At 41.2% G+C, this 144179-nt stretch overlaps 6 protein-coding genes and 2 long non-coding RNA genes across 15 annotated transcripts in view; 5 read left to right on the top strand and 3 right to left on the bottom strand.

Annotated features, from left to right (window-relative positions):
- gpx3 (glutathione peroxidase 3) overlaps positions 1-912 on the bottom strand; it is a 2167-nt gene extending 1255 nt beyond the window's left edge. The window contains exons 1-2 of the mRNA XM_088373677.1: positions 747-912; positions 1-80 (exon numbers count right to left, since the gene is read on the bottom strand). The exon at positions 1-80 is cut by the window's left edge and continues 71 nt beyond it. Coding sequence (XP_088229803.1) covers positions 1-80; positions 747-833 — 167 coding nt within the window. The 5' untranslated portion in view covers positions 834-912. The remainder of the gene's footprint in view (positions 81-746) is intronic.
- Positions 913-5872: 4960 nt separating this feature from the next.
- Positions 5873-14588, top strand: dctn4 (dynactin 4). Of its 2 annotated transcripts, XM_088387126.1 has the most exons (14): positions 5873-6097; positions 6796-6866; positions 6968-7146; positions 7234-7277; positions 7747-7854; positions 8082-8102; positions 9061-9134; positions 9377-9489; positions 10258-10367; positions 10449-10522; positions 10966-11020; positions 11253-11360; positions 13408-13505; positions 13585-14588. In XM_088387126.1, exons 1-14 carry the CDS (start codon positions 5963-5965, stop codon positions 13805-13807), a joined length of 1413 nt encoding a protein of 470 aa, XP_088243252.1. In that variant the 5' UTR covers positions 5873-5962; the 3' UTR covers positions 13808-14588. The 2 variants fall into 2 exon arrangements, with proteins under 2 accessions (XP_088243252.1, XP_088243261.1); XM_088387135.1 differs by lacking the exon at positions 8082-8102 and having other exon boundaries at positions 5875-6097.
- Positions 14589-16705: 2117 nt separating this feature from the next.
- Positions 16706-18401, top strand: LOC148404616 (uncharacterized). Its single transcript, XR_015860861.1, has 3 exons — positions 16706-16807; positions 17559-17729; positions 17812-18401. It is a non-coding gene; the product is annotated as an uncharacterized LOC148404616 (long non-coding RNA).
- A 21462-nt stretch (positions 18402-39863) lies between these two features.
- On the bottom strand, positions 39864-58732 carry LOC148404614 (uncharacterized). 5 transcript variants are annotated; one of them, XR_015860824.1, is made up of 5 exons: positions 58661-58732; positions 55819-55903; positions 43905-44011; positions 40383-40499; positions 39864-40215 (listed from the first exon to the last, which is right to left on the bottom strand). XR_015860824.1 is itself a non-coding variant. In XM_088386926.1 (5 exons), the coding sequence occupies exons 1-5, from the start codon at positions 44285-44287 to the stop codon at positions 39961-39963; spliced, it is 324 nt and encodes a 107-aa protein (XP_088243052.1). In that variant the 5' UTR covers positions 44288-45992; the 3' UTR covers positions 39864-39960. The 5 variants fall into 5 exon arrangements, 1 of the variants encoding a protein (XP_088243052.1); XM_088386926.1 differs by lacking the exons at positions 55819-55903; positions 58661-58732 and adding an exon at positions 44282-45992 and having other exon boundaries at positions 39864-40028; positions 40190-40215; XR_015860828.1 differs by lacking the exons at positions 55819-55903; positions 58661-58732 and adding an exon at positions 50588-50704.
- synpo (synaptopodin) lies at positions 42440-55425 on the top strand. Its single transcript, XM_088386890.1, has 4 exons — positions 42440-42592; positions 44837-45990; positions 49152-51160; positions 52751-55425. Exons 2-4 carry the CDS (start codon positions 45828-45830, stop codon positions 54005-54007), a joined length of 3429 nt encoding a protein of 1142 aa, XP_088243016.1. The 5' UTR covers positions 42440-42592; positions 44837-45827; the 3' UTR covers positions 54008-55425.
- tspan17 (tetraspanin 17) lies at positions 57914-131550 on the top strand. 3 transcript variants are annotated; one of them, XR_015860816.1, is made up of 9 exons: positions 57918-58437; positions 64224-64274; positions 65763-65909; positions 66629-66799; positions 67180-67305; positions 69138-69186; positions 72050-72195; positions 72385-74868; positions 74949-75208. XR_015860816.1 is itself a non-coding variant. In XM_088386903.1 (8 exons), the coding sequence occupies exons 1-8, from the start codon at positions 58354-58356 to the stop codon at positions 72448-72450; spliced, it is 840 nt and encodes a 279-aa protein (XP_088243029.1). In that variant the 5' UTR covers positions 57918-58353; the 3' UTR covers positions 72451-75208. The 3 variants fall into 3 exon arrangements, 2 of the variants coding, with proteins under 2 accessions (XP_088243040.1, XP_088243029.1); XM_088386903.1 differs by having other exon boundaries at positions 72385-75208; XM_088386914.1 differs by lacking the exons at positions 72050-72195; positions 72385-74868; positions 74949-75208 and adding an exon at positions 131464-131550 and having other exon boundaries at positions 57914-58437; positions 69138-69182.
- LOC148404613 (uncharacterized) lies at positions 76416-113838 on the top strand. The gene is made up of 3 exons (XR_015860833.1): positions 76416-77539; positions 112557-112666; positions 112989-113838. It is a non-coding gene; the product is annotated as an uncharacterized LOC148404613 (long non-coding RNA).
- On the bottom strand, positions 114336-123245 carry mchr2b (melanin concentrating hormone receptor 2b). Its single transcript, XM_088394142.1, has 2 exons — positions 122634-123245; positions 114336-118655 (listed from the first exon to the last, which is right to left on the bottom strand). The coding sequence occupies exons 1-2, from the start codon at positions 123023-123025 to the stop codon at positions 118016-118018; spliced, it is 1032 nt and encodes a 343-aa protein (XP_088250268.1). The 5' UTR covers positions 123026-123245; the 3' UTR covers positions 114336-118015.
- Positions 131551-144179: the final 12629 nt, after the last annotated feature.

Here is a 144179-nt window from a genome sequence, read left to right as displayed (position 1 = left end):
CTGAAGTTAACAGCACGACTGCCATTCAAGGGCTTGGCCTGGTATTTGTAGATTGTACCATCTGCAAGTGGGCTGCACCACTGGAGGGAGTAGGGGGCAAACATTCATTCTTTATCTAGAAAGTACTAGTGGTATTCGGGAGTTGGTATCGGTATCAGAAACTACATTGATACTCCTACTGGTATCGGACTGAAAAAAAGCTATTGAATAAAGACTACAAGTCAAAGTCTTTAGTAATTTATCAACTCCAACTGATGTACATAAATTCATATGAATCCATGTTTCCTTTGCCTTTATTTTAACAAATTTTAACAAGCCTAGGCTCTCATTACACATTTGTGACTTCAATTACATGTTCGTTGACTCATCTTGGACATTTATGACTTTGCCTATGGAAATGGATTCTTTTTACATATTTGTGGATTGAATTATGCTAAAAAAAGCTTTTGCTAAATCTCATACGCTGTACTTTTAAGCCTTTTGACCTTATTTTATTGTTGATATTTGTGATAGTCTTACTAATACTAATCTCTAGCTGGTACAGTGCTACAGAAAACTCAGGTACTTGGGGTTAAAAGTTCACAATCCTATTACAGTAATACTTTATTATTATTTTTCTATATTACCAGTAGAATTGTATAGTTTTCTTGCCACTGCTGATTATCACAACGCACGTCCTTTAATTAGTATAGAATATTCAACACACACATTACAAGTTCATGTTTTTACATTTCGGCAGCGGCTACCTGAGTTAGCGGGGTTCCTTCAGCGTTGCAAGGCCGCAGCAGGCCAAGCAGCAGGAAAAGCAATGACGGAGACAACAAATTCCACATGACGTCCACCTGCACTCTGAGCTCGGGGAAATGTCTGCTTTCCCTCTGCAGTGCCAGTTATAAAGAGGAGAGAGAGAGGAGGAGAGGCGTACGAGCTCGTTGGCATGGGGACACCCAGTCATGACGTCATCGACTACAAGGACACTGACTCTATCAGTTATTTGAATAGACACACACAAGGATATCACGTTATTATTCATTTTTTCTTTTTAAGATTAGATTTAAATCTCCTTCCCAATGGTGCTCCAAAAAACAAAGTACTGTAAAAGTATATAATAATGTTAGCTATTAAGCTGTTAGGATGAGCCTGAAACGTAACGTAGGTGTTTTCAGAACTTTTGAATGCACCTGTCAAACTTTGCAGTGTTTGAGTACTTTTAGAACAACTTGCTGTCCTCTAATAAGAGGCTGAAACATCACAAGAGGAGATTATCATTATCATTATAATCACTGTTATTAATAGTATATTATTTTGTGAATGTCACTGTTCCGCTGCTTGTTAGAGAAGATCAAGTTGTGTAAAAAGCAAAATTTTCGCAACTATTTGTAAATATGTGTGCTGCTGTGATAGTGTCATTTCCCTCACTGGATTAACAAACTGTGTCTTTCTCTTGTTTTTCTGTCAGTCATGTGAACAAGACGTTACAGTGTTTGTACTAGGACAGGCTTAACCACCCTGAAGACAGTCAAGGAAATAGACTTGAGATCTAATATCAGCTATTGTTGAAAAAAAATAAAGAGGTTCTGTATCAACTCTTAAAACCAGTAAGGAGAACAGACTCTGAAATGCAAACAAATAACTTTTTAAACAGTGAATTATAAATACCCCTTTGAATAACTTGGATGCTGCATTTTGGTATATACTAAGTAAAGTTTATGCTTGTAGAAAAGTGGGAAGAATAAGATTTTTCAGAGTGCTACTATATACATCACAAGAAATATCCATCCATCCATCCATCCATCTTCTTCCGCTTATCCGGGGTCGGATCGCGGGGGCAGCAGCTTCAGGAGGGACTCCCAGACTTCCCTCTCCCCAGCCACTTCATCCAGCTCATCCCGGGGGATCCCAAGGCGTTCCCAGGTCAGCTGAGAGACATAGTCTCTCCAGCTCGTCCTGGGTCGTCCCCGGGGTCTCCTACAGGTGGGACATGCCCGGAACACCTCCCCAGGGAGGCGTCCAGGAGGCATCCTGATGAGATGCCCGAGCCACCTCATCTGGCTCCTCTCAATGTGGAGGAGTAGCGACTCTACTCCGAGCCTCTCCCGGATGACCGAGCTTCTCACCCTATCTCTAAGGGAGAGCCTGGACATCCTGCGGAGAAAACTCATTTCGGCCGCTTGTATCAGGGATCTCGTTCTTTCGGTCACGACCCATAGATCGTGACCATAGGTGAGGGTAGGAGCATAAATCGACCGGTAAATTGAGAGCTTTGCCTTTTGGCTCAGCTCTCTCTTTACCACGACGGACCGGTACAAAATCCGCATTACTGCCAACGCTGCACCGATCCGCCTGTCGATCTCGCGCTCCATCCTCCCCTCACTCGTGAACAAGACTCCAAGATACTTAAACTCCTCCACTTGGGGCAGGATCTCATCCCCGATCCGGAGAGGGCATTCCACCCTTTTCCGATTGAGGACCATGGAGTCGGATTTGGAGGTGCTGACCCTCATCCCGACCGCTTCACACTCGGCTGCGAACCGCTCCAGTGAGAGCTGGAGCTCACGGCCTGAAGAAGCCAACAGCACCACGTCGTCTGCAAAAAGCAGAGACGCAATGCTGAGGTCTCCAAACCGGACCCCCTCAACGCCTCGGCTGCGCCTAGAAATTCTGTCCATAAAAATGATGGACAGAATCGGTGACAAAGGGCAGCCTTGGCGGAGTCCAGCCCTCACTGGGAACAAATCCGACTTACTGCCGGAGATGCAGACCAAACTCTGGCATCGGTGATGCAGGGACCGAACCGCCCTTATCAGCTGGCTCGGCACCCCGTACTCCCGAAGCACCCTGCACAGAACCTCCCGAGGGACACGGTTGAACGCCTTCTCCAAGTCCACAAAACACATGTGGACTGGTTGAGCGAGCTCCCATGCACCCTCGAGGATCCTGCTGAGGGTGTAGAGCTGGTCCACTGTTCCACGGCCAGGACGAAAGCCACACTGCTCCTCCTGAATCCGAGGTTCGACCTCCCGACGGACCCTCCTCTCCAGCACCCCTGAATAGACCTTACCAGGGAGGCTGAGGAGTGTGATTCCCCTGTAATTGGAACACACCCTCTGGTCCCCCTTCTTAAAGAGGGGAACCACCACCCCAGTCTGCCAATCCAGAGGCACTGTCGCCGATGTCCACGCAATGTTGTAGAGGCGTGTCAGCCATGATAGCCCCACAAGAACTCCGGGCGGATCTCATCCACCCCCGGGGCCTTGCCACCGAGGAGTTTTTTTTCAGTGACTTCGACCCCAGAGATTGGAGAGTTCGCCTCGGAGTCCCCAGGCCCTGCTTCCACAACGGAAGGCGTGTAGGTGGAATTGAGGAGGTCTTCAAAGTATTCTCCCCACCGACTCACGACGTCCCGAGTCGAGGTCAGCAGCACGCCATTCCCACTGTAAAAACTGTTGACTGCTTCCCCCTCCTGAGACGCCGGATGGTGGACCAGAATTTCCTCGAAGCCGTCTGGAAGTCATTCTCCATGGCCTCGCCAAACTCCTCCCATGCCCGGGTTTTTGCCTCAGCAACCGCCGAAGCCGCGTTCCGCTTGGGCATTCGGTACCTGTCCCGGTAGGCCAAAACGGCCCGATAGGACTCCTTCAGCTTGATGGCATACCTTACCGCCGGTGTCCACCAGCGGGTTCGGGGATTGCCGCCACGACAGGCACCAATGACCTTACGGCCACAGCTCCGGTCGGCCGCCTCAACAATGGAGGCGCGGAACATGGTCCACTCGGACTCAATGTCCCCCGCCTCCCCCGGGACGTGGGAAAAGCTCTGCTGGAGGTGGGAGTTGAAGCTCTTCCTGACAGGGGATTCTGCCAGACGTTCCCAACAGACCCTCACAGAGCGTTTGGGTCTGCCAGGTCGGACCGACATCTTCCCCCACCATTGGAGCCAACCCACCACCAGGTGGTGATCAGTTGACAGCTCCGCCCCTCTCTTCGCCCGAGTGTCCAAAACATGCGACCGCAAATCCGATGACACGACTACAAAGTCGATCATCGAACTGCGGCCTAGGGTGTCCTGGTGCCAAGTGCACACATGGACACCCTTATGTTTGAACATGGTGTTCATTATAGAAAATCCGTGTCGAGCATAGAAGTCCAATAATAGAACACCGCTCGGGTTCAGATCGGGGGGGCCGTTCCTCCCAATCACGCCCTTCCAGGTCTCACTGTCATTGCCCATGTGAGCATTGAAGTCACCCAGTAGAACGATGGCGTCCCCAGAAGGAGCGCTCTCCAGCACTTCCTCCAGGGACTCTAAAAAGGGTGGGTACTCTGAGCTGCCGTTTGGTGCATTGACACAAACAACAGTCAGGACCCGTCCCCCCACCCAAAGGCGGAGGGAGGCTACCCTCTCGTTCACCGGGGTGAACCCCAATGTACAGGTGCCCAGCCGAGGGGCAATAAGTATACCCACACCTGCTCGACGCCTCTCACCGTGGGCAACTCCAGAGTGGAAGAGAGTCCAGCCCCTCTCGAGAGGGCTTGTACCGGAACCCAAACTGTGCGACTATGTCTAGTCGGAACTTTTCTGACTCGCACACCAGCTCGGGCTCCTTTCCAGCCAGAGAGGTGACATTCCATGTCCCAAGAGCCAGCTTCTGCAGCCGGGGATCAGACCGCCAAGATCCCTGCCTTTGGCCGCCGCCCAGCTTACACTGCACCCGACCCCTTTGGCCCCTCCCACAGGTGGTGAGCCCATGGGAAGGGGGACCCACGTTTCCTTTTCGGGCTGTGCCCGGCCGGGCCCCATGAACGAAGGCCCGGCCACCAGACGCTCGCCTTCGAGCCCCGCCTCCAGGCCTGGCTCCAGAGGGGGGCCCCGGTGACCCGCGTCCGCGCGAGGGAAAACTAGATCCAATTTTCTTAATCGTCATAAGGGGTTTTGTGAGCCGTGCTTTGTCTGGCCCCTCACCTAAGACCCGTTTGCCATGGGTGACCCTACCAGGGGCATGAAGCCCCCGACAACATGGCTCCTAGGATCATAGGGGCACGGAAACCACTCCACCACGATAAGGTGACGACTCACGGAGGGGTCAAGAAATATACAGTGAAATATAATATACCAAATTCTATCTACAAACCTGTTGATTTATTGTACATAATTTGTATCTATAATGTTGCACATTGAAAGTCATATACAATGAGTACAAATAATTTGTAACAAATATGTAAGTGTGGGAATATGCATCGTAGTGTTCGTACATACAACATGTAAAATTTGAGTTTGAGTTTACATACACTGTTGATGTTTTTTTTTTCCACACATGCAGTGGAGAGTTGTTATAGAAGTAAATAGAGAGATGGTCCTCAGGGCTAGTCCACCTAAAGTCTACAACTACGTAACCCTCGCCTCTGGTTGTGGTTTCAGGTGTGCGAGAACCACTATCTCCATATTGCAATAATGACACGTGACATCAGCGTTTAGTAATAACCTTATGCAAAATCTCTACTTTAGTACGCATCCACCTGTGTGGAGCTTGCATGTTCTCTCCGTGCCGGCGCGGGTTTTCTCCGGGTACTCCAGTTTCCTCCCACATCCCCAAAACATGCATGATCGGCTGATTGAGGACTCTAAATTGTCCGTAAGTGTGAGTGCGTGTGCGGTATGTTGTTCGCCTCTGTGTGCCCTGCAATTGGCTGGCAACCGGTTCAGGGTGTCCCCCTTCTACTGCCCATGTCTGCTGGGATAGGCTCCAGCACGCCCGCGACCTCTGTGGGGAAAAGCGGTATGAAAGATGGATGTGTGGATAATAATTTTTTCAGGCCATCCTTTCTGTCTTGCAGCTATTTGTGAACGTGGATTCAGTTCCAACGATCGCCACAAGAGGTCAACATTAAGCTCGAGATTCGCTTCCACAACAGCCGACCAGCCGTGACCAGACAAGCACAGTCGCCGTGGAAGTCGGACAGAGATGGCATCTCTTCTCCAGCCGGATAGCGTCGTCTATCTGGTTCGCGGAGAGAAAAAGATCCGGGCTCCTCTGTCCCAGCTGTATTACTGTCGTTATTGCAGTGAGCTACGATCCCTAGAATGTGTGTCTCACGAGGTACGTTATGTGATTTTATCCTTTAATTTTGACACGCTAGCGTTTTAGCTTCTTTTCTTTAAAATCAGTGGTTCTGTGATATTAGCTGGTTTGCTACCCGTCGATATGACAGATAGGCAGGGTTAAATGTATAGATTGGCTGTGCGACCTGCCAGTCACTGATTGTAAAACAATCCTGTCATTTGATTGGCTTTGTGTGTGTTTAACTTCCGTATATAGTCCTAGCGCTAGCGTCGATGGGCGTAAAAGCTACCTAGCCTAGCATTCGCTAACTGTTAATCGTTGACAAGTTCATGAATGTTACCGAAAACTTGCTGCAATCATTTATAGTATTTCATGCCACAGCCAGCTGCTATATGATTTGTCAATGCACTTTAATTTAGACACCAATACAAACACCACGCCCAGAAAGGCCAAATTCTGCTTCCGAAACCAAACATTATTTTAAATTTCATCATCGACGTTTCCTTTCACCGGTTTCAGATCGAATTTATGATCAAATTCAAACTATATATTAGTATATGTTCCATTCCACAATGTGCACTGATGTTGCTGCTTTTAGCAAACTTGTGTAACAACATTTTGGAATGTCCGTGATTCCAGAGTAAATAACCGAGTGTTTTTTTACTCTTAACTTTTCGACATACCGCACAAATAACTAGATTTTCATGTCTACTACACAACCGCTCACTGATCAGGTGGACTCCCATTATTGTCCAAGCTGCTTGGAAAACATGCCATCTGCAGAAGCCAAGCTGAAAAAGAACAGGTGAGGTTAACTTGAACTTGACTTCTACATATCTCCAAAGTTGATATTACAGGTGGTGTTTTTACAATACTTCATTGATTTACATCCCTCTACTATTGTAGGTGTGCCAACTGCTTCGACTGCCCATGTTGCATGCACACCCTGTCAACTCGAGCCACCAACATCCCGGCTCCTCTGCCTGATGACCCCACCAAGACGTCAATGAAAAAGGCGTACTACCTGGCCTGTGGCTTCTGCCGCTGGACCTCCAGGGATGTAGGGATGGCTGACAAGTCAGTGGGTGGGTGCTGATATAGGATGTATGATATGTGAGACTGTGGCCATGTTTAATGACTATGTCCTGTAATTCTGTGTTTGCTATTTGCAGCCAGCGGTGGGTGGCAAGAGCCTGAGAACTGCCATAATCAGCGAGTATGCTGTCCCATTCCTTCTTTGCAGTCATTTACATTGCCTTGGGATGATCACATGTTTTGATGTGCTGAATAGCTGTCTCTGACAGAATTCTCGGAATAGCTCATAGTGTAACTTTGTACAGTGCAACCTCTGTGGTTGAGCACAATCTGCTGCGGGTGCTGATCGATGGATTGCTTCAGATATAGATGCCGTTTTGTCCATGGGACGTAATGGAAATTGAATTAATCGAATCTAGAATGTAATTGTTGCATCGTAAAGCTGTTATTTACTGCAAAGGCAATGATTGATTTCAACATCGCCATTCTTACCTGCCATACACATTGAAGAACTATAAAAAAACCACTATCCATGTTGATGAAGTGTGACCACCATCTAGTGTTGGTGGGGGTAACACATACTTGAATAAAGTGTGAAAAATGACTGAAAACAAGAAAAAGGCCCTGATGTGAATTTCTCTTTATTGCAGATCAACAAGCTGATTGAGTATTACCAGCAATTGGCTCACAGAGAGAAGCAGGAGCGCGACAGGAAGAAGCTGGCCAGGAGAAGACAGTGCATGCCTCTCGCTTTCTCGGTACGCTCTGTCCTCTGTGACAAACGGAGACTCACTTGAATATTCAAGTTTTGGAAATTTGTTAGGCACACCGTATATCAATCAGTATGTCACAGGACCAAGTTGACTGAGAAAATGCGCCGTGTATTGCTGTCGCACGCCAATTGTTGTTTGCTCATGCATCTTTGTTCTCTCCCCTTTCCTTTGCTAACGCACCCCGGTATTTTATTTTTGATCCCCCCTACCAGCAACACACTATTCATGTGGTGGTGAGTTCTATTTGGATATTTGTAGTTTAGTATGTACTGTAGTCTTGATCTCTTAATTGTTAGTGTCTGACCTCACAGATCACATGAATGCCCCTGCGGTGAAATGCACAACGGAGCCTTTTTTGTGTGAGGTTAGCAGGGGAGAAGAAACGCATTAGTATATTAATCTTGCACATTTATATTAAAAAGAAGAGTATAGGTTGCTTCCCAAAACAATTGACATCATATGATGAAATATTGAATAACTGTGCAATTATAGCTCATAGGCAAATAAAGTTACATGTAATGGTGAAAAACTAAATATTTATAAAAGAAATTCCAAAAACATTCAGACAAGAGATTTTCCAATCTCTTTCTTAAAACATCAGTCATTGGTCAGGTACATTGTATATTATCTTCCCTCTTTGTCTTTGATTTTTTTGCGCCGAGTTCAAATCTGTCATATTGATGTATTTTGGTTGATTGATTGATAGAACTTTATTTATCCCACAGTGGGGAAATTTTCTTGTCTCATCAGCGTACAAGAGTGCAAGAATACAAGAAACAAGTGCAAAATGAAGGAAAATTTAAAACAGTAAACTTCAGCTTTTTTAAATACAGCTATTTAAAATTGTAGATGGTTTGAGTGAGCTGAAATGATTTCTATGTTACAACCCTGTACAACTTAATATGAAAACATACAATACGCACATAATACAACAATTTCAGCTTGAATTCTCTCCTGCTATCCACAGTAGAAAGGTGTTTGTCTCTCACGATATAAATGAATTGCCTCTGACATTTTTGTTTGTCTGGCTTGACAGCTGTTCTCCATGTTGTCCATCTTTTTGGTTACTGTACACATCACCTTCTGTTAAAAACAATCCGTAGAAGGGGGGAAGAAAACATCACTGTAGATTAAGCACTACTCGTGTTGAATAGACAGGCTGTATGACCCCGTTCTTTCACGGTCATGTAGGAAAAGTATGGCCTTGGAACACGACTGCAGCGGCAGAGGTCTGGAGCGCCCATTTCCACTCTGGCGGGTCTTTCGTGAGTTACATTTTTCACAGTCAACTTGATTAAATGTTGTGACTTGAAAGGGCCACTTTCTGATTTGCATATTGACAGCGGTTTGGCACCCTCCGTTTCATTATATCACACTTACAGAGTGACACTTCTTTCCCATCTTTTGTATGATAATGAATAATTGCTTTAGTGGTAAAAGGGAAAGTCATTAGCACAGGAATGGATGGAGGTTGGCAATATTGATGGCTGGCCATGTTTCTTTGCAGCCTTAAAGAGGGGGAGGACCAGCGAGAGATCACCATCGAGCCTGCCCAGGCTGTTGATGAGGTGGAGCCTCTGCCTGAAGATTGCTACACAAGACCCATCTGCTTGCCAGAAGGTAAACCATCTACTCGATAATCTTTGGACACTTTTCTGATTGCTTTAATCAAAGGTATTGTCAATTAATGTTAGTTGGATCTACTGCAAGAAGCTTTAAGTTTGCTATAATGAAAGTTTGGAGGCAGTCAGCCTTGTTCAATAGTCAGCTGCAAAATAGTAAAAAATGGTCAGTGATCTGCAAAATGGTAAAAAATTGTCAGTGATATTCCTGTCCAACAATTTTGACGGTTTAATCTGTCATTTAGTTTTATTAATCATATACTGTGCAAATCATATTTCCACGATTCTCATGATACAAATTTGCTACAACAAATCTTTTCTAACCCTTAATCCAGGCACCCATTTACCATCTAAAAATCTGGAACACCATAAAACAAATATGTTAAAGTGACATCATTATTGAATAAATAATGGTGGTTGGGAATCACGGTATTGTACTGTATGGGGATGTTCAAAATCGCTAATTATTTTCAGACCAATACCAATAATAATCACTCTTGAGTACTCACCGATACTGATACCAAGTATCACTAGCACTGGTACTGTGGATACATAAAAATTTGAAGTAACACATTGACAGGTAATTGCGAGCAAAGACCTTTCTGTCTCTCCGATGCACATTATTCATCGATGTGTTAAATGGATATTGACATTCTTCATGAGTTAAAGTTCCTTGAATTAAGACACAATCTGGTACATATACTCACCCACTACTAGTACGCTACACAAAAATGTATTCATCATTCAAGTGATTTCTTCTTTGCAGTGACCCGGTTGCGCCAGCGCCTCCTCCAGCCGGACTTCCAGCCTGCAGGAGCCTCGCAGCTGCACCCGCGGCACAAACATCTGCTAATGAAGCGCTCGCTGCGCTGCAGGGTCAGTCCAGCGACACACTCATTCAATAATTTATATCCCATATTTAGATGGATTTGACTTGTTCATTTTTTTTCCTTTCAGAAATGCGAGCACAACCTGAGCAAACCCGAATTCAATCCAACTTCAATCAAGTTTAAGATTCAACTGGTTGCTGTGTGAGTGTCGATCATCGCACATTCACCTTCAACATTCGAAGGCTGCAGCATTTTCTTGTTGTTAGTGTGCAGGTGTGCCTAATGTGCCTGGTACATGTTGGCAGCAGTGCAGCACATCAGTTCTGGAATGATTTGGGAAATGTTACAAATATCGATATATTTTTAGTAATCAGATGTACATATAATCAGAAATTACCGATGTTTTTCTTTGTTGCTTCTTTGTCTTTGTTATGGTGATTTTTATGTATTCAAGAAATGCTCTCATTTGCAGTTTTAACCCTGGGGGATGTAATATTAATTCTTTATTTTGATAGATCGCTTTCAATGAGCGTTTATAGTGTTTCTTGTTTTTCATTTTGCGCTTAAAATGAAACATCTTTGGATGCTTTTTTATTATTGTTTGTAATGAACTGTAAATTTAGTCCTGCCTTTCTCTTTTGTAGGAGCTACATCCCTGAAGTGAGAATTATGTCCATTCCAAATCTGCGCCACTTGAAGGTGAGTCTGTCTAGCTAGATGCTAGAAAAGGGATAATCATCAAATATGTTGCACTTGTATTCATCATTTATTTAGTTCATATTTTCGTCATGGCACTGCAGAAGTGTGATTTGGTTGTATACTTGTAGGTTTACAAAATGTCTCAAACGAGCAGATGTTCATCAGATCTCCAGGAAAAGCATTGCTGGTTCTATTGATGTGAGCTGAAAGTTTTGCTTTCTTATCTCTGTAGGAGAGTCAAGTGCTGCTGACTCTGACCAACCCAGTGGAGAACGTCACCCACGTCACACTGGTTTCTTGTGACGAGGACGATCCCGATGACATCAACAGTACTGCAGAGGTATGACCTCTATCATGTACTTAAATGAAATTAAATGGCTGCAGTGTATTTGAGTTATATGAGCTTTTAAATATACATGATTTAGGGTAAAATCCAAATTAAAACACGAAAAACATACAAATGCAGCAGCCAGCAGTGATAAACTGATGTGTCTTTGCAGGCATGTTTTGGTTAATTGGACCCATTGGCCTCAAGTGAAATAACATTAGCAGTCAGCAGCGGTTTTGGAAAATGCTGCAGTCGAGGGCTACCTGGCCAAGTGAGCAACTGTGGGGAAGAAAAATTGTTGTTTGTCTTTCATTGCCGCTTTGGGATCACATTTGGCGGGCTAATCCCAACATTCGTTGGTCGTTTGTATTCAGGGCTTTCTCATCTCAGCATCTTGTGCGTGTTTCTCCTGCTAACGGAGCAGGGGTGCCATTGAAATTAAGTATAACTGCAGTTCCGGGTCTCTCTGGCACTGATGCACAAAATTTACACATTCTGTAATAGTGGTGCAATGGCTGTTTGTGGAGGCGAGGAAAATGGCAGATATTTGTCCCTTAAGGGAGTAGCGAGGAAATTTAGCATGGTGGAAAGTAGTCATGTTTTAATTGTCTACAAACAAAAACAGACAGTGTGGTTACAAATTGGGGATGAACAATTCATCACATTCCAATTTAAATCGCAGTGTAGCAGAAGGTAATTTTCAAATTGCAATAGCAGCAACTTCAGAGTTTCTGTCGGGCTCTAGGCTTTTTTTTTTAATATGTATGTTTTATTTTTGCTTTTATATCGTGTTTTGATTGCTTCAGCTCCAAAATGCAGCCCCTAGTCTTGCATGCATGGTTTCATGAAAAATGAAAATTTGAAGTGATAAAGCCACAGATTTGTTTGCATTATTGTTGTATTCTGATTTGATTTGCTAATTTATGTTTATACAAACGTGTTAAGATTTTGTGAAGTAGTCGCAGTGATCACTTTAAGGGGAAGTCATGTGTATATATATATATATATATATGTAAAAAAAAAAGCGGAAAAATTGCTAAACGTGTATGGTTGGGGGGCATTGAGAAGTTGGTAGTATAGCCACTGCATGTTGAAAACAATAAAACATTGTTTAAAAACTGCTTTGAATTTGAGCCAGTGCTGCCATGTCACGTTGGCTGTCTGGACCTGGCAGTATTTGTCTCACAGGGAAGTCAGATCCAGTTTGAGCTCCATTTGTCAGCTGTCACAGGCACAATGACCAGAGTTGTGATTCCATCCGGCGACGGTCCACTGAGCCGCATGTTGCCAGAGGCCTTACCGAGGCTGGGCCCGGCCCAGCCCACACGACAGCCTGTTTGTCTTGGCCTCTTTTAATGATGAATTCACTGGCGCTGACTAGATAAGTCCGAGCTCGTGGTCAAAACAAGAGCTTGACCCATTTCCAGGCACATTGCGGCCAAAGTGAGCGTGCACTCATCTCTCTGCTTCATTTGGTATTCAAACACCTGGAGGGACTCATGCTCGACTTCCATTGACTGGGCTTTCCAAAAATAAAGGCTAAGAGGTGGAGGGAAGGGAAATTGGCTCACCTCTCGGTGTGACATGTTGACCTGTGCGCTTTACTCGTTTGCTAGTGACTCACTGGGGGAAATGTTCATTTTGCACAATTATGCCACAGCAACTTCAGTCAAAACATTCCCTAATGCCGCACACCGGTAGTTTTCTGTTTGGAAGTCAACTTCACTTCACAGTAACTTCCCAAAGATATTTTTCTTCTTGTTTTCCTTACCTGTGTCCTTTAAAACCAAGTGTAGCAAAAAGTCAAAGGAAAAGGCGAGACGCGTGCAGACTTAATTACATAGTGCTGCTGGCTGGAAATAGGTCGATAGAAGTGCTTTTTTTTTTTTGCTCCTTGGTGGAAGACAACAAAAGATGCGGCAGACATTAGTAGAATCCACACACAGTTCAGCTCTGCCGTGGTGAGCTGATGCTTGCGTGATATGCTGATGTCACATAGGATGACGGTTAGAACTTGAAGAGACAAGGTAAGAGCATTTGGCTGGTGTTTGTCTTTAAGGTCATCGTGCCTCGCAAGGAGCTAGTGTTGGCAGGGAAGGATGCTGCCGCTGAGTATGATGAATTGGCCGAACCGCAGGACTTCCAGGATGACCCGGAGTAAGTATCTCTCACACTTACACACACGCTTTGAGAATTCCAACTGCCGGCCAACTGTGCATCTGCTCTCCTCCTCCAGCATTGTTGCCTTCAGAAAATCCAACAAGATTGGTTTCTTCATCAAAGTGATCCCACGCAAAGAGGATGACGCCGATGTGACCGTTTCATTTAAGATCCGGCACGACTTTCGGGACCTCGCCGCTCCCGTCAGGCCGAGTGAGGAGGGGGGCACTGACGGCGCCGCCAAGGCGATTTGGCTGACGCACCACGTCGAGCTGAGTCTCGGGCCGCTTGTCCCCTGAACGCCCGCAAACTTTCAAACCTAACGTTCCAAACTATTTCTTATTTCAGGCGTCTGTAACCCCTCTGTTCACCCATTTCTTTATTTTGCAGTTTTGACCTTTGACGAATTACAATATGCAGTTCAGCTTATATTACTAGACGAGTACAAACAGATAAGAGCATCATGTCCAATTAGAATTCAGTAGTCCCGTACTATAAAATGTCAGTATCATGGGGGACTCGTAGTTGACTGCACCGTCTTCGCTACTGCAATATTTTCCCCTCATCCCCTCCCTTCAAGCTTATTTTGTATTCTAGTTCAAAGCAACCGTTTGTCCTGAAGCTCTTTGCAGTTATGATGAAATGCATAAAACAGCAGCAGCAAGAAATTTACTTGAAACTTGGCCGGATAAAAGATGAGCAGAAGAAGAGATCCAATCAGAACAATCCATATCACTGCTCTCTCACACACACGCACACACACGCGCGCGCCTGTAGCTTACTTAATAGCGTTGCACTAACCCGCATGGATCATCTATAATAAATATTACAACTGTCATTGCACACATGCTGCTGCACTCCACTTTGTTCTTTGGCGAATCGAGAATTAACTGTTGACACTACAAGAAGCTCTGTACTTGACTGTAACGACTCTTCTTTTTGAACTGTACTGTTTGATTAGCCGTCTTAGTGTTGTAAGCTGCTGTCATTTTCGTTTCCAATTTGTAGCCTTGGTAAAATGAAGAGGAAAAAACAACCAAGTAATCTTATGTATTACCTAATAAAGGTTATCCTGCAACAGACCAGTGTTTTTATGTACTAACATGTACAAATTGAACTTTTTGAGGCTACAAAGCCTGTTACTTGAAAAGAAAAATATCAGAAGTGCTGCCGCACAATACTTTTTTTTAAAAAAATCTATATTTCAAGGTAGTCTTCAGGGTTGACTCAGTATTCTGTATAAATCACATGAATTGTTATCCACAACAACTCAGTGTCAATTAGCCAAACTGCATGAGCAAGAAATATAATAATTTATAAAACGTATTCCACAGATGACTAAGTCTTGAATTAGAATTGTTCCGATCTCTTTTTTTTCTCGTTAAGTGTTCGAGCTCCGTGTGCTGATGATTCTTATGGGTGTTTATACCTTGTTATAACACCAGATGTCGCTGCAGGCCGTCTTTTATTTCAATGCAAGATGGTTAGGTAGTCATCAGAGGGCACTTTCCTCATCATATACTGTGCTCCAATAGACCTGCTTGAAGAGTGTTCATGATGTCTGTCCGATGCAGTTAGAGGACACCAAACATCTGCGCTGCAATGTTCACAAGAAGCCAAGCAAGACGAAACGTTATCTGGAGATGAAATATCGTCACCAACACTGGGTTTTGATGGAAAATGCTATTTTACACACGGGACAGCTTATAAGGAATAAGGCAGGTTCAGTTATTTGACGCAGGTCTGCTCTGTAAACAGATCCTCTCCATCTGGGTAGTAAAGCAATGATTTTCTTTTATCTTCAGCAGACATAAACAGCTTAGAGGAGCGACTATACAGCGCCCCTGAAAATCAGGTAATAAAATCGTCACAGAGTGAATCCGTGCCACAGAAACGGTCCAGGCGCCCATTAAAAGTCACTAACTGAATTCTAGTGCTCTTCTAAATCAGCCTGCACTGGTTGAGTCCTCTTGATTGGAATGCAAATCCTATATTAGATTGAGAACAGATGGACACACTTAGAAATGCTAAGATATACATAGCTGTAATTCAGTTGAGATAAAATCTTTTTTGAAATGACCCACTCAAGACTATAATCACAAGATTACATTACAGACACATAAATAAATGAAGCTCTGCAAAAGTGGGGGAGTGAGGTCCCACAGTAAATACAGTGGAGCCTCGGTTTTCGAACGTCCCGGTTCTCGAACAAATCGGTATTCGAACAAGAAATTCGAGATTTGTTTGCTTCGGATGTCGGACGAAATTGGGTTGTCGAACCTCGCGAGATGAGCCGAGAGGACCCGCATGCCAACTTACTCCGTTCGTTATTACGTTCTCAATACTCTGAGGATTGCATCAACTCTAATCATGCCTCCAATGGAAGCAAGTGGGAGCAGTAAAGCCATCCTAAAACACAAAGACGCTCCTAAAGCAATGCGACACTGAGCGCCCGGCGCGCTGAGGTCCACTTAAATTTTGCAAAGTACATTAGGACTTCACAAATATTTTCTAAATTTCAGGGACGGCTCTGTCACAATAATGCGACCAGCGCGGTGCAGTTGCGCGGTCGGCGACGCGCTACGGTTGCGCGTTCGGCGGTGCGCTGCAGTTGCACGATTGGACAAAAATGCGCAAACGAAAAAATGCTTTAAAAAGGCGGGGTTTTTTTTGCTCGGAACGGATTATTTTTTTTCCATTATTTGTAATGGGAAAATATGATTCGGAATTCGAACGATTCACTTCTCGAACAGCCTTCTGGAACGGATTGTGTTCGAAAACCGAGGCTCCACTGTACACACTTCAGTGTTGTATTATAATTGTTGGGAACGTACACTGATGTACTCTTAAAATAGATTATTCGATTTTGGTCCAATGCGTGTTTAGTTTGGGTTGTAATTCCACTCATGACGGCGGCACACAAATTACTTGAGACAGTATTAATTCAATCAAGAAGTAGAAATTTATCATCACAGTCAAGAGACGAACATCCATTCGGACTCGTGTGGGCCCATGGTGTGGTTTGTTTTAGGACATTTGAATGGACATTCATACTCACCCGTCATGTTAATTATTCTTTTGAATTACTTTTTGTGAATATGTTTCTGAACACGTGATATGCAAATCTGAATACGTTATATGCAAATAGTACTATATTGTATCAGTGGCTAGTATTTGGGGATTTCAATAAGGCACCTGGGGCAATTACGGGGGTCCTCTGTACCCAGAAGTAGTAGACGGTGAGCGGGAGTTTTGCCGGGTCTCGACTGTAACTGCCGTTGTTGTGCTGTGTGTTTCAGGTGAGTAACGCTGTTGAAGTGATGATGATCAGAACTTGCAATACTGCTGGTAGTCGGAGCTAATTATTGTTTGAGAATATGATACTTACGGTTATTGTTGTACAATGTATAATTTTGCGTGTAACATGGACAGTGTGATGTTTATAACGGGTCCTCTGTACCCGGAAGTAGTAGACAGTGAACGGGAGTTTTGCCGGGTCTTGACTGGAACTGCTGCTGTTGTGCTGTGTGTTTCAGTAAATGTATTATTTTGACAATAAACTTTGCATACGTGGAGTGATTTTCGTCCACGCGTGCGACACTCGCACACCTATGAGCAATTTGGAGCGCCCAATTGGCAGTTTTTGGGATGTGGGGGGGGAGCCGGAGCGGCAAAGTTATTTTTGGGGTTTGACTGAAAATGTACAGCATTGCATGACAAGGTGTCAGTCATTCTATCTCTCTGTCTCTCTTCATGTATCTCTCTCTGGCACATTTTGAAAACTGCTGCCTAATATGATCTCTAAAAACCACTCTGGAGAGAAGAATTCTGTAATCCTCAAATCTGCATAATACTCCTTGCATTAACGCAGGATGCACTTCACCTGATCAACCTGTTTTCTTCATGTTGGCACTTACTGTATGGTAAAGAGCACTGTAAAATGGTCTGCGTACATTTGACAGGGATTTGTAATAAACATCGCAGCTGCAATATTAATGGGCAATATGTTTATTTTATTTGTCTTCTCATTTTCCTTCTGCACTCCTTCAGCTTTTTTTAGTAATGGGGAACAAGCCAACCTCGGCCAGATGTAAAATTCCTCACTGAATCACAAGTGGGACGTTTCCACAATTACATCATGGTCCACACTGCCAGGAAGTCAACCACAGGAGAAGAGTGACACCGGTTGGAAAAAGAAGGGGAAAAAAATCCACAGCTCAAGTGAGGCCTTTAAATCCTCTCCATCTACGTAATTAAAAGACTTGATCTTTAAACCTGAATTTCAATCCCATTCCTCATACAGTCAACGTGTCAAGTGGAACGAAAAAGTGTGTGCACTACATTGTTCGGGACATTTTCCACACGAGGACTAGAAGAAGAAAATAAGCAAGAGCTCCGAGCTCTGATTAATCACCACCTCCATTTCTGCTCAGCAGACCATCATTTGCGTCATTAGAGTTCATCATTAACAACAATACGCACCTAGAGGAACGATTGCATATGGGCAAGGCCTTCAAAGCCTGACTCTCGTGTGCTCATTTTCTCCATTTCCTCTCACTTTCACCCTGGCAAAGCATTCCCGAGGCTGGAGGTTGTTTGGAATGTTGACTTTGGACTCCCAGATGTAAAACGATCACAACCCGCCGAGCGCTGGTCCACCACCACCGACTACAAGACAAATACTGCACACTCGCTGAGGGCTTTCATTTGTTTTTTTGCTCAATTGATCACCAGGCGAATTACATGTGTCAATGCCCCGGAGACGAGGTCACTGCCTCAAATTGGAGCCAATTGGCGTCACCAGAGGGAGGAAATTCTGCCTTTGTGCAATCATCTCTTCACTCTGAAGAAATGCAAACTCAGAATGAAATCACAGATTAGGGAGTTAGTCAAATTTAGATTTGGGTAGTTTCAAACCCCAGCACTGCAGTAGTTACTTGACCCTTTTGGTGAAAGTGAATCATATTTTCTACCATTTTCGTCACCTAAATTTGCGGGCACCCAAAAGCTTTTAAATGCTTGATGTTTACAGAAGTCACTGTCCAGTATGGCAAAACAGAGCTTACACGCCCATGCCATATACATAACACCGCCTCCACCATGTTTGACATGATGTGGTATGCTTTGGATCACAAGATGTTCCCTTTGGCTCTTTTCACTGTCCCAGAGAGAAAATAATGTGAATCCGTCCTTTTTTCTATGTTGGTTGAGCTCGACAAGAGATTATATACGCAGTTTCTTTACCAATATTGGTCCAACCAAATATATTATTGTACTGTCTGTTACGGGGGACCTCTGAGTGCAGCCTGTACTTCGAATGAGTTGTTTATTTATACATTATGTACGGTTGTCCCAACCAAAACAGCATGTCAGTTAAATGACATTATGTACGATTGTCCCGATCAAAACAACATGTCAGTTAAACGACAGTTGTATTCCTACTTTGTCAGTGAATTCAGCCCCTGTAATTAGAGGTCATTTTCACTATGTGCTGTATGTATTGAGTCACTCACACCTCAGCTTGAACTTCCCAGAAGGCTTTGGCCGTCTGTGCGCTGACATATAATTTGACACGTATTTATTCGTATCAACATGCAGAGTGAAATGAGAGTTGCATTGACATTTCGAGCAAAGAGTCATGCATGCAGCTAGCACAGGAAGAGTTTAGTTTATCCTCACCGAGCAAAGGACAGTCCTGTGTGATTAACAGAAGTAACTGAATTACATGCCGCACACAATATTCTACCACAAGCCAGCAATAAAACAAGTTCAATAGGAGAGGATTTCAATTAGGGCTCGAATTGTTCTCGGTCCAATTATTTCATTGAAGGTGGCCAAGCTGGGCGCTTCCTGGCCAGCGAGGCACCGCTGAGTGCTGTGTGCCCCCCCCATGAAAGTGAAGACACAGGAGCGAGCCAACTGAGGGTGATCAGCCGAAGCAACAACGGAGACTGAGAGGCCCCACATGACCCACCAACCCCTTGTAAAAAAATCGGCGAGTCCCTCTTTGCATCAACAAGCAGCGCTGTGCGCCCACCCAAGAGAGCAAAGTTAAATCAATGCATCAATTTTCATTTGTTTACAGTACAACAGTATGCAATGTTGCACTCGAGGCGATCGTTTGATACGTGCTGCACCTCACAATGACAAGATTAGATGCAGTTGGAGCAGCATTGCTATGCGAAAATATTTGTAGTTGGGGTACAATATGGGGTATTGCCTACAATACGTTACTTGACTCAAATAGGACTATTTTATTAATCAATATGATCATTATTTCAGTTCGACTGAGATTGACATAAACGTGTCAACCCCAGAAAGCAGGTGAAGCTGTGTCATTCGCAATGGGAACTTTGACGTCATTTTTCAGCAACAGCAGAGGGCGGTATAATGTCAAAATGGCTGCCCCCTTTGATTGATGAAAAAGGGTGGATTCATCTGCTCAGTGATTTATTTTCCACCAACACAATATTAATCAGAATGCTCAACTAGACGAAGAACCGCTTATTACAGAGTCCACTTTTGATTTAACTTCTCCACTAACACTATTTTAGTTGGACTTTTTTGCCATTTGAAGCAATTTTCTCACCCCCAGAATCAGAAATGGTCATCTTATGTCATCCCTTCTGTTCTATTCTCTTTGTAGTACACATGTCAGCCAGACTAAGAGATTCAATATGCGTCAGCCGTCTCATCCGGAATCTGAGGTTTCATTGCTTTTATTTGCATAATGATTCATCTTGCACCCGCAGCAGCCGCAGATGGAGTGATGCAATGATTTTAAAATGTATCGGCGGAATTAATGAGCACGTCGTGTGTAAAAGTGTATTATAGCTCCCTGACTAGAAGGTTCTGGCGGGAATTGGCACTGACATAGGTTACAAAGTTCAGTTACCTTCAAAGAATGTAAAAAAGGAAAAAAAAAAGAGACTGCACCATCACAGCAATATTGATGACTAGAGGTCACCAGCAAGTTTTCTAGAAACAATTTAACAAGAGCGTATGATACAGGAAGTGTAAAAAAAAAAAAAAGCTACCCCAAAAGCGCTCATTTGCCGAGCGACCGCCAATGTTATGTGAGTGCTTATTTAGCCACACACTGGAGATGCTGGGAGTGTGTTTGTCTGTCAGGATGTCCTCAAATATCACACATGTTGTGTCACTGTTGATGTTTGCTGCCCAAAGGACTTGGATTGCCTGCAGTTTCCTTCGAGTTTGTATACACTGACATCCCTTTTAATTTCCTGTTGATGTGGCTCATAGATTTGGTTTCCTGCTTATGTTTGAAAGATAATCTTGGTGCAAATCGACTGAGAATTTCTCCATGCCAGCTACTCTTTAAGGGTTTTGCTTTCACAGTCTTGTTGTTTTTATATTAGGTTTTATAGTGTTTGATAGAATGAGGGCATTAAGGAGAGAAAAGTGCAATAGATTTTGGCAAAATGTTGTATATATTGTAACCAACACTTGAAACGACAAGGGCATAAATCCTGCGCAGCAGAGGTGGGTTACATTCAATGTGGGTAAATTGGCATCACAGGCAGATCTGAGAGAGGTAGGGCTGCGCTACTGTGGGTGTGGTCACAGCTGACTTCAAACATGGTCAGTTAAAGCCACTCCCTTCATTCCATTTAATTGCAGTTTGCTAGTCACTTACTACTTTCAACATGGTGGTAGAAACTAAGGTTATAATAGTTTTGGGGTTTTTCATGATCGTTACGTTTGATTTAATTTTTTACTTTTGTTTTATACATTCATTTACTTCTAACTAATTTTTAGAGCAGATTTGTTAGTTTTTGTTTTTTTAAATGCTTTCTTAGGTCCATTTTTATTATTTTTAGTTTAAAAATAATGCTATATATTTATTATTATTATTATTATTATTATTATTATTATTATTTTTATTATTACTTTCCTGTGCAAATTGCGCTATTAAAAGTGGACAAACAGCCAAATGAACAAACAAATGTCCCCTCGCCATGCCTGTGAACAACCATTTGTATCCAATGTACTGATTTTCAGCAGGCCCAATTAGACTCAAGGGCTGTCGGTGTGCACGGGCACTCGAAGCGCACGCAGCACCAGTGGTGCTGTCATCGGAGAGCACTCCTCCAAGAATGGATGAGTTTGACCTCTGAGTACTTGACATTTTTTGACCTGCAGCAAGAGACGCGCATTCCTAACACAAAGTGTTATGCTAATGATGAAAGAGGGGCCACGGCTACCTTTGTGGTGTCGTTTTCATCATTTTCTGATACACTTTGTTTTATTACCTCTTGTCAAGAAGGTTATGCTTTGTTTGGCGTGGGTTTATCTTGTGTCCTTTATACACTTTTTGATATATCAACCTGTATTTATATTCTAACACTTCACTCAGTTTGGAACACAAACTGGAAACATCCTAATGTATAAGTATATTACTAATGATATTAACAATGATGGTCTAAGTGCCCAATTTACAAAGTTTTGCCTACGTTGGTCACATGCCATCCCATCAGGCCCCGCCTCTCCAAGACAGCACCGCAGCTAACGATCTGCCGTCAATTCAAACGTGAAATGTAAGTCCTGTTTTCTATTCCTACATTTGCTAGTTTTTGCAAATAAGGGAAAAAGCTAATTGAAAATCCAAACAAATGAGAGATCAACCAGTATCATGAAATGAGATGAGTTGTATCTCTGAGGTTCCACTGCGTTCTTCTTATCACTATGAAGGTCAGCGCATGAGGCATCAACACGTGGGTGGAAACCTCATAGCACTAACTCCTGTCTCTGATGTCGAGCTTGCTCAACATTTTCGGAGGAATTTGGCTGCCAAAAGGAACAACATGATCTGTTATTAGGGCTCTGTTTTCCTCCCCCTTCCACTGAATTCATAAATATTTTCATGCTGAGGGTGCTCCTCACACGACCTCATGCAAAGCTAAACAAAATACTCCTCCTCCGTCTGTGTCTCACATTTGCGCTTGACATCCTGTCCTTCGTAGCTTTCACCGACATATAGCTTGCTAAACTTGCGAGTTTGGTGATCCGACGTGCCGCATCAAAATTCACCTTCTCCTGCCAGATGAGTTGCTGACTGCTGCGGGCATGTTTGCCACACAGCACATTTAAGTGGGTCAGGGAACTGAAACCCGGGACATGACATCTTTATCGCTTTAAGCAGTGCTCTGGAGGCGAGGGGATGTAGAAGGTCAAACGTCCCCTTCGTCAGGTGGCCCGTCCACATCCCAGATACTTTAGAGAATGGATTAGCCCATTTTCATGTTTGCCAGATCACCTCGCAGGGTCAAATGGCTCCTTCATTCAAATCAAATCTAAAAAGCACCACGGCACAAATCGGAATTCTTCACAATTCTAAATGTTGCTTTTTATTTATGCTTGTTCCTGCTTATATAATGAACCAGGAAAGGATAAGCAGTGGTGAGAATAGATGTATGTATGTATGTTTGTTTTACTGTATTCTGATCTGTAAAATAATACTCCAACGCTTGTTGTCAATTTTGGTACTTATACATTAGAATGGATTAGGATTACTGATTAGGATTAAGATGCTATGTCTCAAAACACTTACTCCCAACACCTCATGACATTTCCCTTCAAGGTTGTTAAAAGAGCAAAGCCATGGTTTTTTCCAATGATTTTGAAATTGTCTCGATTTATTCCCACATGCAAATGATCTGTCCCCCCCACCCCCCACCCCCACTGACAGCAGTCGGCAAATAAAGAACAACAGAAACTTTCAGCATGCTGTTTGTCAAATTTTTTTCCACTGACAAAATAATTCATTTTTTATTTTATTTTGTTGTCGAATGCATTTTTCAACCTTTGGATCCCAATTTATTAACTGTGATACCTGCTGACCATAAAATCTTTATTGATGGAACATATATATTATCGAGGGAATTTGAAAACTCTCTTTGCTGCGGTTCGACGTCTTTGTTGAAACTCAAACTATTCTTTGTGTAATCTGAACACGAAATGTCTTCAGAAATAATCTTTTGAAATAGTGAGGCATCACAACCCAGCATGTATGATTTATTTTCTGTACACCAACAGTGAAACAGAACTGCAAAACCGTAAAACCAAAACCCCATTATTTTCTGTTGTAACACATGGAAGTCTATTGTACACATCTTGACCTTTTGTCTACGCCAGAGGAGGCAAACAATGCAGACGAAAAGACCAAATCAAATATGAAAGGCCAGACAATACTTTATTTTTTATTGCAGCTATACGCATTCCAACACCAGAAGTCTAAATTTAGTCCCATGGTAACCTATTACTCACTAAAAAATACCTTAATCATTGAATAGTGCTTTCAATGTGGTTAACACCATTGAATGAGCGTCTTCTCATTGCAATGTCTTTTTAAAAAACTGTTTAGACTGAAGATATTTCCAAAATGGTATGTGATGGAGGAACCCCAAAAGAAAACCGAGTTGTCTGCCTATCAAAATATGGATGTAATATGTAGCACAATGTCTTTAATCGAGATACATTGTGTTTCTGCTAAATCAATAAAGACCAAGATGCCATTAAAGCATGGGGGGGGGGGACATAAGTGGGAAGAATAGCAATGGCTCTTGATGACAGCCAAGTTGAAATCCAAAGTATTTCACATTTGAGGGAAATGAAAGGGTTCATTCCTTTAAACTGGGTCGTTTCAAATTGTGAGATGGTAAGAGACGGTAAAAGAACATCAGAGATGGTCATGATATATGTTTTCATTGATTGTGATGTTTGCCCTTTGACCCTTTTTTCATGTTGTCTTGCTCATTAGGATTTTGTTTTCACCTGTTCTTGTTTAACGTTGCTGTAATATGCAATGTTTATCCAGCCATGTTATGTTTTCTTCTGTTGTGAGTTAATTCCCTGTGTTTCTTTGTTACTTTAAACTATGTGTCTCTGGACTTTCTTAATTTTGTATTTTTTGTTTTAATTTAAACATTAAAAAAGAGCCCTGTAAAAATCCTTTAATTTTTCCATTTGTTCCCTCAAGCTGCATCAGCTCCCTTGAAATTCTTCCGATGCCCCCGATGGGAGGCACGCCTCACATTTTAAAACATGCGCCTTTGAATCTTCACATCATTTGTGGCCTTTTATTATCGAGTGAACCTTTAACATCTTTCAGACGTTTGGAACACTTTTCGGAACAATGTCTGCTTGGAATATTTGTGCTGTGAGTGGAACTGCAGCCCACGTTATGTAATCTTACTTCATTTCTCTGGAATTATACGAGAGGAATGACACATGACTACATCTTTTCATCTGAGTAAAGTCTGCACTTGATGGCACTCGGTGATCGGGAGGAAGAGGAGGAGGAGTAGGAAAGGGTGTTGTTGAGGTTAACAGAGAAGCATCCTCTTGCTGATGTCGGCCCTCAAGTGGGCAGGATGTGACACAGGGAAAGTGTCCTATTCTCCTCTGCCAAACACGACCCCGTCATTCATCACGTGTTTGAACCCACACACCCAGCGACTGTCCACTCCAAATCAACTAGTGACATGCATCCGCCACCTCCCATAACGAATCGCTCCATTGTATTAAATGTGTATTTTGGCTCATGCAAATTCTATTGAAGACATTTCACATTAATTCAGCGGAGGACGCACATTTCACCTTATGAATTTATGATGTGATGATACTCCCCCATGTTACACCTTGATCAGCCCCAAAAAGATAACACATCTACATGAGTCAATTCAATGACAACCAGAAAGAAACAAAAGCGACACAGAAATAGAAACAGCGGATATAAAAAGTCTACACACCCGTGTTAAAATGGCTGGTATTTGCAGTGAGACCCGCCCGAACCACCTTATTAGTGAAGCTTTGTTGGTGGAAGTGTCCAGTAGGCATATATGGCTGCCAATGGAACTGGCTCCCTTGTATTTACTACTAATGATGTGACTGCTGGCGTTCTGAAATGATTCATTTAAACAAGGATGTAGAGAGTACTTATGACGACTGTTCACTTATTGATGTCTCTTGCAGTCCTAGTCAATAAATTCTTCTCGACCATGTATACGACCCATCATCAAAGTCACCTTTGGCTTTCAGTTTTGTCCCTTTTCTGTCACACTGCCTATTCCACATTCTTTTAGGTTTTCTGGAGGTTAACTTCAAAATTATGACAATCACTCTTGGGAATATTTCGGGCAAAAAAAACCCCTTCAAATTGTTTATCTGATCCATCTATACTCAGGGGAAGCATGAGGACAGAAACCAAAAGAGACAACATCAGGACTGATAAGATGCTTGCTCCGCTTGCCTTGTAAACAACAAGGAAGTATTAGGCTCAGCTGTGCCCACGTCCAAAATGCACCATAGCAGTTTTGGAAATACCCACCAGGCAGTTACTGGCTGTCTCAGTGTTGTGTTTGTGCTACTCTGCTCTGCCGCACAGAGACGGGAAGCAGACACAAAGGATCCATCAGGCTGTTGTTAAAAGGCGCATTAAGTTACTAGAATCCTGTTAAGTTGGTCTGCTCCATGCCCACTTTCACCTCACATCTGTAAAAGCCTGAAAAAATGTAGTGGTGTGTGTCGAAGAAACAGAGCTTGGCTTTGTCAGAGCTCAGATTCTCAGCTGGGACTTGACCTCAATGTTTTTTCAGAGTCCGTCAGGGAGCGGCAGAGCAGGACGGAGTTCACTGCCCCCGACTGGCTGCCATCAGCAGAGCACTGGTCCACAGAGACTGGAAGCTGTTCTTCGTCCCTCTGAGAGTATTTTTTTTTTATTTGAGCTCAGTGGAGAGGAGATGATGATGTCATCAGAGTGATGGCTGTTAGGTGACAATGAAAGATTATGACTACCAAAGAGATTCTGGATATGTGTTGTTTTTCATAATTGAGCGAATGTTGAGGCACTCAGTATGTTGTTCCTATTCTCTATTAATCCACACACTTTTGTGACATTCGTCTGATGCACGCACACACACACGCACGCACGCACACACGCGCACGCACACACACACACACACACACACACACACACACACACACACACACACACACACACACACACACACACACACACACACACACACACACACACACACACACACACACACACATTTAGAGCAGCTTTCTGTCTCACAAAATCTGGCAGGACTCTGTAAGCTTGAACATGGCGTGTAGAATGAGCCTTTATATTTTGATCTTTGGCACAAACTCAAAGCAACAACTGTATTTTCATGTAAATATCTTTGTGATTCCCACCCCTACTTGATATAGTGCTACACTTGTTTTGTCACCTCGGATCCTCAGCACATAATACTTGATGGGATATGTGCAGGTCCTCATTACAAGATTAAATTTGAGTTTAAAAATAATGAATCCCTTAATTATATTTGAAATGCCACGCAAATGACACAAACTCAATAAACAATGTTGCAATATATATTGTGACAATACCCTCTCTATTATTTCGATGACTCTTTCTCCTTTTTTAATTTTGTTTTGTTTTTGGTGCCTCAGTCTTGCACCCAGCCGCCATATAATGGGTGCATGTTTGGATTGGTGTAGCAAAGGAAAGCGGTGTATTGTCTGGACAGGATCTGGGCTGAGATCAGCAGATAGCTGGGATGGTGGGCTGAAGCAGTGATCCGTAGTCCTTTTTGTTTTACTTGGACCTTGCAAACCCTTAGTAAACCTCAGAAAGGTGCCAGACATTCAGGAAATAGGAACTTAGGAAAACAAGCACGAGGCAAGTTGGCCCCATTCATTATAAATGTTACTATTGATTGTGTATGTGTATGTTATCATTTCATTTTGAGCGCACTGACGTGAAATATAAGCACTTATATAACAATAAGCCATCTAATAATTTGACGTGTTTTGACTTTCCTCATTTCACAGTGGTGATTTTTCATTTTTCATGCTCACTACCTCCAAGCCCAGAAGCGGGTTGTATTGTTTTGTTGTTAGTTAGAAGGATTTCTCAGTACCTGCACCACTGATTTGAATGAAATCTTCATATTGTTCGAGTTTATTCATAACATTCAAAATATATTTGTATTGTGATTTGAACTTCTTACATTGTCACATGAACACTAACTAGAGCCAAACCTGGGTAAATTACGGTCCGCGGGCCACATCCGGCCCTTTGTGCGTCCCTGTCCGGCCCGCATGAGGCCAATCGTAATTAAAAAAAAAAAAAAAAAATTGTGTCGTGCGTACAACTGTTTCGCTTTTATTTTGAAAGGCGTCGCACATCCGTGTAGCGTACGTGTATGTGAGCTGTGCGTGAAGGTGAACAGTGCGAAGTAATGCTGCCCGAGAAACGTGTGCTGACCCTCAGAAAAGAAAAGTTGACAAGGAGCGCCGTGTTTTCAACAAGACATGGACTGCCAAGTATTTCTTTACAGAAATGAAAGGTAAAGCCATGTGCCTGATTTGTGGTACACAGGTCGCTGTGTTTAAAGAATAGAATTTGAGTCGCCACTACACCACCAAGCATGAGAAAAAAATACATCTGTCTGATAAACAAGGCGCATCAGAGGCTGATGCATTGCTGGCAAAACTGCAAGCCCAACAAGGACTTTTTACCAAACTTCACACCCAGAGATGGAGCGGCTTTGTCATTTGAGGAAAAGTTAAAGAAGTTAAGAATAAATTGTACTGATTAATAATTGTTTTTTTATTTGACCTTTACACCACAATTTCACATAGCTTAATATAAATATAAACAGAATGATTGTATTCTTCTAATTATCAGTACCAACTATTTAAAATAAATAATTTAGTGCATTTTACAATGGAAGAAAATTGAGCAGGTTTAAGTTATCGCAGGTGTGGCCCTCTGACACAACTCAGATTTTTCATGTGGCCCCTTGTAAAAATTAATTGCCCACCCCTGAACTAGACAGTGTAGTAGTGTCTAGAGAATGTAATTTGTCCACCCTGTGCACAGTACCATTAACAATTCATTTTAAGTACACTTATGCTGTATCACTTATTTAACATAATTAAAATGCATTAGAAACTCAGTATAAAGAAAATACTACCACATACTGTCAAATCAATACCTCTTGGTCAGTGTCAATCCATTGGTCAAAATGAAGGAATGATTTTAAAAACAATTGAACAGGTTCAATGGTACCTTCCGATATAAATTCAGTTTGTTTCCTAACTATGCTTGTACCCTAAAAATAAATGATCTTGCTCATTTAAATGAATGGAAATATATTAAAACAGACATACAGCTAAAGGAGACGGTACCAATTTCTCAGTAAATTGCAGAAATACGTAGAGTATAAAGAATCCATTGTGGTGAGGATTGCTATATCTGTCTGCATGTGTTGCGTCACCGTTTGTATGTATTTGAAGTGCTTTGTTAGAGTTGCAGCTGTCGTAAAATGTCCTATATGAATAACTTTGTATTGCATTGTATTTGTATTGAAATATCAGTCACGAAGAGTTAGAACACAGCGAAAAATCCGGGAAATCCACATCTATATCGGAGCAAAAACAGCAGCCAGAATTTCGAAAACTTGTGAGATGCGTCACTTGCATAGCAAGGCACCACTATATACTTAATGATGTATACCAGCATTGTTTTCACGATTGATTACAGCCCATTCCTGAGTTTCAGTTGGATAATTATCATATGGCCTGACAGCTTGTTTCATTGAGTTCAAGAAAAGACACGTAAGGGATGCAGACAAGTGATTTATGCTTACTGGCAAAAAAGCAGACAATTAAGATCCAGTGAAAGGCTCAAATTACAACATGCGTGTTCTGCTGTGGCAGGGGTGCATGACCCGAAATAGCTGATGTGTCAGTGCCATGAATCTGCAAGGATAAAATGTGGTAGCTTGCCAATTTGGAACTGATTGTGAAGAGTAATTTATTCCATGTGGTCTTCTTCGCTTTAATCCACCATCAAAGGAAGTTTCAAGACTTTCGGTAGATGCTGAGCAGATAAACTTGTTCAGTGGATGTCAAGCTAGGCTCGTGTATTGAAGTATTATATTTTGGATGAAAAAGACAATAGCAACATGCAAGGTTTGCAATTCTAAGATAACATCTCGTAGACTGTAACTCTAAAACCAACTCAAAGTCCTACTAGTATGCAGTGATGACATACAGTAATGGAAAGCAGCAGCAGTGTTAAAGGACAAAGTGCGCTAGTGCATAAACCTTAAGATGGATATTGAATAAATGCTAAAACGGCTTTCTGTGGTTTGAGTGTTACGAGATGGTTTTATGCGTACTGTCACATTTTGACCAAAAAAATGTGAGAAACCTGCTAATAGACCTAGGAACTGTTGTAAATTGTAGAACAACAAAAAAGAAAAGAAGAAAGCACAACATGTTTCCGTAAATGGTTCCATAAGAGAGACCTGCCCTCTTGAGCGTTTCAGCCCGGGAAATATTTGAGATAGAAGGTTTGCTTGCTCAGTGCGTGGCACATGCATATTCTCCCTGCTGACCTCACCCGGACATTCCTGCTCGGCCCGCACTTGACGGTAATAACACCCCATGCATCAGAGTGACGCTGTGGGAAAGACGCACAACATGTGCATTATTGATTTTTGTATCATCGGCCTACAAAAAACAGCATGGCAAACTGGGCAGAGGGCTACGGGGATTATTCTTTCCTCCAGGACTGAACCCACACGCCCCGACGGTCTGTGGGATTCAAGGCCTCTGAGGCTTTCCACACTGTGTCATTTCCTCTCTAGAATCCATAGATCAGGCAAATCACTTCCTATTGTCCTTGCCAAGCAGCCGCCCACTCGGCCTTTCTTTGTCCATGACTATTTCTGTGGCCTTATGGTGAGCCCTGCCCACTGCAGTGTGAAAATGTTTGCTTTTCTTTTCCCTTTGTGTTTAAACTTGAAACACTTGGACACTCGATAACTAGCAATGATGTGCCTTTTTCCCCCTCTGAAATGTTGTCATTATGTGAGGTTGACATGATAAGCATACACTAATGTGAAAAGACAGACATGCATCATACATGATGTGACACAGTTAAAAGGGGGCGTTTGCGCCGTTGTGGAAGTGAGCACAGCCGTATTTGATCCTCGCCAATGAAAGCGGCTCCAGTACTTATACATTAATCTCAATATAATCAAATGTGACTTTGCTATTATGACCTTCATGGTTCTTCTCACATCGTGACTTTGGTTACCAAATTTGCATCCTTACTATGGGAACAAGGGATAAAAATAATACTTTTGCCTCTGGACTTGGGTTAATAATGTATCCCTGGCTACAACTCTGCTTGGGAATTTGAGACATAAAAGCCAAGAGCAATGGAACTGTCATTATAACGTCATTCCTAGACGGTGAGCAGTGCCTTTTGGGGGTGGGTTAGGGTTGTCTTGAGTAGCCAGAGACAGACTATAAGGAAAAAGAGTATTCCTACTCGGGATGAAACACTTTCTCATACTGTAAACTTCAGCCGGGAGTGAATAGATTCAAAAGAGTGACTTTAACTGGATTGTGATGATGAGAAAACAATCCATGGGTTCTCGGACGACAACAAGTTTTCCATGGGTCAGCTATTTTAGAGGGCTTAACTTGGCCTTGGCCACACAAAAAAATAGGCAAAAAAAAGCCATACAACCAGCTCAGAGGCAGCCCCTGGACGTGCTTGTGGAAGTTTTAATGGGAGTCAGATGTGCATCTAATCAAAGGAAAATGGTGGGAAACATTAAGGAGCAAAAAGAAGAAATGCAGGAAATGTGATAACAGTAACAAATTACAGTTCTTCAGAGAGTCAGTCAACTAACAAATGCACTGTTGACTTCACATTGATTCTACCCCTGCTGAGAACTTAGTCACGGACTGCTGTTAAATTTATGAGGTTATAACAAATGCAGACTTTGTAAGCCAACTTTTGTTACAATATTTGTCAGTGATACAAATCAAATGAAACCCTTTTTAAAAATGGCGCTAGGATTTCTTATTTCGAATAAACTTTCCAGGGGGTGCAAGCAAATCAATTTTTCAGGGTCATATCCAGGACCCTCAAAATACATAAATCTCCATAACTCACCCATTAAACCCACTTTACTGAGTTTTATGTTATGATAAAGCCCCTTAAAAAGCTATTCATTAAGGAAGAACGGGCATAATAATAATAATGTAATAAAATGAAGAAAACAGTTTGTAGAGGACTAATGTACCTCTTTGGTGTTGGAAAAAAAGACAGGATGCCACTAACGGTCCCATATGGGAGCTTTTTAAAATTGAACACTCCTAATTGGAACCCTTTACATCATTAAGATAAAAAGAACGGGATATATGCCAGGTCAGTTATATGTTTAAAGTATACGTTCTGTAATTTGTCCACTATTTTAAGCAGTTGGGTCGCTATACCATCTGCAACCTGCTTTTTTATCAAACTACCCAAAGGATTTGTAATATCATACATTATTCACCCTATTGCCTTTCATGCAGAAATGAAGGCGTTTTAGTCGTCGACTCTTTTGCCTCTGTCTGCCAATGTTCAAGAAAAATAAATTCGACGGGCAAACAAACAAAGGAGATGGACTACACAGTCTTGAGATCTTTGCTGTGTGAGCCTCATCTGCGAACGTGTTGCGCACATAAACAGCGACAAAACTATTGGCATTTCTAGAATTACTTTATTTGTATGACTCATGTAGCTTGTTGTTAGCAAAGCAACTAATCACTAAGTGTAATTTTGAGATTAACTAACGAAAACATTTGCAATTCATTCCCTTGCCACTGTTGCCTATACGACACGAATGCAAGCACTGAGCTGACCGCGAGCTAGCCAAGACAGTCAAGGTGGAAGTAGTGATGTCATCTGCTGATAGGTGGTCACAAAGTGATCTATTTATCCTTGCCAAGCCAGCTTTCCTCGCCTTGTAGACTAAACACACCAGAACGGCAAGCGCCTATCGCAAAACCACTACACACAGCGACTTAAAACAGTTTTACTGTATATATACGGTCGCGTATATACACAGAGAACTTATGCAGGCATAAATAGTAAATGCTTTTTACACTGAGTTAATCCTCTGCGGACTGCATGTGGTGACAGTCACAGACACACAAACCACACATCTCCGCCAGCTGTGATTTTACTTCCCCTAAAAAGAAGTCCTCACCTCATGGTTCATGCTGAAAAAAGCTCTGGGAAAGGACTCAAGAATATTCTAATCTTCTGCATGGATTAGTTTCTGACATTTTAATTCCAGTACATTTTCTGAAATAACCTCTTCTGGTGCGTACAGTAAAGCTTTTGAGGGTTGTTGGGGAAAGGATCCAAAGCAGAAAGTGGAAGATGCAACAGGCCGAAATTTTCCTAAACACTGAAAAGAAAAAGTCACACACACGACGGGTTTGTTGCAGTCTCGAGCACAGAAAAGGTTGACACTTGTGAAGTAATGATTGCGTACTACTGTGAAGGTAACATTTTCCATTACGCACCTTAGGGATGAACGAGGAATGAGATTAGCCCCCCCCCCCCCAAAAAAAAATGCCACAAATGTACTACCGACATCTTTTTGAGTCTTCCCAGAAGAGTGCAAGCTATTACGGCTCCAATAAAACAACCATATATAGTACTTCCATTTTCACTTCCCGTAGGTGCAATGTCCAAAGACATGTCCAAAGGATACAGTCCAAAGACTGTAGGGAATAAAATATTCACCAAAATAAATGAGCATTTTCAAAGCCTGTTGAAGCGTGTTGCATGTGTTTACAAAACAGTCACTTCTGTCTAGAATACTTCCATTTGACTGGAAAAGCGATAAGGACGCCAGCTGCAGGCTACCACATCCACACAAGCGAGGCAAGGGATATTCAGCATTTTGCATGAACTGTACTCTGCCCTTGTTTACTCCGTCATTGACAAAAGACTGCGAGGAAGCTTGTAGGCGGCCTCAAAAGAGTCTCTGTTGTCTGGTTTTGATTCGCCACGCTTGTTCCATGGTGTCCATCAAGGTGGGTGGCTTCCATGCTAGTGGATGACGGCTTTACTACTGAGGGTACATAGGTTTTCCATAACAAATTGTATCAGGTGGAAAAACCCCGCTTTCTTAATTAGTCATTTCACACAGCGGAGAGCCTCTTTTTATCCAGGCTCCATATGCTAAGCAGATGCGATTCAAACCAACTCGCATGGCCTCTAGTGTAACCTCTTTGTAATAACAAACAAGTTCACTTTAAATTAGAAAGGACACTTCCTCTGCACACCGTGTGGATAATCATTCCACATTGTGTTGCCTTACTAAGTGCCTGTCTGCTCTCATGACGACGAAGCTGAGGGCTAGGACGGCCGTGTCGAAAGTGAAGCGTATCCTTCACATATCTCGTCGAGGACATATGGCTGCTGTCACTGACTGAATACACTTGAGGCTCATTGAACAGCCGCACACGTTGCTCTTATGTTATGGGCTTATCCTTACAAGCTCCACTTTGGAGGGATAATGTCACGTAAAACATTTGCATTTTCATGTGAGTGTGAGGTGAGGATGACTGAGCTGAACAGCGAACCATGGAAAACTTACTCAGGGGTGCACATTATGTTTAGAGACAAGACTAAAAAGGTGTGCTTTCTTCTCTTATATTGTCTTTCCCCCAGTGAGCAATTAAAAGTTTTATTGTCTTTAAACAAACATAAAACTATACTCATTAGTTTTACAAGTATAAAAAGAAAAGAGAAATCAGTTGCCACTTTGTCATTATGAAAACATTGAGGAGGCATCTGCTACAGTGGCTATAAAAAGTGTTCACACTCCTGAGACCAAGATAAATTGTTGTGAAACTTGTTTCACTCATGTGACCTATGACCTTTACAAGTCAATCAATCAACCAACGACCAACTACACCTGCCGCAGTACCCCCAATAAACCCCAAATAAAGTGCAACTGATCTTGGAGACTCTTCCTGGTATTATTTTTTATTTCTTGCTGAAGCCTCGATGTTGTGTTTATCAACACTGACTGCTTTTTGGAATTGTTCATAATTCCCTCCACCTTGAGTAAGGTCTCGGTTCCAGCTGAAAAATAAAAAACAGCCCCAAAGCATGAATTGATTTTGTACCAAACATCCATTTTAGAAATCTGCCGAAAAGGTCCAACTTGGGTTTCATCGGGCCATAACAAATGTTCCCACATGCTTTCATATTTGTCTCTGCAAAATTTGGGATTACAAGAGGTTGTGCACACTTTTGTAACTAGAAAACATCCGCTTTTATCCATATTTTCAATCTCAAAAACAGTCCCTATGTTCAGCTGAATCAAAAAGTTTTGAAAAGATTTATCTTTGCGCTTTGACGCTATGCTACTGTATGTAGTTGACACTATTCTGCCAAGGTTGTCGGGAAGGCGGCTCATGAATAGATGGCCAAGCAATGACACTGACCCATCCAGCTGAGGTAACTGTGGTCAAATACGTCTCATTCATCACCAAATAATTTTTTCCCTACCTCAGATCTACTACAAACACATCCAATAAAAACTACTGTGCGTTTGATGCCAAGCTTCCCCATGAAGGAACAGAATCAAAGGGAGAAGTGAAAGTAACCCAAGAGCATCTGTCTCCCATTCATCAACATTTCTGTCACTGTCAACGTCAAGCCATTGTGTGTGTGTGTCTAGTCTACTACTTCCACAGCCAGAGACTGTAATGCTGTCACACTTGGGAATCTCCCTTTCTTTATATCCTAAATAGAAACACAGAGATTAAGTTTGCACGAGAACTCTTGGGGATGAGTCAAAACTTTCCTTACATCCAAGTAGCTTTAAAAGAGGAAATTCTTGCTTGAGGTTTGAATTGGGGTGTTTTGGAATCTCTCTTACTGGCACCAAACCACTGTTGTACAAGTCATTATACTGAATTGGAGCATTTTAGTGAAACTGTTATTAACATTCTGGTTAGTATTGTTGGACAGTGTGTGTAAAGTCTTGCTAATATAGCAAAATTAGCATATTTTTTCCAACAGCTTCTTAACTTGTCATCTATTTAATGCAAATAATGGCCTCCAGCAAATTAACGCCTATGTGATTAAGTATTATCCTATTTTCAAAATTTGACAACTCAAACACCAACCATAAATAGTACATTTAAGCTCCAAAATAAGATTTAATTTTGCGTCACGTTATGTCATGTTCTCTGTGTCTATTTTCTGTATCTCCTTTCGAGGCTTTGGTCTCAACCTATTCTCATTAGTGCTGCTCTTTGTGTCTACCAACCACCGTAGTCCATTACAGTAAGTAGATTTGCTTTAAAAAAATGTGAACCAATAGGGACCCATTCTACTCCATTTGTACTATCCCGGGATGTGGAAAGGTGCTAAATGTATTCATCATTATGTATATATAAAAACAAGGCTGACCACGGATGTGACAGCTCATTTTTAGAGAACGACTTTCCCAGGATGCAGTGAAAAACACGTCTGACTGATCCTCTGTCATGCAGCTGGTGGATGGCTCAGAGTGGTGCTTTTAAAAATGGCCTTTCTTTCCTCATCTCCGAACCAGAGACCATAAATAACCATCCAAAAACATCCAGTGACGTAGCTTGCCCATGACCCATCTGTTGGCCTCCATTGATTCTCTTTAATGGCCACAATGTGTCCTTTGCTGTATCTGGACTCATCTCCCAAGTAATGGGATCCTCTGCGGGTCAATGTAAGCTCATTACACCTGTCCCGTGGTAGTTACAAGAGCAGCACACCGTGAGGAATTTTAATGCAAACAGCAGAAACAACCATTACCGCCACTTTGGCAAAACATTCAACGAGACCTACGAAAGCTTTGGTCTTTAGGAATCAATAGGGAAATTGCAATAACTTCATACAGGTAAAAAAATATTCTTCTTCGTCTTCATATCGCTTCAAATATTTTATTCCAGTAGTATGTTTCTCTTTTTTTTGCTTCAACTCACAAGAATGTTCCATTTCATCTTAGACTTTTCTCAGCAAATCTTGTTACAGTCAAATATTCCCATTTGAGACAGAACAGATCTCCAGTGGCTTATTTGCCCTGAGAAATGCAGAACGGCAGGGCGGGTGCATGTGTAACAAAGCTTCTTGTGTCCTAGGAAAAAATACGAGCCCTCGGAATGGAAAATATCCAATGTAATTTCTTAATTCAGAGCAAAGGGGCCAGATGGCTGGAGGTATGAACGAATCAATTTAATTGCTTGCAGATGCAGTACATGTGAGGGGGTAATGTGTGTGTATATGTGTGTGCATGTGTGTGTGTGTGTGGGGGGACTTTAAGATGAGGAAGTGGGTAGTGTTTTCAGTCCACAGAGTTACTTAATCACTATGTTAGACTAATCTGGAATCAAAGTGTTAATTGTTTAAAAATCAGGTCAGCCTGGAGAACACTGTGATAAACATCCAAATAAATTCACTTTATACACTTACACACACACGCACGCACGCACGCACGCACACACACACACACACACACACACACACAAACACACACACACACACACACACACACACACACACACACACACACGCTCACACACAACAAGGGCTGCTGCTTTCCCGGCATCACACCACATTTAACATTCAGAGTGACTGGAGCAGATCTTTCATGGTGTACTGATGTCATTTGCTGGATTAATAAAGTCCTTGCCTGGCCATCTTAAATAAAGTTAGCTGGCTTGGCAGCATATGTCATTTCATTTTCATCTCCTGGTAAATTTGGGTTGCCTTCTGGTGAATGTGTTTTCTTTACAAGAGGCTATTTGGGACTCGTTTCCACTCCATCTGCTGGGAGGCCCAGTACGAAGTAGAAAGGCATTTCCATGGGAATGGTCTGTACCAAACAGAAGCAGAAGGGATGTGGCTCGCTGTTCTCCATATGTTTGTGCATTTTTGATGGATTACAGTTGGATTAGTTTGGTTCTTTTAATGTTCAATCTATAATGTGTTGGCCTGATGGATGAGAGTACGAACGCTAAATGAGAAGTATGTTTCCTAGTACCACATTAAATTCTCTGTTGTGTCACGTAATAACAATTGAACATCCCATGGGAGACATTATTGAAGCCACGCTCATGTACTAGGTGCTGCTAGACTGTTCTTACATGGAAACAATGAGTTGAAAAGCAACATCCGGCGTTTGTTTGAATTGGCTGTCGGTGGCATGCGAACACTGATGAGTGTGGATTTCAACTACAGATAACATCTTTTTTTATGGATTGCATTTATATGTGATGAGAACCAGGCAAAATTGCTGTGAAGAAAACAGCAGTTGTCTCAACGACTCAATCCTGAGATTTGCTGTGTCATCGAAACTCTATTATGGGATCCAGGTTGATCTCCAATCGGTCATATTTTTAACCAGTTTTGAATACATAGAAGTAAAGTGTTCTGGGTACATAAAAAAAGATAAGAACAACCATATACACATGTAAAAAGGACCTAAATGAAGTAGGGGCTTTTGTCACCCCGAAATTGGAGCCTTATTGAAATTTGGAAATTGCATTTTTTACCTTGCCATGTCAATTTGAATTGGATTAATTTTTCAGTAAAAAGAAATAAAAAAAAAAACGTCACTATTCATCTCACTTTGTTAATATAATGACAAAGATGACGACGTTGGTGCATGTCTCACACATCTTTCTTTTACCATATGTTATTCACACAATTTTTTTACATTTGTAGCTCCTGTAAAAGAAAATACAACAAAAATTCTAATTCTAAAAAAAAATTCTACTAGGTTTTTATTTTACTACTTTCTACAACGGTGAATCATGACATCATGCAAATGGTTCAAACTCTGTCCATTTCCTAAGGTTTGCGTTCTAAAACCTCAGAAGACTCTTTGGCTGTGGCCTGTATTCCCTCCCTGCCAGAAGGGAGACAATGTTGCATACACCTTACTATTATTATTATTATTATTATTATTATTATTATTATTATTATTATTATTATTATTATTATTATGTGTGACAATAATTGGGACTTTAACTTTATTATTATTATTATTATTATTATTATTATTATTATAACGTTTTCCAAACGATTAAAAAGGAACCCTGTGTGACTCTAACATTACCCATAATAGTGCCAACTGATTGCAGATTGGACTCAATCTCATTATATAAGCATGAATATTTGTATGCTGGTCCTGTCCACATTACACTAATGGGTCTGTGGCTTCAAGTCTCACAAACCATTTCAAAAACACTCTTGGATGCCCTGCCCAGTCTGTGGAAGCAATTTAGACCACAAAACTGTGTCATAGCCTGACTCTGGAATATATTTGGCATAGTGTATTGGATTCTGAAGGTTTGTTGGGGCAATAAGCAGGCGCCAGGATGGCATCATTAATTGTAAATGAATGAATTCAGTTTTGTGTATATCTACGTACACTTTTGCATATATGCATCAGTTGGCATTTGATCAGTCATGAGAGGGAACGACGGGAACCTTTAAAAAGACAGAGCAAGTGGGTTTTAGTCTGTCACCGAAATCAGCACTTAGCCGATTAGTGCCTGAACTGGCAGTACTCTAAAGTGAAAATGCAAAAGTCTTATGAATTTGATACACATCAGATTAGTGTTGTTGATGTTGTTGTGCTTACTTGACTGTAAGGTGAGGCTGTGTTTAATAAACACTTAACTTTCTCTGTGTGCCTCTGTTATGTAGACCCACTCACGACAAAAAACAACAAAACGTTTTTAAAATGTTCTCATTCAGACTAGTCTGATGCAGTTTGCATGTGAAATACAGATGCCTCTTCGACAGAAAATAAACACAGGAAACAGTGAAACATGACCGTGCCTTAACTGAATTAGTCTTTTACATGGCTATCAAATAGCCATAGGGCCGGTGAGCAGACCGATTGCAATCCCATACCACCAACACATCCCAAAACGTTGACAAACTTGCAGAATTTTCTTCCTTTCTGTCTGCATAAACCTTTGAACAGCCCTGTCACTGTATCCCATTCCATCCACAGGGATGTAACCGGGGTCGACGGAGCAGGGCCTCCGTATGATTCCAATCAACCCAGGACTGGGTGAACTGTCGAATAACCTCTGTCGGGCGGTGTAGAAGGATCACACTTGAGAGGCAATGCAAACCAGATCACTTAGAAAATTTCATGCCATTCCTGTTTGTCCGTGAAGTGACCTTCTGAAGAAATGTGCGCTAACATTTCCCCTCAGCTCCCACACCAAAGCACATCTGCCCTTCACAGAGTCACGCCACCACACCAGAAAAGTAAAACACTGAGGGAGAAGCAGAAGAAGGAAAAGCAGATGCCACCACTAATGGCTGCTCCGGGATGCATAGGGGTCTAAAACATAGTATACATGTCAGGCTGGGTCAAATGGGGAAACGCACACTGAAAAGGTCATGAAGGGACAGTAATTGAGGGGAAAATTAGGAAAACAGTCTAAAGAGGAACCGTCCGTTTATTTTTTGATCTTGAAGAGACACGTGGTACAACATTTGGAATTCCAAACCTCAGAGCCTTGAGAGATATGTTAACAGCTACATCCCTGTGTCGTCCTCGAGTAGGATCACAAGAGGAAAAATGATAAAGTAGAGCGAAAACCGATCTGTGAAGACACGTGTGAGTAAGGTGAGGAGATGAAAAAGATAAGTTTAGAAAAATACAGTGAGGATGAGTGGAAGCAGGAGGAAAGATGTGTTGGCAGAAGGAGAAGAAGCGGCAGAGATGTTATTTGAGAAGCCTTGAGGTGATGGATTGTGTGAGCACCTTGCTGAGACCATCCATCAGGTAAGCTGTAATGGAAGGGAAAAAAAGTTCAGACAAAAAAATCCCCAGTTAGACCCATTCAATCAAAATTGATAAGACTACATATTTCTGTGTTAAAACTGCTCATGTGACAGCCAGGCAATGGGGGTTGGCCGCCAATCATTGAAGCAGACATACCAGAAAAAGTACTTACTGAGTACATTTTGATGCCCATGGGCAAACCATGGGCACAGCTACATGATGGCTGTGGTCACCATTGGCTACGCTGTCTGTCCATCCGTCCACCCATCCATCCATCCATCCATGCAGACTGCAGTACGATATACACAAAAGTCAAGCAATGGCAAATAAAAAGGCACAATCGAGTAAATTAAGCTCATGAAAATGTTGCTTTTTATTTAATTAAATTTATTCCTGTATGTATTGTTGTCTTGAGCAAGGTTGCATATATGCACATTTTATGTCATGCCTGTGGATGGTATTATAAACGATGACATCTCGGCTATGTGTGGCCAAGGCTGACCACACGATCACAAAATTAACATGATAAAACAGTTGGCTTTTGTACAGCACACATCTGTCCTGATGGCCTTTCCTCATATACGAATTTGGCGTATAGGGCCATAAGGCCATAGGCCTGATTAGACAGAGTGGTGGAAACATTTTCCTCATTTCTGTTTTTACAAGGTGGCAATGTGGGCGAGTAAAAATATCATCCATATGTCCATTAGCACTATGAAGCAACTGATTCAATATTCCTGCTATATCTATTGAAGCCTGTCTGTAAACCTTCCAGAACCACAGCAAGAAGAAATCAACTTGAAAGTTGGCTTATCCAACATCTGGAGGGCAATTAAGATGTTACTGCTCAAGCCTTCAAGAAATATTTCCACATTGTGGCTTTAACGCCAATGTACATTTCCAGATTCACCTTCCATCCATCCGTTAAACTCCACCGTGGAGCTCCTGGTTTACTGTACCATTTGTCTATGTATCAATTGAAAGCATAACTGTAAAGGTTTATCACATCAGCAGATGGTGCAGTTTGAGTTACGGGTTCCATAAATAAATGAAGTGCTCAATCGGGATCAACATGTATAAATTGATGTTCTTGTACAGAGATGTCAAAGTATCTGTTGTTGTGACACACTGAAAGATCCTATTCAGTGAATTCAAATCTTACTTTTTGAAGGTAATTGTTGAAACTGCACAAAGACTGTGAACTATGCGGAAGCTTCAACGTTAAACTGTTCAAGTATTCCCAGATTTTTAAGGGGGTGTGGCTAAAGGTGGGCCTACTTGGGTTGCCCCTCCCTCTATAAGAACTGAAATTTTCATTTGGTGGATTAAGGTTAAAATGGACTTCAAACATCTGTCAGTTATTGTTCAGATTACTGAGAATGCAAACTATAAACGTGTGGGCACCAGGCATTTGTTTTTCATGACAACGACCCGTCTGTTTGGAATTATCCCTACGGCTGCCCTGTTTTTGGGTTAATGTTAACATAAATAAACTAATCCGACTCGGAATTTCACGCACCAGTTACTGACTACACTTCTATCATATGCCGCTTGAAGTATTGCCTCCAGCCATATACACTACACTCTTTGAAATGGCCGTTAACGTACTTATCAATGTATATGTCAGTATGTGTTGAGTGCTTTTTGACAAAATGATTATGACAATCCCTCACTGTGGGAGAACAGATAAGCATCAAAGTGTGGGAGTCATGAGAATTGTAACAGTTCTATTTTCCCAAATAAAGTCAAGGTCACTGCAGGTTTCCAACATAATCTTCAGCAATACCGTATGTATACTTTTGGATGGAGTTTCATATTTGGTGGATTTTGCGCTTGCTGCTGGAATATATGATCTGGCTTTTACTCACTGTGTATGCATAATGAGACTAGAAAGAATCACACAATCGATGTGTTCTTATTTCCCCCCCAGAAACTTTGTTTACATTTACTCTGCCTGTTTGGCTCTTGGCTGAAAAGTGGGTCAAAAATTAAAAACAGGGAAGGAGGGAGGGTACAAAAGAGTTTGGGCCCACATACTGCTCAGCATCTTCGTGTTGAATATGAAAACATATAATAGCATAATGTGTTCAGTATGCAAGCTTGAAGGAAACCATATGAAAAAGATCCCAGACAAAGAGCCTTCTGTGTTCCAGCTGACCCTCCACCCCGCCCCATCCATCGTGTGTTTCATGACTGAGGCGGGAGTGGGGGGGGATTTGCAGAGTCATATAGGAACTGAAAAAGGGGGCAGTCTCCTCTGCTGCTGCTTCACACAGACTGACCCCGGCACAGTACAGGTGAGCTGCAGTGAGTGGGACCAGTACACTCGCACAGCAAGGAATACTGCTGCTGCAGATCAAATCACCTGCAGACTATTCCATGGTAAGTTGCAATCTTTGTCTAGAGAGCGCGGACAAGCGGGTAATTGAAACAAAGGAGAGAAAGTTTGGAGGAGACGGCAAACATCTGGGGGTGGGGGGGGCTGTTTTACCCTCATTGGGACTTGCAGGGTTCTTTGTCTTGCTACTGTGGCTCTGCAATCCAGAACGGTCTGTGATGTATAAAGTATGTTACATCAGGGGAAACTTTTATTTATTTGTTTATTTATTTACTTATATATTTATTTACTTACTTATTTACTTACTTACATTTTAGCCCTAAGAAATCTTATATTATTTTAGAACTAAGTTATTAACTATTTGATATAGATAAATAGATTGATCGATAGATAGATAGATCGCAAATTATATAGCAGCATATATTAATTTCATACACCCTAATTAGTATATTTTAAATATAGTATTGTCATTTTCATTAAATTTCTTTGCTGACGGTCTGTGAGCAATCACAGGACTTGACTGCCTCAAAGTATTTTTTTTTTTCAATATAGTTCTATGACACATTACAAAGCATCGCTATAGTACTGATAATACTTATTCTTAACGTGCTTTACTCCTTTGATGTCTAACAGTTTTCAGGTCATGGTGCCTCCCTCTTGGCACTGGAAGATAAACACTACCCCTCAAGTGTCAATCTATGTTGCTTGAACTCTCCCACTTGTGGAAGAGGGGAGTGAAATGTACGGGAAACAACGTTCGCCGAGGCTGCCCCCCCCACCCCATTATTTCCTGAAACTAAAATAAAATACTTTTGGCAAGATGCATGATATTCATTGGAACACTGCCAATTTTTAGATGTCAGTCATCACCTAGCACAAGCTGAGGCATGTTGACCATCACGCCCCCCACAGGCGTTATGAACCAGGAATGCCAGTTTTGGAGTCCAACCAAAACTCATTCCTCAGCTTGCCAAAAATGCATTGAATTGTCTACTGTTTGTGTGAGGTCAAACAAAATCCTTCAGCATTTTTAGCTCAAACATTTTGGAGGACTGCACATGTTCAGTGTGCAGGTAAATACAGTAAAATATAGCAGACACGCGGTAACCCCCTAAGGGTGTCAATTGTGTGGAGATCGAGGCCTTCTCATGAACTTATTGCGTGATACACCTTCAAGGCTTAAAGTAGTTCCAACGACACAGATCACGTATCCCACATGCGTGCACATTAGAAGACTGATTACAGTTTATATGGCTGTCTACATGAGAATGCATCATTCACTGACAATGAACAGGAGCGCTGTGATTACACCCTAAAGTGGCCTCCGGGGGCCCAGACTGTAAATGATATCCCTACCTGTAATCATGGAGGTCACTGAGTGGTGCAGAGAAGCGAAGGAGTTGCGGTTGAGCAGCGCAGGTGGGCACAGTGGTGCAGCTTTTGAAGTCCAAAGTAATGGGTGGCTAGATAACGGAAAAGGAGGGGAGATGACATCAGATGTCAAATATGAAAAGCACAAACAGTACAATTAGTTGGGTGTGCATTTCTCAGCTTTGAAGCAATGCCATATCGGGGCTATTAGAGAACATAGATGGACATGAGAATGTTGGGGAATGACGAAAAAAAAAAAAAGTCAGTCTTCCAATGATATCCAGATCTGTGAGACGTGCGAGACTCAAAGAGCTGTTGTCAGAGAGTCTAAACAGTGCCGGCCTTCATCTGCTCTCACTCACCCCCATCACGTCACAATGCCAAATTGTGGCGCTTTTTTGTTGCCGGGTACCGTTTTGTTTTGACTGTCTTCAAGGTTATGACTCTGCTCGTATATGTCCGACTGTTTTTCCTTATAAATACACCGCCATCATCAAGGGTTGTATTGCACTTGCAAAAAATATCACAAAGCAAAATCGGAAAGGCATTTATCATAATAATGATTAAATAAAAATGTGTTACCATGGTGATTCATGTCCAAAAACAAAGACGGCTTTTCAGTATCTTCAAGTAGAGTCAGATTAAGAGCACATTGGTTCAAAATTTGGTCAGGGTAAGTCTATAAATTGAATGAGACTCTTTTGTGACTTTGGCCTGTACGAATAAACCTAATTTTGAAACAGCGTGACTGCTTTTTCAAGACATTTTTTTAGCTTGAAAATTCCATGAAATCTCAGTTTATTTTCTCTAGCTCAACATCTTAAAAGTAGATTGGCAGAAGGTGATCGATTTTATCTCGTTGATGCTCGGCCAAGGGCTCCACCAGATCTATAAACCATTCCTTTCTTGTTTTGCAGGTTACCTTGGAGAGGACATAACGTAGCCTTTTTGCACTTAAGCACCAGATTCCCTTCAGAAAGACTTTGAGTCTGAGCCAAAACGAGGCCACGAAAACTAAAACATTTGCCGGGAAAAAAAATATAAACAAAGTGAAGACAGACCCAAACAGTTGCCGACCACAGTGTAACCCAAATCATGATGATGGCTTCCTTTTTTGCTTTTTAGTATTAATGTCAGTTACTACACTGCAAGCCCTGTCATCCAGTGGAAAAAAAGCAGTTTGCTGTAAACACTTTGTTTGGCTCTCATATATGAAAAAAGTAACACATAATCCCAAATGAAACCATTGAAAAGATTCAGTGCAAAGCCGTCTTTGGAATGATCTTTGCTGTGTGACATGTTATTTCTCACATGCACCAAACAGCAGGAAACTGCCATAAGCACAGCTCCCTTTTCATGTAACACTGGAGTTACGATCGCCAAGATAAAGAGCAGATCTTTTCGCTGAAAGTAAAATAATCTGGGGGCCGGAGATTTGGATGAAGACAGAGAGAATGCTTTGGTGACTGAAATAGATGTGGAGGAAGAGCAACGTCTGGGAAAAGAAAAAGGAATATTAGAGAAAACTGGGCTGTTTCCTCGGCTCTCCATGCCAGAATTGTGCAATTTTTGTGTGGCAGTCGTCCAGCGGGACTCATTTGGGAAACGTTGCCGAGGCCCGAGAGGGAGGTCCACTTAGATAGAGAATTATACTTGATGAAGACAAAAGCCAGAGCGCATTTCTTTTTGACATTTTTCATTGCGACTACAAGAAAACACTTGGAAGCATTTGTGCTGAAAGCAGGACCGTGGCCAATAGTAGCCAATTGGAAAACTGAGCTACTTTCCTTGACACGTTTTTTGTTTTTATGCTTTTCTCCAGTAAGGAGTAAAGCATCAACAGAGAGTTTCGATCCAACTGGGACACAACACTTCCATAAAAGACTGTGATTTTAACTTGGAGTTACAATGGAGATGGAGAAAGGACACATATCTTTGCGTAGAGGAGTGAGCTGGAGTCCAGGAGGATTGACTAAATCTATCCAGGCGACGCAAAGCACCACTGTGGAGGAGTGCAACGTGACACATGAAATGACTAGACTCAACACGGAACAGATGAGCACCAAAACAAGTGAGTGTTTGTGTGCTTTCTTTCCTCACTTGACGAGAAGTGTCTTTGAAAATGGTGTGTGTGTGTGTGTGTGTATGTGTGTGTGTGTGTGTTGGGGGGGGGGCTTAAAGGAAAGGGGTGGAAGGCAAAACGTCAAAACCAAAAAGGTTCCACCTTCTGTGTAACTGGAGAAGGCAAAACGCTCCACGAAACATCTGTTTCCATACAGCTAAAATTCACACAAGCCCGTCAGCAATGGAAATGTAATCAATAAAATGTACAGCGCAGCGACTGACAGCCATGTCTGACTAAGCCGCTTCAGCCCCTATTAAATGAACATTGCGTTGTCAAAAATCATTATTAGTGAAAACATTGAATCATAATTTGAGTCAAGAACAATTCAGTCGGCAGACACTGGATTAAATACACTCGAGATCCAATTCAAGATCTTGCAACAATTTGGGGAATAATTACTTTCTTTCTCCATATTATCTTGTGCACTACCTAATATTGTGACCAGTTAAGTGTCTGCTATAGAGATCACCAAATGCATCACGGCTTAAGAAACAGCTTGATGTTGGTTTACACATCTCCAAAGACCTTTGACACAGAAACACAGAAACCAACCCATGTTGGTTTTAACCTCTGGGCTCTTCTCTTATCCTCCCACGGGATTCACTTGGAGTTTAGGTCACATTCAGTCCAGGAGATCCCAGGACCTTTTTTAATCCTGGTCTTTCCAAACCGCTTCTCACAACAGCCACTGGGACCAGTGGCTGTCATCCCGCTCAGCCTGCAGCCAGTGTCTGACGACAGATAACATCCGACAGGGTAATCTGACCTTTGATTCACAAAATGCAGGGTTAGCCTTCTGACTTGAAAATCCCCCCGTTGTATGGGAGTTTTCTATCCCATGGAGGGGGGAAGGGGGCCGATAGCAGAGGGATGAGGTCGTGAAATTGGACGTGGTGAGAGATAGTGGGCGTGGACAATTTGATATCATGGCTCAGGGCTTTGAGTTTTGTCTTCGCTGCAGGACAGGAAATTCCTATCCCAGCCACGGCAGGTTGGAGTTTATGCCCAGAGGGTTCAAAGAGGCCAGGCACTCAGGGAGAGTGCGTAATCAACACACAGACGGACAGGGAGGGCAGCGGGGGTCAGCCACTGGGGCTCGGCGCTCTCTGTGCACTAATCCGTATGCACATAAACTGGAGTATCTCCCTTTCCAACGAGGGTCAAACACTTTTCGGCTGTCATTCGACATTAGACGACGATAAGCCGCTCACAGACTGGTCGCTTCTCTTGAATTGTCAGAACAAAAGGCAGAGCTGACATCTAGAGTGTCTCCACAGAAGCCATAAGCTCTGCTGAGGGTTTTTTTATTTTTTATTTTTAAGAAATGAAGCCGTATTAAAAGTAGCGCAACAGAGCCGCAGGCAGGCAGACAGGCGGCGCAGGCTCCAGCTGCAGACACCCTCCCTCTGTGTGCTGCTGGACTTGCTAAGAAAAGGAAATTGGAGCTTGTGCCACACTACAGAAAGGGGTGTGTGAGGCCAGCAGACGCAGTTCTGTGGAAAACTCGTTGGGACGTACAAAGCGGCAGAGCTCTCAATGTGACAGGGGAAGGTAAGACAAAAAATACGCCACAGTAGGATAGCCGGCACAAACTTATAGGAAACTCTTTTGTTGATTTTAAACTTTGATTTGTCACATTTTGCTAACTTTTGCTACTTTGATGATATGTATCTTCCGTAAACAGTTTTTGATGAAAGTACTAGAACTCAATTTTTTAAATGTAAAAAGTATTCAAAATTATGCAAATGAACATACTCTCCGTTTCATTGTTATAAAGTTTTTAATCACTCTCACCATTGTAGATTAATTAACTTAGATTGATTTAGATAACAAACAAACAAACAAACAAACAAAAAAAACAATTTTAGTCACGAGCGACCAGGGAGACTTGCGTTTATTTTGAGACTCTGTCGATGATGTGAATATCATGTGCCTGGATTTGCACCTGTATGTTACCTGATAACTAATCTGGCTCCCACTAGAGGCAAATGTTTATAGTCAAGACATTTCATTTCAAGCTTCACTGCTCTGGTACAGTCCCTGGGCCAAAATTATTCAAAGATAGAGCCTAATAAAAGTCATTTTGGGGACACGCAACAGACAGCCTTTGAAAGAGAGTTCAAATCTTAATAAACCTTATGAAGACATTTATACTATTTTAAATTCAATCATAAAAGGATTTCACATTTTATATTCTTGATCACTCAAGGGCATTTAACTTGGAAGAATCAATTACAAATGCATCTAGTGCACTCAGTTTTAGTCAGTGACAATAAAAGCTATAAATGACAATCTGTAATTATTTTTGGAACGACACATAATTACTTTAAATAATGTAGCTGTCTAAATAAATCAATGTACGGAACAAAGAATGAGTCATGCTTCCTCCAGTTACCATGGGAACCTCCTGAAGAGACTTGATATTTCTTCCGTCGGCCAGAATTACATGAATGAGATGAATGATGTATAATGTGTGGCCGGAACCAGTAATTATCCTTCGACTTTACGTTATTCATCAAATTATGCCATTTGGGAGGTCAGTTAATAATGTGCAGCTCAAACGATACTTTTTTGTAGGTTTTTTTTGTTTTAAAGTAAGACTATATGTTACGTGTTTAACAACTGAGGTTTTTGAATCTGTCGCAGTGAGAAAGCAGTCATGTTGGAAGTTTAAGCAGGGGGTTTTCTCCACAGTGGAAGAATGCTCAGGGAGGGACTTGACCAGATTGCAGAGGAAATAACTCTGCTGCTTGGAATGGAACTCTTAAGCTCAGAAAACAAACCATAATTTTAAGCAGAGACATGCTGAATACTATAATTTTTCAAGCAACACAAAACAAATGGACACCACTGGCTTTTAAATTCTGGTAAATAAAGTTAAACTTGTAGTTTCTTTGAAATCAGTTGATCGTTACTTTCTTCCGTTCTGTTCTTCAAAGCACTCCAAAGAGATTCAATTTGGTGGTTAGGGAGTCGTTCGTCTTTGTTTCAATTTTCAAGAAGTAAATGAAGCAAGTCGCTGTGATTGTCCATAAATCAAACAAGATGACCTACATTTTTCTTTTACTCACCAAAGTGCCCCTTTACTTTTTCTTTCCCTCTGACAGATCTATCCAGGAGTGTTAGCTTATCTGAGAAGGAGCTAAAAGAGGCCCGCCAGAGGAGCCACATCATTGCAGCTCAACTCACCGTCCCTTCCAGCTCCAGTTCCAGAGGCGTGCAACTCTTCAAGCGGCGCAAGCAGAGGGTCAGCGCCTTTACACTGGAAAGCGGTGGCGTGTGCTCAAAGGAGGACAAAAGTGGCAACCTGAAAGCCAACCCGTCATGTAGCAAACTAACATGGGCAGAGAGAAGTTGTGAGGAAAAGGACAAAGACTTGAACTACGAGAATTGCACTAGCAGCCCACTATTTGTGCCTATCGGGAGTATACCAGCAACAAGTGATAACATGGAGGAACAAGGCAACCGCCATGTCAAAGAAGATGTCGCTGAGCCCAGTGGTATCCAAGATAGGCATTTCCTCCCCGTAAAGGAAATAGATGAGCAGGAGGAGGAAGAACAAGATCCAATCTACAAAGAACTTGAAGGCAAAGTCATGGATGAGCTTCCACCCGAGAGAGAAAATACGAATCCGATCGCAATGAGTCTCATGGAGAGAGAGGCGGCCATGAATGGAGATCATCCGGGAACAGCTCCTCTTGAAAAGCTTTCAAATGGCTGCCATGGGCCTCCGATGACTGCTGTGTCGACCTCGAAGCAGACCACCATCATCAATCGAACTGCCAGGCCGTTTTTCTCACCGCTGACGGTGCAGTCTCATGAGGCAACGAGTCCTATCACGGACAACCTTCCTTCTCGTTCTGCATTCAGCGCTCCCCAGCCAGAGGTGGTTTCACCTCCGCCTCCCCTGGCATATCCCACACCTCCTCTACCGGCCTTCACCGACAAGCCTCCAAAAAGCGATTACATCAGTTCACCTGCTGCGTCTAACACTAACTGTCCACCACCCGCTGCCTTTACTGCATCTCAGAGTGCCACTTTGCCCCTTCCTCAATACGAACCCCCAACAGCGCCAAAGCCTTCTACCTCCGTTCCTCAGCTTTGTTCAGGGAGGACGTCAGCGCCACCAATCAAAATGGGATTTCTTGAGGATAGTGCTGCCAAGCGTCCAACAAAAAAGCCAATGTTCACATTCAAAGAGAAGAAGGTTGTATCGCCAAACCCTGAGCTTCTTTCTATGGTGCAAGGGGTGGATGAAAAGAAGAAGCATAGGCATAGATCTGTGCCTGATCCCGCATCTGAGGAGGAGTTACTAGCTCTGGGTGCAGAAGCGTCCAATTTCCTTGCCAAAGAGGATGACAGGGCTGAAGAAGCCAAAGCCCCAGAGTGGGCCTCTTGTCTTAAGAGCTTCAGAACCTATACACGAGTAGAACACAAACCAGAACAGACCCTGAATGATGCATCAGGAAAAGGCGCAGAGCTTTTTGCCAAGCGCAGGTCAAGAATGGAGAACTACGTCATTGAGAATCAGAAGGCAGGTCACCATATTAGATCTCCTTCTCCAACGATGTCTTTGCCACCATCTTGGGTTTACCCATCCAATATGCCGGGTAGGGTCAAAGCTATTGCAAAAAACTCAGACATGTGCGCTCAACTTGCACAAAACATGAAAGCCCAACAAAGTGCAAAGCCAAAACAAAGACAAACAGCACCAGCGAGACAAGTTCAAGAGACACCTCCTCTTGAGAATGGTTGCTCCAAGATAGAGATGGACCTCTCAAAACACCGACCCTACCAGCTAAACTCATCCCTCTTCATCCTTAAGCCAGTCAAAGACCCGCTGAGCACCCTTCCGAAAGGAGCACCTCAGTCCAAGAACGAAATGACTTTTTCTCGACAGACTTCCTTGCCTAACAACCCTGCCACTCTCTTTCGCACCCAGTTTCAATCTCCCCATCTTCCGGTCGGCTCCATCACAAGAGTAGAATATCCAGAAAACCCGTCTTGTGGAAAGACATCAGCTGCTTTTTCTCCAGCCCATGTGTCATCTAATCGGCTGGGGATTCAGGCACCAAGGCCGAGATTTTCTGCCAAGAAAGCGGGGATTGAAGCACAGGTGTGGAGGCCTTTTATCTTTTAAGATCTTTTGCGTGGTGATTGCTCAACTTTATTTGTCATAAAATGTGAACCCTTTTCCTTATACCTGCACCTTGCTGTGTTTTCTTCCTCTTCCTCTTCCTTTGCTTCCCTTAAGGTCCTCAAAATTGAATTACCGACGTGACATATTCACATAACATAAACGCCAAATTATTCCTCACGGGAGAAAACAAAAACGGCAATTTGAATTAAAGTTGCTGATTTCATCAGGTAACACCTGAGGGATTAACCTGAGTTCAAATAAAACTGTGTTAACATGATAAGACGAGTTTTCGTGCCCAATGCTGCAAGGCACTTTAGCACCCAAATGCCTCCATCTTGAGTATCTCAATAAAATGAATAACAACGTTGCTTTCCTTCTTCCACACGGTGTGTTTTAGTTATTTGAGGAGCAGGGTGATGCTGTTACAAAGCACTTTGACAGATGTGGCATCTGCTTTATGAGCTGCTATTTGCAATTTAATGCTGCTCGCTGAAGTGGAAATGCAGCCATAGAATTCCTTTTATGTCTTTCTATCTGGACACTAATTTGCTCTTCTCACCACCATTTTTTACTCCAAATGTTGCTGAATAATTCGATTCTTTGATGTTTACCATCTGCAGAGTGCGTGCTAATTTGCTTCCGGGACCCGCATCAACTTTATTTTCAGGATTTCAAGCAGCAATTACAGAATGGTTTGTTCAAAGGAAATGATCAGTCATTGGTATTTTTTCCCCCGGGTGTTTGCATGTCTGTTTCACTTCCTAAACTTTCATTCACGTTGTGTTCTAATTGTGTTTTAGGTGAATTACTTCTTCTCTGATTAAAGCTTTATGCGTTCACTCGTCTGTGACCTCCTCCTCCTTTTTCTAATTTCATATTTTACTTTCACTTTTAATGAATGTGCAACTTTCCTGGCATTCTTGCCGACACTGCAAAACCTTGCTCATCCTAAATAAATAATGACTGATAATTTTGCATATATAAATGTCGACACAAGCATATTTCATAACATGATGGATTGAATAATATTTTGCCAGTTACTTCAATATCTGTTACACACTGAGAATGCAAATCATGTTACTGGTCATGAAGGGCTTGGAAATTCTAAGAACAACAGTTTTACAAAGCTCCTCATGGGGGAGAAGTCTTCACATTATTATTAAATTGAGATGATGCGATAGTATTTGATAATGTTATTGGGTGCTTACATGTTGTTCGGCCAAGTAACCTCAAATCCCTGCCTGCAAAGGCCATGCATATTCACAGTAACCTGAGAATGGCATATAAAACTAGGTCGACATGGGCTATTGGCTCGGTGAAGTGGCACAAACAAATGCAGGGGATTAAAATTCATGGCTATGACCTTAATGCCACTGTGATTATGATAAATATCATTTAGGTTGAAGAGAATCCCCGTATTTAGAAAGGCATGTGTTATTTCCCGTGCATCTCTTTCGGAGCTAGTAATAAACAAAACAAAGTATATGCCACTGCCAAGTTGGCCAGCCGTTGTATATTTTATGAAGGACTGCGGAGTAAAAAGCTATATTTGTTGTGGTCCAACAGAGTCCAAGGGAACCCTCCGCAACTGAACCAGCCAGTGCGACTCGGCTGGGCCTTACAAGGAAGTTCAGCAGCCCCGACTGTCTTACCGGAACAACGTGGACGTCCGGTCTTCAAACACAGCGTCCCCCTGCAACCACCTCCGGCCGATCGGTCACATCTCCCGTTCCTTTTTCAAGGGTTACAAGAAGCCAATCTCCGATGAGCAGCCAAAATATTCAGCTTTCCACAGTTTCGTCAGCTTCCAGGCCGCCACAGACCTCTACATCCACATCTCCATGTTCACCGCCTTGGGGTTCAAGATGCCAATCCCCAATGGCACCCCGGAATATCCAATCATCCACCCATTCCTCTGGTCATGATTTCAGATTCCAAACATCCCATTCCTCTCGTTCGCTACCATGGAGTTCAAGGTGCCAGTCCCCGGCAGTCAGTTTGCAATCGACACATGCTTCGCATATTTCGTCTAAAACATCTACAAACACCTCGCCAATCTCTCCACCTTGGGGATCAAGATGCCCGTCTCCCATGGTGAGCACGAGTACCGAGAAGTCCACCCTCTCCTCACTTTCTTCTTCCAGACCATTTCAAACATCCACAACTGCACCTCACCGTTCTCCTCCTTGGAGTCCAAGGTGTCAATCACCAATCGTAATCCAGACTTCTGGTATTTCTACTTCCAAACTTTCCAAACCACCAACAACCACTTCTCCTGTCTCGCCACCTTGGGGCTCACGTTCCCAGTCTCCTGCACTTTCTCATACTAGTTTGCCTTTCCCCTCTGCTCACCGTCTGTCCATCTCCTCTGCCTCTTCTCCTGTTCCCCCACCCAAGGACATTCGCTGCATGTCCCCAATCAACAATAATTTCGACTCAAAGGCTAACCATCGAATGCTGGCAAAGAACATAATCAATGCAGCCAAACGTAAGAACAGCCCCTCGCCGGGTGCGTTGAGTGCTCACAGTTTACCCATCTCGCCTGTGGGATATTCCCACCATGGCTATGACTGCAAACCATTCCAGTCACAACCGCTGGGGGGGCAGTCGCCCACCTTCACCAGTCCTCCACCAACCCCAACACAGCAGATCGGCTCCCCCGTGAGGCTCTACAACACACGCTCCCTAACTGACTCTGATGCGTCCATTGAGTCCGAGGACTCGGGCCTGCGGTTGCCTGGCATGCATTCATACAACACCTGTCCCCGCGGTTGGGGCGGCAGTCTGAGGGTGAAGAAAAGCACCATCTCCACCGACCTGTGAGCTTGCAACAACCGGGGTTACGTTGAGACATCTCGGAGCAGCAAAATTCCTGATTGATAGTTCAATTAGTAACCGATTGTGACTTAAGGCCTTACAGTGACAAGAACAAGCTTTTTGCATGAACAATTGTGGTAGCTTGTACGCTTCCGGCATACTAAAAGGACACATTAACCAAAGATTTTTTTTTCACTTCACTTTGAATGAATGTTATACTTTACAGTCTCACAAGGAGCATACCTTAGCTTTCCTAGCTCATTAGCAATGACTGATCATTACTTTTTGAATTTCACAATCGTTGTGTACTGTTCAAAGCAACATTCCTACTTTATTAATGACCACATGGATTATTATGCTCCTAATACTATGCAGCACAGTGGTAATCACTAATCACACTATCACACATGACAGCAGTGTATGTCTATTATAACCCAAGGGAAATTGCCATACATAGTGCAATACTCAGTATAACATAGTGTACATACTGTATGTTGCTTTTTATTGCATTTGCTGAAGTGAATGTAAACTTAACAGAGACAGAAAAGAGAGTAGAGGGTATGTGATGTGGCATTAGTCACCCATTCAATTTTTTATTTAGAGTAATTCGACAAGCTTTTAATTGCTGGTGCAAATGAAAGGACTTTAGAATGGATGGGCATTTGACCAAACTTCTTAAATTCATTGTTATTTTGTTTCTTTATTTGCTAGGGGTGAGAAAACCTCTCTGAATGTTGTGGACCCCTTTCTGTACCATTGGCATATTGGACCGATTTTAATGCTACCTGAAGGACTTGCTTGTATGAATGTGGCTCAACTGTAATGTAATGTTGACTCCCTCCCCAATTTGCTGATAAACCAATTTTCAGTGTTACATCTATGAATATGCGGAAAAAGGATTTTTAAAATGTATTTTGAACGCAGAGTACGTTCCTGTTCATATTTGGTAAGTTGCTTTTTCTTGGCAACTTGATTTGCAAGTTTCGTTTCATTCCTAAGCAAAACGAAGTGATTTCATTCTGGATTGTCTCAAAATAGCGCTTTGTGGAATTCAGTTAGTTGCCAAAATGGATGTAAGTGGCCGTGGCCTTCAAATCAACAGCGTGGATCTGAAAAGCGATCCTTACACACATCTTGCCCCACCATTTGTCAGCAAACACAGCACATCAACTGAGTTTTTTTGAGAGGCATGGACACCTGCTTGGTGTTGACCTTCAGCAGGATTAAACCTGTCGCCGTCAATGGATTGGTTTCAGTAGGACTCTGGACAGGCCAACCATTCCTGACACTTTTCATTTGGACTTTGGAAAGCATTTCTTTTTTGATGGCTCTGTGATTATGCAATTGCATTTTTACACAACTAACATTCCATACTTGCATGATATCTGGAAATCTTTGAATAATAAAGTGGTGACACACAAGTATAGCCTTGTAAAATTATTTCTTTCCACAAGACTATAGTAAAGGAAAAATCCCAGTATCGACTGTAATTTAAAATAGACTACAACAAATTCACGGCATGTCAATGTATTTTATTAACTTCTGCCTTTAAGACATTGATTACAAAGTTGTGTGTCTTACTGCAGACTTCAGGTAGTTAATTCAATCAAATCTGGTCCATTACAAGCTCTGAAGGCCTATGATATAGCCCCTTAATAATTATCTAATAAATCAGCTGGGAATAATTGGACACAGATGAAAACCTGCAATTTGCCACTATCAGTTAGCCAAATAGGAATATAATGAGCAATCGGGCATCCAACAAATTGACCTCACACCTGCTGGCATTCATTTTAATTTGAAAGTTGTTTACGTACTTTGTGAAAGGTGCTTTGCCAAAACGTCAGCCTCTGAGGTCCAAATTCACATTCATCTCAGGTTCCGAGACTGCCATCTGTAGGACTTGAGACAGAAGTTCAAATGACCAAACGCATCCAGATAAAATAGTTGTGCCACTAGCACCTTGGGTCGTATACCAGTATACGTGTACAATATTATTAGACCCCTCTTAACTTTATAAAATATTTTTACAGTTGTTATCGGCAAATGTTATTATTGTTTTGTGGTTATAGTTTGCAGTGGCGTTGAGCTGCACTGCATTATACAGATATATCGAGATTAGTTCTTTAATTGTAATTTATTAGTCAAGGTTTGATCAGTATTTATTGACTTCCCTAAATTCCTACATATAGAAATAATATGAAAGAACCTCTTTGAATAATTGACTGATACTTCCATTGTCTTTATCAATTACAACAATTTATATCCCACCCAAGTTTTACATCACACCAGGAACACAATGTGGATTTTTCTGCGCCTTCCCACTCCTTAATAAAAACGGGAAGAAAGAGGAATTAAAAGTTTCAAGGTGAGCGTCCCATTTGAGACACAAGAGGCCGCTCTTGAGGTCAAAAAGGCTAAAACGAGGTCAGTGTTCTCATTTTAACAGTCAGGAATACTAGCCATCTCCTGCAGAGTTTCTGCAGTATATTCAAATTCTTAGTTTCCTTTTTCTCTCTGGGCAGTCTTGGCCAGGCCTTCACTGTTCACTCTACCTTGTTTGTTGTCTTGCATCCTGTATTTTTGTATTCAGTAAGTGAAGAGCATGGTGTTTTGGCTTTATGGATAAAGTCACTCCTGACTTGGCCATTGAGGAATATTCTTTACAACAAAAAAAGTTTCTTTTCACAATAAGTTTTGGATCATTTGTGCACTGTGAAGCTTTGAGGCACCATCCTTTGAGTTTTTGCAGCATTATGATGACTGTGCATACGCAGTGTAACATACCAGTACGAATAATACAGAAATGAGTTATTGTAACTTAAACCGTCAAATAACACATTCTGCAAAATTAACTTTTTTTTAACAACCGGCATATGGAGCAACTGGGAGTTCAGCTTCAGGATGCTTCAACATGGTCACAAGGGCTGAGGGTCAAACCCATAATCTTCGCATTTGAAATCTTTTCTGATAAAAAAAAAAATCTACTGGTTTGTATGAAGTGCATTTTAGGTACAAAATGTGACAAGTATCAACATAACTATAAGCTTAAGAGAGTTGAACATCATCGTTAAGGACATCACCTTCAAATATTCTGAAAACAGATGCAATGTTTAAGATATGTGCAGAAAAATATATAGTGAGACATATATTTAGACAATCTAGTGGTGAGCAATATTCTTTGGGGGGGGGGGGGTAGATCAAATTAATTCTAAACAGCTTTTGAAAGTACATTTGGGCGAATTACAATATTAAGTATCGGATACTACCATACCTTTAAGTAATACGATAATATGCGCTATTCTATGGCACTGAATCATTGGCTAATCATCATCTGATTTTGTTCACAACATTTTGTCCATCCATCTGAACCGCCTTATCGTCTCAAATAAAATATGCTATATCAAATGCACCACCTCTGGCCCTCCCTGTGTGGAATTTGTATGTTCTCCCCGTGCCCGCGTGGGTTTTCTACGGGCACTCCGGTTTCATCCCACATCCCAAAAACATGCTTGGTAGGCTGATTGAGGACTCCAAATTGCCCCTCGGTGTGAGTGCAAGTGCAAATGGTTGTTCGCCTCTGTGTGCCGTGCAATTGGCTGGCAACCAGTTCAGGGTGTCCCCTGCCTACTGCCCGATGACTGCTGGGATAGGCTCCTGCACGCCCGCAACCCCCGTGGGGACAGGCTGTATAGAAAATAGATGGATGGATGGCTATATCAAGTGCACGATATTAGTTCTATTTAAAAGTAATTATACAGTGCATTATGTTATCGAGGCATCTTTTGTTATTAACGTCTATAACCGCTCGTGTCTTTGAAACTAAATCCGAAAAAGTTGAGAAAAAACGATCTTATAAGTTCTTCCTCTTTTTTTTTTTTTTTTTTTAAGTTCTACCTATGGTGAAACTACTGAGGCTCAACCCTTGCTTCTGTTTACTTGTTTCACTCCAACTTGGACGACAGATGATGACGTATGGGTGTTGTCCCGTCTCGAAGTGGCAAATATAACGCTGCGCTTTGTTATTCCTTTTCGACTTGACGCGTTTAAACAAAGTATAGGCGTAATGCGCACACAACTACGTGTATTCGTAGTTAATGTTGTTTTCTTGTAGCATGTAATGCTAATGGGAAAAGTTGTGTGTTAGCTAGCCTAGCATGCTAATGGTCCAAACGAAGAAGGCTAATTATGTATGTAGCATCTCAGTCTGCCCGGGTAGTAAACCTATTTTTGTTTTCTTATGGAGCGAGCTAGCCGTCACTTCGGGTATTTAGCAACTTTGGTTTTGGTCGAGTTTATCCCACTGCGAGCGTATTTTCTTATCTTGCTCGTTAGCCCATATCTTTAGAAGAATGAACAGAAAACACAAATATAAAGGAGCAGAAGTCAGCTGCTGCGTCAAATACTTCCTATTCGGATTTAATATTCTATTCTGGGTAAGTAAACACGGTCTTTTGAAGCACTTATGGTGCCTATAATCAAACAGTGTAAATTAGAAGTAGCTTTGTGTTCGAAATGAGATATATTAGCTTAACGTTAGCGTTCCTGTTTGACAAAATGCTTTTACATTGTCCACCAACACTCACTGGAATGGTTCATGAATGTACATTAGTTGAATTAATTGGATTATTTTGTTTGTTGTTATGTTCATATGCTTACACTATTATTAGGTTGGTTCAATCTGCTCGAGAGGACGTCATCGTAGTTGCTGACAATGATTATGCACATAGCAAAATACCTAGTATTTATTTATTTTAAGTGTTCTTTGCGTCCCCATGCCTTTTTCTTTGTTTGCCACATGTCAGTTTTGCTGATCATACCTAACAACCTTTGAAGCCGTAAAGTGTTTACGTTACATAAAGGTTAGATAATCTTGAAAAAAAATCAGTAAACCGTTAAAGCAGCTGGAGGAGTGCAGTGTTTTTTAGACATGGCACAAGTTTCATCTACATTGAGCACTCATCTGCCGACGTCATCTTTACAACCATCTCTTAGCAGCAAAGTTTCTCTATTTAGCCCCCCCCCCCCCCCCTCGGCCGTCTGCATGGGCCCCAGTGTGATTGGTATAGTTGTGTAATGTGTGTGTGACCCACGGGGTCTTCCCACACACATGCTTGGAGATGACCAGGCGCTCTTCCTTTCACGTGCCTCTTTCACTCACTCTACCACTATAGAGGCTGGCCTCTGGGAAAGCATTGTTTCTCTCCCGTCCACTCCCATAAATGCACAAAGAGTGATGGTGAGAACAATGACGAGGTCGAGCAATGGTTGGCTGTCTTGGCTCATATATTCTGCTTGTGTCTGGCTCATCAGCCACATATGCAAATGACCCATTCCTCCTTATTCTCATCATTTCCCTACCACCTCCAAGTGTCCTCCAAACTTGGGAATGGTAATATCCGATGACTTGAGCTTCATGCTATCAGTTATTTTTAATTCAATCGTCACAGAGTGAATGTGTTGAGGCTTGTTTTCTTCTTGTTTAACATTTTGACTGAGCTGAAAGTCCTGTATCTGCATTTTTGGTGAAACAAGTCTGTCTTCTTTTTCTGTTAGTAATCGTCACAAGATGTTCTCTTGTTGCATGAGCTATGAAAGTGAACTCGTCAGACAAGCCAGTCCATTGTTGAAAAGACAGCAATGGGGTTTATTCTGTTCAAATCAACCCGTTTGTTTTTCCTGCTGTTCTCTTGTCAACCTTGACAATGGTGCCTAAAATAAGACTAACATGCCCAAGAGTATAAATATTGTGTGCAATAAAACCCTTTCTACTTGGATTCTTCCGGTGCCCATGTATGCTCGGTGTTGACAGCCAGGCATTCTCTCGCCTGGGAACAAAACACATTCTGTGGTCCCTCAGAATAGACACATTTCTCACATCCACATAATTAATCACATTTTCTGCTTGAGCTGCAGTAATGTTTGAAAGCTCCGCATTCTGTAATTAACAGCGTGTTAAGCTCTAACCAGGTTGCTGAGTTGTTTGGATGGAGGCTGTGTGCTGTTAGCCAGCATCGGCTCACAGTGCACGTGCCTGATTGGCAATAAAATGTGTATTATATGTGAATGGACTTAGTGGACATTAATTGTTCATTTTTTTCCTCTCAAGTCATCTTCTAAGATTGGTATTAAAGAGAGTGTAAATTGTTTGAATTTGACATCAGTTGAGTTTGTAAAGTAGGGGTGGATACAGTAATCGATTAATTGACCTTTTCTGTCGATTATGTGGATCTGATTGATGATCACACCTTGAAGCAACTGATGGGCACTGCTACTACTGGTGCTCAGTCTCGCCAAGTTTGCAGTCTCTAAACGACATCCATACACTACATACAAAAAGTTAGAGGTCATTTGCTTTTGGATAAAATTTCAGGATTAACCTAAAATGGAATGTACCCATTACAGATGACTTTTGGTATTTAGATGGTCCTTGTGAATGTGATATTCACATTTTGACATGTAACATTACAACAATACCTCACCGTTGCAAGATTTCAAAAAAGACTCAGAGGGATCTGGCCACTCATGAACGTGTCGGAGAGTGTCATCAGCAGGTTGAGGCTGGGAGATCCACAGAAATCCAGACAAGCGCACAGCCATGGACATAAAAAACAAAACACAAATGTTAATTGTTACCTACAATCGGCTGTGCGTTCAAATTAGGGCTGCCATGATATTGATTATTGAATATCTCAATATCAATATTATTGCCATATGACATGTGCCTAAAGAAATTACATTTTTACTATCTAATGAAATAATTTTTTTTCATGCTAAAAAATAAACAAGATCAATGTATTCTTAGCTAACTAATTGCAATTAACCTTGATATAAAATTCAGAAGAAAATTATTGCATGTCTTTGCGACATGGATACATGGGTCAATGTTGCGATATTGATATATTTTTTTATATATTGTGGAGCCGTTGTTGAAATGTATTGTTTCATTCTATATCCTGATAATGAAAATATTTAATAATGTGAATGTAACATTAAAAGTTTAACGCAGTCTCATAGATGAGAATTCATTATCTTACTCATGAACTCTCACTTGGATGTTTATTTTTTTTTTTTAACCTTTGTCAACTCGAAAGCTATTGCAAGACGATCGTTGATATTAACAGGATTAACTGATTAACTCTTTTTCGTATTGATAATCTCTGTGTTAACATACTGGATTGGTTATGCTTTAATCCACTCCATTGTGCTCTAATGACAGGGCCAAATTATGACAGAGCTTTTTTTCCTGCAAAAACTGCAGATAAGCTTTCTTTCCTGCAAAAACTGCAGATAAAGGTCTTTCATATAAGCAAGATTTCTCATAGCTGTGAAGCTAATAAGGTTGTGTGTGTCAGATTGAGCGGGTGTGTCACTCAGAATGTTTTTAACTACAAAGGCCAACCAGCCTGTGGGGATGTGCTTCTCAGGGCATTAATGTTTTCCAGATTTCATCAAACATTAGACATTTGGCATTCTATAAGCCTGCGGGGGTCTTTTCTACAATTGGATTTTAATCAGCGTACCGTATTTACTTTTTTCATTATTCATCAGACAACTTTCACGCATTAAAATGAGAGATTTTTTTGAGTCATACATTTTTTTTGAGCAGCAGCTCTAATAATGCCCCGGAGAAGCATTAGGGGGATTTTATTTGATCCAGTGTTCATGAATTCACCCCACGTAATGAGCATAGTTTCCCTACAATAACTCAAAATGCTTGATGAAGTCACAAAAAAACAGACAATGAAATCAATGAAATTAACTGAAAGAATGTTAAGACAAATGTATTCCAAAAAGTGATTGAATACTTCTTTCATTAAGCAAAGAGAAAACATGCTATGTAGAGAAGTCCACATTGTCACATTACACTGTTGGGAAATTTCAAGAGGGTGTTGTACACTCTGTTGTAATACAGTTTGGACAATAGCGATAGAGAGCAATAGAGAATAGCGATGTTGTAATTTGTTGTGACTCAACAAGAGTCACCGCACAACGCCATGTTTCCTAACCGTGGATGATTCACAGTGCAGTAAAAGTTTTACAAATTCATGGCAGCGGCATCTCTGTGTCTCTGGAGAGCCTTCGATATCTTTAACTCGGTGCAAACAAACGCCGACTGGTTGGTCAATGTATTTCATCGATGCATAGTATTCGTTGTGCCATTTTCTTCTCACCCAGGCGAATGTATCGCTTTCCTGTCAGTGAGTGGGGAAAGACCAGAATGTCTCAATCTTTAATTATGTTTCATCATTATAATCTTAAGTTACACAACAAGTGCCTCATACCGCAAGCGGAAATTGACCAAATATGATTCACACAGGCTTATCTGTCTTACCAACAACAGCTTGAAATGCACCTGTTGCTCTTTGGGAGAGAAGATATCGTCTGATTTGTCTGTTTTGAGATGTAACATTCATTTAATGTGGCAGCCATCTTGGTTATTTTTGAAACTCCATTCCATCAAACTTTCAAGCTGGAACAAGCGTGAGCTGGCAATTTGTTTTGATAGCAGTCTGATTACAATCACGTTCTACTATTTTCAGGCGAAAGCAATGACAGAAAAAACATTTGATTAAATCACCGAAAGCAACAGCGATCAATTTACTTTGCAGTTTAGTGTTTTGTGTTTGTTCAAGAAAGAGGCAGATGTAAATGCAATAATGGCTTTTTTTTTTTTTGTCAAAAAGCTAGGGTCACTCATAATATATTCCCCACATTTGTATCTTTGGCTGTCTAGGTGCAGCTCATGTCTCATCTGTCAGGCGTCTGTCTATTTGCGGGAAACGGTTACAAATGTAAGGCAGGCTTTTATCACAAATGCTTGCTGGTGTATATCTTTCACTTCTGCCAAATGGCGTCGTACTTCCAACATGAAACCAACACTGAAACACATTTAAAAAGTCCAACACCATTCATCTATTTTTGTGGGTAAGTCGAGCCTCAGCTCACTTTGGGCAAGCGGTAGGGCTACACCCAATCACAGGCCATCCACAAAGAAACAAACATTCTTTATTCAACCCCAGCCATAGCTATTTGGGAAGTGAAAGTGAAATACAAGTACCAAGAGATTGCTAACAACTAATGAAGACAAGCGGTATACAAAATGTATAGTTATTGGGAACCTGCCCAAGCGCAGACATTGCTTGTTTGTTTTGTTTGCAGACTAGCCTAAAGCTGGTGCCAAGTTTCGATGGAATGTAGGCCTTTATTGTCTGATGAGAGCAAGACCTTTCCCCTGAATTTCACTCTATTTTATCCTCTAAGACAGTGGTTCTCAAACTTTTTTCAGTGATGTACCCCCTTTGAAATAGTTTTTCAGCCAAGTACCCCCTGAGCAGCGCAACACATTTCTGGTTGAAAAGAAAGAGGTACAGGATTGTCCCAGCAGTGTTTGATTTATTAAAGTTAAACAACTTGTAGCAATGTACCTGACAGACAAATTTATGTTTCAAACATATAGAAACAAAAACGATAAACAGTAAACAGTGACCACCAAGAAGGCATAAACCCTTTCAAAACTCAAATACTGTATGCAGAACACTGCTAATATATATTAATCTTTCTTGTAATAATCTCTTGCAAGGAAATAAAAATATACATAACTAAAAGACATTTTTAAACACTTGTAACATTTTGTAACAGCTACTGTCTTAAAATGAAATAAAATTTGATGCATTATTGTAATTGATTAAATTAGATTGATTAAAATCTGAAAAATTGGCTTTTGGTTCTAATTGGTCCCAATCATGATCAAAATATAATATAATATAAAATATAATACTTTTTGCTTTGCAGTTTTATATGACATGGTCTAATAAAGGAGCCATCTCAAAAAGTGTTTTTTTTTCTTAGTTCCCCCGGCGTACATCCCTCACAGGGACAGGAAGCTAATGCTGGAAAGATTTTTCCCTAATCCTCCGGATATCGCATCCTTAGCCTCTTAAGTGGCCTGGAGCAATGAATTCAACCTGAAAATGCAATGATTAAGTCTGTCCACAGGACATGCTGTCAGAATTTAGTTGTCTTTGAAGCCTCAGAAAACCTGTTTTCCAGATTTAGCGCTTTGCAGTGAGATTAATTTCCACATGTAGACTTTGCAGCATTCTTTAGCATAGCTGTGTTCAGATTCAAAATCGTTTGTCTAAGGTTAGCATATAGTACCTGTTAAATAGTTAGCGTTCTGACTAACGAAGTCCCGTTTTCTTTGTGTTTTGTTTTTCAGTTACTAGGAGCAGCATTCCTTGCCATAGGCCTGTGGGCATGGGCGGAGAAGGTACGTTTCAACATATGCACGCAAGCACGCAGTGCTCACGAGAATAGCTAGCATTCTTCCAATAGTTTAATGCAACATGCAAAGATGAAATACAGGATTAGGAAAGGGTAACTTTTTAAACAGTTAGTATGTAGCACCTTTTATTTTGAACCCACCTATTTCTTTATGGCAGCAGAATTATTGGTACTGTGATATGTGGTAGAAATGATATAAATTTGGATCATGGTGAAGATATGGCCATAAAGCTTGTTGATGTCATCGTTTCTGCCTCTGTGACAATGGCTTCATGCAGAGGAACGGTACAGGAGCATGAGCATACCACCTACTATCTCAATATTCTCAGTGTTTCAGGTTTGTGAGAGCAGGGGTCTTTTGGAAAAACTCCCAATGGTGTCGCTAAGTGTATTCGTAACAGTATTTGAGCATGAAAGGGCACTTTTTGTCATTAACCTCTCATTATCAGTGGATCAGTAAAAACATGTACAATGTCTTCAAGTCCAGTTACCAGTGAATATGTTCATTAATTATCTTGAAATTATTATACATGCCAGTTCCCTAAATACTGTGTCTTTGTGGTCGCACTTTCTGATTAGTATTATGTGGTCATGAACTCTGTGCAAATTGCCTTCACCCGAGTCTCTTTGTGGAACAGTTTGAATAATTTAAAGCGGTTAGAGCTGAATGATTAATAGCAGGTATAGGATTGGAATAATGGTTGGGTTGTTTCTCTGGGATTTTCAACACAACTACATTTAGCTATCTACTGTGAATTTGTTATTTTTCAGTTATTACAAAACTTTTGACGGCTGCTTCTTATTGCTGACCATAGCCTGAAACACAAAAATCATCGTCATTATCACATAATGATAAAAATACTGAAATGCAGCGTGCATGTAGGTGGGATTGGTTGTTTGTCTCTATATGTGCCCTGCGACTGGCTGGCGACCAGTTTAGGTTGTAATCTGCCCTTCGCCCAATGTCAGCTGGAGAGGCTCCAGAACCCCCCGCGACCCTGAACAGAATAAGTGGTGATGAAAATGAATGGATGGACATTTAAATGGGGAGTGTACTTTGATATGATCTTTTGTATATCATACAACGTGGCACTCTTAACATCGCAAAACGATAGCAGTTTTACATCATTGTGAAATAACACCGCATTTACTGTAAGACTGTTTAGTGAGAGCATGGTGGAGCATGGCAGGATGTGCAAAGGAAGGACGTGTTTGTGAACATTGGCAGAAACCTGCGAACTGTGCTCCTGATGAAAGTGGGATCAAAACATGCCACTTATAGAAATAAAAACGGTTTATTCATCATGCAACCAGCATTTTTTTTTTTTTTTTTTTTTGCAGCATTGAGTCTTAGCTGTGTCACAAGTTGAGTTTTAAATATTTCTCTTTGACATCCCACAGAAAAAAGTTAAGACATCTCATTTGATCGAAAGATCATTTTCCACTGTTGTCTTTATGTCTCCTCCTTCCCCAGGGCGTGCTGTCCAATCTGTCATCCATCACAGATCTTGGAGGTTTTGACCCTGTTTGGCTCTTCATTGTTGTCGGCGGGGTCATGTTCGTGCTGGGCTTTGCTGGATGCATCGGAGCTCTGCGGGAGAACACACTTTTGCTTAAATTTGTAAGTGACTTTCAAAGGCCACACAAGCACACACACACACACACACACACACACACACACACACACACACACACACACACACACACACACACACACACACACACACACACACACACACACACACACACACACACACACACACACACACACACACACAGTCTAACCACTTGAGAGATCTTTAGAAGAACAGTTAACGCCCAGAGCAGAGGCTGCCGAAGTCGCAGGTGTCGTGTCTGTGACTCACTTGAAGAGAATTGGCAGTTGCGTCACGCAAACAAAATAAAATGTGCTGTCTCATTGCCAAACATCAAAGAAACAAGGATCCAAGCTCCCAAACATTGCTCTGTGCCTTTTGGTTTGGAAATGAAATAAAACACTTTTGAAGTCCAAACCAACAGCTACATTTTGGAGGATGTATTTTGGTTCCGCTGACAGCTGACGCAGACAAACCTGCCGCTTGCAATTCTGAGTAGCTATTACCTCCTGCCGATTTCCATTAGTAACAGTAAGTCAGGCGTCAGAGAGATGAGCTAATAGGGCTGTGCTACATTAATCATTAGCCTGTCTCCACCTACGTTTACTGTGAGGGGATGATTTAATGCAACCTCTGGGACTGCGTTTTTTGCCAGGCAAATTGAGACTTGAGCCTTCCACAAGACCATCTGACTAACAATGCCAGTAAAATGACGCTCTGTGTGTACTGACCCTCTCGCTTTTAGTTCTCCGTGTTCTTGGGTTTGATCTTCTTTTTGGAGCTCGCCGCGGGAATCCTCGCCTTCGTCTTCAAGGATTGGATCAAAGACCAGCTCAACTTCTTCATTAACAACAATATCAAGGCTTACCGGGATGACATCGACTTGCAGAACCTCATTGACTTCGCCCAGGGATATGTACGTCTGCCGCTGCTGCCTAAAGCAACAGTCCGCACAGCTTTTCCAAAGTCTTGTCTGGGGGCAGATGTTCTAGACAAAGGGGACCAGTCTGCTACAAATGTCAAAATGAATATGATTGTGTTTATCCAATTATGAGGTGGCAGAGATAATTGATTCTCATGCGTAAACAATGGGCTTTGTTATTACATAAAGCCGATTAGCGTCTCTATTGTCTGATATCAGTTGGCACTATCTCTGCCACCGTTAGCTGCCAGCCCACGCAAGCATAGCCTGGGCAGCCCTCTCAGAGCCTTTCCGAGACCAAATCAAACTAAATCCGTGTCTGTTGCTTGTTCACTAATTGCCAGTTACATTTCTGCCTGTTGTTTGTTTCTTAGTGGTCATGCTGTGGCGCTCACGGGCCAGATGACTGGAACTTGAACATGTACTTCAACTGCACTGACCAGAACCACAGTCGAGAGCGCTGTGGTGTCCCCTTGTCTTGCTGTGTCAAAGACCCTGTGGTGAGGCACTGAAACCAATTAATGCAGCATGGATCTAGAACAGTGGAGTCTCTGAGGTCAAACACAATCTGTTTTTCTATTAACCTCCACTGTGTTCATTTAGATTCAGTTATAATAATAGGAAATTAAGGAATCACATTATAAAACTTCAATTAAGTGCAGGCAACATAAGAAACCTAGAAAATATAAATACTGTACAACAAAACACTTACTGAGCAAGATTTTCTTACTTTTGACCGTGGAGTACAGAATAAATACCCGTCCATTGCGTGGAGTTAAGTTCCAAAACACTGCTGCATTAAGTGTAATCCGTAATACAGAAATACACCGAGGTGTGCTACTAATAAAAATACCCCCAACTGAAAACAAAGCGTTTTCTTCAAAATAAAAGCTAATAAAAACTAACCAACCTGCTCTAAAAACTTTATTTTCTCTTTATATGCGGTAAAGAGAGTAAAAACAAAATAGAAACTACGTTGTAATAAAAATTCCAAAACTATTTAAAAAAAAAAACAAAAAAAACTTGTTTTCAACGCAAATGATATAACACACATTTAAACATGTATAATGTTAAGAGAGAGCAACATTTATGAATAACAACTATTACAAATAGTGGAACAATGTTTCCAAGATGCTGCTGGACACATACATTCCCTCCCAAATAAAGATGTGAAGTCAAGTCAAATTTACATATATAGAGCCCTTAATCACAAACACGTCTCAAAAGGCTTCACATGGCCACAATTCTTCTCAACATCCTTTGATCTTAACTCCCAGGAGAGCAAGGAAAAACTCACAAAACTCCAACCGGGGAAAAATTAAAAACCTTGAGATGGGACCGCAAATGGGAGGATCCCCCTTCCAGGATGACCAGGTTGCAATGGTGTCTTTGTATAAAAAAAATTTCATCTGTGCTGAAATTGACCATCAAATGTTCCACCTACACCAGTACCAGTTTTCTGAAGCTGAGCTTTGATTGGTTGTGACCTAAAACCTGGCAACTGTGATGGTATTTTCAGTCAATAGCAAATGGCAAAACGTCCGTCCCCTGAGATGGATAAAAAGAGATGGATCTTGCCTATTTAATTCACATTCCACAAATGAAACATGAATCGGAACACTGTGTTTTGATTAGTTGGTCTGGACAGAACACATTTGGGTGTTAACTTGTTCTTTTAACTTGCTCTCATCTCAGCCCTTCTACATTGGTGATTAATTATTCTTATTACACGCAGTTGCTCGCTGACTAACATTTCTTTTTGGCTCTACCAATGCTGTTCTGAAACTGCAGTGCAGACCAATGTCAGGATGTTACTTTGCTAACATTGCATTCCCTAAAGGAAGGGGAAAGTCGGAAGTGAATCAGCAAGTCGAGCAGCGTACTGCCTCTCTCTACTGAAAGAACACAATCAGCAGCTGACAGAATGATAGTGACACTGATTGGCTGAATCAGTACACATGGGTATTTTTTCATGATGCAAGGGATTTAAACTCCAAATTCCGCCAGCAAAATCCTTGCAAACGATGAAATACAAAAAAATCCATGAAATACTATGCCCGCCAATCCGGGACGCGCGGTGGAAGGGGTTTCACTTTAACTTTGGTAGAGATATGCCATTTACGTGAAAATTTTGTCAAATTCTGAGTTGTTAACCTTAATTGGGATTTGACCTTAGAGGAGTTGTTAATCTTAATTGGGATTTGACCTTAGAGGTTCCACTGAAAAATATTCATTTGTGCTGCTTAAGTTTCACAACTGTAAAATGTAAAAAAAAAAAAAAAAGCAACTGACAGACATTACCTCTTGGTTTCATTTCTCTTTTTCTTAAAAGGGCGTCGTCAACACCCAGTGTGGTTATGATGTTCGACGCAAAGAGGTAGGTATCCTCAGACATGTTTTATGCTCTGACTCTACTTCTCTCTGCAGTATAGATGGTCATAATAATTGATTATCTGATTGTTAATAATTCATACATAGTTATTGATAGAATCTTTAATTCTGTTGATTGGGCAGAACTGGTTGATAAGACATCTTTTCATGAAGTACTTCAAGAAAATACATGCACGCGCAGCTTTTCGCCATTTAATTCAGTCAATAATTTGGTCAGTTCATTTTGCTTCTAGTAGTGGGCTTCTCGCCATAAAAATCTTTAATTCACTTATCCACCGCCAACCTTCACATCTATGTTAGGCCTTTACGCGGCGAGGCACTCGCAGTCAAGGGTCGTAACACCATCCCAGAATTAAAAAAAAAACTATAGAGAAAAAATCAATTCCTATTGGTACGTGAATGTTGATTTGTGAAAATAATGATGTTTTCAATGCCGTCCCTACGCTGCATTCTATATTTAATTCAGAAAGGCCAAAGTCAAGATAACACACTTGATGGAAATTTCAGCTATTTTTAAATTTCACATGGCAGAGAGCATGGAGCCGCCCATTTTTGCAGAAATCACAAGCTTCTTTGCGCACAAGGTCAATCTGATTGAAACGACCTGAGCAATTGAGGGAGATTTGAACGCCTAATATACATGATCAAATAATACTAAACAGAGAAATGCTCCAAAACATCAGTAGAGCATCACGGCAGAACTTGAGAATCCACCGAGTTAATTACCCAGGCTCCTCTGCACGCTTCCTGCCTTAATAACAGATTGTTCCTCTAGCAGGTATAATTAGCCTCCCGTTATAGCCTGGAGTGCAGGCTTACGCCACTCTGTAATTGGCAATCGGCTGTGATATGCCAGTCCGCTCTGTGTGTGTGTGTGTGTGTGTGTGTGTGTGTGTGTGTGTGTGTGTGTGTGTGTGTGTGTGTGTGTGTGTGTGCGTGTGTGTGTGTGTGCCGCGCGCGCGTGCGTGCGTGCGTGTGTGCGTGCGTTTGTGGGTGGGTGTGGGTGTGGCAGTTACAACTCACTGCACTGCAGTCAGACAGATTGCTTGTTGCTAGGCACACTGCAGCATGGTGAACTGCCGGCTGCTGAGTAGGTATGAATTCATTTTCCTCGTGTCTGTTTACGCCCTGGTGACTAATATTTTGCCGGAGCTATCAGTGATGCGCAGCTTGTTTATGGAGAGACTCAGAGAATGCAGCAGTATGACCATGGTGGAAAAATAAATAGCTTCTGAGAAAGTTGACCGCCTGAACAACTTGCTACAAAGTAGCTCCCCTTATTGGTTTAAAAATTAGCGTCCGGCTGAGCTTTTGAACAAAATGCCTACGTGGTCTGAGGTTGCACACTCAACTCTTTACTTTATCTATAGCAATGGTTCTTAACCTGGTTTCGATCAAACCCTAGGGGTTTGGTGAGTCGGCTTCAGGGGTTCGGCAGAGCTGGTATGCTATTCCCCCCCCCGCGGATGGCCGAACACACCTGAATGTCGTGTAAATTCGTGATAAAGCATATCTGAACTGGTCTTGCAAAGGCAACAGCAGAAGTCACACTGATTTGCTGGTATGTCATCCCCCCTAAAAGAGGGGTTCGGTGAATGCGCATACGAAACTGATGGGGTTCGGTACTAACCCCCCCCCCCCCAAAGAGGGGTTCGGTGAATGCGCACATGAAACTGATGGGGTTCGGTACCTCCAAAAAGGTTAAGATCCACTGATCTATAGAGTACTTTAAAACAACCCCAGCTGCCCACCGAATGTTGCACATAAAGAAATATGACATATAACAATGAAGACAGTTACAACTAAAAATGAATAACATAAAAACAATGCCGTCAAAAGCCCAAAAATACAAATGTGTGTTCTAAGGCAAGTTTTGAAGATGGACAGAAGAGGGGCTTGCCGAATATTTAACGCAAGGGCATTCCAATGAGAGGGACTGGCAACAGAACAAGCTCAATCCCACTCTGATACCCCACGTAGTCCTCTGAACAGCCTGTAGCGTCTGATCCGTTGACCTCAGACACTGGGCACATACATAGAGGTTGACCACTTGCTTCATTTTCCTTATCAGTCAAGACAGTACAAAGTACAGAAGAAGTCTGACTCAGTGGGGTCGTAACCAACTGACCTCATTTGAGTGCCCCTTTAACCGTACCTTTCGAATAGTGTTACTTCCAGAATTGGCTGCAGTTGGCTAAATTGCCAGTAAATGTCGCTGCCGCTTTTTGTTCTATCAAGGGTATTGGAAAGAGTGGACATTGGCTTAGCGTTGCCCTAAGCAAGCAGCCTAAAAGGAACATGTTATAGCTTGCTGTTCATACCTATAGTTGTTTTATTTTTTTTATTTTTTATTCAGGCTCTAGTTGTGTACATGTCTAAAATTGAAGTTCCAGCCTATAGCACAAAATGTAGTAGTATTTTGTCAGACACAAGAAATGGACTGGGTCTATGGTCTTTCGAAGCCTGAAAGTGACCTCTGTGAAACACACCCACATGTTCTAATGGAAAGAGTAGCTCAGCCATCACTCCCTTTTTCCTGTGACACAAACTGTTTGCTGTTTGTTTTGTCCTGCATTAGTCATAGGTCAGAGTTCAAGATGTCCCTGTCATGTCAGAGCAGATTACCTGTGTGCTTTTTGAAACATGTTTTTTTTTTTGCTTCATTCCTGGAACTTTGTTGTCAGAGCAAATTACTTGTGTGCTTATTGAAACATGTTTTTTTTGCCTCATTTCTGGAACTTTGTTTCCCGCTTTGCTTTGTATAGAAGGTAAAGGTAAAGACCCAATGATTGTCACACACACATCTGGGTGTGGTGAGATTTGTCTCTGCATTTAACCCATCCCCGAAGGTAGCAGTGAACAGCAGCGGTGCCGCGCCCGGGAAGCTGGATCAACAAAAATACATCTATACCAAAGGCTGTGTGGGGCAGTTTGAAAAGTGGCTGCAGGACAACCTCATTATTGTTGCTGGCACTTTTGTCGGGATCGCACTTTTACAGGTAAATATACTGTAAATGAAATAACCTGAAGGAAACCAGTGGCCATTAGGGTTGTGATTTTATGTTGTCACTGCCACCTTGTGGTGAGATCCCCCTGGTTGAGCAAATCCCCGCAGTTTTTTTTTTTTTTTTTTTAATCTAATATGGCTACCCTAAATTCTCTCATTTCCTGTGTGTCTTCCTCTCCAGATTTTTGGAATCTGCCTCGCTCAAAACCTGGTCAGTGACATCAAAGCTGTAAAAGCCAATTGGTGACCGGGGGAGGTGAACTGAGGAGTCCCTCAGAAGCCCTGCAGGTCTCTGAGGCGGTGCTCCTGTCTGATGTGTAACTACTCTGAGCTAGGTTGCACATCCATGTTGTAAAAACTGTTCCTTTAGTAGGCTGTGGGAAGCTGTCGGAAGGGAAAACTCCCCAAACAAAACCTAGTTTTCCCCTCAACTGGGATGTTACGAAGATCATCAATCACTTTTTTTCAACACCATTTCATCCAACTCCCCACCAACACCACCACCACCTCAAACAAGTGCGTTAATGGCACGATGTTGCACATGGATGCTTGTCAGATGGGGAACTAAAAGCCATTGAAGGGACTACAATGAAGTAAAATGACCCTTTTCTTTCAGTCAAGCATTACTTACATTTAGCTAGGGTCCCGTGGCTCTGTCTTCTCATTGGTGACCCCTGAGCCTCAGGATGGTCATTATTCAGATGTTTCAGGACATTTAAAGCCCAAGTTGAAATTTAAAAAGTGCCATTAATCTCCAGTGATTGTCTGCAACACGCCCGCTATTCCTCAGGGCCTGTCTGAAAGTCGATTGTTTAAAATATGGACAATGGACATACTATATGCAGAGAGAAGTTAACTCTAGAACTGTTAATGTGATAGGGATGGCTGGGTTAGCCGCCATCGATGCTTGGTTTCTTTCACAGCATCCATCAGGCACATGGGATTGTTGATTTGGGGGCCTTTTACCACATTTGTCTTATGCTTAAATTCTATCACCAACAATGTGTTTAGCCTTTATATTCTACTTTCTTGTAGTTACATGTATAGAGATTTAAAAATTGCAGCTTTGTTACTAGACCAAACAGTTGGCAGCAGTTTTGGCTCATTTTTAGCCTCACCACATAAAATTGGTCGCCCACAAGCAAAGGTTTTCAACTTTGTACTTATTCAAAGAGCTGACTTTAGTATTCGCATTTCTATATAGGCAAAATGTGAATTTACCGTCCCTTTCAACTCATTCACTGGCATTGACAACTAAAGACATCCAGGATTCATCTTTTTTGGACTGGCAGTGGATGAGTTAATTTGGAGAAGCACAGTTTACACAAAGAGAATGCACATGGTTGTAACAGGAGATACCATTTGTCATCCACGCAGTTACATCGATTTGTTTGGGATGGTTGAAATAGATTAGGAAACGAGTACGTTACATTTGGACATTGTCGGTATAATATGATTGCTGCTTGAACTAGATTATTAGACAATAGTGCACTTCCAGGCTCTTACTGTCATTTGCCTCATGCTAATGAATCATTCAGACTATTTGTTTCAATTTGCACCTCACCGTTCTATGTCTCTTCTCGTCTTGAGCTGCGTCTTGTCCCCCCGCCTGTCAGGCAGCACATCAAGCCCTTTGGATTGTCATCATGGTGAACTGTTTGTCTCTGCAAGTGATGCAGCGATCTGTCAACATGTTGGTGGGGATGCGCTCTAGTATAAGCCAAAATAATAATAATGAAAAAAAAAAATGAAACATGAGCTGCCTTAATATTCTGGGAACAGCACAGCACAGCTTTTTACCTGTGGAATACGTATCTGGAATTTCAGTCTGTCGCACTGTGTGATCTCAAGCGCTGTGTACATGTCACATGGCGCGCTCGCCTACACGCCCGTGTTTGGTAGCCTGTCATGCTGATGTATTTTTACACGCTCGGGTTGTTTGAACAAGACGCACAGCAAGTTATTTGTTTTCAAACTAAATTCTCACAACCTCTCAGTGCTGATAAATGCTTTTCTGAGCTTTTTAGACGTCATTTGTAGGTAAGCACGGGGAGAAGACAAATTTGCCATCAGAGCCAATGTATCGTTATTTAGAGCATCAAACAAATGTCTGATGTAGTACTTGCATATGCTTTCACTGACTTCCACAGATCTTGAGTTCAATCCAAAGCTGTCGTTGACACTCGATGAAATAAAGCACGAGTCGCTTTGTTCAGAAAGCTCTTGAACTTGCGTAAGCGTTTGCTCAGGGTTTAAAACACCTGGTCTTGTTTTCAGTGTGGTAGGACACTGTGTGTGTGTCTATTAAAAGGGCAATTCCGGGGGAAGTCTTACCTTATTGAATAAGGCAGTTGCATTGGCATACAGGCTAATGAATAATGCCATATTATTGTGTAGCAAAGTTTTCTAAATTCTCTAACGTTTTAAGTGAGTTTTGTCCCCACGCTCCCTTTAAATTCTGGCTTTAAATGCCTTTTATTACAGGAGGATGAAAAAGCTCTTTCTGCTTTGTCCTTGTATTATAATGGCCTTGCATGAACTAGCTTGTTAATTTCCCAGCTTTCCCGGTGGGCATTTAAATCATTCCTATGGAGGAGCCCTATGCAGCCCATGAATGTCAAAGTGGGAAATGGCATGGACCTAGCACACCCTCCTCACGCCACAGGTTAGCTTTATGCAGTGCACAACACAAATGAGGAATGTGAATCTAAAGGTGTTGTCAGTGACTTTTTTTTTCTTGTCTAGATTTAAAACTGAGAAAGAGTTGAACATTCCATTCTGTTGATATTTTGCAAAGAAGCCATTGTCCACCCATAAAGTGTCTTCAGGGAATGAGTTGTGAGAAACATCATCACCATCTTCTGGCACATTTTGACCTTGCCAGAGGTTGACCCGGGGCCACCCTCGGGTCAGCATTATTATCGTTAGCAACAGAAATGCTCTTTTTCACACAGACCTCCCAGGTCTCAACCCTGTGTCCGTAATAAAATGTATATTACCCGGAACACATCTTATGTCTTGCTTTACTTTGGGTGTTGGCTTTATGGGGGGGGGGGGGGACTGTTTGCGAATATGGAAACTGGGACATGGTCTGTTACACTGTATATTGTGTTGAAATGTGCTTCTTTCATATATTAAAGGATTTATATCATAAGACCTACTTTGTCGTTTTTTTAGCACACCCTTGAAGGAACGACTCTGCTTTGTGGTTCACTAGTTCGCTGGTTTTGCACTCTAAATTAACTAACCACACTGTAGGGTATACCTGACCAATCATGATTGGTTACAAGTGTTGGCACCAGATTCTTTTACTCAGCAACTTTACCCATACGCATTTCATTTCTAATATCAAATACAATGGAGCACAATATGTACCGAACCTTTGTCCCCTTAATTGTAATTGGAAAAAAAACAAGTTCCAGGGTCAAATTGTCACCATGAAAACCTTCATCCAAAGGCATTTTATTTGAATATTTTAATTTTTGTCCTAAAGGGTATTGTTGAATTTCACTATCAGAATTGCCTGCACCCTTAATAATATCGCATCACTTACTGTTTTGTTCTTTCAAATGAGAGTTTTTGCTCAACATTTGGATGTAAAAAACACAGAAGTAAGAAAAGTTACATATCTGTGGTAAAACATTCATCTTATAAATCCATACATATACAAAACGGCAATGAGTTACAAAGTATGGATTGTTCAATGATGAGAAAATATCGGGGGAAAGATAATTTGGGGAATCTACACCGATATATCATTTCAAAGTGGACTGCGGCAATCCACCATGAGGAATTTCTACAAAGGTGTGGTGGAGAGCCCCCTGAGTATTGGGAAGGCACTGCAGAGTGTGGTGAATGTTTGAAAAGATGACTTTGCTTTGAAGCCCTACTATGACACTTAACCAATAACCCTAAACCCTAACCCCTTAACCTAACTGCTAACCCCCAACCCTTCTTTGAACCCTAATTTGAAACCCTACTTTGAAACCCTAACCCTAGTTTGAAACCTTAACCCTAATTTCCAACCCTGTTGTGATACCCAAACCTTAGTTTAAAACCCTACTTCAAAATTCTAAACCTAGTTTCAAAAGATGACTTTAGTTTGAAGATCTACAACGACCCTAATCTCTAACCTAATGCCAACCCTAAACCCACCCCCTTACAACCCTAACCCTTACTAATAACCCTTAACCTGAACCCTACTCCCTTACACTAACCCTAAACCCCAACCCCCTCGAACCCTAACCCATAATCCTAACCACTAGCCCCTAACCATAGTTTGAAACCCCAACATGAATTTGAAGCCTTACTCTGAAACCATAACCCTAGTTTGAAACCTTAACCCTTGATTTAAACCCTACTATAAAGCCGAAATGTTAGTTGAAACCCCTACTTTGAAACCCTAACTCAAAAAGATGACTTTAATTTGAAGCCCTACTATGACACTTAACCATCAACCCTAACACTAACCCTAGTTTAAAACCCTACCTTGAGTTTGATGAATGCAACAAAACGGACTGTGGGGAGTCGACCTCCCACCATCACAGACATTCCATCAGCAGGAAACGAAATAGGGCTCAGCATCATCAGGGACTCCACCCAACTCACACACCCTCTCTTTGATCCCCTCCCCTCAGGTAGGAGGCTACAAAGCATCAACTGTAGGACCACCAGGGGCGATCCAATACTGTCTGGAAATTGTTCAACTGCTGAACTCCCAACAGTGATCTGCAGTACTGGTATGTATGCCCCCAGAGCCCAACACTTCATCCCTGCAAAATGAACAGTTTCATTAAATCTTCTAAATGTTTTTCACCTAATGATTAAGCCTTCATAAAAGTGTTAGAATTGATGGGGCCCCGAGATAAAATTATCTTTTTTTCTTCGATTTTTGATTATAAATATCCAGCCTCAGTTATGACCCATGTTTCCCTTGCCTGTGCCTTGCACTCAAATGGGCTGCTTTAGCAAATCTGTTGTTGTCACTAACCCTGCCTTTTTCGGGTTGTGACGCCACTAACTCCGCCCTTACTCCACCCTCATAATTTTGAACCATCCCCCGCCAAAGTTTTAACACAAACAAATGTGCAGATGTGGCAGGAGATCAACACTTTCTTTCTTCTCCCTATACCTGAGCCATAGCAAGGCCTGCAGTTCAACTTTATTAATGCAATGCATATGTCCAAACAACTCAAAAAACATGTATTAGTTTGTAGAAATCATTTAACTGACTGACTGCTTGAGCAATCTGGGACAATATAAATGGGGATTAGCAGGACATCTTTCATTTGCCCCGGGACCGATCTCGACTCCATCTGGAATATAACCCTGATCAAGTAAGTCTATTTTTGGAGTTATTTCCTTCAGTGTGTGTATACTGTGGCTTTCCATGAGCTTTGCAGCTCAGAACCTAGTTGATGTAACATCCATGCTAGCCGGAGAGCCTGTCCAAGTGTGCATGCAAGCAAGCCTCCGTGGAGCGGGGTGCTACCTGACAGCAAAGACTCAACATGAACAGAATGTGAAACAGGTGTAGCAAAAGCATGAATAAAGGTGAAACAGGTGAATCTTGGCCATGGCTACCAAAATCCACTCACAAAATGCCACCTTCCTAGTGGAGCCTGTAATTCTACAAGTGTAGGGCTCCCAGAGGATGCTGATTGTCATTGCTGCAAAGCCCATGCCTAGGCTCCTTTAACAAGCGAGCACACCCTGTAGTGAGAGGTGAAAGTACCTGGCCGAGAGCCAATCATAAAGAGAAGAAAATACAGCAAAAGTTGACGATGAGGAGCGACGTAGCAAGGAGCCTTAAAATCCTTACAAATTATTTGGGGGAATTTATCATTTATTCTTTCATAGATTCATATTTCATCTTGCAGTAAAAACTTCACACTGAGATTATCAATCGTGCCCACAATATCAATAAAAGATAACTGAGTTGATCATTTTTGCCATAATTGTGCAGTTCTACCAGCGATTGTCACTGTCTTTGATCACGATAGGATTTGAAAATATTCTTAGTGTCAACATTTGATATAGCCAATCGGTAGTGTGTTATCGACATAAAACAGTGATCAAAAAAGATTGTTCACTATCAAAAATGTCCTCTGTTGGGAACAATTGGAAGGGCAACGCTTCTCTTGCATTATTGAATTTAACTTATGACGTCTTGAGTTAGCCAACAGAGGGAGACAAATGATGACCCAGGCGCTTTCCAGTCTTAAAGTTAGTAAAGAAAAAAAGTGAGTCGGCAGACTCCAGCAGAATGTGACGTGTGCTTGCCATTGGCGGCCCAAGATCATGCATGAGTCGGCCCCGTCTTTTTGAAAAGTTCCCATCAAAGAAAACAATGACCAATGCATGAAGATGCTATTTGAGACTTAGCCTCAAAAGAAAGTCTGACAGTAGAACAACAAACCATCATCATTTAATATTGATGGTCCTCTGGCCCTAATGTTGTGGGTTCCGTCTTCGGGATTATTCGTAATCTAAAATGCGCCTGATAATTTATAGATTTGATGGCGTACCTGCGAACATAAACCAGGCTATTTTATGGCTGCAAAGACAGCAGCTTCCATTCAGATTGCTCCTGTTTGATTTGATTTGGGCAGACTATCTCTTCGGACATTATCTGTCCATGAAATATGCCTTGGCCTGTTTTGTGTGTGTGTGTGTGTGTGTGTGTATGTGTGTGTGTGTGTGTGTGTGTGCGTGCGCGCGCATGTGCGTGTGTCTGTGGGCGCTCGAGGAAGCATCGAGGGCTGTTCCAAACCACCTAATTTAATAATGTTTATTAGCTGCAGCATGATATCACTGCTACTCCATTTTCTTACCTTTTCAGCATACTAATCAATTTATCTGCCATATATCTTTTGTTTTGTCGCCTGGTGCGCCTGTTGGTGTTTTTGCCTCCCCACTCCCTCCAATAAACCAATCTGACGCCGATCGTTGTCTGTAATCTAATATGCTTAAATTCGGAGCCTTTTATTTATGATTTTTGTTATCAAAAGGCTATGCCCTGTTTATGATTAGATACTGGTAAAATCCAGAGCTGTCTCTTCTTCCTTGTGGGTATTATTTAAGATTGATTTAATCTTTTTACCAGCTCCTCTGTCTTGTGGTTGAATGAGCATGCCGATGATGCTTTAACATTGTCGCACGTATAGATCTCAATCTCCAATACATTTTTATCAAAGATAATGAACGCTTCGGAGGTGATGACGGGAATGGTGCGAATGGAACATTGCAATCGTTCATTGCAAAATATAGGATATCATTGACTGACTTTGACTAATATGTGTAGTGATTAAGCAATCCCCCTTTATTTGTAGTTTTCAGTGCTTTTTCCAACACTCCAAAGGGAGTCAACACGGATTTTAGGGAGGAGGAGGGCAACATACTCGTGTTAAATGTAAATACCACAAGTAATAAAATAATCACTATGCAGTAATATTAACCATGCATTGCTTTACATTTGGACCTGTTTCAGGTTCCCATGCAAAAGAACATTTCCATTGTTGTAAAGACACAATCTCGAACTTCAAGCTCTACACTCTGGGATTAGTTGTGACAAGTAGCCGCGAAAGAATGCAACCACTGACAGATAATGAGAAAAGTCCCAGTGGGCATCCACGAGGAGAAGCTCACTCTAGCCCCAAGATAAGGTCGTTATCAATTTCTTTTACTGATGCACCCGGTTTGGGCACGAGCTGTTAAAGCTGCGTCATCCAACTTGGGAGAACAGACATCACATGACATCACTAAGCTTGTCAGCCTCTTCATGTGCTTTCCACACATGTGCTTTGAGAAAATACCTGTCTTCTTGATCTCTACTGTGTTATTATGTTGCTGTAAAAATGTCCTTTGGGCGGTAGGGCTCATATGTTTGCAAAGTTCAATTGGCTTTTTCATCACATGAGCCTATATACTGTGTGCCGCTCAAGTTGAACACCCCAGGGGTCACACTATTTGGAATTCTGCCTCGTTTTTAGAAAAGCGATGCCTCTGAATTCGACTTTTGTTTTTTCTTTGCTCTATGATTGAAAATCAAGGACTTTTCTCAATAAGTGTTATGTAAAAGAGAACATTAAGAGAAAAATAACATGTATAACGTGGTGAATTCAACGCAATGCCACCCTTGGTCTTAAGTATAAAATAGCAGTATAAAAACTATTGGGTTATATATATATATATATCTGATCTAGTTAATTTTATTGCTAGTTAGAAATTAGATCTTAAAGGTTGAAGGTGCAAAACTGTTAAAGGTGCAAAAAAACAATACATATAGGTGCATATAACCTAAATCAATGAAGGGGCAATTTGAATTATTGAATTTTTCATCATTGCTACTCAGGGGCCACATTGGACCACACACTTCCAAATCAGATGTATAGCAAAAATGCTGTATGAAAAAAATATGTGCATATATGCAAAATGTGTTCTTAATAAAAAATTCAAAAGTCAAAAGTCTGCTTTATTGTCAATTTCTTCACATGCCAAGACACACAAAGAGATCAAAATTACGTTCCCACTATCTCACGGTGACAAGACATAGTTCACAATGTACATACAAGTAAACAACACAAGAAAAATAAAACAAGAAGGCACAATCAATGAATAAATAAGAGTGATGAATAAATAATAAATAAACAAATAACACAATAAATAAGTATAGGATGCTACGCAGAAGGGGGAAGAGAGTTCAGGATCCTAACAGCCTGGAGAATGAAGCTGTTGGTGAGTCTGGTGGTGCGGGAGCGCAGGCTCCTGTACCTCTTCCCAGAGGGCAGAAGATCAAACAAAGAGTGAGCGGGGTGACTCACATCACTCACAATCGTGGTTGCCTTGCAGGCGAGATGGGAGGCGTAAATGCCCTGCGGAGAGGGGAGTGAAGCACCAATGATCTTACCAGCCGTGTTCACTATGCGCTGCAGGGCCTTCATATTGTATTCAGTGTAGCTACCACCCCAGACAGTGATACAACTGGAGAGGACGCTCTCAATGGTGCCACGGTAGAATGTACCGTAATTTCCGGACTATAGGTCGCGTTTTTTTTCATAGTTTGGGTGAGGGGGCGACTTATACTCAGGAGCAACTTATATATGTTTTTTTCACAAATTTTTACTTGATCATTAAGACATCACTTACTTACAAGTATAGTTGACCACTTCCCATGTTATTTTTAGTATAGTTGATCACTTCACATGCTTTTATATCTTTATCTTGAACATATTCAAAACATAAAAAATAGAGAAAACATCAAATAAAGCAATTAACACTTTAAAGCACCATATCCAAGTCCACTGTCTGCTGTATGTACACTTGCTCCATTTTTGCTCCTCTTATATTTATTATTATTATTTATTATTATTTGTTTATTTATCATTTATTCAACACTTATTTATTCATTGTTTGTGCCTTCTTGGTTTTTTTTGTGTTGCTTGTATGCATATGTGTACTATCTCACCAAGGGATAGTGGGAACGTAATTTCAATCTCTTTCTAAGTGACACGGAGGACAAAGAGTTTGAAGCAATTAAGGATTTGGAGTGACATAGAAGGTTTGAAAAACTATTATGGCTTTTACGCACGCCCGGTCCTACTCTATTGAGTCGGGGGCCGGCGCTTGGCCGAGTGGCTGTCCGCGAACGGTGCGTGGGGCTCGGACATGGCCATTACGCACGCCCGGTCCTATGCCATGGAGCTCTCGTGTCTGGAAGTCCACGCCGCCACACGCTTGGAAGTTTGTTTTGTTTAATAAAGAGTCGTTTACCAAACCCACGTCTATCCTTGTACTTTGTTAACGCTACAATATAGTTATATAGTAGATCTGTGGAATAAAGACGAGGCTGACGTCAGAGCGCACGCGCGGCGATGTTGACAAAGGACGAGGAATTTGATCGATGGATTTAATGGATTTAAAGTGCACGGATGGTTTGATAATATTATTGGCTTGTATTATAGTTATTTGAAATATAGTTTATCTATCGTTATATGAGCCTGTGGAATATTTTGAAGTGCAAGCGCCCTCAGCCGCGCGCACCCATTGTTGACAAAGAACGATCGATGAATTTAATGAATTGGAGTGACACCGATGGTTTTATAAACATGTTATTCATGTAATAGTTGTCCTTAATCACTCTATATGTTACGTCAGGCCCGTTCTCAGCTCTTTGTTTGTGTTTGTCACGTTAGCATACCTAGCATTTAGCCTGTTGTTGCTATTTAATGAATTGGAGTGACACCGATGGTTTTATAAACATGTTATTCATGTAATAGTTGTCCTTAATCACTCTACATGTTACGTCAGGCCCGTTCTCAGCTCTTTGTTTGAGTTTGTCACGTTAGCATACCTATCGTTTAGCCTGTTGTTGCTATTTAATGAATTGGAGTGACACCGATGGTTTTATAAACATGTTATTCATGTAATAGTTGTCCTTAATCACCCTATATGTTACGTCAGGCCCGTTCTCAGCTCTTTGTTTGTGTTTGTCACGTTAGCATACCTATCGTTTAGCCTGTTGTTGCTATCGTTTAGCCTGTTGTTGCTCGTTCATGACTGTTTTTGGTGTGGGATTTTGTCAAATAAATTGCCCCCAAAATGCAACTTATACTCCGGAGCGACTTATATATGTTTTTTTTTCACTTTTTGGGGCATTTTATGGCTGGTGCGACTTATACTCCGGAGCGACTTATAGTCCGGAAAATACGGTACTCATGACGGCCCGGAGGAGCACTTGCTCGCCGGAGTTTCCGCAGGTAGTACAGGCGGCGCTGCGCTTTCTTCGCCAGTGATGCGGTGTTGGCGGACCAGGAGAGGTCCTCACTGATGTGCACCCCCAGGAATTTGGTGCTGCTCACCCTCTCCACCACTGCATCGTCTATGGTCAGCGGCAGGTGTTGGGTGTGACCCTTCCGGAAGTCAACAACAATTTCCTTGGTCTTGTTGACGTTCAGCAGGAGGTTGTTGTCCCTGCACCACGTGGTCAGAAGGTCAACCTCCAATCTGTACTGAGTCTCGTCGCCCTTGGTGATGAGACCCACCAGAGTCGTGTCATCAGCAAACTTCACTATGCGGTTGTCGCTGTAGGATGCAGTGCAGTCATGCGTCAGCAGGGTGAAGAGCAGCAGACTGAGCACACAGCCTTGGGGGGGGCATGCTCAGGGTGATGCTGGCGGAGATTTTGTCGCCAACACGTACCACCTGAGGCCTCTGATAGAGGAAGTCCAGTAGTCAGTTGCAGAGGTAGGTACTGAGGCCCAGCTTGTCAAGTTTGCAGATGGGTTTTTGTGGCACAATGGTGTTGGAGGCAGAACTGAAGTCCACAAACAGCAATCTCACATATGAGTCCCTACTCTCCCAGGTGGGAGAGGGCTGAGTGGAGGGCAGAGCAGATGGCATCCTCAGAGGACCGTTTGGTCCGGTACGCAAACTGGAAGGGGTCTATGGTGGGGGGGAGAATGGATCTGATGTGCTCCAAGACAAGCCGCTCAAAGCACTTCATGATGATGGGCGTCAGTGCCACGGGGCGGTAGTCATTGAAGCAGGACGGAGCACGCTTCTTCGGCACAGGTACGATGGTGGCAGCCTTGAAACACGAAGGGACGATGGCCTGCTGCAGGGAAATGTTAAAGATGTCCCTGAACTCGACGAGCTGGGTCTCAGTACCTCCCTCTGCAACTGGCTACTGGACTTCCTCTGTCAGAGGCCTCAGGTGGTGCGTGTTGGCGACAAAATCTCCGCCAGCATCACGCTGAGCACGGGGGCCCCCCAGGGCTGCGTGCTCAGTCCATTGCTCTTCACCCTGCTGAAGCATGACTGCACTGCGACCTACAGCGACAACCGCATAGTGAAGTTTGCTGACGACACGACTCTGGTGGGTCTCATCACGAAGGGCGACGAGACTCGGTACAGGTCGGAAGTTGACCTTCTGACCACGTGGTGCAGGGACAACAACCTCCTGCTGAACGTCAGCAAGACCAAGGAAATCGTTGTTGACTTCCGGAAGGGTCACACAAAACACCTGCCGCTGATCATCGACGGTGCTGTGGTGGAGAGGGTGAGCTGCACCAAGTTCCTGGGGGTGCACATCAGTGAGGACCTCTCCTGGTCCGCAAACACCTCGTCACTGGCAAAGAAAGCTCAGCGCCGCCTATACTTCCTGCGGAAGCTCAGGCGTGTATGTGCTCCTCAGGCAGTCCTGTCTACATTCTTCCGTGGCACCATTGAGAGCGTCCTCACCAGTTGCATCGCTGTCTGGGGTGGTAACTGCACTGAACAGAACTTGAAGGCCCTGCAGCGCATAGTGAATACGGCTGGTAAGATTATTGGTGCTTCGCTCCCCTCCCTGAAGGACATTTACACCTCCCATCTCGCCTGCAAGGCAACCTCGATTGCGAGAGATGTGAGTCACCCGGCTCACTCTTTGTTTGACCTTCTGCGATCTGGGAAGAGGTACAGGAGCCTGCGCTCCCGCACCACCAGACTCGCCAACAGCTTCTTTCTCCAGGCTGTTAGGACCCTGAACTCGCTACCCCCTTCTGCGTAGCATGCGGCACTCTTGCGCTACTTTCTGTAATGTCTGCTGTACGCTCACTTGCTTCTTTTTTTGCTCCTCTTATTTATTTATCTGTTGTGTTATTTATTCATTATTTATTCAGCACGCTGTTGTTATACTTGTTTAGTTGTTTGTCTGTTGTGGGCCATGTCTTGTCACCGTGGGATAGGGGGGAACGAAATTTCGTTTTCTTTGTGTGTCTTTGGCATGTGGAGAAATTGACAATAAAGCTGACTTTGACTTTGACTTTGAAAAAAAAAAAAGACACCCGTCAGCTCCCCTGCGCAGTCCTTCAGCGCTCGACCTGGGATGTTGTCAGGGCCCGCCGCCTTACGGGTGTTGAGAGTGGCAAGCGCCCTCCTCACGCTGTCGGCAGAGAGGCACAGGGGCTGCTCGTGTGGAGAGGGAGTGGTCTTCAGCGGGCAAGTGCTGTTCTGAGCGTCGAAGCGAGCATAGAAGCGGTTAAGATCGTTGAGCAGACGGACGTCGCCCTCACAGCTCTGCGGCGCGGGCTTGTAGTCCGTGATGGTCTGAATACCCTGCCAAAGGCTCCGTGCGTAACTGCTGTTCTTGAAGTGGGCGGTAATCTTGCAAGAGAACGCCCTTTTCGCTTCCTTGATGCCCCGGGACAGGTCGCCCCTCGCTGCCCTCAAGCCAGCCTCATCCCCCGCTCTGAAGGCTTCGTCCCTGGCCCTCAGCAGCCTGAGGACAGCCCCCGTCAGCCATCGCTTCCAGTTAGCCTGAGTGACGATGGACTTCGAGTGAGTCACATCATCAATGCACTTTGTGATGTAAGAGGAAACAGAGTCAATATACTCCTCTATATCTGTCCGATCGTTGCAAGTGGCCGCCCGCTTAAACATGTCCCAGTCAGTAGTGCCAAAGCAGTCTCGAAGCACATCAGAGGCACCCTCAGGCCACACCCGTACCCGCTTGCGAACCGGCCTGGATGCCATCATCCTTTGTCTGTATGCAGGCAAAAGCATAACAGTGAGATGGTCAGAAAGTCCAAGATGGGGGAGGGAGTTCATCTTCTCATAATACAGTACATTTCTCAATGCATGTATGGAAAGGTCCTAACTCAACAACAACAAAAACTCGCCAGCGCAAAGATAAAATAATCTTTATTGGCCCAAATGGGAAATTTGACTTTGATGGTTTTGCCATAATCATTTTGTCCTGATACCAAGACAAAATAATATCTGACTGACTTAACCCATATACTCTGCTCCTAACAGGCCTGATTGGTTGTAGGCCCAATTGGATGAGCCGTCACAATTACATATATGGCAAAACTATGATTGAATCAGTCCAATTTAATCCATGGCAGGAAGGATTATGGCCCGGTGAGAAGACTCTCAGCATCGCTCTCAATCTGCCAGCGATTCAGTGCGAGAGCGCCTTGGGGTTGAGTCGAAGCAGGAACCGAATCCGGACAGGTCGTAATTCACCAAAGTGCCCGTACTTTCCAGACACAATCACAGCACAGCTAATTGTGTGTCAGCCATTTTAGTCCAGTTTTATCTACGCTGCGTATTGCTGTGATGCTTGGAAGGTGTTTGACTGAAGGACCAAAAACATTTTGCATATGTGCACTTTTATTGAAGATGTCACTTTAGTCACAGCCTCTCTTAGGGGGTTGGTTGAATTAGTTCTACAAAATGATGACTGATTCCCACACTGCGTAGAAACCTCAAAGCAACTATACGCTTCTTCGATGAGCTTCAGAAGGATGCACAGTGCGTAATTTCTGTATTTGTAGATATTTTGCTCCCTCGCAGCTTTAATAACTGCTAATTAGATGCCATTTACTTACATTTCTCAATGATGAATTGCATTCTTATCCAAAACTCCCCTCTGTGCAATAAAGTATTCCTTTCAATAACTCTAGTAAAAATAACCCGAATGGAAGGCATTGAATAGCTGCCTTACTACATTGTTCAAATGTCTTGATCATTTGTGATAATGCTGCAATCCAGTCTAATTTACAGGCTAACTTGTATCCAGCTTCTTTCCCTCTTGTCAAATTCAAATTTTTTACCATCGTGTCCCCACTTTATTCTTTATGGTCATTAAAAACACCAAATAACTCAAGCAAACATAAAATGCCTTTATCCACAAACGGAGAAAGCACGGAACTGTGGTGAAGCTTTCCGCTAATGTCTGGCATGCAGAAATTACCGGCAGAATACAGGACAGCATCTAGAGAACTCCATCCAAGCTGCAAACTACTGCTGACCGAAAAGAACATAAGGCTTGGCTTTTTTTTTTTTTTTTTTTTGCAAAATAATCACAAACACATATGAATGATTCCCAGGACTTTTGGGGGGAAATTCTATGGCCTCATGACGTTTGGCGTCAATGTAACACAGAATCAAATTGTGGTAGCGGTGTGATGGTTTGGGGCTGCTTTTCTAATCCAGGACCTGGATGAATTGCTTTGACTGATGGCGCCATGAATTCTACTCTTTACTAGAAAAGGGGAGGGAAGAAGGTTTGGCCATCAGTTTGTGACTTGAAGCATACTTGGGTTCTGCAGCAGGACTACCATCCAAGACATGCTTACAAGTCAACTTCTGAAAGGCTTAAAAAAGGTTTTGGAGTGGCAAAGTCAAAGTCTAGACTTGAATCTGAATGAAATGCTGTTGCGTGACCTTAAAAAAGCCGCTCCATGTTTTTTACTGATTTAAAGCAATTTTGCGAAAAAGGGTTGTCCAAAATGTCTCCACCGAGATATGAAATACTTATTGGCAATTATAGGAACTCTTGATTTCAGCTGCTGCTGAGAGTGGCCCAAACAGTTATTAGGTTTGATAGTACTTCAACACGCAGCACTGTGTAGCTCTTAATTTTTTTTTTCATCCATCCACCACTTAATAAATAAAACCACCATTTGACCGTTTATTTTTACTTGGGTTATTTTGCTACCATTGTCAGTAATGAGGGGAAAAGTTGTCGCTGCCACTGATGCACTTCAGTGTGTTGTACAGCGTGCTCACATTTCCAGGTGATTTAAAGGCAGGCAAGAGATGTGCTACTTTGTCTCACACAACACAGGCCTCAGCTCGTAACGTACGTGCCACACTTCCTTGCCGGCTTCTTAAATCAGTCTTTATGTCTTCCAATGCCGACAAATTAAACTGTAAAAGCTTTTTAAAGGCCCGGAATGGTGTTAATGAACAGGTAATGATCATGTTGCCGGGATATTTATTGATCATGTCTACCGTGAAGGAATCAACTAATGGCGCTGTGACACTGGCTGTAAAAATCCCGACACATGTCGTGCACCAATGAAGTTTATATTGCATCAAATGGGGCTTGTAATGCTCTGATGCGTATAACCCCATCAACCCCGAATATCGTTCATGCTGGCTTGCATAACATTACCAATAATTGAGACGAGCATAAGTCACTCTTTTCATGCTAAAAAAAAAAGAAAAAAAAATACTGTTTGAAGTGATGAGGAAGGAGTGTGTCTACAAAACTCACATCACCAGACACTTCATATGGGAAACAATGCACTTCACTGATGGCTCACTATTTCCTTACAGTGCTTTCTTTTTGTAGTCATTTAATTTAATTGACTGTAATCTGTCTTTTTCATTATGGTCTTCTTTGTTAGGTCTGTCTGTATAAGAACTGTCAGTGGAATACGTGGAAGGAAGGTCATGAGTTAAGAAAGACACTATTAGTTGAATTTGCACAGCAAAAATGCAATGGAAGAATTGACATGAAGTGTCAATAATCCAATGTCTGAAATGTCGGAACAAAATTTCATAAATCACATTTTGGTGAATTTCATAGTTTTTCAAAAATCGACACTTTTGTTCAGTCCTGACGTGTGGGTGTTATTTTTACAAGTTATTGACCACTCTAAAGTGTTGAAAACAAATAGCTGTTTTTCATGATGCAAAGTTTCTTCAACTTCTCCTAAAATGTGATGATTTTGGATATAGGAGGATTCCACCCCATATGTTTGCAAAAAGTGGCCAGATAGATTCCAGCTCACCAAAGACCCCAATGAGAACCACCAAGATAGAAAATGGATGTGAAAATGCAGGTGGAAATATTTGTCAGTGTAAATTGCATGTTTTTTTTAATGGATACATTCTTCCGTAATGCCTCACAGTAGAAAGTGACAAATGAAATCACAAATGATCCTCCGTAGGCTCCCCTAACTCTTGAGTTGAGTCGTCAAATGTTCACTTTGCTTCCATCCCCATCTATGTCTAATAAGAGCGCTTGCATGAGATGTCAAAACAGCTCTTGTCTCTGCTCCATTTATAGTCCATGCACAAGTATGACTGTGACATATATAGCTCATTATATAGACTTTTCCACCTGCCAAAGCGTTTTACATCACTTTTCGTTACTCTCTGATCATCATTTCAGCTGAAAATTATTGCTTTGAAATAAGCGACGGAGTAGAACGTGAGTCGAGTAGGATATGTTCAAATCACCTCACAAAACAAAACAGCTGCTCCACTGGGAATTTGACTGCATTTACATGTTAAATAATAACCCGAGGCAAAAGTTAGACAGGATCAGAATACCGTTGTCATTTTTCTCACGTCGCATGGCACTTGGGTGACGAAGCGCACAGAAAACACAAAACGCATTCTCGGCTTTGTGTCAGCAGCTGTCGTGCACTATTTGACCTGCTCATTGCAAATTTTTACATGGCTCTTCCATGCCAGCGATGCCACAACTTGTATATAGAAAGCAGAGCTGTATTTTAGTGGCTTTAATCAACATTTTATATGTACTGTTGGATTTTGAGACAATTTAGGGAGCGCGTTATCTGCGCCTCACGGCAAAAGCCATTGCCAATCATCTGTTATCCAATTTACTCACTGCGTGCTCGTTTGATTTCTTCAGATTTAGGAAGATGCTAAGACACTGAAGCACAAATTAGACTTACACAGGTTGGTTGAGTTCAATCACAATTCTTGTTCAGAAAGCTCTGTTTTCAGGAAAGTACAATACAGCGCTGGGCCCTTAAAGAGCAGAAAGTCTCCATTCAGAAAAGGCAATGTTCAAGGTTCTTTGATCAGCTTATATTCAGTAGCACATTGTGGGCCGAGATTGATGGGTGATGAGTCTTTGGGGTGGGGCAAATTCGCCATGGGAGTGGGTGCTGGTTATGGGCGATTCGGTGTGTGTGTGGGGGCTGTTGTCTTCCATCCCGTCTTTCGGCTTTGGCTGGCTCCCTCTGGCATCTGCTCCACGTGACCTTCCTGTGAACATTCTTCTCCAATCTTGGACATACACCGTCATACCTCATTCTTTCAATTTTGTCATTTTGTACGAAATTATGTTAGCTTTTGGCTGTGACATCATTAATCTATTGCTGTTCCCTGACTATGTAGTTTGTTCTTTTGATACTTCATGTCTTTGCTTATTCTTAGTTTAATGATGCTTCCAACCGTATCTTTTCTTTGTTAGGCAAAATATTTCCCTCTGTGCAGAGCGTTCAGTAGTAATCAAAAACTGGCGTCTAGCATTAGTCAAAACATAAGATACAATCAAGTACTGAACGGTCAAGACGACTCTGGCCGTGTCCATGATTTAGAGAAAAACATCAGGCATGCATTACACAGTTCCTTAAGGGTCATTAAGCTATTTAGGCAATATATCAAAAGACATTTGTTATTTCAAAGTGCTCAGAAATATATATCAGATCATAAAGTTTATAAAAACCTTTCTCATTACCACTTATCAAAAATGTCTAGTTATGTCTTCTTTATTGATTTGGTGTGTAGGTATATTATATGCTTAAAATGTTTTCTTTTATTGATTTAATATGTGAATATACTTGTCTGCTTATGTACTTTATTCGATGAGGTTTGTGCACATCTGTTTTTGTAGCTAGGCAGGACTTTTTGTATTTTGACCCCCTTCCTTCAGTACCTCCAAAAACCCACTGCCGCTATATCATGCACACTGCTTATAAATAGATGAACACAAACTAGTTAACATTATCTTATTTTGTCAATGGAAATGCTCCAGTTCAAAGCATCATTTAGTGAGTAAAAAAGTGGTCTAAAATCATGTAGAATAGCTCTGGCAATGTATCAAGAAATACAGCGCAAACCCATCCACTTTGACATTGTAATTTTCTAATCTTAACCGAATGCCTCGATTTGGTCTAATTTACTGTCCCCGGAGGAAAACTTGTCTGGTGGACAGGATAAAAAATGTGGCATTTTACAAACAACAAACACAATTAAAACCAACCTAGACATCTTGATGCACTTTTAAATAAATAAACAAATAAATACTTTAACTTTTTGTGGCATTGTGCAAATTTAGAAATGATTATCACTTCAGGGAAAAACAAATTTAAGATAATATAGTTCTCAGTTAATATAGTGAAGGGACAAGACAACCCTCACATAAAAAGGCAATGAATAGAAGTACATCAATAAGTTAAACATATCAAATTAATTGGTAATAAAATGGTAGTAAAAAGAACGGCTAAATTGGCTTTTAACTTGGAGAATTGTGAATGTGTTATTCCAACGGCAACTCAGATCACCTCCTGGAAGAAACAAATTTCTCTCCATTGTGAAGCAGTTTGAAGAGCAACAGGTCCAGACAAATTGAATGAACGTTCCTTATGAAGATTAAACAGAGATTTATCCAAACCAAGTGCATTCTGGGAGAGACACATCGGAACATTCCCATAGTCACAAATTCATTTTTATGTTCGTTTTCGTTATGTTCGTTTTATGTTTGAATATTGAAAGCAATCATGATGAGCGCATTACTGCTGTACAGTATATATATTAAAATGTGCTAAGAACCACTAGAAAAATATTTCACCTTGGCACCTAATGGACGAACAAGACAAAACAATCAGACATAATTATTGAAGATAAATGTCCTTAAATAAAATAAATCAATGTCATGTGTGCCGAACAGATCTACCACAAGTGGAAAATTCTCTTGACACAGCTGAACTAACAAACGTACCCGCAAGCAGGCCGTCTGAAGTGTACATGGTCAACAATCTAAATGATGTAGTAGTCATAAGTCATCCTTCTCGTGTCCTTACTGTTTCCCACATTTACTTTTTGATCTTCACGGCTGATCTGTGTGCTTAGTGTGTGTGTGCCTATTAAACACATCGGCCAAAGCGCTCATCTCCTTGGCCTTCTTTTAAAGTTAAAAAGTTAAAGTCCCAATGATTGTCACACACACAACTGGGTGCGGTGAAATTTGTCTCTGCATTTAACCCATCCCCAAAGGGAGCAGTGGGCAGCAGCGGTGCCGCGCCCGGGAATCATTTGGTGATCTAACCCCCCAATTCCAACCCTTAATGGTGAGTGCCAAGCAGGGAGGCAATGGGTCCCATTTTTATAGTCTTTGGTATGACCCAGCCGGGGTTTGAACCCACAACCTTCCAGTCTCAGGGTGGACACTCTACTTCTAGGCCACTGAACTGGCTTACAACAACAACCATGACTTTAATTGTGGCATTCCTTGCTTTGTTTTTTGCCCATGAGTGTATTAAAGTTCCTGTGGAATGAAATTGTAGCATTGTCAAAAAAAAATTGTCTTTGGCCTCTATTTTTGTGATTATAGTCCCCAGAAACGAAACTGTTTTGAAGGAGAGCCTCCTCACATGATTTGCTTGCTTTTGTGATTGCAATGTGATTCAGAGTTGAACAAGTGGAATACAAATGAAACAGCAGAAAGAGAATCAGGGAGGGGCGGGGCGGCACTTACTGACACTCTTGGCCCCAGCAGGAGACCTTTTCAGCAGGACAAACACCACAGTCACTATCTGACTGCTCGTAAAAGCTAAAATATGTTTTTTTTGCCCCAAATTAAATGTCAACATCAATGTGTAGATTGTGTTTGGGTATTGCCAAGAAATGTCATGTCACATTAGGGTTGATTTGCTAGGGAAGATGGCCCCGGGATCAATATACCTCTCTCACATTGTGCAACATTTTTTCTTCAAAATAGTGTTGACACCGTCCTATTAAACTTTAGATAAAGAAAAGGCATTCTGGCTTGAACAAAGACTCGGCTTTATTTTTTTTTCGGAAATCTCATCTTTGTCAGTAGCTTGGTACATTTGTGACAGTTCTGTTTTGCACTTGGCTTTTTCAATATGAAATAAATCTGGATTTGACTGGAGACGAATTTGCTCGCATTTTAAGAGGCTCAAATGTAGTCGGTCGTTCGATGTGAATGTAAATTTAGCAACGGTTTTCATTACTTGGTTAAAAATTCTAGTAGTCAATCGTCCCTCCCTCCCCTCCTCCCTGGAGATACCTCCCCCCCACTACTACGACTAGTGGACTTCGGTGTATGTGGATGTGTGAGTGGGTTGAATATGTTACACTTCACAGACGAGCTTACATCCTCTGTCATCACTCAGTGTTTCTCACTTTTTTTGTGGCCGTGCTGATTCTTTCGGTGCCTCGTCGCTGTGAAGAGGCATCTGATCAATATTCAATCTCAGTTTCTCTCCACATTACCATCTCATATTGAGGCGCTCAATTGCAGTGGAAACGCAGAGTGTATGGACACTGCATTTGTCAATCATAGGAAGGTACAAAATTTAGTAACACAAGCTGATCTGATAAGTTCTAAAAGTTAGCGATAGTGTTGGTGTTATTATATTCATAATAATAGTGTTGACATCAAATAAAATCTCAGGTCAAGCAAGGCAAGATAAAATTAGATGATAGCAAAAGTCATTTGATTTGAGATAACACAGATATACACAAGAAACTAAGATAGTGTTGGATTCTGTCCACAATTTAGGGAGCGCGTTATCTGCGCCTCACGGCAAAAGCCTTTGCCAATCACCTGTTATCCAATTTACTCACTGCGTGCTCGTTTGATTTCTTCAGATTTAGGAAAATGCAAAGACACTGAAGCAGAAATTAGACTTACACAGGTTGGTTGAGTTCAATCACACTTCTTGTTCAGAAAGCTCTGTTTTCAGGAAAGTGCAATACAGCGCTGGGCCCTTCAAGAGCGGAAAGTCTCCATTCAGAAAAGGCAAAGTCCAAGGTTGTTAGATCAGTTTTATATTCAGTAGCACATTGTGGGCTGGGATTGATGGGCGATGAGTCTTCGGGGTGGGGCAAGTTCGAAGGAGAGTCTGCTTCCATGGGAGTGGTGCTGGTTATGGGCGATTCGGTGTGTTGGTGGGGGGCTGTTGGTGTGTGTGTGTGGAGGGGGCTGTTGTCTTCCATCCCGTCTCTCGGCCTTGGCGATCATCTTTGGCCGAGTTCTCGGGTGGCTCCTTCTGGCACCAGCTGGTTTTATCTCCACGTGACCTTCCTGTGAACATTCTTCTCCAATCTTGGACATACACTGTCGTACCGCATTCAACCGTATCTTTGCTTTGTTAGGCAAACTATTTCCCTCTGTGCAGAGCGTTCAGTAGTAATCAAAAACTGGCGTCTAGCATTAGTCAAAACATAAGATACAATCAAGTACTGAACGGTCAAGACGACTCTGGCCGTGTCCATGATTCAGAGAAAAAACATCAGGCATGCATTCCACAGTTCCTTAAGGGTCATTAAGGTATTTAGGCAATATATCAAAAGTCATTTGTTATTTCAAAGTCCTCAGAAATATATATATCAGATCATAAAGTTATAAAAACCTTTCTCATCACCACTTATCAAAAATGTCTAGTTATGTCTTCTTTATTGATTTGGTGTGTAGGTATAATTATATGCTTCAAATGTTTCTTTTATTTATTTAATATGTGAATATACTTGTCTGCTTATGTACTTTATTCAATGAGGTTTGAGCATATCTGTTTTTGTAGCGAGGCAGGACTTTTTGTATTTCGACCTCATTCCTTCACTCCCTCTGTTGACCTCAGTTTTACTGAGGTCACCAAAATCGTTGATGCCACCAGGGTCCCTCTGTTGGCACACCACGTCCCTCTGTGGAGCCGCTACAAGTCCCTCTGTGGGGCCGCCAATGAGTGAGAAAAATAAATATAGATAAAATTCATACCCAGACATTTGTAAAAGATGGAGAGTGGAAAGGCAATTGGCCTAGACGACATTCCAGTGACAGCATGGAACTATCAAGGAGAGATGGCAGGGGAGATTCTTAAAAAGCGAGAAGTTCCCCGGAAAGGTGTTGACTTCTATTTCTTAATTCAGACCACGGCGATGCGCAGAACTGTAGTAGCTACAGAGGTGTTGTTATGTTTATTAAGCAAAGCATGAAGTTATCGGAAAGAATGTTAGAAGCGAGGCTTGGAAATCTACTAGCCAAAATAATGGAGAGTGTGGCAGAGACAAAGATAGGACATGCAGATGGTTGGTGGCACAGAAAGATATGGAAACGATCGCTCTGCAGTCGCGGCCCCTAACAGGAGCAGCCGAAAGAAGTGGAAGATGAGAAAGAAAATGTGAAAGAGAAATACATAAACAAATAACGAATTACATACGTAAAACAAATAACGAAATACATACATACATATATAGTACATACATATAGACAGACAGACATCGAACAATTGCCCATTCGGCCACTCAGCCCTTCAGTCAGTCACTCAATGAATCACTCAATCAATAAACCAACCAATCAATCAATCAACCACCCAATCAATCAATCAATCAATCACACAGGTGTTAACTAATTTGTAATTGTATTGCAAGCAATTCAAACTCTAATGGAATATGATGATGTCCATATCTGTTTTATCAAATTCTAATCCTACTTTACCTTTGTATAAGGCACAGGTGTCAAACTCAAGACCTGGGGGCCAGATGCAGCCCGACACATGATTTTATGCGGCCCCCGAAGACAAATTGTGCTTTTTATTCATGAGTCATTACTCGAATTGCAAATTGTCTTCACTTTTAATAATATTTTATTTTTAAATATTAGACCAGTTTTTATTTGTCTGATTTGAAAGCGAGTTACTTGTCAGTTTGTTTTGTAGCTTTTACTCTATATAATATGAGGTGCTCACACATTTATTTGGGTATGACAGTCATACCGGTCCTCCGAAAGAAGCTATGACTACACTGCGGCCCGTGAACAAATGAGTTTGACCCCCCTGGTACAAGGGATAGCCTTCTCATTGATCAATCACGTATCTTAAATCATGCTTTTCCTCCTTTGAAGCGACTATGTACTTCAAACCCAAACGGCACCATTTTATAGGGAAAAAACTTGTTGAATCTATTTGTTTTCGACATAATACTACCGCAATCATCTTAAATTTGTTCAGTTTATCAATCCCTTCCATTGTTTATCCTGCAATCACGTGAATAATGTGTTATTCAAACTTTAACGTTCATAATCCACCTGTTCCCAATTTGTTTGGAGTCTGTATGTTATTGTTCTAATTTTTTACATTTAATACTCTCCCACCTATTTGATCCTATCTTGTGAAGGTCTACAGTTTATTATGAGCTATTTTGAAACTCTTCACACTTGTTACCAGGCTTTGGCTCCATCTCATGATGTTGTCTCCCATTCACTTCATTTCTGCCGAGCTGCTTCTTCTCCTCCGTCCAGCATGTTGAAGACTTAAAAACCATCAAATCTGAAAACACTTAAAATCTCACAATTCCCCCCTTTGTTTTTTGTTTTTTTCTACCTCCCCCTTTTGACACAAAATGTGTCACAATGGTTAAAAAGTAAAAATAACAATATCCATGGTGACATACCCATCGCCAGCTGGACTTCGGTGTACCTCCAGATGCCATCCTAGCCTGGAATCACCAATTCTCAGTCCCTGAAACTCGACTGGCAGCATCTCACATGGCTGTATGAACAAAAGCCACCACCCACCTGTAGCTGTGCATGCAGCTCTCCGTACAATAAACATCCATAATACCAAAAAAAAAAATTCATGATGATAAAAATAATCCACACATGGGCGCATGTCAAACGCATGAAATAGAAAATTGGAGCCTGCCGAGCCTGTCATGAAACCGATCACATTTACAAACTCGTTATGAAAAGTAAGGGGTTAGTTGTTAATGCATGTTCACAGACATGACACAAAATTCTCCAAGACTGCAGTTGACAACCTGCAAAGTAAAGCAAGTTTAACAAATAAAGCACAATCTGCTCCCTGGGTTGCTGTTAGAGGCTGCAATACAATTAGGTAAAACATCAAAACAAGGCAAGTCATCACAAATTCCGTCACATACATTTCGTCACACTGTCAGGTAAGTCCAGAGTTGTTGTCATACACTGTCTTGGCTCAGAGTCTTGATTGTCAATGCTGGTATAGTCACGTCTGGTCATAATCTTGAAATGGGCCTTCTCCATTGAAGTCTTTTGTTGTCAATGGTGCCCCAGAGTAATCCTAAACCCATATTTAGTCCAAAATGAGCCCTAATCAATCTTGCTTTTTTCAAATCTGTAGTATCTTTATATTTTTCAGGTAAGAGGAATGTTATCCTCTGCTGTGATCACATCACCCCAACCTTGAATCATGTTAACCATTTACAATACAGAAACCCCATCCCAAGTACAGACTTGACATTCATACAGCATTACAGACAAACTGTCATCCCACAACACACACATAAAACATACAATATTACATTGTAAAAAGAACCCTCCCTATGCAAAATTTTCCTCAATTAAAATTTCCCTTTTTATTTCAAATATTAATATTAAAATTAATATCTAATTGTCTGGTCTCCTGTCCTCACATCGTTTGCCAATATGCATAATACTGGAACATGATTTAACTCCCCCTTTAGTTTGCTCACATCTCACACTTAGACTATTTGACACTTTGTGTTGAGCTGTAACTTCAATATTTCCACCTTCTCATATTTCTTCCACTAAACAGTTCCATTTTGCTTTCAGTTTAAATTCATCCCTCCAAATAACTACCTCTGGCAAAAAACCAAAAATTTTTAGAGCACTCCCTTTTACTGTCACCTTGTTCCTTCATTCATCTCCTCACAAGCATTACTGACTCTCCTAAGAAATGATACTGAAAATAATGTTTAAAAAATATACACAGCTTCCTCCTGCCACTTACACTATAACCTTGGATTATCGTTCTCATTTTTGTTGATGCCAATTCTTAGAATTAAAAAGAAATACTTACTCTTGATAATTGAGTGACGCTATATCACAAATTTTGAAAACCTTCTTCCATGTTCCCCCTTTGTTCCTATCAAAACCAATTAGAAATATTTTTGCTGTCATGATCATCATTGTGGCCCTCACACTTATTGTTCTTGTATTTTAAATAGGCAATTTTTGTACATTTGAAGCCCTTTGAGACTTGCTTGTGGGCTATATAAATAAACTTCACTTGCCTTGACTTTATTATTTAACTTCTTCTGCATTCTTCTGCCTCTTTTTATTTATTTATTCATTCATAGCTTAACCACTTCCACGTAACCCATCTGATTCACTTCATTCCACTCCCAACACACTCCACATACCCATGCCAAATATTTTGAACATTCACGGTCCCCGAGAAATTCAGAAACCCCAATCCAATATTTCACCATCCATTCTTCATGGCACCTCCAATATCCCTTATCCACTTCCACACAATACCTTCCATTCATCTTCTTTCACATCCTCACTTCCAACATTGCGATAAAATTTTGCAAAATTTTATTTTTTTTCCCTTCTAATTTCTTCTAGTTTTCCTTTTTTCTTCTTCTTTTTTTTTTTTTCCACTGACTCAACTCATTTCAATTTTTTTTTAACTGTTCATCTTATGCCTACCTATTCCAAAACTTCCCACTCCCCAAATTTCAAATTTTCAACTTTAAAATTCACGCCCAATTTTACAAAATTCTTTCTATATTTTTATCAATTTTCTCGCCAATTCAACACGTTCCAAATTTAAACATAATCTTGTAGCTTTCCCCGAATTTTTATTCAGCCTCTTCGCTTTCACACGCAATTTCTACAGAAATGAATAATTCTAGTTATTATTGTTAATCATCTGTGGCCCTCGTAAGGACAAGCCGCACCAGTAATGGATGGATGGATGGATTGTTAATCCTAACCCCAAATGCCTATCATAAATTGCCATTTAAATCAATTGTCGCAAGGGTCATGTCAATGTATTTGTTATTTAAAGCCCTACTGTATTACTATTTTGCCGACTTTCCAGAATTCCAACTTTCTTATGGCCCCTCACCCCTGAAGCTGAAATATGCATCTTATAAGTCAGTCGCAGTTGATGTGTAATTAAATTCTGTTGTTTTGATAAAGGTCAATTAAGTTTAGCAATTCAGCCTTCTGTTGCCCGAATCCAAATTTTCACTGGTCCAATTATAAAATTTCATTATTTCAGTTAGATTAATTATGTCTTCGAAATGCTAAGTTACATATAAAAATTTATGATTCAAATGATTTAATTTCTATTGATCAATGTCCACTTTGCAAAGTTTCTGATCACGCTGTTGTGTAATTTGTCAGTGCATCTTCACTGTCCCTATCTATGTATTTTTTTTTTATCCCCGTTTCAGTGTCAATAAGCAGCCTTATTATTCCCACTTTTATCAAAACTCCTCAGTTATGTCTGCCCCAGCACCCAAACACACTTCCATCCCTTTTTGTTCCACACTCCACCAACTTTGTAATGCTTCAGCAGTCTTTAGCAATGTGTCCAGTTTGACTTCATGTGACTCGTGCAAGTCTTTAGCAGCCTCTCCTCTTAGATTCTCATGATGATGATTCAGGGCTGGACCGTCCGCCATTCTCAAATGCGTCCATCTTGTCTTTGTTCTTTCAGTCCATTTTCTTTTTGATCTGCAACTGTGTGTATTCCACCAACTGTATGGTTCTTGTCCTGTGAAGAGCTGTGCTTGCCCCCTTCAAGCATAATAATAGTTCCTGTTGTTCTCCCAAAGGTCAAAGGTGTCTCATGACCAGGGACAGTCCTCTGTTGATTTTGAGGCAGCCAGTAGAGTACAAGGACTCAGTTCAGGACTTGTGCCATGCGCGAGGGCAGAACACACTGGGACACAAATTTCACAAAACTATCTTCGTGTTATCAGTCTTCATGTGTAGTATTTGTTCCTTACACCCCAAATCTTCCCATTAACATATTGTATCCTATCAGTTGCGCACACACATCATCTTACTATCAAGCCGCCCTTATCAAAAGCTTTTTTTTTTTTTTTTTTTTTTCTTTTTTTTTCGAGTAATCCATCCACCCTACCCATTAACACGGCTAAAATCCTCGTTCCAGTGTTTATCATCAAATAAAGTTCCGAAATCCTTTGTAATAAACTGTAATGTAATTTAACAATCTACCAACATGGTTGTATATGCGGTGAATGTTATTGTTCAATCTATAGGTCATACAGCGCCTGTGTTCCAACTATGACACTCCTCCTTGGTTTACCATCTCATAAGTTATTGTTGTCAGCAGCGCTAAATGATAGTGCTTGAAAGTGAATGTCTTATCGCCCAATTTAAAACACATGCCGCATTTGAGCGAGTATTTATTCATTTATTTGCCATCCTCATGTTAGCTGGCATGTGTCAGAATTAAAATGTAATTTTGCTTTTAATTTTAAGTCTTTCAAAATTGCTTTATCCTTACTGCACCGAGATAAACTGTCAAATATATCTTTAAAAACAAACAAAAACAATCTATGCTCCTGCACAGACTCTTAAAAGTGGCACCCAAATGCCAGATTACAAATCAAACCTCCTCCTTCACTCTCACATTTTTGATAAAACAGTCTACTTATCTAGACACTGTCATCACATACGAAATAATGGCCTGCAAATTAAATATAATGTCGTTGCTCTGGTCCCTCAAAACATGTAACTAGGATTTGGACAATTATTAACCCCCATCAATTGATCAATTTTCTCCTCACTAAATTCCTAGCCTGTTAATCTATCTGCATAAAGAAGACATTTACAATGCAGGGGATAAGAGAATAACAAGGAACACCTTAACAATAAACACAAGGAAAACCTAACAATAAACAAAATAAACCCAAACCACAATCAAAACCAAATAAACTCGGCCCATGACCTATGTAGACCAACACAGTACTCCAAATATTTCCCCATTAAAAATTTAAGCCTTTTTGTGTAGAGCACCATTGATTTCTAATCATTGACCTAATTTTATCCTTAATTTAATCCCAATCACGAATGCCCCCTACTTACTTTACTTGGTGTTCTTTTAATAAAAAGTGCCCCCTTGCAATGTCGTTTTTATTTGTTGTTTTTAACTCTAAGTGATTCAAATCTTTGACTTATCCTTACATGTGTCCTTGTATAGTCTTATGTCATAACCAATCAATAATTCCCCCTAAATTTAAAATCTGCAATCATAATTTAATTTTATCCAATTCTACAATGTATGTTCTCTCTTACTCTCACATTTTTATGAGGGCTGGGCACTCTCCTCGTTGGACGAGTTTCTGACCACAACCCTCAGATTATTCTATCATTTCTAATTTTTACATTTAACAATGCAAATCTGATTAACCATTGTCTAGCACACCGTTTCCGTGCACCAATTTAACGCAATTCCATCCTTTATAACGAACTGATACACAAAGACAAACATACACATAAACAAACACACGGGCCCACAACATAGACATGACAATCTTCCCAGTTGATAACAAGGGTGGGGGGGGCAACTGAAGTGCGGAGAGCCTCGCCATCACCACGTCGCACAATGTAACCCCCCACCTCTGTCCAAAAGGTGCATTTGTGCCCACCTGACCGTTTGGCCCAAACTTTAGAGCTGCACCCTTTTGAAAACAAAAATGGTTACAGTTTAACCCCACCACACAATGGGATATAACCTTCATGCTAATTAAATATACATTCTTTATCAAATTCTTGTTAAGCCATTTTTCTGACTCCAACTCTCATGCGAAATCAAAATAAAATCAACAATTTTATACAAATCAACTTATTGTTCTTCATGAACCACAAATCATCACTTCCATCCCATGAACAGCACCACAACTAATCACTCACTTCTTCAGCTGCGCCGCTGTCCCATCTGACAGCCAAGCCTGCTTTCCACACAATATCATCATAGACACACTTCAACAATTATGTAGCGACCTGGTTAACCCAGTTACCCTTCGCCCTAGACAACAATATAAGTCTCTAAGGTCGCACTATTGAGGTCGCCAGGCATCCGTCCTGCTATATCAGCGATGCCGTCACCATTTTTTTTTCTTTTTATTTTTTTTATTTTTTTTAATTATTTTTTTTTTCACGAGTCCCTGACTCGTATTGGTGGCCTGGCCGATCCAATCGACCCCGACCTTAGGCAACAGTATAAGTTCCTAAGTGTCTACTATTGAGGCCACTCAGGTGCCCATATGCTAGTCACTGGCATCCCACAAGTTCCAGCGGTGTGAGCGCCCTTTGCTGATCAGACAAAGTCCTCACCACCTTTCTCTTAATTCACCACGACTCGGACATCCCAGATGTCCCTCGCCTTAGACAGCCCTATAATGTTCTAAGGTCACACTATTGGAGTCGCTCGGCATCCGTACTGCTATATCAGCGACGCCTTCACCTGTTTTTGTATTTTTAATTTTTTCCACAAATCACTTTTACCAAGTTCCACACAAACACACTTCTATACAACCACCATTCCTGAACACAGAGCTGAAATTATTAATTTTTGAATTCCGCTTTCACTCCACAATATTGCTGAACTGGGAGAGAGAAAAAAAGTTTCCCCCTTACCTTTTGTGCCGATCGGACTGCAATACTGTTGAGCAAGAGCGGAGAAGGAAGAATCTTTTGTGGAGCATGCACTTTCCCTTCTGAAGAAATCACGTCGGATGGTCACCATTTGTTGGATTCTGTCCACAATTTAGGGAGCGCGTTATCTGCGCCTCACGGCAAAAGCCTTTGCCAATCACCTGTTATCCAATTTACTCACTGCGTGCTCGTTTGATTTCTTCAGATTTAGGAAAATGCAAAGACACTGAAGCAGAAATTAGACTTACACAGGTTGGTTGAGTTCAATCACACTTCTTGTTCAGAAAGCTCTGTTTTCAGGAAAGTGCAATACAGCGCTGGGCCCTTCAAGAGCGGAAAGTCTCCATTCAGAAAAGGCAAAGTCCAAGGTTGTTAGATCAGTTTTATATTCAGTAGCACATTGTGGGCTGGGATTGATGGGCGATGAGTCTTCGGGGTGGGGCAAGTTCGAAGGAGAGTCTGCTTCCATGGGAGTGGTGCTGGTTATGGGCGATTCGGTGTGTTGGTGGGGGGCTGTTGGTGTGTGTGTGTGGAGGGGGCTGTTGTCTTCCATCCCGTCTCTCGGCCTTGGCGATCATCTTTGGCCGAGTTCTCGGGTGGCTCCTTCTGGCACCAGCTGGTTTTATCTCCACGTGACCTTCCTGTGAACATTCTTCTCCAATCTTGGACATACACTGTCGTACCGCATTCAACCGTATCTTTGCTTTGTTAGGCAAACTATTTCCCTCTGTGCAGAGCGTTCAGTAGTAATCAAAAACTGGCGTCTAGCATTAGTCAAAACATAAGATACAATCAAGTACTGAACGGTCAAGACGACTCTGGCCGTGTCCATGATTCAGAGAAAAAACATCAGGCATGCATTCCACAGTTCCTTAAGGGTCATTAAGGTATTTAGGCAATATATCAAAAGTCATTTGTTATTTCAAAGTCCTCAGAAATATATATATCAGATCATAAAGTTATAAAAACCTTTCTCATCACCACTTATCAAAAATGTCTAGTTATGTCTTCTTTATTGATTTGGTGTGTAGGTATAATTATATGCTTCAAATGTTTCTTTTATTTATTTAATATGTGAATATACTTGTCTGTCTGAGTTTGGGCAGAGGGCAAACTACACCCTGGACTGGTGACTAGTAGAAACAACCATTCATACTCATGTTCACACCATCACTGAGTGGGAATGGAACCAAAGTTGCCCGCAGCGAGTACTACTGCCATTAGTGAGTGACTCAGACATTTGTGACGATGTTCATGTGAAAACAATTTCCCAAATTCTTCATTTGTCAAGACTGTTGGGTCGTGCTGACAATGACACTTTTTGAATTTCCAGAAACGACACAGAACTGCCAAAGTGACAAAATACGATTATCGATCTGCCTTTTACCCAATGTCAGCTGGGATGGGCTCCAGCACCCCCCACCCCCCCACCCCCCTGTGATCCTGAACGGGATGAGCATATTATGGATGGATGGATGGATGGATGGATGGATGGATGGATGGATGGATGGATGGATGGATGGATGGATGGATGGATGGATGGATGGATGGATGGATGGATGGATGGATAGTTCCATGCTTTGTTTCAGACGTCAGTGCATTGTGACTGATGTGCTGATGTTAGTCACGCTAATCTAGTCGTGTTGTGTTTCCATTTGTGCTCAGTTTATTAAGATCGCCCCTATTGACTGGCAGTCAGTCCAGGGTGTACCCCGCATTTCAACCACAGTCATCTGGGATAGTGTGTTGGCCAACCATGACCCTATCAGCGATAAGCAGTAGACAACTGATGCTCAGCCCCTTATTTGACGCATATTGATATTACTACTCAGTTCCTGCACTTCAAGACAAATAAATAGATCAGAAACAGAGACGGTCAATGTGGAATCGGGATAATAACATCACTGAACAGAAGCATAAGCAGAAAAACAGATGCACTCTGTTGTTGCTGTCACAGCATGTTTCTTTTCATGTATTTCTTTAAAGCACATGCCATACAACTAAACAACAAGGCATTTTTTTTCTATGCAAGATTTCCATTTTCTTTGCGCTTGTTTCCATTACGGTCAGTTGGGTTGGGGAGGGGGCTCGACTGGTCGAAAGACAATCACAGGTCACCTATTGTCAACAACCACCCTATTTTACATTTACATTCACACCTACACTGGAGTACCCATAGAAATGTAATGCAAGCACACAAAGATCATGGAAAACTGCTGCAGAAAGACTGCAGCAGAGATTTGAACCTAGAACCTCTGAGCTATGAGGCAGACATGCTTGTCATTACTTCAAAAATGTACTTTTAAAACTATGTTTGAATCCAGCACATAATGATGTATTCTTTTAAATTGATATTTTATGAAGGTCAACTTTTATAAAGGTGTGTTTATAAACGCCGATTGAATAAGCCTAACCTTGACTCCAAATTTTAATCTTTGAGTTTGAAAATGTTTGTTTAACAGACAAAAATGATCAAAATCATACTGCACAACTTTTCCACGAAAATCAGGCCTTTTAAGTTTTGGGCCTGTGCTTTTCCCACCGTACAGAAGGACAAATCATTTTCAAATAAAACCATCAAGAAACTGAATGTTATAGCATGAGGCGAATGTGATTCATTAGATTGAAGCCATAACAAATGAGATCCAAAGTCATTTCATATTGTTTGATTTAATAAGAACAGATCTCACCTAGTCATCCAGGAATGTACCTTATATCACATCAGCAATGAAGACCACCCACCGTGCTTTATCTGGCAGTCACAGAAGCCCTTCTTGTCAGGGTTCCACACTGTCAACATATTTTTCTTGTGTTGTTCATACTGTATATCTCATAATGTGAAGCAGGCAGACATTTTGTACTCTATTTCTTCCCGACTGTTGCAAGTGAGTGTGTTTTGCTTTGTGTGCATCTTGTTACAAATAGAACGGAATAACAAATCCGACCATGGACAGTAATGGAAAGGAAGTACAGGCACTTTCTTATTCTTTCATAATAGCTTGTTAGTAAGCCTTTAACAAGGACGACTGCTTCCTAACTTTTTTACAGCAATCTCCAAGCTTCTTGCGCCGAAAGGTTGTACCGTTATTGTTTGTTTACATTTTAAATTGCTTGCAGGATTTCTTTCATTCACAGCAGCATTTTCCAGGGATTTTCTCTGGGTTTAAAATTGCTGGCCAGTTTGAAATTTTCAAGTGGATTCGTTGTCAAGTACTTGTGTGTGATTTTGATGCATTATGGTTGTTATTGTTCAGAGGAACCCACTATTCACCCAGACCTAGATGCTATACAGTGGATAGCTCGTTTTGTTCTAAAATCTCTCAGAAATCCTCTAATTTCATGACGCTTTCTGTTGTTTAAACAGCCTCCCTCAACACAGCCTGGCAACATAATTGATCCATCGCGTTAGCTTATTGCTCGAGTGTTTCCTCTCCGATGTAAAAGTAATTATTTTGATATATGGTCACCAAAATCAAGCAATATTCAAAACTCTGTGGTGCATTGGCATCCCCCAAAATATTTATCTTTTGTCTCTTGAGAGAACATTTTGCCAGATGGGCTGTAGTTTCTCAAGGTACAACAACCCACAGGTGGGGAGTTTGAGTGGGGCGGTACACCTGTCAAACGGTAATGCCGGTGTCCTCAGGAGAGCTCGGGCAGGACTAAACCTCCCATGGAGCAGAAGGGCAAAAACTTGCTTGATCTTGATTTTGTCTGAAACCCCCCCAAAAACAAACAGCATGGGTGCTGTTGCCACTAGCCAGAACTACACATATAACACTGCTTCTTTGAATGCCCCTCCAGCCCTACTGTGTTTGCATAAAGATGGGATTCAAGGAGCAAAACAGCTTGTTGTCGTTGCAATTTGCCATTGTCATACATCCTTGACATTTCGTAGAATGTTTCATTTGATCTGTAGGTACAATCTACAAATCTTTTTGAAAGAATGTCATTCCCTCATTTCTTTATTGTCTAGGTTTTGGGGATACGTGATAAGAAATTACCCAGTGCAGTCCATGTGTACACTCGTACAAATAAAAGTATAAAATATCTACTGACTCTAAGGGAATCTACATCATACTGTCGATGACAGTTTTGGCAAATCCACTCCTCTACGTCTGTAACCTGTCTTTTATAGTTGGATGATTTTGACAAACGCTAAAAAACTACAAAGCCTGGAATAAACCCTGCTGACGCATGACTGCTCTGCGACCTACAGCGACAACCGCATAGTGAAGTTTGCTGACGACACGACTCTGGTGGGTCTCATCACGAAGGGCGACGAGACTCGGTACAGGTCGGAAGTTGACCTTCTGACCACGTGGTGCAGGGACAACAACCTCCTGCTGAACGTCAATAAGACCAAGGAAATCATTGTTGACTTCCGGAAGGGTCACACAACACACCTGCCGCTGATCATCGACGGTGCTGTGGTGGAGAGGGTGAGCTGCACCAAGTTCCTGGGGGTGCACATCAGTGAGGACCTCTCCTGGTCCGCTAACACCTCGTCACTGGCAAAGAAAGCTCAGCGCCGCCTGTACTTCCTGCGGAAGCTCAGGCGTGCATGTGCTCCTCAGGCGGTCCTGTCTACATTCTACCATTGAGAGCGTCCTCACCAGTTGCATCGCTGTCTGGGGTGGTAACTGCACTGAACAGAACTTGAAGGCCCTGCAGCGCATAGTGAATACGGCTGGTAAGATTATTGGTGCTTCGCTCCCCTCCCTGAAGGACATTTACACCTCCCATCTCGCCCGCAAGGCAACCTCGATTGCCAGAGATGTGAGTCACCCGGCTCACTCTTTGTTTGACCTTCTGCGATCTGGGAAGAGGTACAGGAGCCTGCGCTCCCGCACCACCAGACTCGCCAACAGCTTCTTTCTCCAGGCTGTTAGGGCCCTGAACTCGCTACCCCCTTCTGCGTAGCGTGCGGCACTGTTGCGCTATTTTCGGGAATGTCTGCTGTACGCGCACTTGCTCCTTTTTTTTTTTTCTTTCCTGCTCCTCTTATTTATTTATTTATTTATCTGTTGTGTTATTTATTCATTATTTATTCAGCACGCTGTTGTTATACTTGTTTACTTGTTTGTCTGTTGTGAGCCATGTCTTGTCACCGTGGGATAGGGGGGAACGAAATTTCGGTTTCTTTGTGTGTCTTTGGCATGTGGAGAAATTGACAATAAAGCTGACTTTGACTTTGACTTTGACTTTGACTTTGACTTTGATAAATGATACTGTGCGATACAGACAGGAGAGATATGGTTCAGCTTGCTCACCTCAAAGTTTTGGAAAGCAGTTTCACTAGCCTGTGCTAGGGCATATTGCTGTGGGTTCTGAAAATGTGCTTTTTACTAACCGTTGATTGCTCATTGGGACCTTGAAGAACATGAAAGTTGTTCACTGTAGTAGTTTGTGAAGTACATGCCCAAAACATTTTGTCCAAGTCTTTCTTTGTTCTTTGGACTAATTGGATCTAGATCTAGATGACATGGTTATGCTTCAGTGATGCCAAGAATTGATTTATCTAACTTCTGCTTGGAAGTGTCACCCAAGTTACTACTTTCTGTAATGTCTGCTGTACGCTCACTTGCTTCTTTTTTTGCTCCTCTTATTTATTTATCTGTTGTGTTATTTATTCATTATTTATTCAGCACGCTGTTGTTATACTTGTTTACTTGTTTGTCTGTTGTGAGCCATGTCTTGTCACCGTGGGATAGGGGGGAACGAAATTTCGGTTTCTTTGTGTGTCTTTGGCATGTGGAGAAATTGACAATAAAGCTGACTTTGACTTTGACTTTGACTTTGATAAATGATACTGTGCGATACAGACCTGTCATTACTCAGTTAGTTTTCAAATTCTGACATATTGAAAAATACATTGATAAACCAGTTATGAAAAAGAACTTTGTGCAACCACATTAAAAGGTTATGTTCTTTAATTGCCTTCCGTCAGGCCTGTCCCCTGATCCCAACTTCTTGCAGAAGCTGTGGAGCGTAACTAGCATTTAAGCCCCTGTAGCCCACCTCTACTGGCCTCTTGGAAACACACACGAGGACAGGTCCTCGATTTCAGCTGCGAAATTGGCTTACTGACGCTTTTTCATTTTGTAGGCCTAATTGATGGCATGCTCCCAATGCTCAACAATGGAGACGCGTCTGCAAGCGTTGCACCAGAGGATAAGATCCGTCGGCAGATTGGTGTCTGCAGTTTCTGGTGGAAAAGTGAGCCTCTGATTCAGGTCCACTCACATTTGCCAATTCCTTAATGAAGGATGTTAGGCGGTGCGGAGGGTGCTTGTCCATTTAGGGGCATTGCATTGATCGCTATCCAAACAATTGAACACTTGGTTGTGGCACCCGGTGTATTTTCCTTTGGGAGGGCTGGTTTTACAACCCACAAAGATGTTTGAGGCTTGCTGCCAGTCTGCACACACAAAACAAGCTGGGCTCTTCTCCAAACCAGAGATGTAGATTGGCCGCAGAATGTACAACATGTGGCTCTGTTGATAAATCTCAGCCGTATTCCTTATCTCGTTAGTCATTACATGTTATTTTTCCTCCTCCCAAACCATCTCACCTTATCCAGCGAGCTTGCTGATCTTGGCAGATCGCCCTGGCATGTCTTGCTGCTTCCTCCTGATGGTGCAACTCCTCCTCCAGTTCAGCAAAGGCAGTCTTTTTTTTTTCATTTTCCATCATTTCTGCCCAGTTACACTGCATCCCAGTGTGTTTAGCTCCGGTTAGTGATGCAACAAGATCCCATTTTTTGCTGTTGCTTAGGTAGAGGCAGCACCTCATAAAAATGGATCCCAGGTTACTGTGACAATCACCTACAGCCTAGCTTTAACACGTTTGTATTCCTCCATTGGGTTAGTTATTGACAGAGAGAGTGTTCCATTCCCGGACAAGTCAATGTTGCTAAGGCAGCCAAAGCCACTTCCTCACCTATGTGTTCACCCAATAACATGGGATATTTTGACCTCATTGATAGGGAAAAGGCCAGCAGTCCAAACTGGAAACATCAGAGCTTCCACTTTGCTGACGGAGCCGTGTTGTTAATTTGCTTTGGACTGTTGATGGTTTCCTGCCTCAGTTGTTCCACTAGATAGGAGTCTTTTATGTCTATGCTATAGCTCTGTCCAAGAATTTTAATAGACTTTTCCCTTTATGGCATTGGCTCATTGTTGATGTAAAACCCGTTATTAGTGAGCTGACTGGCATCAATGGAAACAATTCTCAATATGCCGAGCTTGAGCTCCGCTTTTGCCCAGTGGATATTTTTTCGGTGTTTATCTGATAAGCATTTGATGCATGTGATTTTTGTTGTTACTGTACCCATGCCATCCATGGATACCCTGATTAGAGGATGTAGACTCTGCTTCAAACATTTCCTCCCAAACATCCGACAGGACGCTCCAATAATCAGTTCCACTGCCATGTAGAAGGTCAGGAGAGATATGGTTCAGCTTGCTCACCTCAAAGTTTTGGAAAGCAGTTTCACTAGCCTGTGCTAGGGCATATTGCTGTGGGTTCTGAAAATGTGCTTTTTACTAACCGTTGATTGCTCATTGGGACCTTGAAGAACATGAAAGTTGTTCACTGTAGTAGTTTGTGAAGTACATGCCCAAAACATTTTGTCCAAGTCTTTCTTTGTTCTTTGGACTAATTGGATCTAGATCTAGATGACATGGTTATGCTTCAGTGATGCCAAGAATTGATTTATCTAACTTCTGCTTGGAAGTGTCACCCAAGTTGCTGTGGTATCTGTTTTCCACGCCACGTCCATCGGCATTGAAATGTATTTTAGGACACCAGGAGTGTCCTAGTTCTTTCTTTCTTTTACAAAGGGTTCTTGGTTCTTACCTCTTAGGAAGTAAGGGTCAATGCGAGCTTCTTTTCGGTCCTTTTTCTTGAGACCCTCCCCCTATAGCATTTACAGCGAAGGTGCTGACCATTTGACTGTTCTGTTCCAGAATTCATCTCCACATGGTCTGCCAAGAAATTATTTTGTTCTCCATCTTTTTCAGATTCATTGGGTGTTATTTTAGGTTCCATCGCAGTATTTCAGTGAAGCTATTTCCCTATGGAGTGAGAAGATCCTGCCAATAATTTATGACAACAGTGAAGTGAACAACAGATTTCATGCTCTCAGGCCTTTTCATTGCTCCATTGACGCTAACGGTAAACAAGCAGCTTTGTTAGCTCCTGCCTCTTTCTGTACACACAAAGGGAAGAAGAGCATCTTTGGTCAAGAGCAAAATAGTAGAGTTTCTGTTTAAATTGCATTTTATACAGTTGAGCAAACACGCTAACATACGTTCATAGTTCCATCCCAAAACGCTCATGTTGGATTAACTGAAGACTACAAATTGTCAATTGGTGTGAATGTGCATGTGAATAGTGATTTGTTTGTGTGCTGCGATGGACTGGCTGCCAGTTCACGTGGTATTGATAATTTGCTCTAGAAAGTAAAGGTGTTTTTTTAAAACGACCCCAAAACATAATTTTTATTGGAACTTGTTGAACGCTATGATAACATGAAATACAGTAGATAAAAGAAAATATGCAACAGTGTATTTTTTTTTTCAATTGAAGCTACTTTTTTTGGAGAAGTTAAAAATTTGAATTACTTCATTGTTCATGCATTCTGCAAATGCTGAATAATCAATGCATGTATATCATATCTTACAAGCATAATCTGCTTTTATTAATGACCCCACTATATACAAAACAACAATCTATGCATTTGCTGTCTACTTATCTTATATACTGAAATATTTTATAGTTTAGAATTGATGATATAATCCTATTCAATATCATTCATCAGCAATTTATAACATTTCCCAACAAGTTCCAGTAAACACATGGGCCAAGACATGCATAACGGTGTAATCTAATTTCCAGTACAATCAACTGGACTAAGTCTTCACTTCACATTGCTCTCTTTCATTAGCCACAGAGTGTCACGAGCTGCTTGAAAAGTGAGCTGGAATGTGTGCTTTCAAAAGGGGGAAAAGATTCAAAGAAAAACAGCGATGAGTTCTACATGCTTTTTCTGCACTGCAGAGTTGCTGACCAACGTGCTTGAATCATGTTATGTCCACCGTGATAATCTTTTTGTTCAATCCATGTTTCACACACTGGACATTGAGCTTTTCAATGGCAACTTCCCAAAGAATTACAGTATCTCTGTCACAAAGCTCAGTCCCTCCTTAAACATGTCTGCATATACATATAAAAAGTCTACACACCCCTTTTCAAATTCCATTTTTAAAATATATATTTATATAAAAATATTTTCCCACCATAACTGTGACCTATGATGTGTACTCAATAGTTTTTTTTTCTGCTTTATCTTTACAAGGGGGAAGTAAAACTAAACATATCCATGAAATGAGAAGGACCCGCTTTGATTGGCCATGATTAATGTGCTGTGACCGCAACCGCAGACAGTGCAGACATCTCTCTATCTCCCTCTCTCAGATGTGAAATTACCAACACCAGGGCTAACCCTTTTCCGTGCAGTTACGCCGTGCACAAAAACAGCCCCGAAGGTTTATTTTGAACTGTTCAGATCTCCTTCCACTTTTACTAAGTCACTAGTTCCAGCTATTAAGTACGGTCGTTATGATGTTCTTTTTGAGATTAGTAATATTGTTTATGCTAAACATGCCTTTAGGAATTTGAACATAATTAACCCACCCAAAAATGTGTGGCAAAATATGCAGTATGTATGAACAATTTGTTAATATGCTTGTGTTTAATTGGCCAATGAATAATTGTGTGCTGCCTTTAAGCAAATTACTGCTTGCTCTTTTTGGTACTACGAGGAACTCTATAGACAACTACAGCTGATTGAACAAACAAAACAAATCCATTGACTGACTATAAGTCATCACAGAACACATAGCTTGCCTTCATGAACCTTACAGCTGTGATGTCACGAATGAAAGTGAAGTGCATTTTATTCACACCGACCATATGTGGACTTTTAAACGGGTAAGAGAGCACACATACAAGGTACTACTGACCCTGGTGAATAAATGTCAAAACATAGTGAATTCAAAAGGAGAAAGTTGAAATTAATTATTTGATCCAAACAGTACTGTGGGCTTTCATCAGGGCCAGATGAAAGAAGGCTGGAGACGCTAGAAAACTCAGGCAATGCAGGACTGTCGTGTCCTGACGGTACCAACAAAGATGAAGGCTACAGGTAGTGATGCTATTACAGTTTTTATTGATTGCTTTGACCTGTTTAAACAACCTGGGAACCTCTCAGTCTTCATCATCACCATTTCAGCGGAAAACACCTCATGCAAATGTGTTAACCCATTCTCAGTGGATGGACAGTTTTTTGCAAAACAGTTAACACGGATGTCATTCAAGAAGTCCAAACGCCATTGTTTTAGCTGTGCTTACAGAATGGAAACCATATGCTCCGAGCTCTTAGAAACTCCCTGATCAGTATGCAATTACTAAAAGCACCTGTCTGACACTAAGTCACAATTTGTTTTTAATTTACAATTACTCCTCAGAATTGTGCTGTTCTTTGCAAGCATGGATTGAGTAAGAGGTAGAGGGGTCAGAGGAAGAGGAGTCGGTCTGCAAGGTGGAGGTTTATCTGGAAGGGCTCAGAAGAAGAGACTTGTACATGCCTACTATAGTTTTTTGCTCTTTATGGTAAAAGACTGTTGTTTTTTTCTTCCTAATTTCACACACAGTAATTAATGGATTTTATTTTCAATTCCTTGTATTCTCTGTGTGGATATTTCGTTTGTCAGTCACAGTCTGAAAAAAAGAATGTAATCAATCAAATTTGCATCAAAGCATATCTAATTCTGGATGCATTTTTTGCAAGACGGAATATTTGACTACAAACGGGACTGGCATGTAAGCTACGTACAGTCATAGGTTGCAATGATAAGCAATGGTGCACACAAGAGCTGTATTTGTTGCCTATTTTGTAATGCTTTTGTTCCATAAATATAAATAAATAATAAATATAAATATTTTATAAATAATAAATATTTTGGCACAGGTATTGCCGTTTGCAAACAAAATGTGTCATTTTGACCACTATGGCATATGTTTAGCCCTCGACGTTAACTGCTTTGAAAATGTCGATTTGGAGTTGACGGCTGTGTCAAAACAATCAATAAAAACTGTTACAGAACGTACTGCACTCGTGGAACATCGTGTGACACACTGCAATTTGCTCAACAGACCTTCTTGTTTGACAGATTCTTCAATAAAAAATATCCAGCCAACCTGTCCAGGAACTTATGTACAGTAGGCGTGTGTGTGTGTGTGTGTGTGTGTGTGTGTGTGTGTGTGTGTGTGTGTGTGTGTGTGTGTGTGTGTGTGTGTGTGTGTCTGCGTGCGTGTGTGTGTATATTGCACCAATGAAGATTCGAGGTGCTGTTCACGAAATTAGTGCTACGTATTTCCCAGAGAATAAATAAAAATTGCCCCGGTAATTACGGGAGGTATTATACAGTACTTTATCTGCAACATGTGCTATATTTTTTTATTTGGAAACATAATAAGCAGCCATTTTGTTCAAACCACGGATTTTTTTTTTTTTCTGGTCACACGTTAGTGTTACAAAATAGTGATAAATAGCCCTCGTGGTCATCGATATACAACAGCTAGTGTCTGTGTTTGGCTCCATTCCGGTTGCGGATGTCATTGTCCTTTAAATCTGGATTCACCCGCTCAAAGTTTGCCATTTGAAAAATAGACAATTAAGATTGTATTTGCTGATATTAGATTGTTTACATTTGTGTGAAATCCCCAGAAAGTTTTACAATATTTGCCAACCAACAGATGAACAGTCAAACCTTTCTCGTGACCACAAACAAACTGTGAGTCAAACTGCGCTCTTGGATAGAAGCGACTTTTATTTCAGTACAACAACAATATACAATATGTAGCCTACAATAGCAACATGATATTCTCAACAGAGCATCAGATATTCTTTCAAAATACACTATTTGACTGTAACAACACAAACCCGCTGCAGCACATATTCTACATTTCATGGATACAAACACATAACACCTTGAAACTTCCAGAGCTTTTAGAAACGTTTTAAGTGTTGACAGTGGTGGCAATTGTAAATTGATTTTTTTTCTGTAAAGGGATTTTTGCAATTGCATCATAGACCACTGAAAATGAAAACAAGACAACCGCAACGTTCATGTGACATTTTAGTCAAAGTCGCATTTTGTCAGTGCACAGTGTAGATATTACACTCAGCTTTCTCTGTCAGCATGTTCACACACACAATGCTTGGATTCAGAAGCATTTAGCTTGAAGACAAAACATGTGAGCACAACCACAACTTGGTAGGATCTCAGGACCACAGCACGGCAGGAAACACCACACAAAAATTATTACCACAGATCAGAACTAATGAACACTATAATAGATATTGCATATTGATTGTAGCGATCGCAGTCTGTTTTTAACATACTATACAATAGGTCCGCAAGGGTAACTGTGCCGTGATTGATTAAATAACGTAGTTCATGAGAAAAAGAAATGTACTATACAGGATTAAATGTTAAATTGCAAATCAACTTCTATTAACTACATAAAGGTAGCTGAAGTAATTGTGTTTGATTTCAGAAAATAAGCCCAAAAATAAAGGAAGCAAAACTACCTTTTTTTGTCATGTCCGAAGATGTCACAGTATATCATTGGCATCTGTTTAATTTTACAATAGAAATGAATAAGAGCAAATTAGGTTCATACAGAAAAATTACATAATCTATTACGACAGAAAGATTCAGGGCCATCATTTCTTGCTCAGTTTTTTTTTTTTTTTTTGCACATACCTGAAATGAGAACAATCACATAACGTTTGACAACATAATAATAACAATTTGCTATGTTCAAAGCTCTCCACTGAAACGCCACTACAATAAAAACTTCTGCTTGGGATGAAATTAGAGTGAGCCAATTGGACCTGCTATGGTGATCCGGGGCCTTCAAAAAAATGCTCAACTTGCTTAGTATCTTCATATTGATACCAAAACTTTATATGAAGCTTAGCTTGGATTGAATTTTTGTGATTCATTTGCACAAATGTGTCTTTTTATGCTCCACAAGCAATAATACATGTTTTCCCATTGGATTGAATGATCAGGTTCGACATAACATCCGAGGTCGAACCTCGGATTCAGGAGGAGCAGTGTGGCTTTCGTCCTGGCCGTGGAACAGTGGACCAGCTCTACACCCTCAGCAGGATCCTCGAGAGTGCATGGGCGTTTGCCCAACCAGTCCACATGTGTTTTGTGGACTTGGAGAAGGCGTTCGACCGTGTCCCTCGGGAGGTTCTGTGGAGGGTGTTTCGGGAGTACGGAGTGCCGAGCCAACTGATAAGGGCGGTTCGGTCCCTGTATCACCGATGCCAGAGTTTGGTCCGCATTTCCGGCAGTAAGTCGGATTCGTTCCCAGTGAGGGTTGGACTCTGCCAAGGCTGCCCTTTGTCACTGATTCTGTTCATAATTTTTATGGACAGAATTTCTAGGCGCAGCCGAGGCGTTGAGGGGGTCCGGTTTGGGGACCTCAGCATCGCGTCTCTGCTTTTTGCAGACGACGTGGTGCTGTTGGCTTCTTCAGGCCGTGATCTCTAGCTCTCACTGGAGCGGTTCGCAGCCGAGTTTGAAGCGGTCGGGATGAGGGTCAGCACCTCCAAATCCGAGTCCATGGTCCTCGATCGGAAAAGGGTGGAATGCCCTCTCCGGATCGGGGATGAGATCCTGCTCCAAGTGGAAGAGTTTAAGTATCTTGGGGTCTTGTTCACGAGTGAGGGGAGGATGGAGCGCGAGATCGACAGGCGGATCGGTGCAGCGTCGGCAGTAATGCGGACTCTGTACCGGTCCGTCGTAGTAAAGAGAAAGCTGAGCCAAAAGGCAAAGCTCTCAATTTACCGGTCGATTTACGCTCCTACCCTCACCTATGGTCACAAGCTATGGGTCGTGACCGAAAGACCGAGATCACGGATACAAGCGGACGAAATGAGTTTTCTCCGCAGGATGTCCGGGCTCTCCCTTAGAGATAGGGTGAGAAGCTCGGTTATCCGGGAGAGACTCGGAGTAGAGTCGCTACTCCTCCACGTTGAGAGGAGCCTGATGAGGTGGCTTGGGCATCTCATCAGGATGCCTCCTGGACGCCTCCCTGGGGAGGTGTTCCGGGCATGTCCCACCGGTAGGAGACCCCGGGGACGACCCAGGACGCGCTGGAGAGACGATGTCTCTCAGCTGGCCTGGGAACGCCTTGGGATCCCCCGGGATGAGCTGGATGAAGTGGCTGGGGAGAGGGAAGTCTGGAAGTCCCTCCTGAAGCTGCTGCCCCCGCAACTCGACCCCGGATAAGCAGAAGAAGATGGATGGATGGATGGATGGATGGATGGATGGATGGATGGATGGATGGATGGATGGATGGATGGATGGATGGATGGATGGATGGATGGATGGACATAACATCCCATCGATGAAGCCTTTCACCAATTTAGATGCTGTTATAATACGGCCCTTCAGTAACTTGAGTCTAAACGGGGTTCCTGGGTAGTTTCTTTAGTGACCTACATAAGATTCACAACACTAAATAACATTGTCTAATTACTGTTTCAAATTAGTGGACCTTTAGTTAGAATTAAATTCACGAAATGCACAGTAAGCGCTACTTTCTAATTTGACATTTGATTACCTTTTTGATTCAATGAGACAAGTACTGTCATAAAAAAACATCACTTATTACTCTTTATCTTTGACACTTAATTTCCCAAATAAATACCTTCATTAATATTAATGGTATCTAGGACTAAAAATAATGAGGGGCTGTTAACATGAGATGACTAACTGAAAACCGGTTAAGACCAGTGGAGTCTTGGCAATCATTTGAAATAAGAGTTAAATAAGCATTTGTAAACATGGAGTTTGGTTTTGGTTTTCCCCGAAACACATCAGATTTTTTTCATCTCACTCAAATTAGAGTACATGACTACCCCTGACTTCAGAAGTAGAAAATACTGATTTGAAGCCGCAAACTGCCTTGTCGAACCTCTGAAATTTCAGACATCCCATTTTTCATATCTGCAATGCTACCTGTCCTGTGTCCAGTTGGACAAATGGTTGGCGCACATGCAAAAAAACAGAAGGAAAAAACTGTTAACCTGGTCATGTAAACCTATCCTAACTCTGCTATCTTGATTTATGATACCAAGATTAACAGCGAGCTGTCAGGTAAATTGTCCAGGGAAATATCCCACGTTTTTTTGTTGTTATAATGTAGCTGCATTTATTCAATTATAATATGATCCCCAAACAGTCACACTTGAGTGGTACCTCAGCATCCCTTCTTTCATTGCTTCCATGCTTGGAAGCAGGTGACAAGATACCTTTCATTAAAAACATAAATGCGCATCACCTCTTTTGCTGAACATGACACCCTCAGTATGATTTCTGATCCTTGTACAAATTGCACAGCCTACATTACCTAGTCCATTTGAACAAAAAGCAACGTGTCCACATCTCTCTGCCTGAAATGTTCCTCACTAAATGGCAGTACAACGATAACCGGGATCGGCGGCCATACTGGATCCCTCTGTTTTCACGACAGTCACTTTGGATGAGTGTTGGGAACTGTTGAGCGTGGTTCTGCGACAAAGACGTTCACGGTAATTTTGGGCAAAGATGAGCAACATCAGCGGATTGATGCAGCTATGGGAATAGCTGAGGCAGATGCTGATGTTGTAGACGTAGATGAAGGCGACAGTCGGGTAATTGTTGCTCAGGTTGATCACCTGGATGACGTGGTAGGGCGACCAGCAGATCAGGAACAGCGCGATAACCATCAGCACCATCTTGGTGGCCCTCTTGGCCCACACAGTCTGCTTGCGTTTGACCCGACGGATGGAGCTGAACACGTGGTAGAGCGTGAGCGAGTAAAATGTGCTGATGATGATGAGTGGGATGATGAAACCCAGGATAGACTGGTAGAGCGTGTACCAGTACATGTCCTCGGGCCCATCTAGGTACATCATACAGATCTCCAAATGCTCTCTACGTACAACTTTGGCATACATCATAACCGGCACAGTGAGGAGAAAGCTGCCGATCCACACCAGCACGTTGATCATGATAGTCCACTGAATGGTCCGCCGCTCTGAGGTGGGGTGAACGATGGCAATGTACCTGTGGGGACAAATTCACAATTTTAGAGGCATTCCACAACAGGTGATAAGAGGAACATTGCTGGACTTCCAATGAGCATCATTATTTTAATCGCTGAATGTTCGAATCAAATCTGAGGTTCTGCTTCTGTGTGTTATGGCAGAATCTTCCCAAAAACTACTAAACATAGATGCTTACTGTAATGCTCTTGTTTTTTTCCCCCACACACATAAAACCCCAAATATTCATTTAACATTGTGTAATTCCACTTACAGGAATAATAAAGTTGCCCATCATTCCATTTAGGAGGCACTTGGCCATTTAAGAAAAAAACAATAGACATCTTATGAAACCATTATACTGGTATGACTTAGAACTGTCTTTATGTCTACATGTAATGTGAGTATGTGCAGAGCACTTCCACCAAGACTTTTTGCAATTGTCCAAAGGGCATTCAGATAAATTGTAGTTAATGCGGAAAAGTCTGTTTGCCAAAAAGCCTTTTCCAAGTTAATGCATTGTTCCGTTAGTGTGATGGATGGACAGTGAGAGCAGTCCCAGTAATCCCCAATTCACGGATATGATGCATCGAGTATCTTGTTATCATTTTACTCATTTTTCAATATGAATGACATGTCAGCTATGTCAAGTGGAGCTCCATCCATATGTACCATACTATACCTCCTTCAGGTAACATTATTGGTCTCAATTGAACATTTGACACGTGACATTCTCCCATCACATTAGGAAATATATTTGTATTGTTTTTTTTGACGGTGTAATTTTGAATGGATTTTTATTGATTCTTTACTCCCCACCGTCTGTCAAGGCAATTTAGTCAAATGCCCATTTCCATATTGATCGGTCAAAATCATTTACAAACGTCTGAGACACATCATCTTAAAATGAGAAAATGACGTTTTATCCAGTTAATAGAAGTGATCTAGTGCAACAAGCTAATTAAAGAAATAGCTTAAAGCCATAAAGACACATACAGCTCACTTGTCACTTCTCAACCCTACAAAAAAGGCACGTCAAAATTTAAGGTTATGATCATTGTTTTCATTATAGGTAGTTTTTGACTTTTGATCTTTTTTTTTTTTTTATTCAGTAAGTTTTAGCATTTTGAGTAAATAGTTCTTAGTAGTTATTTTTGACAATGTTTTAATTTCATTTTGTTAGTTTTAGGAATACTTCTACTTTTTATAAATGCAGCATTTGTCAGTACAAGGTTGATGATAAATGAACCTTGAAAGCTCATGCATGGTATTAGTAATTAGTTTCAGTTGGTTTTCGCTTTTTCAGGGTTCTTTTTTTGGTGTTTTGAGTTTTTTTATACTTCTTTAACAAAAATACTTGTCTGGGGCATCTGATTACCAAGCTTTTAATAACGTGACAATCTTGAACATTTTGCGCAAGCACTAATCCAATTATTAAAGCCATCTACGTATGTGATTGAGCGTTTAAAACATACCCGCCTGTCTCAAAAAATAAGAAAACATTTTAATGATCACTAACTGCAGATGTGATGGCTATCAGCAGTAAAAGATGAACTGCACTTTTAGTATTTATTTTTTTATTTGTTCTTCTAACATTTGTATCACCGAATAAAGTTGCTAAAATGGTCATGGATGAATAAGCAAATATGATGCCATTATCTGCTTGTTCTTGAATAACATGTACAGTTCAACACCTAGTAAATATACCTTTGGAGAAATACATTTAAAAAACAAAAAAAAGGGGGGAATTAAACTCCTCCAATGTCACTCAGAAAGAGCTGAAACTGATGACGTTCATGGCTTCACCGAGCTCAGCTCAGGGAACATTTAAAAGAATAACTCTATAAGTTTGTTTTGCTTTTTCTTTGACGATAACCTTACAACCAGAAAAAGCAAGTGGTACGTAAGTGTTATTTCAAATGCTCTTTGAAACTTAAAACTCCCCTAAAATTGGGTCAAGAATGAAAAGCAATTGATAACATTTGAACCAGATCCAATACATTTCCTTACAATCCAATGCCCTGATGGGAAAAACTAACCACTGGTTGTCTAGATCGCAGACATTGAATGGGTACATCATGGAAAGCGGCAGCAGTTATGAGAGCATACATGCGTGAGCGTACTTTAGCAACCAGCTTCAGAGGGCAAGCGTCAAGGTCATAGATATGAATACAAGAACTGATGTTTCAATAGAAAATGGAAAGCACCATTTGGGAAACAGCACAGGAGGGCCAGGATGGAATAGTTTGCCAGAGAAATTCCTTGGAGACATTTGATGGACCCAAACATGAACCTTATGTGAAAGGCTAAAGCTTCAAGAACAAAGTGATGTTGCCTCAACATTCAACCCTTTTTGGATGGGCTCATCAACATTCTTTGTAAGGTGCATAAGAATTCAATGTAGAAAATCTACAGAAACATTTTGTCTGCCTCAAGGTGATGCAGACAAATTCACACCACACTCCCAAAACAACAAACAAATAATTCAATAAATAGATGGTTTGAGACATCCATCTACAGACTTCAAGGGGATAAATTGTTCTTTTACCACCCACAGTTTGGGACAATTGTGTGTCTTAATAACATGAGAGTACAAATTGGCAAATGAGAACAGCGAAGCGATTGCAATCCCCTGCAGAGACAATGGGATCATCACCAAGCCAAGAGTTACTCTTGCTAATCACTGTGCAGATCTGTGTATGTCGCAAATGCACCGCACACATTGCCAAACATAAACACCCTGGCCATCTTGAAAAACCTAACTGAACAATCAACTGTATGTGACGCTTATTGGAAATTAAAGTTGTTAATTAATGCTAATACAGTATGCGCAATTGAACATCTAACAAAACTCAATGCAGCTTTGCTTATCTTTGAGCTTGGCTCAATATTGTGTCAGACAAGATGCACGTATATATAATGTATATGTAGTTTGCATGTTCTCCCTGTGACTGCGTAGGTTTCCTCTGGGTGCTCTAGTTTCCTCCCACATTCCGAAAACGTGCATGGCAGGCCGATTGACCACTTGCCCGTGAGTGTGAATGGGTGTTTGTCTATGTGTGCCCTGCGATTGTCTGGCATCCAGTTCAGGGTGCCACCCGCCTACTGCCCAAAGTCAGCTGGGATAGGCTCCAGCACGCCCACGATCCTCGTGAAGAGAAGCGGTTTAGAAAATGGATGGCTGGATCCACAAAGAAAAAGTCTGGTATTGCAGAATAGCATTGATTATTTATTATTCTAATATGTGACTATACTGTATTTATTATAACTCTGACCTATGATGATATCGAAAATCATGCTGTGCATTTAAAGAGGCAGTTTGAATGTCACACATAATTACACTGGGAACATTCTCGTAATCACGCGTGATTATTGGTATTATAACTACAGCATGATTCTTTGGGAGGAAATTTATAGAATATACTCTAAGGGAAATTACAATATATAAACATGTAAAACATGCAGGACAGTGACCCTCGAGGACCGGAGCTAGACATGCCTGCTTTAGAATAAGGGTGGGGAACCTGTGGAGCATGACAACTGATGATATTCAAGCTTCCCTGCCCCATATTCTAATGAGAAAACATTTCAAGAAAAAGTTTGAAACATCAGCCATTTTGATTAACTTTAATGCAACATTTTTTTTAATGTTAACATAAACAAAAAAAAATGTCAATTCGAATTTTTTTTTTCACTTAATATACCACCGTTATTTTCAGGCAATATTTTACATTTATGTTTGTGTTGACCTATACAGCAGATTTAATTTTTTTTGGGGGGGGGGTTTGTTTGTTAAGTGCGCCCCAGTGTGATGGCACCACTTTTGAGGAATGACAAAGAGTAAATATGATAAAGAACATAGACCCTGAAGTGGATCATATCTGTCCTGGTTCTTCATTACAATATGGCTCGAGGTCATTAATTATTTGACTTTTAACATTGTGAGGTAAATAAATGCTTTTTGATGACAGTGGCAGTAAAATCTCTTGTATAGACTTACCGATCAATACAGAGCACGGTTACTATTCCCACGGTGGTGAACTGGTTGCTGACATCCACCACCACCACCGCCTTGCACATAAAGTTGCCGAAGACCCACTGCCTGTCACGGACCAGCTGATGGATGTTGAAAGGCATCACCAGCAGGAAAAGCATGTCTGCTATGGCCAGGTTGAGCACGTAGATGTCCGACACCATTTTCTTCTTGCACGCAGCCACCGCGTAAATGACCAAACCGTTGGCCAGAACTCCCACAGCGCACAGGATGCCATAAATGGACGGAAGAATGTGCATGAAAGTAGTGATGTCGATGAAGCTCGGAGACGAAGCGGTTGCGTTTGCACATAATGGCTCTACAGAGTTGTTACGGCAGAAAATGTCCGTGGCATTCATTTTTGTCCTCTGTTTCGCCTGCTGGTTCTAGTGCGCGCCGCGCGCCCTGCAGCCGCCAAACTCTTCTCGATTGCTCCCTCACTCCAAGTAGCGCAATGTGATGGAAAACAGGCGCTGGCTAATCTAACTACAGGAAAAGCATCGGTCTCTGGGGCATGTATCATCTCCAGAAGCCAACAGTGGAGTGACCAAAGGACCAGGAGGCGCACGCGTTAGACTGTCGAGGCTTGTGCGCTACAGACAGCAAGTTCCCTCCCTTCCAGCTCGATCCGCGATCCCACCGGTCACAATTGTGACCATTCATATGCATGTATATATTTGCTCATTTTACGCACACACCAAACGCATTTGAGTGTTTATTTAAAGATACTTTACTAACATTTTTTGGGTAGGGTCTAAGGCAACCATCTTCTCATGGCGCTACCAGAAAGTAAACAGCTCTGGTCATGTGACAATTTCTTCTTAACATGTGCCACTGCATACATTTCATTCCAACACTGTGCTCTGTCAATATTTACTACAAATACTTTAAAATATTACACAGTAGCATTTCTACATAGAAACCTTGAAATTAAATTATTTTCATCCATCACAATTGTGAACGGTGGGTGGTTACCCAAGCAGATGAACAAGGAAGTCACGTTGGATCTTTCAATCCAGTCAAGTGGGTCTTTTTTTTCCACAGTTCATCCTCCTTTTTCATTAGATCAATCCCGGCTGTTTCTAAGCATGGTACGTACAGCGTGGGGAAGTTGCTGATACATCAAACATAATTGAATCTGGCTTGTCAGGCGAGTGCATACCATCCGTCCGTCCGTCCATCCATCCGTCCGTCCGTCCGTCCGTCCATCCATCCATCCATCCATCCATCCATCCATCCATCCATCCATCCATCCATCCATCCATTCGTTTAAACGTACTTGCACTTGCAAGTACGTTCAATCGTATTTGCCAGTCAAAAAATGTTTACTACACATTGGCAGCTCCGCGCTTCCATAAGATTTGAACTCTTCACTAAGATATCCATCGCACATTCCATCAGCTTATCTAAACATTATAACCTAAATGCACTTTACACTGTCAAAGACTGCACTTTGTTATTTAGCTGCCCCCTTTTTCACTTGGTCTTCAAGCCGAACTTTTAGTGTAGTTGAAGAAACATAATATTTCTGGTCAAAATACTCATAGTCGTCAGAGCCCCCATTGTGCTACAGCAGCAACACTGTCACTGTTGTATAGAAGATTGGGGAGTCCAACACTTATTTAAGAAGAAAAGAAAAATGGCTTAGGCTGGGCATAGTGTCATGGCAAGATTTTCTGAATAAAGCCGCGCTGGCCTGGGAGGGATAAGAGGGATGCAAGCAGAGAAATAAAACATTTCTATACCTTTGTTGTCAGTCTATGACTGGAATTTGATATTAAAATAAGTAAAATTATGTGGTTTGTTATTGTTGTTGAAAATTTTTGTAGTCAACTCACTGCCAGCTCTGTTGAAATGAATCTTTAACGTCGATAGACGTCAATGGCAGTGAATGAGGTAACTCACCGTCTCAGAGAGAATCTTGTCTTTAAGACGACTTGCATGGTTTGAGCGTGAATGTAAATACTTGTTCACGAGCGGAGAACCTATATAGACACGAGTCCTCCGGTTGGTTGGCAAGCAGTTCAGCGAGTGTACCCTTCTTCTTGCCTACAGCCAGTAGATAAGCAGTAGAGAAAATGAAGGGATCATCATCAGTTATTTCCATAACATTGATATGGCGGCTCCCTAACCAGGCAAAACACGTTTGTTTTTTTGTTTTGTTTTTTACTAAATGAAAATAAGCAAGAACATACTGTATCAAACCTTTTCTTGTGGTGCGGGCTTATAGTAAATATTGGGAATTGCTGATAAAAACAAGTGATAAACAAGTGAACAGGCAATAATTTATAGCAAGCAAAAAATCTACAAGCCTGTTGCCAAGAAACTTGACTTGCTTGAGTAATATGGCTTGCACTATTTTGCTGACAATCGACAACTCAATAAATTTGAAAGCAGGACCGATGGTGGGTTTCAATGCTGGTGTAAAGCATTAAAGAATTCATGTTTAACAATCAAGATCCTGATCCAGCTTCTGCAGACCTTGCTGATTATCTGATCATGTACATCAGGTGTGTTGCAGCAGGGAAACATATAAAACATACAGGAATATTAATATTGCTCGTATTTTAATTAATATTTTCTTTAGCTGACACAAACTCAAAACAGTGACTGGATTTATAGCTTTAAAACTCTTTCTTTCTCTGTTGTTATTCTTCACGGCTAAATCTGACGTAGTGCATATGTGATGTCTCAATTGTGAAGTCTCACAATGCTCTGCTAAAAGCAGTAAGTTCTGGAGTTCATTATTTCGGAATAGGGTCTCTACATACATTTTATTGTTTTATTGATTATTATTTTTGATAAATGCACGATTGGAAAAAAAGTAATTCCTGTTTTGTCACAGAACACGCACTGATGCACTCAAAAAGCTGCACTAGCACTTAATAGTGAATAAATGGTGAGTCACAGTGAGTTTTCTGAGACCTGATTGGAGACAAATGACTTCACTGAGCAAACGTAAGGTATAAAATGGACTTCCATTCTTAGTGTAACGTGTTTTCCATCTCTTGAGTGGCATCACTGCGTAGACATAATGTCCATCCATCCATTATATGTAGAGCTTGTCCCCACGGGGCTTGCTGGAGCCTATCCTAGCCGTCATTGAGCAGTTGGAGGGGGACACCCTGAACTGGTTGCCAGCCAATCACAGGGCACACAAAGACAAACAAGCATCCACACTCTGACTCACGACTCACAGGCAATCTGGAGTGCTCAATCGACCTACCAAGCATGCTTATGGGATCTGGGCGGAAACCGGAGTTCCCAGGGAAAACCCATGCAGGCACGGGGAGAACATGCCAAGTCCACACCTGGAGGGCTGGAGGTGGAATCGAAGACGTAACCTCTGAACTGTGAGGCGGACGTATTGACCAGTGCTATTGTGCCGCCATGGACATGATGTCACTTTCCTAATTCATCTAATTTGTCTGATGGTCTGTCATGGTGTCCTCTTCAAAATACTACATAGGTCTTCGGACGGACTTTTGAGATTCGTAGCATGCACTGTATGTAACGTTAGCAAACTGATAGCTCTCACCATATGAATATAAACTGTGTTGTAGAGTTAGGTCTCATTATTAGAGCCATGTCTATCCAGTCACCCATTTTTTTTATACTGCTTATCTTCATTAGGGTCATGAGGGAGCTGGAGCCTATCCTAGCTAACTTGTGCAAGGGGCGGGGTTACACCCCTAAGTGATTTCCACAAGCTAATCGCACGTTTACGTTTACAAATATGGACATTTTAGAGTCCTTAATTAATCCAAAACGTTGGAGAAAAATGGAGTACACAAGGGAAAAATCCAACTCCACGAAGGAAGGTCCATACTGAGATTCAAATTGCAAACCTTAAAATTGTCAGGCGGACTTGCTAGCCACTCGCCATTTGAATACACACCAACAAAACGCCAGCTGAAGCCCACATCTTAATACTGAGAACTGACTTGCTCTTAAAGTTTCAAGTTCACAGCAGGGATTTTCTGACCTTTAAATGCTACTGGATTTATTCATCAAGTGGTGCAGATCAGCAGACTTCGGTGGCATTGTAATCTAATCAACTCAAGTGAAGTAGCCTGAGTTTTTGACAAACCCAATTTAGAGAACACGTGTATTGGAGCGCACGAATGCACTGATTTGCGTCACGGAATTACCACTTCAACTCAATTCAAGCGAGCTTCATGAGCGCTAATGAGCAACGCTTCCAACAGCGACGTGACAATGCAACAGTTAGAGTTGTGCATTTTCAGACTTTTAGTATCAGTTTTGCACTGACTAGCAAATTGGGATAAAAAAAAAATTAGGCCAATTTGGCATAATAAAATTCAGGTCATTGATTAAAATTGTTCTTTTGAAGTCACAATATGTTGAAATGTTTGAAAGAGATGTTTGAAAGTTTACTGTAAAGACAGCTGTTGGAAGCAAATCTCTTAGTTTAAGATTAGAAAATGTGATATATTTGTAAAAAAAAAAAATCTAAAAAGCATGCAGCTAGCATGCTCCAAGCCAGACCTGGGCAAAATACGGCCCGCGGGCCACATCCGGCCCTTTGTGCGTCCCTGTCCGGCTCGCATGAGGCCAATTGTAAATTATATTTGATTACAACTTAATTTAAAAAATAAAATAAAACATTAGTGTCCTGCGTGCAATACAACTGTTTTGCTTTTATTTTGAAAGGCGTCGCACTTCCGTGTAGCGTACGTGTATGTAAGCTGTGCGTGAAGGTGAACCGTGCGAAGTAATGCTGCCTTAGAAATGTGTGCTGACCCTTAGAAAAGAAAAGTTGACAAGGAGTGCCGTGTTTTCAACAAGACATGGACTGCCAACTATTTCTTTACAGAAATGAAAGGTAAAGCCGTGTGCCTGATTTGTGGTACACAGGTCGCTGTGTTTAAAGAATAGAATTTGAGTCGTCACGACACGACCAAGCATGAGGAAAAAATACATCTGTCTTATAAGCAGCGCGCAACAGAGGCTGATGCATTGCTAGCAAAACTGCAAGCCCAACAAGGACTTTTTATCAAACTTCACACCCAGAGATGCAGCGGGTTTGTCATTTGAGGAAAAGTTAAAGAAGTTAAGAATAAATTGTACTGATTAATGATTGTTTTTTATTTGACCTGTACACCACAATTTCACATAGCTTAATATAAATATAAACAGATTAATTGTATTCTTCTAATTACCAGTACCAGGTATTTAAAATAAATAATTTGGTGCATTTTACAATGGAAGAAAATTGAGCAGGTTTAAGTTATCGTAGGTGTGGCCCTCTGACACAATTGAGGTTTTTCATGTGGCCCCTTGTAAAAATTAGTTGCCCACCCCTGCTCCAAGCAGACCAGGAGAAGTTATCCATGTGTTTCTGTCTTGTAGACTTGATTATTGTTGACCAAATGGTCTTCAGTGAACTAAAAATTGCTCATGCGTTTAAATCCAGGTTAAAAAAGATGCTTTCTACACATTCCTTTGTTGAAGATCTTTCAAGTATCTTTAAAATTGATTCACCTGTCATCATTTCAGAAAGTTAATTTTGCTTCTTTACTTTGCGGTTAAGATCTTTTTGTTGTTAAATGTGTCTAGTAATTTAATAAGCCACTTTGGTTCTCTTTGCTTGGCCTTTGAATATCTTCAGCAGTTTTCTGTTTGTAAACGCTTTCGGGTCTCATGCTTTTGGTTGTGTGAAGCACATTGAGTTCTCTTGTGCACAAAATGTGCTAGCTATATAAATAAATTTGCCTTGATGGGCAAGCAACATACTACAGGTTCAATCATTAAATGTTTAATATTTTGCAAGTGTCATTGTCTGTACTTTAGAGATAACTTATCACACAAAATTGGGTTTGTGGTTTTTGCCGCCCCCCAAAACAAATAAAAGGACAGTAACTGGAATTTTTTTCTTCCTTCAATTTATAATTAGCTCGGAATTGAAGTGATCCCATCTCTCACCTGCAGTTAGTCAAATCCTTTAATGGCTAATATACCCTCAAGGGTTTGGTGTCATCTCATCATGAAGATGTGCTTTGGTTTTCCACTTGTTCCTGCACCAGTCAGTCATACTGTGCAGAGGCTGATGTGGAATTTAATGCAGTCATGCAGGAGCAGGACTCCGAGGTACTTCGATCATACGTGGGAGGAAATATCAACGAGCATTCCTCATGCTGCCCTCGGGTAACATTTGCTCATTCACTGTGTTTTTTTATTTCGGTCCCCAACTCCCGAATCTAAGAAAACACAAGCGCCATCAGACGGAGAGCTCATCAAGCACTTCAATGAGGACGAGCGGTTTGGAAGATAGATGAATGAATGAATGAATGAATGAATGAATAAAGATTGCGCAAGATTCAGATAGGGTCCTTTATTAAATGTTTAACTTGCATAATCAGCATTATCATACACAAGTTGTGCTTGAAAAATTAATTTGTGTCAGCAAGTAGCATCGTAGTGGAACACTGCTGAATATTTTCAATAAGATACGTCCACATCCATTTTTCTCCATGAGCAGAACTGAAATTCCTAGAAGTGTTTTGAATGTGTAGCTTATCAAGGCCCTGTAATTTATTTTTCTGATTCCCTGGAGCTAGTAATACGTCTTTGCCAGAAGAAGGAAAAAATATATGTTTGACGCCACTCACTGCTCAGACTAACAATGGGAAGCAAAATGTTAAAATGATGAAACACTTTCATGATAATGACAAAGATGATTTGCATTGCAGGTGTGCTTCAGGCACCTTTTTGACATTTTTAATTTACATGCAAGTGTAAAATGAAGTGGACTGGAAAAAAACTTGATCCTATTAAAACAATTATGAATTGACTTGGTCTAAATACTATGTTCAACAAAAGCACAAATGCCACTACAATGTTGTTAAAAATGATAGAGTCAAAGTATGCTATTTCCACCAGCATACTCTAAATTCATAATAGATTTGTTTGGTTGTTGTTTTGAACAAAAGAAGTGGACTATCTGCAACTATGGCAACCTTTTCAGTGTGCCAACCATGTGATCAAATCGCAACGCATTGTGGGTTTAATGGCAGAGAATAAGACACCATTTACTGTCAAGTGCGCACAGAGCCTGCTTCTCCGAACTCAAAACCCGCTTCAGATAACTAAAGGAAAATAGAGCGGGGCAATATCATGCCAAGATAAATGTCAAGGCGATATTTCGACAGAAATAAAGAACTGAAAGTACTCGACCTTTATCAAAAACCACCCCACCCACTGGAATCCATCTGCAGGCTTTTTTTTTTTTTTAATTTCACACATCGACGGTTCTCTTAATTCCACCTGTGTCATCTGCTGATGTTGATGATATTACTTCCTCATTATAACTATCAAAAGTTTTTATTGTTGCAAAATAGTTGTTTTAAAGAGTGGAATGTAACTTGGCTCTGATTGATTATTGACACGCTGCATTGTGCTTATAACCGTTCGGAATGGAACTATTGCTTGCGACGACACTTTTGGGATTTAATCTGATTTAACTCAAAACCTAACATGGTAGAGAATAGAGTCTGTACAAAATAGCCCAGCATGACAAGATTGATTTGTTTGGGGAGATGGGGGTCAATCATGCGCCTGCAAAAGTGCCACCTCTTAGACCTCGAGTGTACATTTCAGTCAGGATAGTGCCGGCCCGCAAATAGCAGAAATTCACATTCAATTGATGCTCACCGATATGCATTGTGTGTGTGTGTGTGTGTGTGTGTGTGTGTGTGTGTGTGTGTGTGTGTGTGTGTGTGTGTGTGTGTGTGTGTGCGTGTGTGTGTATATATGTATTTGCCCAGCTCCCCACATTATGATAGTAATTATCATATTGTGAAGTTCATATCGTATCGTGACATTTGGATTTCATTAGGTCCCTTCTTAACTTCTTCTTGTTCATTAAAGCATTCATTTCGTAACATGAATATATGCACATGCACTCGGCAGTTTTGAGATTAGCCACGAGTTATAGAAAAATGTCCTTCTAACGGCCTTCAAAGTTGAGATTTCAATCAAAACTATTCTTCTTATTCTTGTTTCTGTTATTAAGTATTATTACTTGTAATTATTATTTTGATTATTTTGATCTCTTCTGTTCTGAAAAGCCATTTTGAGGCTGCTGCTTCTTTTGGAATAGTGTCACGCAAAGCCATAAAAATTCTTTTGAGGCTCACTGACCTGAGTCCTCATGCGGGAAGCTTTGATTGCGAGCAGTACGCATGACGGCGGTTCAAACTGAAGTGGAATGGGAATGCACAAACTTCAGTGGCCTTTGCCGTTTCATTCTACGGCATAGAAGATGGTCAAGCAGGTCAGGTGAATGGGCTGAATTGACATGTGGTTCTGAGTTTACTCCACACGCGCACACACACTTTTCCAGTCACACTCCAGGATGACAGTCACCCTTTGTCTCCTCAACTGAGGAAGCAAAAACATTTTTGCCCTCTGATATGGCCTGACAACAAACACACAACTCACATTTAACCTTCATCTCATGCTGTCTTTCAGGGGGAGCCTTTGACTAAAAGGCAGCACAAATATTTTCAGATCCGTTTCACATGATCAAACAGTGAATTTAGACAGCAGCTAGCCTTGTGTAAGATGAAAAGCAAAAGATAGATAAAGCCTGGAGGCTATCTAACCCCATGGACCTAAGGAATCTGTATATAGCACGCAATTAGCAACTTTGAAAGTCTGACGTTTTTCCACATAAGAATACAAAAACGGATTTTTGCAACAATCACCGTAATACTGTATAATGTCATGGCAAGGAAGACAAGATATCATTTGTGATGACCCATTCTGTCTTCAGGTGGCTTTGCTAATTGTAGGAAAGCAAGCAGTCATTCAGCATGACTCATTTCGGACAGTTGATGTCTGCTAAAGGTAAAGTAACTTGTCATATAATGTACTTACTTTTAAAATGAACTTATCAGTAAAGTGACTAAGTCACTACATGGTCAAGGTAACTGTAGCAACAGTGATGACAATGTTCTGTTTATGGTTCGGAGTTGAGGACACTCCAGCTTCCCATGGACCAGGACAAGATGTATTGAAATGGATGGATGGATGGCTCGAATGTGTGAATCTGATGGCACAAAATCCCCGCTGTCCCTGAGGCAGAGTCACAGCAGCATATAAATGCACATAAACATGGTAAATATATTGTAACGTTGCAGTCAATTTTCCATTTTTCAATTTTATCTGATGCTAACACACAACTACATGTGCCAGCATAGATTTGTGTGATCTTGTCTGTTGAGCACAGTGATGTTATTGTAACAGCAGAATAGATGTGAACTTTATTACAGAAGGAATGCATTTAACACAATATGTGAATTTGTCTTACTGGATAGCCACAGGAATTGCAGAGGACGGTCATATGATTGTACAACAATTTGTGCTATGAAGCAGCCACGGACCAGAACAACAAGGATGTGGAAACAAATGCTCCACTCAGGCTCGTTTCACAAAAGGTACCTGGGAGGCGTTATTCAGATTTTCTCCTGCTCTTATCTTTTTATAATGACCAATACTCTTGTGGATGTGCTCCATTTCTGCATCATGTTATATGAATTAAGCAGCAAAATTCACCTGTTTTTATTCCATCTCAGGCATAGACAAATATAATGGGACAAATAACTGACCCACATGGATGACGCCTGAGGGCAGCCAACTTACGTTGCCAATGTTACTGACAACTTCTGTTGGGTTTTCGCTGAAAACATTTCAGTCATTGGTATCCCTGCGAGGAAAAATGAGAGTCTTTCAATGAATCAGCTTCACTGCATGACTATTCAGAGTATATATCCTCACAATATCACAAGTTGTTTTTTGTAGCATTTTTTTTTCCTGATGGACTTTGCTGTCATTTTATTGGTCATAGTTCTTTGAATAGCACTTGACGATAATAAGAGAGCTGTTATTGTATTCTTACTGAGGAAATGTGCACGTAGCGCTTCTCCCACATTCGAGCATTTTTAACAACTGCTTTATTTTGCATTTAAAGAGTCTTTCACTTAAACAGACACTGAATTGAGTGAGGCATTTGAAAAAATCATTTAGTGGTCACGCAATCACACCATTAGATATGTTGTGTGAATCATCTGCACCGTCTACTTTGTAGCAACCAAACCACCATCTCAAACCAATCTTATTCTTTGAATAGTCACACTTGACGGCACTATAAAGTTGAGCACACACAGCAGCTGTAAAATACTCATCTTAAACTATTTTTCACATCAAATGAAAATGGAATATTTTCATTTTCATTCACTATTTTACTCCTCTGTTGTGAAATAAAAACGTGTGTGTATGTGTGCGTGCGTGCGTGTGCGTGTGTGTTTTACAGCCTCAGGGTGACGCTTTGTTACTGTTATTTCACTAATGAGGATCAATACATTGTAGGTGGCCTCCGATTTAGAAGGAGAAACGTCGAGGTTAGTGTGCTGTTTACAGCGTGAATTTTTAGAGGTATGATGTCATCATGTTTAATTCTTTCCAACCAGAACCAGCATTGGGCATTTACACAGGTGTGCTCCCTCATACCCATGACGCGGGCACACAGTGTCCTCTGCTGTCCACTGTAGAGCAGATGGGAGGTGCGGCATGAGTCACCCTGTCTTGTGATAACTTGCAGTTGGAGAAGTCATCAGCTCACATTTCTTTTCTTCCTTTGTGTGATCCCTGGCTACAATCCAGCATTGCCAGTCTTCTTTAAAAAGGACTAATCACATGACACAAGGAGGTCTCTAAAGCATACAAGAGCAAACAATGCAGCTACAGTGTTTTTCATGTTATATTTTTTTTCCCCTGTGTGCGATGTGGTGTTGGTTTCTAAACATAAATATGCCAAACAATTGAAGTTGTATAAGTCTATAGTTTTGAAATTGATTGAGACTTAAGTTTGCTTTATTGACAAGATTATGCAAACACAACACTAAATGAATTAAATATGTTTTAGCAATGCACTTGAAAGAATCAACAGACATTAAATGGCCTAGAGGTCTTAAAAGCCAAACAAAGCTGGGCGCTCGACACATCCATCATGCGTGAACTCCCTAAATCTTTTGACACCTCAGTAAGCATCAATTAAATACTTTATATTATTTCATTTTTTTTGTCACACACACACATTCACTATCACACTATCATATGCGGAAATCAATTAAATACTATAAGGTATTGCTTTTTCTTTTGCAATTTGGAAAGGTATTAAAGGGTGTGATGGTAACCACACCAGGAAATAAACCCCAACATTTTCTTTACAATAATATGTCGTATGTGCTGCTGCTAGTTTAATATGGCATAACAATTCATGTTAGGTTTGTAGAAAATGAGTTAAACAGCAAAAGTCACCTTTTTTTTAAACCCATCTCCGGGGCGGCCATTGAAAATGACATCACAGGTCTCAGGTGACAACCAATCATGGCTCAGCTTCAGAAAACTGGTGGGTTCGACTTGTAGACTGCACAACCTGCAGACAGTCAGTGTTAGCTTTTATAGTGTACAAATCTCAAACTTGGTATAATGAGCATCAAGAGACACAATGCATGAATCAATTCCAAGGAAGCCTCTGAGACACTTTACGGGGATAAAATTAGCATTAATATTCATCCCCAGACCTTGGTCTCATTATTTTCCACACTAATTCCTTCTGTGTATGGCAGGGACACACTACTTGCTGAGGTGTCTGACTTTCAGATGAGAGTGTATCCGTTAAAAAAGAGGAATAAAATTCAGAAAGCGAGACAAAAGTGTTGTCAAAAGTGCTCACTATGATTAACCATGAGTTACAAAATTGTATTGCTTAGCCCATGTATCCGCAGGCCAACCAGGAGGAAAAAAAATATAATGAGCATTGCATGCTGGACGTATGGATCACCTCCCAGGATGTGCTCATTGCTATTGGATTAAGCTTTAAATGCAGTACTTACACCATCCATCCCTCCTCTCGATTATCAAAGAGTTTGAATATCAAATACACGATAGCTCCGAGCAGTTGAAAATGCATTTCAGTTGAAACCGTCTATTTTCACCCCCCAGAAAGAGAAGAAATCAGTACGTATTGATCTCGCCACATCCGGGGGGGGGGGAGGGGGTATGATTCACAGACACAATTTCCACAGCTGGAGCTCTCTCTGTTGCATCTTGTATGGTTTCTCTATCAGTATGCTGCACACATGCCTTTGGGTCTGCAAGTATCTGTGGCATGCCCAATTTACACTTAGCTCACCCCTGATGAGCACTTTATTGCCTTCCAGTCCTTTGTTTTTTCACCCCACCAAAAGCAAATTAATAATTTCAACAGTTGCCGATGCAGATGGTTCAAGGATTTTATGTAATTAGTCTTTCAATGTGCTGTGGTAAAATTACAGGGCAGCCAATCATCCCATGGGTGGAAAGAAAGCCCTCCACCACCATGCTTTCAAACCAAACATGTCCGTGTCGAACAAAATGTGCTTAAAGTTCCCTTCCACCTTTCTTCAAAGACGTCAGTGCTAATGGTTTTGAGTGTATTGACCTGAAGCTATAACCTTAAACATAATCCTCTGTGGACTTTAGTACGTTCACCTCAAAGATAGAGTCAAGCCTGTAAGGCAAGAGGATCATTAATAGATTTCCTACAGCACAGAAGAGTAAGGGGAACGTTTTATGCTCAATAAGTGATCATTAAAGAAGACTCTCTGGACTTTAGGTCCAAAGTGCCCACTTTGGAATTGTTAGTTTTACTGTTTATACCAGTAATACACAACAGCATCATATTTATGTGGCACAATATGTAATGTAACAAAATGGAGAAAGGCACACTTAAAATGTATTTTTGTTTTTTTAAGAAAATAATATTTTCTCCTGAAGCAAACTAAAGAGCCCTTTTTCCTAAAATAATTTTAGATGTGGGCAACTTGGACCCAATATTATACCTTTACCACAGTCTTAAATGTATAAGACAATTTGCAATATTGTATTTTTAATATTCTGTGCTTTTTGAATGATTATGAGTTGGTCAATTCATTCCCATATGCATTGAAATAAAATACTAAACACTATTCAAGAGCAATCTCTACTTTAATGTGGATTTAAGGACATTTTGAAATGATCGGATTGCTGCGCGCCTTTCTTTATTTTTATTTTTATTTTGTACACAAAATCAAATAAGATTAATAAAAATAAATGTGGAATGTAAAGTTGTATTTACCTTTTCATTTTTTTATGGCCAGCTAGATTCAGGCCCTTTGAAGCCTGTTGTATATAAAAGGTTGCTTTATATCGAATATATTGGTTCAATTGCACGAAAGTCTGAATTTATTTAAATTGCTCTTAAGAATGCTGTATTTGGAAATAGTGTCTAATGGCAGCCAACTTTTACATCACAATAATTATGAATGTGAATGAAAGTACAATATTATTAAAGAAAATGCTGACGTGCCTCACTATAAGTCTGTTATGTAATTTTCGGTCAAAGTCGATGTAAGGCATCTTTTTATCGCTGCAGTCAAACGCGTTTGCATGTATTTCCACCTGCTGGTCAAGCATTGACACTGCACGTTGCTCTCGCTCATTACCGCAGTAAAACCGGACTGACAGAGAACACGCGAGTCAAAACGCAACATGTATACACATGACTCACTGCAGTCTATGGAGTGGATGCTGCCACTGACCTAGCTTTGTAAAAAAAAAAAAAAACAGGTTGGTTCAGACCTCTATCATCACTTGTGTTTAAACTCATTGACGCCTCCTTCCCTTTTGCATTGATGCAGATCAGTTACTTCAGTAGAATAACGGGCTTGTCAAATTTCACTGACATATGTTAAATATGTCGTTTAGATGTGCATGAAAAATTGGCAGCAGATGTGCCGATGGTATACATATCCTAGTTTCCATATACTACAGTAGATTTGGAATATTGTTTGTGTGACGCAACTGTCTTCACCCATGAAGTCAGTGTCAGAAGGAAAGCAGAAGAAATCAATGTGGGGATTGAAGTGGCTGCCTTATTTCCTTTGGAAAGCGATGTATTGCTGATTGAATGTTCAGAGCCATTCAGGACCAAGATTGCCTCTCCCCTTTATAGGCAGCCTCATCTTGGTTTGACTCTCTTGATGCTGGTAAAAATAGCCGCATTTTCAACAGGCTGGATTTCATTTAAGTGGCCTATGTTCCTTTGGTCAGGCAAACTGTTCATAGTCCAATACAATACAATACAAAGTTCTTAGCAGTGTCCACAATAGCAGAACGCTAATGTGGTTTTCCCTCGTTTGCATTCGTAAGCGGTTGTCTCTGCCCACTGTGTTCTTATTTGACATGAAAACACACGCATGGTGGCTTCATCTGCAAATGTTTCCTCATGCATTCACAAGTCCCTCTTGTAATCTCCTGTAAGGAAGCTTCTGGGCTTGGCTGTGTTAGTTATGGCATGCAATCTGGGGAAGGTTTTGAAAAACGAGTGAAAGTAGGGATTTCCACACGGAGCTCTCCTGATTGTGAATCTATAACATATCATTGTGGTGTGTACGGAAAATCATTGTCGCAAATTTGCAGTTGACCAGATACGCTGCAATATAGGGAAGACGGCGTTGATGCTCGGGGGCTTGAACAAGGAAGCCTGAATTCATTTCCCCCTTTTCCTGAAAGGCCCTTTTTCTCCCTTTTTTCTTGCAGTTTGAATGTTTACGTTGTGACTTATGTGGAAAGACCGCATATCACAGTCAGTGGAGCATTGTGATGACAGTTTTGTGACAGACTTTCAACCGTGACTATGGCGAGCATCCAATTGCAAAGTCATTAGTTTTCTTCCGCTTATAAATGAAAATTCTCCCCAGCTATTTTGCTTCATGGGTCTCAGTATAGCCATAACCCTCTCTGTTAGCATTGTCAGCTGAATTGGCCGACACTATTCATTTAGCGCAGAGGTGGGAATAAGTGCCGTCCAAAAGCCTGCAGAGAAACTGAGCAGGCCTCTCTCTTTCTGTGCTGTCCCTGGAGGTAGCTTGTGTATTAAATTTGTATTTGTTCCATCCGTTTTCAATTTGCTTCCCCATCCAATAATAAGCAGCAAATTATTTCCTTTTACTACCAGGTGGCACAAAATGAAGGGAAAATAAATTCCACTTTTTAATTTGTGAGGCCCACAACACCAAATGATCAAAATTTGGTCCATTTTTATTGAAAAAAAAAATAAAGAAGAAAATAATTCAATTATTGAGATGTTGTGGTTGATGAGACAAATGTCGAATAGTAATCCCTTCCTTATCATACTGTATCTGTGACTGATGGAAAAGGTGTTTCTTTAAAAGGGCCTGGCCTGTTGAGTGACGCAGGACTCAGTTAAGCAAAATGTAAATTTGCCTGGCTACTGGCTAACCCATTAGCCTCTCCGCGTGTTGTATGACTCTACATAAGTTAAGGCATACGACAGGTCTAGCCAGTGTGAATATGCACTTGTGTTTATTTTGTTACCGCCGTTCAATAGTGCGATTTAAAGTGCACTGGCGGCTGTTTCTGTCCTTCTCCAGATGGGGAGAGTGCAGTTTCTTCAAACTAGCAGTGGGAGGCTCTATTAAATTAGCTTGCAATGTTTACTTTGTGCTTTGCAGTAGGTACATTGCCCTTATGCTTCTTTTTAATTAATTTTCTATTAAGTGTGAAATTCTCTCTCTCTCTCTCTCTCTCTCTCTCTCTCTCTCTCTCTCTCTCTCTCTCTAATACACACACGCACACATACACACACACACACACACGCACACGCACACACTCATAGTTTATGTCTTTCGGCCTGCTATCTTAACAATAACGCTAATCGAAACTACTGCATGATGTGGTGCTTTCACCCTTTAAGCAACAGCTTGAACACAAACTGTGGATTGACATGTAGAGAGAAAATATAACAACACTCACAGAGATGTTTGGTCAATATTCTTTATCCTTTGTGTAATGTGACTAATATTAGTGCCGTACTGATGATCTGAGAGATGAGCTGAGAGTCCTAAGCTGATACACTGCTGCATCCAGGCAGGACTGGCTAGAACTCTACGGGATTCATAATAATGCCTCGATGAACGGTACATATATACAGTACCTGTATGTTTCTATAGCAGCCTTAGTACCCAAGGCAGGCAGATGGGAAAATTTGACAAAATTGGTTAATTCTATTCTAATACACTATATATGCATGAGTCCACCATCTTTGCTAAAGAACTACAGTCACACATTCTTGATTGAATGATGAGATATCAATCTCATATGAGACATTTTGGATAATAGATGCAAATTTGCTAAGTGCTTTTAATGCACGGGGGGAAATGAATAGGATTAAATGAGAGAGAGAAAAAAAATCAAGATTCAATGTCCTTTTGCTTCCAGCATATGTAGAGAGAAAATGTTTTAGTCATATATTAACACTCGTAATTCTTACTTTTCTCTCATTCAAAGTTTATCATAACACCGCCATGTCAGACTTTGGAACTCTGCTCCTCAACATTCCTGATGCATTCTAGCATTAATAGTTTGGCATTTCAATGCCACATGTAAGATCAGGAAAATGTATAGGAAGTCCGTCCGTAATGTTTTGTAAAGTAGATTTGAAGCGCCACACGAGTGTATCTTCCACTGAGACTTTTTGTGCAGCAGAGAATTGCTGAAAGCTATAGTGTTTACATTTTACATTTTGCTTCATTTGAATCTCACAACGGCATGCTTCTGTTTATCCCTCATTTTATTCATTTACTTTAATTCATGATCACCCCCCCCGTTTATGCCTTGTTTCTTTCTAACCATACTCACCAAGTTTAACATTGCGACCCAATTAATAAATAATGACTCAATTGACAACCATGCGCACGGCTATTAGCTTAACCTTCACTCTCACTAACAGCCTTTAATCAACGGAAGCGCAAAGATCTGGAAAACAGAGTTGGTGAAATCGATTTCAATCAACATCAACTTGTCCTAACACTCACCGTGAGACACTCGGGCATGTGTTTTATTTTGTCTAAGTCAAGTTCATTCGCACACATTTCTTAGCAAACCATATGGCATTTCAATTTCCCTTTGTAACAGGTTGGCGAGCCCAAAGAAAACCATAGTCATAAATGTATTTTTATGTGGACATTAAATACTTGTTTCAATGCTTAAACATTATGCATAATTAAACAACAGATTAAATACAGAGGTGATGGGTGGTAAAGCAAATAATGCATCAAAGGAAAACAACAGGGCCTTCCTGGTAGTCAGCGGCATGTTTACAAATGTCTTACAAGTTTGTACATCCAGCTCATTAGCTCACCAAATCAAGCCTTTTGGAAAACTGCCAACATTACATTTGTCCGTAAAATCTTTGACCCTCATAAAGTACAACAAATGCTGTCATGATTAAGCGATGGACCTGTCAAGAGTAGACTGTCCTTCCATTTTTGCATTAACAGATTAGGACATGTCTCATCTTTCTACATGGAACGGAATCTGCCGACACATGAAGGGCACTTATCGTGACAAATGAGTTGACTCAATTTAAAACCACATAAAACAACCACACACACAAACACATACACATTTGTAAAGGACATTATCAGTCAAGCTGGTATTCTAAACATGACCGTCTTTTATAAGGTATTTGGTATTCTTTCTTCTTTAAGCCTTTCCATTCCTTTCGAAACATAGGCCATCGATGAAGAGTTTCCACCCTCGTCTGTCTTGTGCCATTTTCTCCAGCTGTTTTCACGACAGTCCCATCTTCTTGACATCCAGCTCTGTGCTCCTTCTCCAGTTGTTTTTGGGTCTCCCTCTGCTTCTTTTGCCTTGTGGGTTCCATGTTAACGCCTGCTTGGTTATAGCCATGTTGTTTTTTCTCAGGGTATGTCCTATCCAGCTCCACTTCCTCCTCAAAACCTGTATCTCTATTGTTTCTTGTTTGGTGCGGTCCCATAGGCTGGTGTTGCTGATGCGGTTGGGCCAGAAGATCCTGATGGATGCGTCTTAGGCAGTGGTTTGTGAAGGTTTGCAGTTTAGTGTTGATGTGTTTGGTGGTCCTCCATGTTTCTGATCCATATAGCAGCACTGTTTTGCCGTTGGAGTTGAAGATTTTGAGTTTAGTATTGAGTGAAATGGTTTTGGTTTTCCAGATCTTTTTCTAATATGTTGAATGCTGTTCTTGCTTTCCCTATTTTTGATTTCACATCTTCCTCCGTTTCACCATCCACTGCAATTACACTTCCTAGGTATTTGAATTTGTCTACCTCTTCCAGTGGGCAGCCCCTGAGGTTAATGGGGTTTATGTTTTTGTTGTTTACTCGCATTATTTTGGTTTTTGCTCCATTTATTTTTAGTCCCAGTCCAGCTGCTGTTTTTTCGAGTAGTTGAGTTTTCTCCTGTATCTGTTGGTGGCTGTGTGAGAGTAGAGCAATATCGTCAGCAAAGTCCAGGTCTTCTAGTTGTTCTGTCAAAATCCATTGGATGCCTGATGTATTCGGTATTATTCATTCCATAATTTTCTCAATATGTATTTTTGGTATATAGGCGCTTTTGCTTTTACACGTGTTTCTCTGTGACTTAAAATGTTATCTCTAGTGCAGAATCATCGCTCCTATATAAAATGAATGATATAGCCATCAAAAAAGAAGGATAAATCAAATGAGACCTTACAGAAATACAGTCATCGGTTGTTTCACCATCTTGGCTGTAGTATCATGGTTTTCAGAGCTATATTGAAAGAGGAGAACATTTAGAACCATTTTCTTTTCAACAATATATATGCTGTATGTTAATCTCTATTGCTATAGTAATATATACAGTGGGGGAAATAAGTATTTGACCCCTTGCTGATTTTGCAGGTTTGCCCACTTGCAAAGAATGCAACGATCTATAATTTTAATCATATGTACAGTCTAACAGTGAAAGACGGAAGCCCAAAGAAAATTCCAGAAAATCACATCATATGAATTTATAAAAATTGATAACCATCTGATGAGGAAAAACAAGTATTTGAACCCCTGGACAAACAGCATGTTAATATTTTGTAGAAAAGCCATTATTGGCCAGCACAGATGTCAAACGGTTTTTATAGTTGGTGACAAGCTTTGGGCACATTTCGGCAGGGATGTTGGCCCACTCCTCCCTGCAGACAGCCTCCAAATCATTCAGGTTCCGAGGTTGTCGCCTGGCAACTCGAATTTTAAGCTCCCTCCAAAGATTTTCAATTGGATTTAGGTCAGGTTTTTCCTCATCAGACGGTTATCAATTTTTATAAATTTATATGATGTGAATTTCTGGAATTTTCTTTGGGATTCTGTCTCTCACTGTTAGAATGTACATATGATTAAAATAGTAGATCGTTGCATTCTTTGTAAGAGGGCAAACCTGCAAAATCAGCAAGGGGTCAAATACTTATTTCCCCCACTGTATATATATACTAGTATATATATATATATATATATATATATATATATATATATATATATATATATATATATATATATATATATATATATATATATATATATATATATATATATATATAAAGTAATATATCTACTATATATCCATATAAGGGTTAGTAGGGTGTCCATTTCTCCAACAAACTGTAGTGATACATATCTTGATGGCGACATTTCTTTAAGTAACTTGTTTAAGTTTGATGAGGTGATCCGTGTTTCACTTATACAACACAGCTCATATTTAAAGTTCAACTTTCTTAATTGGCAGGACATTAATGAGTTCACTTTGCCAGCAATTATTTTTTTTCCAAAAGTCTGTGTTGAATTCTTCAAATGCAAGCCAGCGCAAGGCAGCATTGGATGGTACTGTAGTATCTTCAAAGTCAGTGTAGATAGCTTTCTAATCAATTCTCAGTAGGCCCAGATGAGCGTTAACGTGGCAGGGCGGGCCGACCCAGACATCTGTCAGGATGAATTTTTCATAAAGAAGCCATCTTTGTGGGTACACCCTCTTTCAAATAGCGTATGAAACGTTTACCATAATCAGTGAAATGAAGCCTATTTCGAGCTGCATGAATTGAGTCAAAGGGGCACACATGCGCTCCATTTTATGAGAAAAGGGCAAACTAAAGCTGTTTGACATGCATGCCATGGGGAACCTGCTGTTGTGACAACCAGCCAGGCTGGAGGGGTTTTTTTTTTGGGGTGTATTCCTCAGCTGTCATTAATGTGACTTCTTTGTTTGGTCCATTCCTTGCTCTGTATTTTATTTTGCCATTCAAATTCATTTTTCTCACAGATTAAAAGATGGCTCGTTCTCTGTGTTTCTTTTTTGTATGTCAAACATCCTGTACGGATGGGGATAAACTTGCGATTTGAATGTATTTTTTATTTTTTTACCTTTCTGTGCTCAGTGGAGCGACACCACCTCTTTCCATTGAAACTGCAGTGTGACGGTGTATTTTTATTGTCACTGCAATCTTGTCATTGCTCTCAATGACAAGTCGTTGCTGCAGTCACCTGAAGTTTAAACCTGGGATTAGTTTTAGCTGCCATGTACGTGAACAGGCTGTTTGAGAGCATTTGCTGGCTCTGCTGTCACAGCCGATGTAACGTGACATAGTGCAATCACTGTTTTCTCAAAGTGAGCACAGTGTGCCTCCAAGTGGTACAAAAATACATTTTTTTTCTAGTTTTATGGCTGCAAGTTTTTTTTATATCATCTCCATTCCAATTTCCGATTTAGTTAAGCAAGCTGCCTGATGATAAAAATCATAGTCAATGTTTATCGAGTGTATAGTGCAAAACTGATTTGGCTGTGCACTTGTCGCTGTGTAGTGCTGAATAATGTCCGAACAGTCTCACATTTCATGAGTCTGCAGCTGACTGTTCAACCAAGCAAAATCCTCACTCTATTGATTTTATACTAAAATGAAATAGATTTTCCTAATGAAACGTTGGGAAATTGTCACAATAGACGCAAAGGATTCTCCTGTTATTGGCAACACTGACATGTCAAAACAAAAATCCATAATCATCTCTTGACAGAGTAATAAAGTGGACATACCCCCGTGATTGATTAGACATCCACTTGACAGGTAGCCTGTGATTGTTTACTATGGTGGACTGGCCGTTTGTTGATGTCTCCTGCGGCAGTATTTCAAACTTGAACTTCACTCCTTGGCTGGGCGAGCATATGCACTGCAAGGATACGGGTCCGACTAAACATGAATGGTTGTGTCACCTCTTCAAAATTATGTTTTCACCAGCAGGTATATTCAGTTTACAGAGAGCGGAACGCAGTCTTGTTCATTGTATCGGTAATCATGCCTCGCTGTTTCCATTTCAACATTTTCATTGGTTCACTGTGCAATCGCTGAGAGCTATAAATTGCTCCTTAACCTGATGGAATTTGGGAGATGATATCCCCGTTAAATACTCAATGGATGATTGCTGTTGAATTTGGAACGTGGGTCATTTTGCATCTCATTGGATCTGGTTTTCTTTAAATACCTCGTTGTACCAAATGCAGCATTTTGGCAGGAAATGACCCTTGAATGTTAAAGTCGTGAGTTTTGAAAGCTTCTTGGTGCTGCAT

This window comes from Syngnathus floridae, chromosome 1 (genome assembly GCF_059516105.1).
Source record: "Syngnathus floridae isolate MCC-2025c chromosome 1, RoL_Sflo_1.0, whole genome shotgun sequence".
Classification (NCBI taxonomy): domain Eukaryota; kingdom Metazoa; phylum Chordata; class Actinopteri; order Syngnathiformes; family Syngnathidae; genus Syngnathus; species Syngnathus floridae.
The sequence above is the reverse complement of the archived record's forward strand: the minus strand, read 5'-3'. Positions and strand labels throughout refer to the sequence as shown.

Bases quoted from the DNA above. Each gene is read 5' to 3' on its own strand.
- mchr2b (XM_088394142.1), bottom strand. From the start codon at position 123,025: ATGAATGCCACGGACATTTTCTGCCGTAACAACTCTGTAGAGCCATTA. The intron at 118,656-122,633 runs GTAAGTCTATAC...TTGTCCCCACAG, and splicing joins ACCGTGCTCTGTATTGATCG to GTACATTGCCATCGTTCACC.
- LOC148404614 (XM_088386926.1), bottom strand. The intron at 40,216-40,382 runs GTAAGTACTTTT...CTTCCATTACAG, and splicing joins TGGGCATCAAAATGTACTCA to CTTACCTGATGGATGGTCTC. The intron at 40,029-40,189 runs GTGCTCACACAA...GTGTCTTCACAG, and splicing joins TGATGGATGGTCTCAGCAAG to ATCGGTTTTCGCTCTACTTT.
- tspan17 (XM_088386903.1), top strand. From the start codon at position 58,354: ATGAACAGAAAACACAAATATAAAGGAGCAGAAGTCAGCTGCTGCGTC. The intron at 66,800-67,179 runs GTACGTCTGCCG...TTTGTTTCTTAG, and splicing joins TTGACTTCGCCCAGGGATAT to TGGTCATGCTGTGGCGCTCA. The intron at 72,196-72,384 runs GTAAATATACTG...CTTCCTCTCCAG, and splicing joins TCGGGATCGCACTTTTACAG to ATTTTTGGAATCTGCCTCGC.
- dctn4 (XM_088387126.1), top strand. From the start codon at position 5,963: ATGGCATCTCTTCTCCAGCCGGATAGCGTCGTCTATCTGGTTCGCGGA. The intron at 9,135-9,376 runs GTGAGTTACATT...GTTTCTTTGCAG, and splicing joins TCCACTCTGGCGGGTCTTTC to CCTTAAAGAGGGGGAGGACC. The intron at 10,368-10,448 runs GTCAGTCCAGCG...TTTTCCTTTCAG, and splicing joins AGCGCTCGCTGCGCTGCAGG to AAATGCGAGCACAACCTGAG.
- synpo (XM_088386890.1), top strand. From the start codon at position 45,828: ATGGAGATGGAGAAAGGACACATATCTTTGCGTAGAGGAGTGAGCTGG. The intron at 45,991-49,151 runs GTGAGTGTTTGT...TCCCTCTGACAG, and splicing joins ACAGATGAGCACCAAAACAA to ATCTATCCAGGAGTGTTAGC. The intron at 51,161-52,750 runs GTGTGGAGGCCT...GTGGTCCAACAG, and splicing joins AAGCGGGGATTGAAGCACAG to AGTCCAAGGGAACCCTCCGC.